Genomic DNA, 113,230 nt, shown 5'->3' on the forward strand with positions numbered 1-113,230 from the left:
TTCAGACTCAGATGCAGTAGGAGTAGATGAGAAGGACCCATACATGTCCCCAAGCAAAATTATCTCAGAGCTTCCGACTTCGTATTTTCCAATTTGATGTAAGTTCTTATTAACCTGCATTTAAAGTGCCTTTCAAATTAGAAAGCATTTGTCAAAATATTTTGTCAAGCTGTTATTCAAGAATTTGATGAGAATCTTACACACACATATCTGGCAGCCAAGCGTGGCAAACTTTAGGTGGTGCAGAGCACAGCATCATTTACTGATTATTCTTTGTTGCCATTATGTTCCAGATTATTCTTTGTTAAAGGAAGAACAATATTTTGTAATGGATTAAATACAAAAGGTTTTCAGCAGCCCATTTTACTGCATCGCTTGGCCACACAATGAGATTTATAAACCATGCTCACTGACTTGTCTGCTTTATGATGAAAAGCTCTTGGAATCGAACAGCATTTCAGTTTATGGAACGTAGCCTAGATGATTCACCGAGCATACTGTAGATCCAAAGACCCAGGAATTAAAGCCTTTGCACTTGCACCACATGGTCATTGTTTCATTTAAAAATCCAATTTATTGGAGTACAGAGACATATCAGCAAATATTGCATTACTCTCCAGCGATACTTATGGACTCCACTGCCTGCACACAAATTGCACTGCCTTTCACTGGATTTCCTTTGAGAATCAGGAATTGATGAATGTATGCCAGTATATCATTGGCACTGTGGAACGTTCTTAATTTAGAGAAGCCTGGTTTATTAAAATATGAGAATGACTGAATGTTTCATCTCTGTTGTTGGCCCTCTATTTTCCAAATCCCAGCTGGTCTGAGGATGAAACCGTTGTTGTAATTTTCCAATATAATGGCAGGTGATTTCTTCCAGAAGAAGGAGAGGGCTCGATGTTTGGATGATTGAAATGATTCCTCATTAGTTGCATAAATCTGTTGTTTTAAACAAGCTAACAGAATTTATCGTGTTAAACAGAGAAATACATTTAAAGTGAAAGAAAATATATTGCTGGTTTGCAGCAGTGTATAGTGGAATTATAGAGTCATAAAATTAAAAAAGGTTTTCTGAACTTGTGATTTAAAGCATCAGTTTTGTTGGTCTGAATTCTCTGAAAAAATTTTTTCATTCGATTCGATTTAACATCAAATTGACAATATAAATTGTGCAGGGAGAGTCAATGAACAATCTGAAGTCTATTCTATGTGTGTGTGTGTGTGTGTGTGTGTGTGTGTGTGTGTGTGTGTGTGTGTGTGTAAATCTGGCTCCTGTACCAAGCCAAGGATGCTCTGACATAGACATGAGTGACACCTGAGCAGAGGACCTAAAAGGACATCAATAATGAGCGGTGTAGGAGTGTGTCTCAGGGGATGATGCAGGTCTGGCTCTGATCCACTCAAGCTAATAAGGCTTTAAAAGCCACAACTGTCCGCACAGCCCACGCCAGACCACCTCCCATCTCCTTTTTCCAAAGAGCTGCCTGATGCCTTGTGACAGGCCTCAACCCAACCACAGGACACCACAGCGGTCAGAACTCATGTTAATAGCAAACAATAGAGCCACAATCTTTAATGAGATAATTAGTGGAACTAGAAGGAATCTGGCACTATAAAAAGTGAGAAATATTTTTTTTATATTTTTTATTTTAAAACTTTCTCATAAAAAAATATATATTTTTTTAAATATGTTTTAATATTGCATTCAGCAAACAACTTATAAATAACTTAAGGGCCACCTTAAATGCATTCCCATTAAAATTTTATTGACACTGTAATATAAGCCACTACATGCCATGAATCACAAATAACCTTGAGCTCTCACTTGCTTTTCATCTCTGTCCTGTCAGTACTGTATACTCTGTACAGTTTCTCTTTCATGCTCACAGAAAGCAATCGTTTGTGACTGGGGCAGCCTCCTCTGTCCCCATATCCAGTCTGGCTATAATTTTGTTGTCATTCGATGTGCGGCGATCCCGTCATTGATGTGACAGAGTGGGCATTAGGTAAAGTCCCTGGGCTGGTGCTCACTTACAGCAGCTTCCTCTTTCTCCTTGTGACAGATATTAGTTTAGACCAGGGTGGCAAATATTTTCCTTTACGACTGGAGTTTGAAACAAAACCACTTGCTTTCATTTCTATATAATTGAATCATTATTGCTTTGATTAGCAGTAAATAAAGCTCCAGTGTGACCTTCTTAACTCAGTGATTTGAGCATATCTTAGTAAAGTGGTTCCTAAAGCCTGCTGGCAATGTGCCACAGGCAGATGTGGAGAGGTTTAGTGGACATGTCTTGTTCTGCAAGGCTGATAAGAAGATCTGACATTTGGCTTGTTCATATAGCAGGTTATTGGCATCTTATGACTGATCAATGCCAACACGATGGCTTCGGGAGGTGAACCAAAAGCAAACACCTCCCTGCCTGAGGTCGCTTACTCAAGCTGTTCACAATAGTGACACATTAGAGGTTCTTTGAATATCACTAGTTCCATTTACTGCTCTAAGTTGGATTCATTGACACTGTAGTTATTAGTTCAGGACCTCATTACAACACAGTAGGTTGTGCCCATTACGAAACCCTCCATACTAAGTACCCTCTTACTTTATAGCACATTTAACTGCATTTGCTTTATTTTGTTCTTATGGAATTGATCAGAATTTTTTTATCTCATGGCTGAAAATAAGAATAGGTTACTAATTATAACGTAGGTCGATATTCAGATTACAAAACATAATTAATATGGATATTGCAAACATGTAATTAAAAAAAGCAAAATGCACCGCTCAAACAAATTAGAGTAATGTGCATGCAGCAGAGGAACACATCACCTGTGTGCGTGGGTCAGTGGCGTGTGTTTATGCCCACCTGAGGATGCAAAAGCTGTGTGTTCTACACAATGACGCCCTGAGGGACACCGCGCTGGCCCTGGCATTGATAATCCCCCTCCAGGCCCTTCCTCTGCGGTTACGGCCACTGGCTGAGCTAATAAGTGCAAAGTACAAGATGGAAGAAGGGAGGGAGGGGTGTCTAATGCACAACAAAAGAAGGGGAGGTGAATAACAGGTCGGAAGAAAAACAACTTCTTTAAGGCAAGACATGCATGCTGGGTGAGTCAACAATAAGGCTTGCAGAGATAAGGCCTAAGACTGGTTAAAGGCTTATTAAAAAGCGGGCAAGGCAGACTGAGAGAGAGAGAGAGAGAGAGAGAGAGAGAGAGAGAACGGGGGTGAAGGGAATAATGAGAAGGAGAAGATAGCCGCTCGTTCAGCTGGTTAGGCGCATGCAGGCAAGCCTGTGCTTGCACGTTCCTTGAGAATAGATTGCTGGACCCAGTTGCCCCTTTCTAATGACCCTTCTTGTTAGCCTCGGAAACGGAAAGCCTGTTCATTAGAAGTGCAGGTCCGCTCACCTCAGCTCGCATCCCCGCGCACACACTCACCCGAGCTGTTTTACACTCATAAACGCACGCGCATTCCGGGTTAAAAATTTGGGTTCTAATCTACTAGGAGCTGTTTTCCTCCAATCCAGCTTCCATCCTGCCTATGGGAAAATAATACCATTATATATTATGTTTCAAACAAGCGAAGATCATTGAAACTTCTTGGCCGCATGAAATGACAATGTTCTGAGATTGAGAGTAAGTAAGCATAAAGGAAATTAAAATTGATGCCGGAAATAAAAAGAGGAGAAATCTGGACACTCAGGACAAAAGCACCAGTCAATTAGAGATAGCTGGGAGAGCGACTATTCTCCTTCAGACGTAAATATACTTAAATGATAAACGTTCTTCATAGTGAATCAAAGAACAGATTCTGTCCATCACCTATAGATACTGTGAGAAATGCTGCTTAAAATGAAATTCTCATTCTTGTGAAAAACATCAGTACTTCTAAGCCAAATAGTTTGTTTTAATTGTTCTCCCTTTTTTATAAGCCATTATAGTCTCTATGTGCATATTATAATGTATATTATATTATTACTATATGCATCACTGCTGTCTGCACGTTTCACAAAAAAAGAGAATTTCATTATATTGCATCATCATCATAATCATTATCGTCATCATCGTCATTATTATTATTATTATTATTATTATTATTATTATTATTATTATCACCATCACCATCACCATCATCATCATTATTATTACTATTATTATTTTTATTATTATTATTATTATTATTATTATTATTATTATTATTATTGTTGTTGTTGTTGTTGTTGTTGTTGTAATAACCGCCTTTTTTTATGAGTGCGTATACAGTCTTGCGTATTGCCCACTCAAATAAATGATTGATATCCTATAGGACTGGGAAAAAGCTATACAGATGCGACATTTTATCCCCTAAATGAAAAATCTTTGATTCACTCGTAAACGATGTGTTTATTTTTTACAAACCCAACGGGTAAATTCAGGGGTGTAGAGCTATTTACACAATAAATGTGTTATAAATCCAGTCGTCATCACTCATCATTTATTTTGCCATGGTGTGCAGTAAAAACTAGATTGGAAATGGTCAGTAAATACTGCGATTTGGCAATGCAAATGGTTATAATTGTTAGCATTAAATTGTATTTGTAATGATTTTGGCGTATCAAACTATTGTCTTTTGCAGTAGCTAAAATTACACCAGTCCCAGTTTTCACAAGTTTCAGTGTACAAACATCACTGGCCACAAGAAGCGAATACACTGTGGCGTGAAGGGCCTCCTTGATTAGCCTAATTAAGTTCTGTCTAATTAAATTACTGTCACGTGTTAACCAATAGCAAAAGTCGATTCATTAACGATGCAGGCGGCACGTATGAAAAGCGAAAGCCCCCTCGATTGCAAAGGTAGTGTCAACTGGCTGATTTGCTTTCTTGCGCAAAGTAGCTCCGACCGCGGGAAGGCGTTTTTTTTCCCTCCTCTCTCTCCCGGGTTAACTTCGCGAGGCGTTAAGCCTGCGGTCTCACGTCGCACGCGTTAATTGCCGCTTGCCGTAGTCGAGAGCTATGCAGCTCGAGCACTGCATCTCGCCAGCTCTCGCGCTCTCCAAGAAATGTTTGAGTGTGGGCAGTGGCTACCCAAACTCCGAGGGTTCTGATCTCGCCTTGCACGGCCATCCTATTACATCTGCTCGTGACAACCTGGAAAGAAGTTCACCCCTGAAAAAAAACTCCGCTGGGATGACGAATCAGTCAGAGGCGGATAATTTTGCCGACTCTAAGGACTCGTCGGGAGACGTGCAGAGAGGCAAACTCTCTCCAGCGCTCGACGGAGTCGCTGACATTCGTCACAACTTCGATGGATCTGCTGGAGAAAGGTATCTCCTGTCACAGTCCAGCCAAACTCAGCCTCTCTCCGCCAGCCCCGCCGCCATGTTCCCTTACCCCAGTCAGCACGGACCAGCGCACCCGGCCTTTTCCATCGGAAGCCCGAGTCGCTACATGGCGCATCATCCTGTCATAACGAACGGAGCTTACAACAGTTTGCTGAGTAACACTTCTCCACAGGGTTATCCGAGCGCAGGCTACCCGTACGCTCAGCAGTACAGCCACGCGTACCAAGGCGCCGCTTTCTACCAGTTTAGCTCGGCACAGGCCGGACTGCTCCCCGGCAAGGCGCAAATCTACCTGTGCAACAGGGCGCTATGGCTCAAGTTTCACCGACATCAGACCGAGATGATTATAACTAAGCAAGGGCGGTATGTATCCGGTGCTTTTTACATTTTTTATTTTCTTTCAAATTAGATTTATTCTTTTTTTTTTCCTTTTTTTTGTTCACTTGGACTTTTAAACAGAAACATGCATATCATAACTCACTATTTATACGTTTTAACAATTTACGATTTATTCAACTTGTCTATTTATATGATCATAAAAACACATTAACTACAGTTACTTCTTAACGCAATCGTTTCCTAATTTTTTTTTATTACGCAAACCAATACACAGTTCTTAAATTTCTTTAACTTGACAAATTTTTCTTAGTTCGTTTTTCATTTTTTTAATTTTAGTTTATTCAGTTCAATTTAAATAATTTTTTTGTAATATTAATGATCAGACTCATATCATTTAATAACCTTTAATAATGTATTATTCCATATAATCGATTATATAACATCATACATGTCTATAATGACAAACGTTTGCAGCATTTAAATAAGCATAACCATGTGTTTCCATTTTAGGCGAATGTTTCCGTTTTTAAGTTTTAACATATCCGGCCTGGACCCGACAGCCCATTACAACATTTTTGTTGATGTGATACTGGCGGATGCGAACCACTGGCGCTTTCAGGGAGGGAAATGGGTTCCTTGCGGCAAAGCGGACACCAATGTGACAGGTGGGCAATAAATACCAATTATTAATACAGTCTTCTTTCTTACTGACATATTTAATAATAATAATAATAATAATAATAATAATAATAATAATAATAATAACCATCATCGTCGTCATTATTATTATTATTATTATTATTATTATTATTATAAGCTTAAATATGTATTATTATTATTATTATTTTTTTTTTACAATTATTTTACTAATATATCTATGTAGGAAACAGAGTGTACATGCACCCAGACTCTCCCAACACAGGCGCGCACTGGATGCGCCAAGAGATTTCCTTTGGAAAACTGAAGTTAACGAACAACAAAGGAGCCTCGAACAACACGGGACAGGTGAGGCAATAAATATAACAAGGATAAAACATTTACTGAAAATGACCGAATGATAATACACAACAAACAACGGACAAGACAATATTTATAACTTTTTACGCGCTTGATCATTGATGACACATTGAGAATGCGGATTATTTTAGTGATTGTCAGTATTCCGTTTATTTTTTATTTTTAATATTTGTATAGTAATGCAACGATCAATATAACTCCGAGCTTTATAGCTATTATGATTCACTACAGTAATATAAAAGGAATGGAGAGGTGCGGTGCGTTACTGAACTGTATTTCGGGTGGTTTTTGCGCAGATGGTGGTGCTTCAGTCTTTGCATAAATACCAGCCGCGGCTGCACGTGGTGCAGGTAAACGAAGACGGAACGGAGGACACGAGCCAACCTGGGCGCGTGCAGACCTTCACCTTCCCCGAAACTCAGTTTATAGCTGTCACGGCCTACCAAAATACTGATGTAAGAATAATTTATAAAAGCACCACTTTACTTACCAGTGATGTCTCATTTATGGTCACATGCACGTGTGTATTAGACAAGAAAAGATAATAAAACTGGTGCATTTTGTTTAGATGTTCATATGAAAATGAGTGGTGATAGAATTAAATGTTTTTAATGATTTTTCACTACACAGATTACACAGCTAAAAATTGACCACAATCCATTTGCAAAAGGATTCCGGGACAATTATGACACGTAAGAATTGTTTTCATTATTATTATAGTATTTTTTTTATTAACCATTGCATTGCATTGAACTACAGTTCTTTTACTTCATCTGTAAAAAGGTATGTTCCTAGAACCAAATACGTTCCTGAAGCTAACTGTAGGCTATTATTTTCCAATCTCGAAGTCATGCACGGGCTAGGAAAATTCATTCTCTAATAATTCACATAACACCAGTGGGATATTTCCATTTCCAAATATATCGCATGTTTTTATTTATTTATATAAAAAAAGAGTTAGAAATACAGAGCAAATTCTTACACATTACACGTTTTATTTTATTGAAGGGAAATACAACAGGTGGCAGATATAAATAAACGAACGTGCTCGTATTAGAAAAAGAAAACATGAATTTTGATAATGCTTCATAAATTCTTATTTTGTATGATTATATATAAAAATCACACACATCTGTCTTTATAATAGTGATTATTGTAGCCTATAACAAGCAAATAAATATTTTTTTTTCCAGATTGAATCCCTGCTGTGTTCACAGCTGAGAATTATATTTATAAACCAAAAATGGTGCATGTTCCATATTTATTGGCCCCTTTACGCACGCCATGTAATGGTCATGCAGGTTGTTTTAAAATGTTTTATCAAGTTCATAACGCGCAAACTATGTTTGACCCTTTTCTATTCCAGCGTCTACACAGGTTGCGACATTGACCGCTTGACGCCGTCCCCGGGTGAGTCTCCGCGCTCTCAGCTCATGCCGAGTGCGCGCTACGCCGCTATGCCCGGCTCTTTCCTGCAGGACCAGTTTGTCAGCTCGTATGCCAAGTCCCGCTTTCACCCTGGCGTCGGTGGCGCTCCTGGCACGGACCGCGGCGTCCCGCTCGGCAACAGCTTGCTTTCGCCGCAGCAAACCGACGAGACCGCGGTGGGCTCCCCGCAGCGCTGGTTCGTCACCCCGGCCAACAACCGACTGGACTTCGCCGCCTCGGCGTACGATGCTGCCGCCGCGGCCGATCTCGCGGGCAACGCGGCCACGCTGCTCTCGTACGCGGCCGCCGGAGTTAAAACTCTCCCACTGCCCGCGGCCGGCTGCTCTAACCGAGCCCTGGGCTACTACAGCGATGCGACGGCGTGGGGAGCGCGCACTCCGCCTCAGTACTGCGGTAAATCCGGTGCTGTGCTTCCCTGTTGGCCTTCCAACTCAGTCCCCGGCCGGACAGCGGCTGCGGGTTACCTGGTCGGGCTGGACGAGGGCGACCCCGCGGCGCCTGAGAGGTCTCCGCTTGGCACAAACGACGACGCCAAACCCAAGGACCTGTCCGAGTCCAGCTGGATAGAGACGCCCTCCTCAATTAAGTCGATCGACTCAAGCGATTCGGGCATTTTCGAGCAAGCCAAGCGGAGGAGGATCTCTCCATCTGCCACGCCGGTTTCAGAAACAGCATCGCCGTTAAAATCCGAAATGCTGACGCCCAGGGAGTGCGAGAAGAACTGCTCCAAGGACATTGGCTACTACAGCTTCTATTCACACAGTTAGACACTGGAACTGGTCGTAAAGCAGAGCACGACTCAAACCGCGACAAGTTGAAAAGAATCCGATTCATATTGATCTATTTATTCATATTTTTATTTTGGCTATTTATTTATCTATCTATTTATTCGTGCATTGATTTGTATATTTAGATCGACTAACCTACGCGGCCTATTGTTCTTTTAAAAACTTACTAACAGGTTTATAATTTTTTTTTTTATCTGTTGATACCACCACTGTAACTAAATAATGTATATACCTGTGTAGACATCCGTAATTTCTCATTACCTGTTGATGTACAGTATGTAAAAGGACAGAACTATTAGACTTTTGGTGCGATGTTTTTAGAGAAAACTGGGGCTGTTTTCATCTCGGAAAGGTTTTAGATTGGAAGAGCATTGGTAAGGCCCAGTCTGTTTTCTCCTACTAATGTACTCTTATGTAGGAGATGACAGTGTGGAACCACTCAGAGTTCCAGACATTCAGTAGTTCAGTGTTGATAGAGACCAAACAGAGTTGTATTGCATTGTATTGCTGTTGTTTGGAAATATATTAGTCTGTAGTTTAATTGTTGCTCTCTTCGTGAGATCATTTTGTACTTTGTTGTAATGCTGTTAGTAGGCCGCTGATTATGAATTCAAATGATTTTATGATGTTTAAGTCCATGGTATAAGGGGAAAGAAACAGTAAATTATTTGTACAGGGCAGGTACCATTTCTTAGAGACGATATTCGTTCACCATTTCCAGACTTGACATTTTCTTTTTCATTTAATTGGCAATTATGATAATTTATTTTCTCAATTCCATAATTCCCGACACGTCAGGCCTGCTGGTGAAAAGCTATTGTCATTGTGCTGTGCTTCTTTGCAATAAATACAAGAGCCTAAAAATTGTTAGTAAAACAGCCTTCAAATGAGACTTCTAATCAAGGTTCAAATGTGGCTAAAAATGTAGGTTATTCCGATATGATATCAGGTTGGGCGCCAGGAGCATGTGTTTTAGAGGAATTCGCGTCCATCTGTCGCTTTTCTAAAGCTATTATACTGCAATGTGTGCAATTACTTTCCCTTTTCCCCGTGTATCTGTGCTACTCTGTCACCAGAACATTCATATACCCCAAAAACAGAAGGAGTAGTGAGTCGTATGGTGTGAAAACCATTTTATTGGGCTTAACATCGATTATCCACGTAGGAAAAAAAACGAATCAATGTCCAACAGGTAGTCTCAAAAACAACAGCAACAAAACAAACCTCTAATTTGAGTTATTACTTTTGGCAACAGATTGACGATATGATGCCCATATGGCACACAGAATAAAGGCATATTGAGGCCGCCAAGTGTCACCTACACATTATTAAGAAATGTCAACAGTATCTCAGTGACAGTTTTAAACAATGTGAGCCAGAAATAAATAAAAATAAAACACTACTATATTCAGTTTAATAGCCCCGCGTTCCATGCTTTATTTATGACCCAGTTTAATTTCAGTTCAAGTTCATATGGTTATTAGGTTGATTGGATAGAAATACACCGTGCATACAATATGCAGTGATATATATATATATATATATATATATATATATATATATATATATATATATATATATATATATATATAATGCTATACATTTTGATAAACATGTACACAATAACAGCAGATCTCACCATTCGTGTCATATGAGTACAAATGCCAAGATATGGAAATAGCGTAGTCTAATAAAATCATTTTTTTTTTGTGGATTTATATGCGTTGCTAATCACTTGTATGTGCTTTGGTTCTTGTTTTGCGATCCTATTAATTGTGTGTGTGTGTGTGTGTGTGTGTGTGTGTGTGTGTGTGTGTGTTCAATGTGGAAACTTTGTTTTGCTGCCATCCGGTGGCTGCGAATTTTCCTTCTCCTTCTTTCCTGCTTTAGTTGCATATCAGTTAAATCACACTGGATCTTTGCTCCAGGTTGATGATAATACCAATAAGGCTGATCAACAATGCGAATAAAGGGGTTTCATTTGAAGCCTGATGGAGTTTATTTTACGGAGGGAATAAGGCTCCCTAAGCAATTATATCTCATTTCCACCAGAGGGCGCAAGCACTTCCATGTTCAAAAGAAGAGGCTCGGGGCTGATAAATTTAACACATTGTAAAGCTGTACTCAACTCAGCTGAATCAATTTTCATTATAAAAAAAAATTGATAATAACAACTGTAGCTGAACTTGGACACTGATTTGAGATTATGTAAGACATTGTCAATATATGCTCATAATGTTGCAGCAGAAAAGTCCTTTTCAATTAGAACATAACATGGACATTCATGTTTAAAGGAAAACTCTATCGTAAAGTACATAACATTTGTACATACTGAAATATTTATGTTTTTAGTGATTCTGTTGGTTTGAATTTGTTGGTTGGTGCTGTATTTTTATTATTATATGTAAGAATCGTAATAATGTCTTACATGGACATCACAAGGAGCTGAGTGCAGTCACTACAGTGTTTAATAGGAGAAAATAAATTATAATGATCAGGTTTCACTGTTACCTCCCATAAATTGTCAATCGTAATGAAAGTATTATTGGTGAATACATAATGCAATGTAACTATATGATACACAGCACAGAAGCAACAACTCAAAAGCTAGAAAACATTCTCAACATGAGCATTTATTTTCTCAACTTTTAGTTCCTTCCTTGTTTATTGATTATCATCAAATCCACAAGCTGATGTGATAATTTGATAAATTAATAAATAGAGACAGAGTTCTTGGTTAAATATGTAGCAATTATCATTCTAATAGGTTATCATAAGATTTCAAGTTATTACTCATATAACTTATGTTAGCTGGCCAGGTTTTTGCTTTAAAAAATTTATTAAAAAATCTTGCATTATCCTACAGTACCAATATCCAATCAGGCATGTAATTGTAAAAATCTTTATGTGCTCTGACAGAGAAAATAAAAGGCATGGAGGCATCCATGTTTTTTCCACATCTCATGTTGAACTTGCAGACGTGGGAAATTACATCAGTACATCTTGCAAAACACCACTGAGAGTACATGAATGCAGCAGAAATTCCACTAGCAACAGCTTCAATGCAAAGTTGAAATTACACGATTGTGGCTGTTGCATGGAATTGTTTTCCATGAAAATGCAAATAGATCAACATGCTGATGAAAACATGAATGTCAACATTGAACATTACATATTTCTAAATAATGTATTCAGGGTGGAGCATTTCTTTTCAACTAACAAGTAAAAATATGTCTAGTAGCATCAAAACCTGAAAAAAACATACTTGCTGTTAACAAAGGTATTTTTAAAGGCTATTTCTCTCACAGTTAACATGTATTTAGAAAATAAATGGTCTAAAAAATAAAGTAGAAAAATGATCCAATAAATAAGTCCTAGAGAGTGAACAGTTTGCTGATTTCATGTTATAGAAAGTCGGCCACATAGTGACAGTTCTATATTGTGACAATTACCCATAGTCAACACACAGCACAGATCAGCTTATGTTTTCACTTAGGGACAAAGACAAAAAAGGTTTCAAATGCTGTTTTCTATGTTAAAGAATTAACTTGTCATTGTTTATGAGTGGTGTGTCACTTGTTACAACTAACCCTGCAGCATAGAAGTTGTATTTAAGCCTAGCTAACACTTACTGTGGCTACAGTTTAACAAAGTGCCACATTGTATGCAAGACAGACAGATAGGAAGACAGACAGAAAAAAAAATCTTGTAACAAAAATATCACTTATGTGCCCTTAAAACACTTTTTGACACATTTCTTGAGAACATAGACGATTCATTCTTAAAACTTGGCTGCAGACCATTGCTCAAAAATGTGGTAATGTGACCACAAGTACATGCTATCTGACCTTGTTCAATATCAAAATGTGTATAGTTGTTACTCATGCTCCCCAAAACAAAACCTATGTAGCAATCTATTTATAAAAATGTTTTTTTTTCCTAAATGATAAACGATGAACTTACATAATAAAATATATTATGATATGAATAACACCCTTCCCGGTCTAAAACTCTGAATTTAATTAATTTCCCAGGCATTCACTGACTCATAAGAACTTGTTACTCAGGTCAAGAATGGCCATTAGGCATTTCAGCTGAGCATAAAATAAAATTCTCTCACTCTTTCTTACGAAACCTTGTGCTAACACTCAACCACCATGGGTCCCTCTAAGCAGCTGACTGAGGAGAAAAAATATCTAATTGATGATGAAAGAGGCTGGCTCCTGCAAAAGGGCAGTGATCCAAAGTATACCTTCCAAATTCTGCATGAACTACTTTAAGAAATCCAAGCTGAAGCTTTGAGAATCGCTTCCTGCCTTCCTGACTTGAACATCAATGAAAATATGGAGGTAGATCTTAAAAATGCTGTGCATGCATGGTGGCTATTTTTTTTTATTATTAAATGAGAAACATTCTGCAAAGAATAGTGATTGGAAACTCCAAATAAAAAATTAATTTTATTGGCTACAAAAGTGTTTGTACAAGCTACAACAAACTGTGATTTCTGCTGAAGGAGTGTTAGTTTGTAATGACAGTAATATTTTATTAGTTCTTTTCAATTGTTTTTGGTTAATTAAATGTAAAGTAACTGTGTATTAACATTTGTATTCCTCTTTTAAATGAAACAAAATATGAGATTCTGTAAGTGGTGCCCAAATATTTGCATAAAACTGTATGGAAATTAGACCTAAGCTTAAATGTACAATTGATGTTAACATCGGTACTGTACAAAAACTCAGCAATAACTTTTAAAATCACCTTCCTAATATTGGTCAGGTCCCCTTGTGCCAACAAACACCACTGACCAATTGAGACATGACCCCTTAAGGTGCACTTTTTGTCATGATAATTAGACCATTACTGAACAAATTCTGCAGTGTGGCTGAGAGCATTTTCCTGCTGAAAAATGCTACTGCTATAAGGGAATATCTTTGCAATAAAGTGGTGTACATTGTCAGTAATAATATTTTGGTAGGTAGTATATGTAGCTGGGAGTGTGCTGCTTACCTGGAGAGAAACTGGCACCAAGATGTGCTATGAGAAGAAGGCAAGCTGGGAAAGGCAGTGTGATGCTCTGGAAACAAGCTTTCCAAGCAGTATATTGTCCAGAGCATCACACTCTACCAGTTGCTCTCCAGGTAAGCAGCACACTCCCAGCTGGTGATGACGCAAATGATTTATCGGATGAGGCCACCTTTTTCCATTGCTCCACGGTCCAGCGCTGAAGCCCACTGTAGGTACTCTTGGTGGTGGACAGAGGTCAGCATCAGCACTCTCACTGGTCTGCAGCTACAAATAGCCCCACATGCATCAAGCTGTAATGCCCTGTGTGTTCTGACTTATTTCTGTCAGAGTCAATATAAACTTTTTCATTAATTTGTGCTACAGTAGCTTTTCTGTGGGATTGGATCAGACAGACTGACCTTTGCTCCCCACAGATATCACTGAGCCTTGGACACACATGATCACATTGTTGGTTCAGCAGCAAAGGTGGGAAGTAACGGAGTACAAATACTTCGTTACTGTACTTAAGTAGATTTTTTTGGTATCAGTACTTTACTCCACTATTTATTTTTACTTTTTACTTTTACTCATTACATTTTTACACAAATATCTGTACTTTTTACTTCTTACATTTTTAAAACCGGCTAGTTACTTTATTTTTAATCCATTGATTTGGTGAAATATATATATTTTTTATTTTCACTGCGCGTCGATTTCAGCCGAACAACCGATTTCCTGTTACTGTGCGTCTTTTTCAATCCGCTGGTGTATCATGTACTGTCTCTCACTCACCACAGATGTAGACTAGTTTACGAAGCTAAGAAACAGCAGGCAGAAGGCAGTAAGAAGTTTGGGGTAATGTGGATGAGACAGAGGGAGTCAGTGATGTAAACATGACTGAGAACAGACACATTCATGATCATCATCATCTTTTCTCTGCTTGTGTTCTATATGCGGATGTTCAGCCTGGACACATTCATTCAGTAACAACATTTTTTATTTGTTTTGTATTAATATATATACAGTACAGACCAAAAGTTTGGACACACCTTCTCATTAAAAGAGTTTTCTTTATTTTCATGACTATGAAAATTGTAGATTCACACTGAAGGCATCAAAACTATGAATTAACACATGTGGAATTATATATGGAATTATATACATAACAAAAAAGTGTGAAACAACTGAAAAATGTCATTCTAGGTTCTTCAAAGTAGCCACCTTTTGCTTTGATTACTGCTTTGCACACTCTTGGCATTCTCTTGATGAGCTTCAAGAGGTAGTCACCTGAAATGGTCTTCCAACAGTCTTGAAGGAGTTCCCCAAGAGATGCTTGGCACTTGTTGGCCCTTTTGCCTTCACTCTGCGGTCCAGCTCACCCCTAAACCATCTCGATTGGGTTCAGGTCCGGTGACTGTGGAGGCCAGGTCATCTGGCGCAGCACCCCATCACTCTCCTTCTTGGTCAAATAGCCCTTGATGCCTTCAGTGTGACTCTACAATTTTCATAGTCATGAAAATAAAGAAAACTCTTTGAATGAGAAGGTGTGTCCAAACTTTTGGTTTGTACTGTATATATATATATATATATATATATATATATATATATATATATATATATATATATATATATATATATATTTGGCTGTCAAAATTAAAATTATTGTAAACGGCACTAAGTTTTATTAACGCGCTATCAATTCAATGCATTTCTGTTTTTACCATTTTTATAAAAAATATAATAATTAATAAATACATTAATAAATATCTAAATATAAAAGAGGGGAGATTAAAACCTTCGGAAAAAAATACATTCATCCACGATGGTTTTTCTTTACCTAGATATAAAATAAACAAATAAACTCTAGATAAAAATATTTTTAATCAGTAAACTTTTGTTTTATTTATGCGCCAAGTCTCAAATCAAACACAAAATCCTCCATGTTTTACACAATTAACCCTCTAGGTGGCGTTTTGTGGGTTTTTCCCTCAATGGCGACACAAACTACTTTTTACTAAAGTACATGTCAGAGCCAAGACTTCTTTACTTTCACTTGAGTAAAAAAGTTTAATCAGTACTTCAACTTTTACCCGAGTATTTTAAAACATGAGTATCTGTACTTCTACTTAAGTAAAGGATGTGTGTACTTTTGCCACCTCTGTTCAGCAGTGTCCTCTCTTGGACAACTCTTTGTAGGTAAAGTAAAAGAGGAAAAGCCGACCTGCCATTTTGGAAATGACCTGTGATAGCCCGGATGGGTATCTATTTAATGTTGCATTCTTATCTTTGACCACTAGGTGCAGCAGTACTTTCCCTCTTTAGAAGTGTGAGCACTTTTTTTTACATTAGCACATCAAGATGAGCAAATCAGTAAGCTTATACATATCTCAAATAAAAATAGTTTTTTAAGCAGGTTATTGAAAAAAGGTAAATAGCATACATTTGGACTTTGAATATAAAGAATAACATTTACTAAATGGCTAATATAAATGCCACCAGATAGACCTATAATAGTCATTACACATCATTAATATGTACACAAAAAAAAAACTGTGGCTCCTGTTGTTCCAAAGAATGTAACTATGTTTGAATTTAATAATGCACCTAATTTTGTGTATTAGAAAGAAAGAGCCGTGTTGACAAAATTAGAAAATAATTAATGTTTCAGATTTACACAGGTATATTAATAAGTAAAAGGAATGACATATCAGCACATGCGCAGATGGAAAGCACATTCAATGCGCATTTTCCAGCTCTCTATTTTGATCGGCGGCATTTTATGGGAATAAGTTCACAGTGCAAAAAGAGAAAACAAGCGAAAATGAAGCCAGATGAAATTAAACTTATTTAAATTATTTGAACTTTATATAAATATCAGTGGTGGGCCGTCGGGGACAGCAAAGTCTTCTCTAATGGCCTAAACACTATCAGAAGCACTGACCTACATTTACAACCTAAATTCTAATATTTGTTTCATGAAATTGTAATGAGTTATTCCCAACAGTCTATTTTCTTCATTTCGTAGTGTTTCTCTTGGCTGCACTGCTTCCAGTACGTGTATGTAGATGTTAGATTTTTTGTCCAATCAGATTTCAGCCTCTATGTGCTGCCATGTCAATCTAAACTGCCCTGGGCCTTCAAAGTCAGTACTGCTGGCCCTTCCATAATAGAGAATATTAATAATAGACTTTTTATACCTACAGAGAAATAGTTGACTTGGTCTTGGACATACTTAAATATCTATTTTCAAGAAAAGCTAGACATTGTAAGGAGAGGTTGGCCAACCCCGAAGCTAGCTAGCGTGTCTCAGCCCGGAAAAGGGTTTGTTCACTACTGAGCTGTGCAAATTATGAGTCTGCATCTCTGGTGAGTAGGTTGTATTTTATTTACATTTCTATGTTTTTTTTTTGTCATGTTATTTGACAAATATTTATTCTGAACTGCTCCAGATGATGTAGGTGCACAGGTGTGATTGTAGTGTAGAGATTTGAAATCTTAACTGGGTTTCTTGCTTTAGTAAAATGGCTTTCACCCTCAATATGTGAAATGCCTCTCTCTCTGTAATGTCACGCGTTGTTATATTGCGTTTTTGTATAGTATTGTTTGATGTTTTCTATAATTGCAACGTGATGGTGGTATTAAGAGGTGAATTAAGTCAGGTAAGTCCTAACTGAAAGCCCAAGTACCAAATGCGTTTTGTGGAACAGATTTTTTTTTAGACTCTTGATTTATGTGTAAACTGATTGTTCTGTGCAAATCAGTTTACACATAAGTTGTACCAAGTTTTAATATAAACATTTAGAACTTAAAAATCATTTTTAAAGTCTTTAAAAATGGTGTTGTACATTCTTATTTAAAGTCAAATGTTAACTTTCAAGCTTTGGAAACCACAAAGAAAACATATAATAAATAAATATAAATAAATAACATGGCATCTAGCTATTTACTGTAAGCTTGTTTGTAGGATATTAAACATATTTTTAGTAAAGTTTTATTTAGGAAATGTTTTATATTATTTTTTATTATTTGGTGAAAATCTGCCTTTAGAGTTCTACATGTGACTGTGCAGAGATTGTGCATTATCGAACACATCTAGGTCAAAGCTTTTAAAACACTTCAGGTTGGTACATGGACACTACTGCTGCAGGCACTTTGCACTTTTAGAACCTGGGCTCCCACTTAGCTAATCACATAGCTGTCAGCAGCCACATCAAAAGCAAAATTCAAGCGGGAGTACCATGATAAATTGTCAATGACATTCCTTCATCAAATGATTTATTTTTTCCATATAAACAACCACTTAAAAAAAAACCAGACGCATGAGTGCTCAATAGAGACATGAACTCTATTGAGCACCTGTGAGGCATCTTCAAGTGGAAGGTGGAGAAGTGCCATGCGTCTAACCTCCAGTAACTCCATGATTTCATTATGGATGAGTGCAAGAGGATCCCAGCAACAACCTGTGCAGCTCTGGTGAATTCCATGCCCAGGAGGATTAAGGCAGTGCGAGATAGTTCAGATTTTTTTATTTATTACATACACATACATACAATGGTGCTCACACAAAATATTAAAACTTTGAACACAGCTTTGACATGTTCACTTGTTTGAAATTTTTGTTGCCAGTTATTTAGACAATAATGGCTGTATGTTGAATTATTTTAGGAGGACAGTAAATCTCTACTGCTACAGTATACACAGTAAACACAGTATACACATATATACAGTATACTGCACATTGAGTACTTTAAGATATATCCAAGTTTCATTTCTATAGTATTGTCCCTTGGGAAGATATACTAAAATGGTTGCTGAAATGTGATGGGGTGCACTTACTTTAGTGAGATACTATCTATCTATCTATCTATCTATCTATCTATCTATCTATCTATCTATCTATCTATCTATCTATCTATCTATCTATCTATCTATCTATAATATATTAAAATGTTAATTACATGATTCATACAGTCATATTTCTTAGCAGCAGACTTGTGTTTTAGCACCTACAATTGAAACAACTCTAACATCAACGATTATTGTGCATCTTTCCCATAGCAGAGATTGGGAAATTCTCCTTCTGATTTAGGACCATTTTGTTTGGTTTTCTTGTAATCATTCCCAGACTTGCCAAACTTGACTTTTGTGAAAACAACACAGTGGGATAATCTTTATAATGTTACTTAAAATTTTTAGATGTACAGTAAAGTTCTTAATAATTTTAACTTGCTAATTTTACATTGTTTAAAATGTCCCCATTGAAAAAAATATGAATGCATCCTGAAAGCTCTTACTGTCTACCTGAATGAAGACCCATCATACTGTTCGAAGGAGTACATGGTAAGTTATTTACATTTTTTAAAAACCTATTGTATGTTTCTCTTCAACCATCTCCTCCTTTTACCCTTGATATGTTGGTTATTGTTTTTTTTATACGTGACATTTTTAGGATGTTGAACATGATGACGCAACCACGATGCGCAACACCACCCTGGGAATCTGTCATTGTACATGAAGGGGCAGATGCTACAGACCCTTATGAAGAGGTTGGCATCATCTTTAAGGGCATTTATGTACTTAAAAACTTAAACAATGTGCCAAATGCATGTTCTGTGATACTTGGTCTAATTTACACATTAAACTTGGCTTACAAACAAGATCTGAGATAGATTTTTAAAGTATTTCAAATGTTAATTATGGAGCTAGACGCAAACAAGCTGTCAAACAAGGTCCAGGTCCTGAAAAATAAACTGTTCTTAGGCAGGACACATGTTTTCTCCATAACATTGCATTGTTTGCTGTAGCAGTACAGTATTTGTTTCAGTACTTTGAATAACCGATGCATCGTTAGCTTTTTTCAGTTTCAAAGAAGCACAGATTACAAAATAACACTTGTATTATTATTTGTATTATTGTATTATTATTTTGTAATCATTTTCATTTAAAGGCAGCATGCTTTTATTTTTATTTGGTTTTTTGTATTAAGTGAAGATAAATTAATTTTTTTTTTTATTAAGGCAATTTTAATATTTGTACACATTATTCTTGTAGGAAAAAAATGTGAATAGATTAATTGAATAAACTAATCAATGAAACTAGATTATTTGTTTTGGCTAAATGATAATATACATTTTAGAATAATTGAACTAATTTAACTTAATATATTCAAACAAAATAAAGAATGTTAAGTTGATTCAACTAATCAATTCCTTTAACATTATGTAATGAACTTAAGTTTGCTGAAATATATATTGTTGCAAAGTAAGTACATGGAAATTGTTGACAAAAACAGTGTACCAGTGGAATTTGGGCTACTGTTGGCCGAAGGAGAAGGAAAGGAGGAAGACGCTACAGAGACGGCAGGGAAAGGAGAAGTGGAGGAGAGTGGAGGTTCGGTTGGTACTTTAAATGTTGGTACTATGACTGGTAAAGGGAGAGAGGTAGCTGATATGATGGAGAGGAGAAAGCTAGGTATCTTATGTGTTTAGGAGACCAAGTGGAAAGGGAGTGAGGCCAGGAACAATTGAGGGTTTAAACTGTTCTATCATGGTGTGGATGGAAAGAGAAATGGTGTAGGGGTGATTCTGAAGGAAGAGTACAGTAAGAGGGTAGTGCAGGTGAAGAGAGTTTCTGATAGAGTGATGAACATGAAGCTGGAAGTTGAAGGGGTGATGATAAATGTCATCAGTGCATATGGTCCACAAGTGGGCTGTGAGATGGAGGAGAAGGAAAAATTCTTGCGTGAGTTAGATGAAGTGATAGATGGTGTACCTAGGAATAAAAGATTGGTGATTGTGGCTTTTTGTGGATTTTGTGTGGACCAAAATACAGGTCATAGTCACACCACTGGTCATAATCAGGTGTCTGCTTCAAACCCTTAGGGTCCTCAGTTCGATCCTGAGTTTGGTTAAGTTCTGCAGCCCTGTCTGCATTCCTCTGGGTTCTCTGGTTTCCTTCCACTGTTAAAAGTCTAGGTGTGTGTGTTTATGCCTTGTGTTCAGCTTTCTTGGGATAGCCAAGATAACAGGGGGTATCTAATTCCTCTGGGATACCCAGTTTCCTTCCACTGTTTAAAACCTTCTTACAGATGTATTGGTTATGCAAAATGCCACTAGGAGTGTGTGTGTGTGTGTGTGTGTGTGTGTGTGTGTGTGTGTGTGTGTGTGTGTGTGTGTGCACACGCACGTTCATGCCCTGTGTTTAGCTTTCATGGGATAGCTAAGATAAAACAAAGGACCATCTTATCCCCCTGTCTGCATGAGGTTGTGTCCTTACAGATGAAATGGTTATGCAAACTGTTACTAGGTGTGTGTGTGTGTGTGTGTGTGTGTGTGTGTGTGCGTGTGTGTGTGTGTGACCCTTGGGTCTTATTTGTGGAGCTAATGCGGCTGTAATTAAGGAATTTAATCTAAGACGGCACTACGAGACAAAACATCCGGATAAGCTGCAAAACCGTAATGCAGAGCAGAAGAGTTAAAGAAAAATCTGACATTTCAGCAGACGTTTTTTTTACCAGAGCAAAATTATAACTTTTGCTGAAATGCACAAATTTTATTAACATTTGCAGTTTTGTTTGCAGCATGCTCATATTTTGAATTTGTATAATTTTGACAGGAGATATTTTTATTGAACGCAAAATATTTTAAGTTATTTAAAGTTTATTTTTTATAAAATGGCATAAGAGCAAAGAAATCTGATTGTTTTGATTTGTTATTTTAACGTTTACTTAGAGGCACGCTTTTTATTACATTTTTCAGGGTTTTTTGTGGCATGTTCATATTTCTAACTTGTATAATTTTGACGGGAGATATTTTTATGGAGAGCAAAATATTTAAAGTTAAAGTTGATTTATTCTGGAGTAATATACCTGTCTGTCTTTATTCATATTTATGTTTAAAAAATATTTAGTTTTAGTGTGTTCAATAAATGTTTATCCTGTTTGGCCCACAACCTAAAGTGTGCTTTGAGTTTTGGCCCCTGTGCAATTGAGTTTGACACCCCTGGTCTATAGGATCTTTACGATGTGAGAATGTAAGGTATACAGGAAATCTTTATCTGGGCTCACACATCTCAGGTTATTTTATCTTCTTACACAATCAGGAACAGTTTTAGGTCAGGTTTTCCAGTGTGTATTTATATACTTGTCTGTTATCTGCAATAAAATGAAGAAGAACATATGCGCCATACTGTGTGCTGTGTGATTCTTCCCTGATCAGAAAAGGCACCACAGGCATCTAACAATAGCCAAGATAAAACGATTACTTAGGAAATTAATGACTAAATGAAGGATCAGAACAAAACATGCAAATGAAATGTTAAATCGCTCGATTTTGAAAGACATTTTGAGGTTTTGTGTAGGGGAACCTTCTGTACTGTCATCTATCAATTAATACAGAGCAACCCTTAAAGGGACATTGTATCCTCTAACGTTTATAGTGAGTATAAATGCGTCACAGGGCACTACACACACACACACACACACACACACACACACACACACACACTGTGAGAGAGAGAGAGAGAGAGAGAGAGGAGGGAGGGGAGTTGCAGGGTGATAATATTAGGGTCGGCCTGACTACTAAACATGTGACTACACTGTGTCGATGCGTACCGCGCCAGTGCCGTTTCACAGAAGCAGGACATCTACAGCAGCACAGCCGACCAGCAGGTAAACTAAGATGGACCTGAAGGACCAGGGCGCTCAAATGGAGCCGCTGCTTCCCACGGTAAGATCCGCTTTCTGTCACACACTCCATAAACACTCATTGCGTACATGTAACGCCCATGCTGTCTGTGCAGACCGGTGCGCATTCGCAGTGTGATGCAAATTCATTTTCCTAAAAAAAAAAAAAAGAAAGGAATCACATTTCTATCAAAGACTATCAGGAGAAATGCGGTCTCTCCATTGCCATAAGCAACATGCGCATTTAACATGCGCATTTACAGTCTGCGTCTGATCCCAGGCTCTCAGCTGAAACGTGACTGCATGCTGCGGCTACATGCACTGCGTCGAAACACTCATCTATGACATGTACCTACGAAATACACGAATACTCAAAAGATTTCCCTCCATAATTAGCCATCAGACAAATCTTCTGTTCTGTTAACTTCTCAATCCTGACTAACCTGTACCCAAAGCAGTAGCACGCATTAACAAGTGCTGAACACTTGAAGATGAAGATGAAGTTGATTTATACCTGTACAGCAGAAGCAGAGGAACTTCACGCAGCAGTGATGCCTCAAGCAAACCCACACTCTTATATCAGACTGTTTATATTTATAGATCACTTATTTATAACTATAAAGGTCTTGTAGATTTAATACATTTCTGCATAAGATGCAAGACATTACTGCAGTGGAAGATCTGAATGTATAAGCATCACTCTGAAGACTAAAATATAGGATATAATAATACACATATACTTTATATATTTACTCCAAGATTCCAATTGCACTATATAGAACAGAAATAGAACCAATCTATACATAACAATAATGAATTTGGGTAATTTGGCATTTATATTGTAAAAACTTATGCTGCAGACTGTTCAGGTTTAGATGTTGTCATTAAATAGCCATAAATCAATCTTTGGTACCTGCTTTTTCCAGGCCAGGCTTGTTGTACCATTTAGCAGTCAACGTTCTGATATGGATGCACCTTTTCCCAGTGCCCAGGGTGATTTGGTGATTCTCAACATCCATCACTGTTGCATGATGCAGTATGTCTCTCTGTGAGCTAACTTGGTCCCTGTGACTTTCTGTATACAAAATACAAACCTTGTATCAAGCATGTTTTTATTACTGTGACATATAATTTTAAGAACACAATGGCATTGTTTGAGTAAGGATGAGAACTGTTTCAATCAGAATAAGGAAGAAAATAGTATACAGTACATTAGTAGACAGTGATAAGATGAAGAACATTAGCATTAAGATGGACCAGTTGTGAGCTGAAAGTCTTGTCAAATAATACCATATCAATTTTCTCCTCGCCCCTCGCTGTTTTTTCTACGTTCCTCCATTTTTAATTCTGCTGCGTCTTCTGTGTTTACCTGTCCAGAGTTAAGTGGGTGGTACGTGAGTAATATTGGTCCGTGGGAAACACAGTGCTCAGTGTGTTGTTAAATAGACTAAAATGATTTGCTTAGATTAATTTTTGTAATCGAATTACTCAAGTTATTAATCTATCGTTATAGCCCTACTCTGAATATTTTGTAGTTTGAGGGAATGTGTCTGGAGCAAAGAGTTTCCATTCCATAGAAGTTTGTCTGCTTCTGAAAGTTTTCAGATGTGGCATTTGAAAGGTGAATAGGTATAAGTTTTCTTTCTTTCTTTCTTTCTTTCTTTCTTTCTTTCTTTCTTTCTTTCTTTCTTTCTTTCTTCTTTCTTTCTTTCTTTCTTTCTTTCTTTCTTTCTTTCTTTCTTTCTTTCTTTCTTTCTTTCTTTCTTTCTTTCTTTCTTTCTTTCTTTCTTTCTTTCTTTCGGCTTTTCCCATTAGGGGTCGCCACAGCAGATCATCCGTATTCGTGATCCGCATATTTTGATTTGGCACATGTTTTTACACGGGATGCCCTTCTTAACGCAACCCTCCCAATTTATCCGGGCTTGGGACCGGCACAAAAAGTGCACTGGCTTGTGCAACCCTAATGGCTGGGTTCCCTGACCCGGAATCGAACCCTGGCTGCAGCGGTGAGAGCGCTGAATCCTAACTACTAGAACACCAGGGAACCCTATTCAGTCGTTCATCTTTAAAATATACTTTATTTTATTCACACTCATGTTGGATCTAGAGCTGATTCTAGGAACACTAAATATAAGATGGAAATACACCCTTGATAGAATGCTAGTCCATTCATTTTCACAGTTTGTCTGCTGGTATGATTTTTGGAGGTGAACCCATTGGAAACCCATATAGACATGTTTAAAACATGCAATATTCCATACAGACCACAACCCAAGCTTATTACTGAACTTAGTACACTGTGATGTTAAAATGCTTTTCACAAAATGTACATTTAGAATTTTAGAGACAATATAAAAAAAACAGCAGACCATTTACCTATTTTCATAGTTCCACAGGAACTATACAGCAAAAAAGATCAGTGGCCACAGGAAACATACTTTATGTTTAATAATATCCTGAACTTTATCCTACTTAATGCAGTAATTAAGTATGTACTGAATAATTCATTGGAGCCTTGAAAGCTTTAGATGGGCACAAATTTAGCTTTTAATGTGCAAATTTACTTACCAAACCATTTTTATAGATATATATAATCCATTCTGCAAGGCTTGAGTCAAGCCTTAGCAGTGTGGTTTGTGGGCGTGAGTCTCTCTGTTAAGCCACAATTCGCTCCCACTCAGTCAACCTGGGTACTGAGTTCTTTCAGGGGTGGATGAAGAATAGCACTTTATGACAACAGAAGATGATTGTATGAATATCATTTTTTGAATGATATTTAAACACAAACCCCCTACAACTAATCACTTCCAAGCAGATTTCCCTTCAATATTCATATCAGCTTTAATGTGACAGTAAAAAGATCTTCTGCTGTACTCGCTGATATGTGGGGTCAGATTGCTCTGATGTGGTGCTTAATGCTGACTTTTCCTTTATTAATCATTATTTGGAATAATAAATTAAACTTTTGTGTAACAAAGTAACATGACATTGTTTTAATAAAAGTTTCTTATTAATGAAGAAGGCATAGAAGAGTAAAATATTTTAACATTTAATATTGTATAATATGAAGTAATAGAATAAAAATTCAAATGTAATTTTAAAATACAGAACACATGCATCACTTTCAGTTGAGATAAATTATTAAAAAGGAACCTGAGAAGTATACAAGTACATGTTTATATTTCCAACCAGCAAAGCCATATTTAGCTCCTATAATTAGTAGGTAAAATGATTGCACAAGTAAATTACTGTTTATGGCATTTGAGTTTGTTTTAGTTATACAGTGGGGGAAATAATTATCTATTACCCCTCACAAAGAAATGAACAGTCTAGAATTTTTATGGTAGGTTTATTTTAACAGAAATAGAAAAAAAAAAAAAAAAAAAAAATATATATATATATATATATATATATATATATATATATATATATATATATTCTTTCTATTTGATCGAGTGAAATAAGTATTTGATCCGCTACCATCCAGCAATTATTCTGACTCCCACACACCCAAATTAGTCCTGTCCCTTTAAAAAAGAACTCCTAATATCAACTCATTATGTGTATAAAAGACACTCGTCAAAGAATCAACCTCTTCCATCAAACCTCTCAACCACCATGGTCAAGACTAAAGAGGCTGGAATGGGCTACAAGACCATCAGCAAGAAGCTTGGTGGGAAAGACCACTGTTGGCACAATAATTTGAAAATGAAAGAAATATAAGATAAGTCAGTTGTTCTCGCTCTGGCGCTCCATGCAAAATCTCACCTAATGGGGTAAGGATGATTCTGAGAAAGGCAAGAGCCCAGAATTACGTGGGAGGAGCTGGTGTATGATCTCAAGGGAGCTGGGACCACAGTCACCAAGAAAACCATTGGTAACACACCAAGGTCACTCTGCTCAAGAATGCACATGAACAGGCTTACCAATGAACACCTGAATGAATTAGAGAAGGCTTGGGAGAATGTGATGTGGTCAGATGTGACCAAAATTGAGCTATTTGGCATCAACCCCAAAAACATCATCCCTACTGTCAAACATGGAACCATTCTGCTTTGGGGCTGTTACTCTGCTAATGGAACAGGATGACTTCACCACATGAATGGGGCCATGCACTGTAGAATCTTGGAAGAGAACCTTCTGGCCTTAGCCAGAACACTGAAGATGGGTCATGCTGATGGTCTTGTAGCCCATTCCAGCCTTGTGCAGGTCTACAATCTTGTCCCTGACATTCTTTGACAGCTCTTTGGTCTTACCCATGGTGGTGGAAAGGTTTGAATGGAAGAGGTTGATTCTGTGACAGGTGTCTTTTATACACATAATGCAATGATATTAGAAGTTCTTTCCTAAAGGGAGAGGACTAATTTGGGTGTGTGCTGGTCAGGATTCTTGCTGGTTGGTAGGGGATTAAATACTTATTTTAAATTAATTTATATATAAAATATAATTTTATTTATTTTTTAATACTCTTTCTCTTTCTGTTAAAAATTAGCCTATCATACAAATTCAAAACTGTTCATTTCTTTGTAAGAGGGTAAATTTACAAAATCAGCAGCAGATTAAATAATTATTTCCCCCACTGTATATCAGCTTGTGCAATATGCTACAGATGTAGTTTGCTAGTTCTGTCTAGTGCACTTGCTAACCATCCAATCAAAGGATGTGAAAACGCTGACATTACTGTGTGCCTGCTAGATGGCTGCAGTATAACTGAAGAGAAATCTGATTGGTTGAAGTAACAGCTTCATTTTCATGTACTTTACACTACAGGTGCCTGTACTCTTGATTCTGATTCTTCATGGCAGATTATTTTGACCCTGGAAACACATGATGGCTGAAATCTGATTGAATCGACCAATAAAAGATTAAGATGTAATTCTGTGATTATAATATTATTTAGGCTAGGACAGAAGGGCTTGCTGGCCATTGGGGACCATTGTACTCTTTAATGGACCAGCATAAGGTGTATTCTTTCAGTGTTCCTGAGATCCACCTGTGACCCTGATCATTATAAAGGTTGTTGATAGCAAATAAATGGAACCTAATTAGTTATAATAATCAAAATATAAGGCACTATACACAAAGTAAACTAACTTTATAATGCTGAGAATTTTAAAATGCCAAACATTTCTCTTCATAACAGTAACAGAAATCAGAAACCCTACGTGTACTGGCAAACATGCTTTTATTTGCAAGTGCAGATAAAATGGTCTAATCAGCAGAGGATGAAATTACAGTGTTTGAAAATATTTTTTTTTGTTTTTGCAGGTAATAACACCTTCCAGAGGAAGAAGTGTGGTGAGTTGACCAGTTTATTTAATATTCCTGATGTTTCCTATTTTTATTAAATGTTTTGCTAGAGCAGTAAAGCACTGAAGGCCTTCTCCAAATACTACTTGGCATGTTAACCTATCTTTATGAAAACTGGTGTAAACAAAAGAACATTTACTGCAAATACTAATTTATGTTCATTTATTCTTTACAAAAAATGGTATACAATCTAGTTCTCAATTTAAAGGTGTTACAAATTCTGCACCAAGACTAACCTTATTCAGTAAAAGAAATGTATGTTGTATGTGTTAAACATTTTCCAATTTTTATCAAAGATCCTGCTTACGAACCGTGTACAAGGAACTATACAAATTAAAATAAACATTTAATTGGTCACATACACATTCATACAGAGTTTGACATATAGTGCAATGCTTTATATATATATATATATATATATATATATATATATATATATATATATATATATATATATATATATATATATATACACAGGGTTATTCAAAAAGAATGAACCGATATCATGACGCATTGCTTCAGTTCTCTTGCATCATCATGGATTGAGTCAGTAAATATTTGAAAGATGAGTTATCTAAGTTTTGAATGGCTGCCACAGGGGCGATGTAGTCGCATCGTTCTTCCGGAAACGTTCAGTTTTTTATTTACCCACGTAATTGTGATTTCTCAGGAAAAAACGTTCTAAATTCTTAAGTTCACGAAAACAAATTCAGTTGTCATGCTGCAGAGTGCTTTTCGAAGGCGTTTTGACATTAATCCGCCGATGGTGGTAGAGACTGTAGCTCGTTCAGGCACCTAACAATGGCGACAAAAGGAAGCGGATGGAATTTTGCGATTTGATGCTGGAGATAATGAAAGACAAAACCTTTATTTCACGTTTATATTTTATTGATGAAACGACTTTTCACTTGAGCGGCACAATCATCCGTCACAATGTGCGTATTTGGGGAACAGAGCACCCACATGAAACAGACCAACTTGGAGGTAAACGTGGAGGGAATTATGGTGTTAAATGCTGAAATATAGTCCACAAACAGCATTTTCACATCATTCCCTTTTCTGCAGTCCAGGTGGCTCATCATTGTGTGGAAAAGATGAGCAATGGATCATACAGGTACTATCGGTACTATAAAAGTACATTAATATAGTAAAATGCAATTGGGTGCAGTAGATGTAAGCTGTCTTGATTCTGTCTGAGCAGAGTCTGGAGTTAATGCCTCCAGCTGTCTGGAGCCACTTCAAACTGAAAAGATGGATGGCGCTGTGGTGCAAATTAAGTTAAGGTACTGAAAGGCACAGATCGGTAGAGCTACTGCATCTTCAAAGAGACTGAGTGAAAATCTCTCTGCTCATCTACAGAGTATGGGAACAGGAGATGAGGAGGGCAATAGAGTGTTTTGTCAACATACTTCCTTGCAAATTGTCATGAAATAAAACATTTTACTGTTTAGAAAGTTTGTTAGCTGGGTCTCACTTTACATAGCTCCACATTTTTTATTGTTTCTATTAGGTAAAGTTGCATTTGTACATCCCCTACTGTCAGGCTGTAGTGGAATTAGGGCCAATGCTATGTTTTACAAATAGCTAGATTCTGATTTTGTCTGATGTTTATAGAGGTGCAAAAAGAGGGAGATGGCAATTAATTTTTAATTCGCTCCTTGAAACATGAAATAGGGAGAATTGTAAAGCTGTTATTGAATTGCCATTCAGAGCTACAAAGTAGCTAATTTTCCAGTTTGCAGAATATATAAGAATATAATTTAGGATGCTAGGCATCCTGTGAAAACATAGTACAACATTAAAAATGCTGCATTTTGCCTTTCCTTTAAAGACCTTAGCTTTTACACATGTTCTCAATCCAGTGTTAATGTGTTCATCTTGATGTTACTGTGCGCTGACCTTTTAGTCAAGCTACTGCTTAGCAAAGGTAATCTGGCTTCAGCATATTCACCTTTATAAGTGTCATGTTATATTTGTAGGTGGCTGGAGGCAATCTATGTAAAGTTGATTAAACCTTCTCAGCATAAAACAAACCAAATAAGCAAAGCAAATCAGAAAATACAACAGCAAAATACAGACACACATCAGCATTAGCTCAAAAACAGAAAACTACAGAAAAATCACATTATTGCTGCTGATTAGCTACAGTCTCCATTGGAAAAACGTCGAGCAGGAGTTTTACAATTTTTGCATTAAAATGTTTTCGCAACTAGATAACAAAGTATTTTTTTCATTTTGATAGTTATTTACCATGCCACATGTGCAGTAAGCAAGTAACATTCTAACAGGGCCTTTCATTTCTGCTAAGAAAAATTTTGTTTATTTTGCCTGTGCAGGCCAACATACATCACAGCTTGAAATATGACTGTAATTGAATTGCACTTTCAATACATCTGCAACTTTGGAAATCTAAATGCTATGAGTTGCAAAAGAATTGCTTAAAATACCCATACTGTATAATCTTGTGCTTTATAACCAACATGCAGAAAAGCCTTGAATGACAGATACTGCATTTACCCTGCAATCTGTGAAGCCTCTCTGTGTCTCTATATGTCTATATCTGTACTTGTTCACCTGACCTGCACACTACAGCTATTCTGAGCTGATAGTACTGATAGCTGTATGGAATGGATTGCACAGAATTCAGATTGCTTTGCTCTATGCCATTATAGAGGACTGTTATATAAACGAGTCTGACAGAAGAGCGACGCAGAAGTTTTGGATGATTCTTGGATTGGTTGCGGGGAGAAACTCCCATAGTGTCCTTGGGAAGGAGGAGAGCAGAACTGAATGTGACAGAATGTAGGTGGTTTCCTGTTTAAAGCCCCTGACTTTATGATGACAAGAAAGTGAGAAACAAGAAGAGAGAGAGAGAGAGAGAGAGAGAGAGAGAGAGAGAGAGAGAGCGAATATGAGCCCTGTAGATTAATATCTTCGATAAGATGGTGTGCCAGACAATGTGAAGCCACTCCAGTTCAGGTGTTGCAGTTAGGTGGGGCACAGACTGTACATCCGCTTACACAACTGTCTGATCTGACTGTCTGTCTGCTTGGCAGTCATGAGTTTGGACCTCTACGGCAAGCTCCGTTCACAGGTATGTTGATACTACTGCACTTAATCCCAGAACTGACTGTGCTTTTTTGTATTTGTCTGGCATTTTACTTTTGCCAACATTGTTCAGTACATAAGGCCGTTTGCTCATGTTGAGAAAGATTTGTTCCTTCAGTTTAGCTCTGTGTGCCATTTAACAGTGCAGTGACCTACAGTAGCCTTGTGTGATATACAGCAGTAGTGTCTTGTTGCAGCCTCTTTGTACTGCATTGCACTGGTCATATGGAGCACTGCACTGAGAGCAGACTGTAATAGCACATGGAGAGGCACTAATACAAAGCTGTTTTCCTGTATGCTTTCATCCAGCAGGCACTATTTAAGAGGCTTTGTCTATGGGTGCATCAAAGCAGTTGTGAAGTCTGGGTTTTAATTCACTTAACCCTCTCCTTACAGAACATTGTTCAATCTTTTAATAGCCCCTAAGGCTTATAACATGATTGTGTAAATGCATAAAGCTTGAACTAAATTGGGTAAATCAATTCAGTTGTCTACATTCTATGAACTGTCAAAGTGACCTATATTCATAAAGTAGACACGGAGTATATTCCCTTAGATAGAGCACTGAAATCAGTGAGCTCAGTAGTTTTGTCTAACGGCAGGGAAGTTGTCTTAGTCTGTAGCGTACTGTGTGTAGGCTTTGGTCTGTATTTTACTGTGGGTGTGTAGTGTACAGTACCAATTTGGTGGTCTCTTTGTAAGTGTTAGTTTGTAAAGCATTGTAAAGTATAAAGTACTGAAAAATACTGAATTGCTGGTAGTTCTAAGTGTGGGTGTTAATTTGAAGAGCACTGTTTTTTGTATGTAGTGAGTTCACAGTATGTATTGGATTGCAATGTACTGTTTTGTTTGTGGTTGTTTATTACGTTTATTTCTTTATAATTCTAATTCTGGTTCATTCTAATTGACACAAATTAGTAACAAGTGTAATTTAATTGTCTGTAGTATGGGTATTGATCTTTTGGGAACTTTTTGTAGTCTTTAGATTGTAGGGAATTGGGTATGGAAGGTCATTCTTATAGAACTGAATATAAGTGTTGGTCTGTAGAATACTGTGTGTAGGTTTTGGTCTCAAAAGAACTGAATTATTTGATTTGACTTTAGAGTATTGAATTTAAATGTTGGAATGTAGTGTAGTTTTGATTTTATTGCATTACTGGATGTAGGGGTTGATATTTAAAGAATTGACTTTAGATGTTTTTTGTTAGAGTACAGAGATTGATTGTTGTACTGACTTTATCAGTACTTAACTTCTGTTGAGGATTGACTATAGCGATTGGTCTGTAGAGTACTGTAGCGTGTATGTGCTGGTCTCTATAGAGTACTGAATTGAAGTACTGGTTGGTCTGTATCATTTTGAGTATAGATGATCATAGTGCTGATCATAGGTTTAGGTTTAATAATTATTGGGTTGATCTAACAAACCAGTGAATATGTGTGTTGGTCTGTAAAGTACTGGACTTATTTAAAAGGCAAAGTACACAGTTGGTTTGTAGATCACTGAGTACTGTTATTAGTCTGTTATAGCTATGAATGAATCTGTATGATTGCGATTTAATTGTCAATTAAATTGAATGTTTAAGGTTTCTATATTGCCAATGAACAACCAGTTTTTTTATTTTATAAAGTACAATGGAGAGCTACAAAACAGCTGTTATGGAGAAAACCACCTCAGGAGTGAAAGTAGTAGTAAGCATACACTAATGACAACAGATGCCATCATGGATACTGAATGATGTTCCAGGATTAACAAAGGAATGCATTCATGGAATTATTTTATATACAAATGCATAATGCAAAATCATTTAAATTATGGGAAGGCCTGTTTCAATTTGATTGACAGGATCTTATTTAAGACCATCACTGTTCTTCTGATCATACATTTCCTCAATAGTTATTTCAGTATAGTGGCTCTGGCAAAGCAAGCACAGAACTATTTATAGGCAGAAATAGTGTCATCGATGTCCTCACCTACAAACAGTTTACACACACACACACACACACACACACACACACACACACACACACACACACACACAAGCACACTGTCTTACTGTCCTTGCGAGGACCTTCCATTGACGATCATTAATGCAGCTGATTAGTGCTGTGATGGATTCTCAAGGTCTGACCACCACCTTATATTTCAATCCTTGTGTTTAAAGTCTTTTTTTAAAGTATGGATATGAAGTTTGGATATTTCTTTATGGTTACTGATGGTTAGGTAGATTATGGTAAGGTAAATATAGCTCTAGTATTAATTAGCTACAGTAATAGGCCAGTGAAACATATGCCCTTATGAACATGGTAAGAAAAACATTGTTATATAGGATGTTTTCTACCTAGCAGTGTTAGAGTGGGCTGAAACTGTGTCACAATTTGCAGTAGCCTCATCCATCACACTTTCACTACAGGATAACACTTATTGCTTTCTCATCCCATGCTCCGTTTAATTTTCTCTCTCTTTCTTTCTCCATTTCACAACACATAACACTTCTCATCAGAACTGATGTTTTTGTGAACTTGCCCGAAATGCGCTCTTATTTGTAATGACAGTGTGTCCTATAGATGTTTAAATACTAGTGTGTATATTTCTATGTCTCTATGTGTGTGCAATGCCATGTGTCTGCAGGAGAGCACTCACTGGCTATAGCTGAAAGGATTACACAGTGGGAAAGTGTGTAGGACATCATTGAAAAAGGACACTTCTCCAACATGTGAGCACAGGGGAGGAGGAATAAAAGGATTAGCTCTCACACAGATTAAATGACATTAAATTTTTTATGGCATGCAAAAGCCATATGGCTGAATGAAAGCCTCTATGTGTGTGCATGTGTGTGTGTGTGTGTGTGTGGGGGTATGTGTGGGATGCATCGAACTGTAGGCCTCTCATCCTTTAAGAAAGTACAGTGCAGTTAATGTAACTACAAACTGTTGTGTCAAAGCCACTTTTATAATTCTAGATAAGATAGATAGATAAGAAAATCTAGAATATAAAAAATGGACATAAATCAGAGAGACATAATACACATACTGTACACACTGAACAAAAAGCTATGCAAAAGAAAGCAATAATGATAAAATGCCTCACATGTGGGTGAGGGGTTGTTCTATCAATAAGCTGAGAAATGTATAGTAAGAAATGTACTCACTGTAAAATGTGGAAACCTGTCAAATTAAAAATCAAGTATGTTTGTTGAAACGCCAGTTACAGATTCTCACTTTACTGTTATAATAACCGTCACACTTTTATAAAAGCTCTCCAGGAAATTATGCATGTGGATGTGTGGATTTGTGCTCATTCAGACACAAGAACATTAGCAAACTCAGGCACTGATGTTGGATGAGCAGTGATCTAGTTTTTTTTTTAATGTTCACTGGGGTTGAGATCAGGGCTTGTGCAGGACACTTGAGTTTTTCCAGTCCAACCGTGACAAATAATGTCTTTATGTGTATTGTTTAGTAGACATGGGTATTGTCAGACTGGAATGGGTTAGGGCACCAAAGTTCCAGTAAAGGGAAATATTAATACTACCCATAAGCCTGGGTGTGATGGTCAGGTTTCTATATACTTTTTCTAATATGCTGTATATAGTGACAGATATACATGTACATTGCGTCTTAGTCAGCACGTATGTGTGTGTGAGTGTGTGTATTTCAGCATTTCCTTACCATATCTCTAATTCACCAGTAGTGTACATACTTTACTATACTATAGTACACATACTATGAACAAGAATGCATTGTGCATTGCACACACTAAGAAAAGACATAGAATGCTCCTCTGGATTTTATTCAGCAGCAAAATAAAGCTTAATTTTAACTTGTCTATATGAATTTCATCTCACAAAGAAGTTAAAGCTTTCTAAACACTTTCTAATAATCACAGGGTGATGGATGCTTTGGAAATCTTTTAAAATTTAGTTGATATGTTTTTCAGCACTTACATTGCGAAAGCTCATTAGTGTAAAATTGTTGGTATTTATTACTTTATTGCCCGACACCCTGAAGTAATACTGTGGCAGGAATTTACTTGGATCAGTTTCAGAAGGCAGTGGAAACACATCTCTCAAGTAAATTAAGGTTATATGTATTTAAATGGGATGGTAACAAGTACAAATTCTTTTTGATAAGAAATATGTATAAAATCATTATTTAAAAGAGAAAACATTGCAGTCAATTAGATGATTCTGATGCAGAAGATCTTACTGTATAAAAATGTGCAGTATTAAACTATTGGACAGGATGAGATGCAGGCTGTGTGAAGGAGGTATGGGTACAGCATGGCAGGATGTGAGTCAGCACCTGTATTGTGTGGTTTGCTGGTGGACACAATGCACGTTGGGATTACTATTTAGGATAATCTTTTACCTACAGAGGTATGTTTTAATAGGCTGCTTTGCCATGTAATTTCTACCTCTGCGCTTTTTTTAAACTCAGCACTATGTGTGTAAATGTGTGTACTTACAGTGTCTCTGAGTTTTAGAGGGCTCCACAGGGGATCAGCCAGGAGGAAAATTATGTTTAAATAGTGCTCATGAGTGCTTGTGAGTGCCAGATTTGCATGAGGCATGATAACGAGGGTTTCTGAGGACAGTGCCAATTTCTAGTAATACTAATATTTGAAACTGGGGTAGATAAATTCCATCTTGTGTCAGTCAGAAAAAGATGGATTGCCCTATTGCTTCTGGTTCCCCTTAATATGTTCTTGTCACGTTATCTTAATTTTTTTTTTCTTGCCACTGTTGCTTCTAGTTTTCTCATTAGGGATCTGAATCTGCATCCAGATTTCTGTAAATCTGGTTTGTTGAAAGCACATTAAAATCAAATCAGCTGTATGATTGACTGAATTGAGGTGGCATTAGTAGATTGTCGCAAATTCTGGCTTCATACACCGAGTGTTTTAGGCTTCTAATTTACCTTAACCTTCAGCAGCGTAAAACAGTATCTAAAAATAAATGGAACATTACATTGAATAGAATTGAGGGGATAAAGGGGTTACGTGGTGTGGCAGAATATAGCTATTAATTATGTAGTGTGGCAGAATATAACTATGAATGTATACCTATTAGGCATATCAGTTTGACATTATAACATTATGTTTGGTGAAGTAAATAACACTGCTTATTTCTTCACCATGGCACCTGTTAGTGGGTGGGTATATTAGACAGCAAGTAAATATTCTGTCCTCAAAGTTGATATGTTAAAAGCAGAAAAAATGGGCAAGCGTAAGCGTATTTGAGCGAGTTTTGATGACGGCCAAATTGTGATGTCCAGACGACTGGGTCAGAGCATTTCCATAACTGCAGCTCTTGTGGGTTTTTCCTGGTCTGCAGTGGTCAATATCTATCAAAAGTGGTCCAAGGAAGTAACAGCAGTGAACCCGCGAAAGGGTCATGGTCGGCCGAGGCTCATTGATGCACATGGGGAGTGAAGGCTGTTCCGTGTGGTCCGATCCAACAGACCAGCTGCTGTAGCTTAAACTGCTGAAGAAGTTCATGCTGTTAATGCTCAATGAGTCACGACTGTTTTAACAGCAAAAATAGGACCAACACAATATTAGGCAAGTGGTCATAATGTTATGAATGATCAGTGGCCATAAAGTTATGTCTGGTCTGTGTATATAATAATTACTATAGACATTGCATCGGTTTCTTTTTTTACAAACTACTAGGGCTGCACGATTAATCGAAAAATGAATCACGATCTCGATTCATACATACATTCGATGTTCTTTTTAAATGACGGCGATTCACGTGTATATATAGTATTGCTGCATTCACGTGTTCACGTATTTACTTACAACAATCTAAGATGCTATATCAGTCAAACTTACTCACACTGTGTAAAACCAAACCCTATTTATTCACCAATCAGACCCGATCGTTTCTCTCCTCCCTCGTCCTTATTTGCGGCGTTCTGCTGTCACTCACGTGACGTGTATCAAAGCGGCAGACCCGAATACATTGGTGGATTTAGAGCGGTAACATAACTTGGTGGATTTAGAGCGGTAACATTGGTTTCATTCAAAAGAGAGGAAAAAATGAGCGCCAGTTCGGAAATTCCTGGTGGCGACGATGCAGCAACATTGGTAACGAAAAAAGGAGCACATTGCACCGTGTGGAATTTTTTCGGGTTTAAACCTGACGATGATGCGCAACGAGTCGTAATCTGTAAGCAGTGCTTTGGCATTGTGGCAGCCCCGCAAGGTAACACCACCAATCTCTACAACCACCTCAGACGTCACCACAAAATACAGTACGAGTTAGCCATGAAAGACAAGGGAGCCACACCAAAAAATACCAGCCGCCAGACCACACAAACTTCAATAACTCAGACATTACACGGTGCATCCCCATACCCCTCAAGTTCCCAGCGGCACAAAGACATAACAAACGCCATCGCTTATCACCTAGCTAAAGACATGGCTCCTATAAACACTGTTGAAAACGAGGGATTTAAGGCAATGATAAAGACTTTAGACAAGCGCTACTGTCTGCCCTCTCGCAACTATTTTTCATCTGTTGCGTTGCCAGGTCTATATACTCAGTGTCGCATGACAGTCGAGAAAGAACTGCAAAATGCAAATTACTACTACTTTTATTATAACTGAAAATCCTGTGTAGCACTGTTTTTACTTGAGTGCAATAAATGTTTTGGTTGAAAACATGAGAATCGTGTGAGAGAATCGTGATCTCAATTCCCATGGAGAAAAATTTTGACACATTTTAGCAAGAATCGTGCAGCCCTACAAACTACCATCAATTATCACTCATTCTGCCACTCATCATTTGTTTCTTTTGATACCAAAATCTTATTATAATCAACTATAACTGCATTAAATAAAATAAGATTTAGATTTTATTAAAATGAGTATGAGTAAGCATTTAACTTGTTCCTGACTTTTGTTCTGTATCTGGCATTGCTAATAAATGGAAGTGAGATGGCATGTGCAAGCTGAATAGTCATGCAAGAGTATAGTAAAATACATTGATTCGCATTGAAAATCACACTTACTGTATATATATTCAGAGTATACAGCAGGTTCACTAGTCGGCGCTATCTCAGGTTTTGTGTCTTGTCTTGTGTTGTCTGTCTGCACTGTCTGTCTGTACTGTTTTTCATCTGCACTGTTGGCACTAGGTTGCACTCGATGCACTTTATGTAGCTTGTTGTTGTTTAGTGTAGCACCAGGGTTCCGGAGGAACGTTGTCTTGTTTTTACTGTGTACTGTGTACCACTGTGTATAGTAGAAATGACAATAAAAGCCTCTTGACTAGACTTGACTTGACTATGGACTTTTTTTTTTTTTTTTTACATATTAGAGATACTAAAAATGATTAACAAATAAATCTGTATACAGACTGATTTAATTAAATCTATATAACTCTATACATGCCAACCATCATTTTAGCTGTGCTGCTTATATTGTTCTTAAACGTTCTTACAAAACAGGAAATGAGCAGCTGACTAAAATTCTATGGATACTGGCCTCTGATGGTTGTCCTGGGCTGTTGTAACATTGCAAACCATGTATTGTACTGTCTGGGCTACTGCTTAGGCTTGATGTAAACTGCAAAATAAGTAAAATAATTCAAGGATAGCAGACTTCCTGGTTACATGCGCTTAAAGAGACTGACCACATGAGTAGCCATGGAAACTGTCTTCGGATATTAGAGGGAGTCTTCATTAGAGAGAGCATCCAAAGCCTACTAACAGGGAATGCAAAAGGTCAGAGGGTATTAGAATGTGTATTCTTTTGCAGTAAGTAAACAGAAAGAGAGAGTGCAGAAATGACCATTATTAGGGTTCTTTTGTTGCTTGCATGCAAGTTACATATTGTTTTGCAGGTTAAGTAATTATGCAAATTTAAGTTATAGCATTTTGAAAATGAATATATAACCATAGCACTGCAAGTAGAGTAACCATTGGCATTGTACCTGGTGAAAATAAGCCTTTTTAATTGTGGAGTTATATCTGCTAAATGTGGGAGGGCATTTACTACTGTTTAATTAGCACTACTTACAGATGGCAGATGTTCCCAGTATGACTGCAGTCTATATATATATATATATATATATATATATATATATATATATATATATATATATATATATATATATATGATATATCCAGCCATGACTTTATTAATAGGTAAGGTGACTACATCCTAATATTTCACAATCAATAATATACTATCAAGACTGCAAACCATACGCCATATATACAGCACATAAATGCTTGTCATGGGAATTATTTCAATCTGTTAAAATGATTATGTGTAGATTGCCAGTAAAATACAATTATGAATGGTAGTGACCTGGTCATAGGGTCTATTAAATACTTATTTTATAACGAACAGCTGTAATTATGGTAACATTATGTTTCTACATGTTTTTTGATGCTAGTGGTCATTTTGTTCTGAATGGTTACTCCAACAGAAATAATGTATTACTCGATTCATGGCGGAAGATTTGATTGTAATGTTTCAGTGTTTTCAATTGCTTTTTATTTATGCCAGAAAATAAGAGATTCTTATTTTTCCCTAGTGAGCCATAATTTTATATTATTATTTTTAATAAGAGTCATGTTTGTCCTATATAAAATGCTACATATTACTCACACATTGACATATACTGGTCAGGCATAGAATTGTGATATTATAACATTATGGCTGGTGAAGTGAATAACTGATTATCTCTTTATCACGGCATCTGTTAGTGGGTGGGATCTATTAGGCAGCAAGTGAACATTTTGCCCTCAAAGTCGATGTGTTAAAATGAGAAAAAATGGGCAAGCATAAGGATTTGAGTGAGTTTGACAGCTCTTATGGGATGTTACCGGTGTGCAGTGCTATCAAAAAAGTCAGTAGCTATCAAAAGTGGTCTAAGAAAGGAACAGTGGTGAACCGGCAACAGGGTCGTTGTCGGCTGAGGCTCATTGATGCACATGGGGAGTGAAGGCGTGTGGTCTGATCCAACAGATGAGTTCCTGTAGCTCAAATTGCTGAAAAGTTTACGCTGTTAATGCTTGAAGGGCCACGACTGTTTTTTTTTTTCAGCAAAAATGGACGAACACAATATTAGGCAGGTGGACATAATGTTATGCCTGATCAATGAATAGTGTCCAGCAGAAGCTTTGTTTGGGAATGTGTGTGTGTTGTTATGAAACAAGTATGAGCTAAGCAGCACATTGCTTGTGTGAATTTCAAAGTTGGATGAGTGCCATGGGACTGGCAGAGGGAGAAAGAGCAAAGAGAGCAGCATGTACCCGAGGATCTGTTACACCCTGACAGTGAGGATCACGGCTGACTGTACTATATTTCTCTCTTTCTCTGTCTCTGTCTCTGTCTCTCTCTCTCTCTCTCTCTCTCTCTCTCTCTCTCTCTCTCTCTCTTTATCTCTCTCTCTCTCTCTCTCTCTCTCTCTCTCTCTCTCTCTCTCTCTCTATCTCTTCTCTCTCTCACTCTGTTCACTTTGTTTTTTCTAGAGAGGTGATGAGGAGGCAGTGGTGGACAGAGGAGGCACTCGTTCAATGCTGAAGGCCAATTTAGAACAAGAGGATCTGGAAGGTAATAACGGTGAAAGTGAAATCTTCATGCACTATGTGGGCAATCCACATGAGAACACTTGCAGACTCACACATTCACACATACATCAGTGCAGAGATGTGAAGGTAAGTGAGAGAATGAGAGAGGGAGAACATGTGTGGGTGGAACGCAAGATCATGCCGTTCCAGTTCAGGCTGACAGCGCACATATATACTTGTGTCTGAGGTGTGTGTGTGTGTGTGTGTGTGTGTGTGTGTGTGTGTGTGTGTGTGTGTGTGCGTGCGTGCAAGTGTTACTCATGAAACATGTATAGACGGGGAGATAATGTGGATGGTACCATGGGGTTAAGAGCAATTCTCTTGAAAAGGAAAAACACAGAAGACGGCAGTAATTTTGACGTCAGCAGAGGAGCTATTTCTGTATCTTGTTCTGTCTCTCTGTGAGACAAAAGCCACACTAATGCTTTTATTTGCACATTTATTATATAAAACATATAATATAATTATAGTATCTCATTTTTGGTTTGGGGAACCACCTTAGCCACCTACATGTATCTGAAATAATGATGTGTTTCTATTTTTGTTACTTTCTGTTTTAAAAGCAGTTGCAGGTTGTATTTGTATACACACAGACATTTTTCCTTTTTAATAATACTTTACTACTAATACTTTAATAAACTATTTGTTACTGTAAAAACTGCCTCATAGATGGGATATTTAATGACAGTATGCTTCAGTATTGTAGCTGCTAGTTGTGCCATGACTAGTCTATCTCTTGCTCTCAATCTCTCTCTCTCACACACACACACACACACACACACACACACACACACACACACACACACACACACACACACACACACACACACACATTGTCTAGTACTGAAGATAGTTCTGAATGTCTTCTGGAATACTGCAAAAAGGAATTCAAAGTGTTCTCTGTGTGCATTTGTAATAGAGTAAACTGAACATTATTTTCTTGGGCACTCAGAAAACTTTACAGATACCCAGCTTCCACTACATTTGGTCATGCTTTATTGTTAAAAAATAAAAGATTTTAATACAACTGTAAGAGTAGCTAGTAAAAGTCATCATTATATGTGCTTTTAAACAGCTATAATTCTTTTTGTACAATTTATTGGATTTATCCAGAGGTGGCAAAAGTACACACAAGTACCTTTTTACACTACAACTACCTTTACTCAAGTAGAAGTAAAGATACTCATGTTTTAAAAGACTGGTAAAAGTTGAAGTATTGACTATACTTTTTTACTAAAGCTAAAGTAAAGAAGTTTGAGTAGCCATTAAAAAGTAGCCATTACTACTACCTGTTTTAGTGTCACATTGGTAACTGGACTTGTTTTATTAGTATTAGGACTGACAATCGATCAAAGTATTTAATCGGGATAAATTGCATGATTGTTATGAGTTAACTTGCGATTTATCACAACTTTTGAATCTGTTCTAAATGTACCTTAAATTAATACTTTTCACATTTTTAGTATATTTTAGACAAATATTAAAACCATATGCAAATGTATGTTTATTGTGAATGAGCGGGAGGGCAGTGGAGTGATGCGGTTGCAGGGAAAAGAGGTCATAAAGGTGGATGAGTTGAAAGTATCTGGCATCAACTGTGCAAAGTAATGGAGAGTGTGTTAGAGAATTGAAGAAAAGAGTGCAGGCAGGGTGGAGTGGGTGGAGAAGAGTGACAGGAGTGATTTGTGATAGAAGGGTATCTGCAAGAGTGAAAGGGAAAGTTTATAGGACTGTGGTGAGACCTGCGATGTTGTATGGTTTAGAGACTGGCAGTGGTGGAGCTGGAGGTAGCAGAGCTGAAGATGCTGAGATTTTCATTTGGGAGTGATGACGAAAGACAGGATTAAAAACAAGTTTATTAGAGAGACAGCACATGTAGGACGTTTTGGAGGCAAGGTGAGAGAGGCCCAATTGAGATGGTTTGGACATGTGCAGAGAAGAGACGAGTGAGGGAAGACATGCAGGTAGTTGAAAGAAGCAAATGTAGAGGACAGGGTATGGAGATGGATGATCCGCTGTGACGACCCCTAATGGAAGCAGCCAAAAGAAGAAGAAGATGCAAATGAATGTTAATTATTAGTGAAACCATACTCAACATAAAGCATGAAGACAAAATTTTCTTGTTAATGTTTTAAAGTAATTATGTTGTTTTAAATTACGGAAATCAAACAGAACCATTGCTATGTTTCCACACGGATGGTTAATGAGGTGATACTGAACCTCTTCTAATTTTCATACGGGTTACATAATCAAAGAATATTTGTTCAAGCTTTCTATTTATGTATTTATTATGTCTGTGAGGCAAGTATTTACTGAGTTTCAGGTTGTTTTATTTATGTGTCTGTGAAGAGAGATGACAGAGAAAGAGATAGCAGAGAGCGCCCCCTGTCTGTTTTCTTTATTTTACAAAAGCACAGCATTTTGTTTTTATTATGCATGTATACAAATGAAATAAAACCCTTTACAGATTCAAATAATGTATTGCTCTTATCAGTACAATCACAAAAGTCAGAATAATTTAAGTTCATTTCGGCATTATAAGGAAAAAATGCGTTTTTTGTCAAACCCAAAGGGGTTCATTGTGTGCATAATAGCAGATTTTTACTGCTTGATTTGAGTAAAACATTTGTTCACTGAATACATTTTTTTTTTTTTTTATTGGAATTTATTAAATTTTTTATATCTGAGTAAAGAAAGAACGTCGTGAATAAACGGGTGTCAAGCTAAAGGTTTTAATTCCGCCTCTTTTAAATGTATTTATTTATTTATACTTTTCATAAAAATGGCCAAACAGAAATGTGCACTGCATTAACAAAATAATACATTTGTTAATAAAATATGTGCATTTAAAATGAATTTGCATTGACGCGTTCATTTTGATATCCTAAATAATATATTATTACAAAATGAATTTTAAATTTTGTTACCTAATGAATATATCCAGGCTGAACATCCACCATATAGAACACAAGCAAAGAAAAGATGATGATGATCAGGTGATCAGGAATGTCTCTGTTTTCAGTCATGTTTACTTCACTGAATCCCTCTGTCTCATCCCTGATAGCCATACTGCACTACTTGTTGCCTTCTGTCTTGCTTATTGTGAGCTTCATAAACTAACCTACATCTGTGGTGTGTGAGAGCCAGGAAATTATACACCAGTGGTAGATTTAAAAAGCTGCGCAATGACAGGAAATAGGTTGATGGGCTAAAAACGGCGCAATGAGAAATTTCTTTTTGACATTTCACCAAATAAATTATAACTAAAGTAACAAGCCTGTTTTGGAAATGTAATAAATAGAAAGTACAGATATTTGTGTAAAAAAAATTAATGAGTGAAAGTAAAAAGTTGTCCGAAAAATAAATAGTGAAGTAAAGTACCGATACATGAAAAATCTGTAGTACTGTATTTTAATACAGTAACTAAATATTTGTACTTCGTTACTTCTTACCTCTGGATTTATCACAGATCATCACACACATTTGCAATTTCCAGATTGCCTAATGAAATAGCATCCTGTGTACAAAGCCATATGAACACTCATAAATAAAAAAAAACCCCACAACACTAAAATGTATTAGCAATGTACATTCAAGTATCTCTTAACTTTTATGATTTTTATGTAAAAAGTACATGTTGTTACATTTTAAACAAAGCAGAAGTCAAAACACAGACACAATAAAAGCAAGGCACAGAGCAATATTCAAAAACACACATATATAACTGTACTCTTGTGTTTGATTTTGCCAAGAGTTCTGATGGTGTTGCTAATTGTACTGCAATAATCATTTTGCACTAGGAAGTGGAAGTTTATGTGGAAACAAGTAGAATGATACCCACAGTGAAACAGCGCAGGTGCTTAAAGGTAATATAGGCACTCTAGGAAAGCCCTCGACCAAGCAAATTAGTAGATTGTACTGTTGCATGAACAACAATAGTCCTATGATATATTGGCATTCTAAGCAGTTAATTTATTGTAAAAGCTGTTATGCTGGCATAATTTTAACTACCGTTTATTATTAATATTCTTCATCTTAGTAAACAGGTGAAGTTTAAGTGCTCAGTGGTGCAGGTATAGATCAGGCTTAGTGTTTCTGTCTCACTTTATAGTGTTAGATATTTATAACGCTGCACTGACTGTTAAAGCCTTCCCACTCAATGCTGTCCTTCTGAGTGAAAGTAAAATAACAGGTTTGGTTACCATTCTCTCACACTCATTGGCTATGTTTTGCGTTTGTGGGTGTGTTACCATTTGAGCTGTTGGAATACAGTTAATTATTTGTATACACAGAACACATGTAGACTGCTGGTGAAAAGAACATTCGTTTAGAACATTCTATTTGTTAGCATTTTTTTTTAATTTAAGCTGTTCAAGTCAAGTGAACAACCTGAAATGATATAAATATAAGTGGTACACTGATAGAAAAACGTTTAGGTAACCAAAAACCAAAAGATTTATCAGAATTATACAAAAGGCCGGTGAAGATCTAATGGCTTAACAACGTACAGCTGCTTTGCTGGAATAAAAGTAAATTAAGCCTTGAAATTCTCACAGGTGTCCCAACAGGTGATTACACCTTACAAACCCCTTATGCTATATAAAAGCAATGTTGGAACAGACCATGTTTTAAACAATATTTGGACATGATTGTACTGCAGGAGTAGTATATTGTTTTCATAATGTCTAGCAAAAGTGTATGTCTTTCCATTAGAGATAGTGCAAAGAATGCCTGTGTCACAGAGTACAGTTTCCTACACTATTAAAAAGCATCTTGAAACTGAAGGAAACCCTGACAGGAAGTAGTCTGGGAGACCTGACCTGAGTCAGCAGAGTCAGCAGGTTCCATGATAGGCAGCTCAGAGGACAACAATCTTCAACCACAGTTTAACACTGGTCGAAGTAAGCAAGTATCAGTTTGAACTGTGAAGAGAAGACTGCAAGCTGCAGGTTTGACACAATGAACGAAAACTACTACTTCAGCATTTTGCATCACCATGCAATACCTTCTGGTATGTGCCTAGTTGGTCAGGGGTTTATCATACAGCAAGATAATGACCAAAACATATCTCCAGGCAGTGTTAGAGTTACCTTCTCCAGACTTTAACCTGGAGCTGTTTTGGGATGCACTGGATAGAAGGGTAAAGGCAAAGCAAACTAGAAGTTCCATACATTTGGGGACTTCTGTAACAGTGCTGTGGAGGATTTACCAAACATTAGTGGATTTCACTGTTGAAAGAATGCCAGGAGTGTTTCCAAAAAGTTTACTACTTTAACGAGTCAGACTAAATGATTCTCTGATTTCTCATGATTCCTATGTTCTATTGTTTATTTGTTGATTTCATTTGAGAATACTTTGAGACATTACACTGCTTAAGTTTCAATAAAAAATGGAAACATGGGGTGCTTTAAAACTTTTGACCAGTAGTGTAAATACAGGACAGAAATAAGTGTGGGTGAGCCTGTATTTATTTATCTGTGTGTGTGTGTGTGTGTGTGTGTGTGTGTGTGTGTGTGTGTGTGTGTGTGTGTGTAGTGTGGCAAATCTTCAAATTAAATGTTAAATATGACCCTAAGGCCTAAGTAAATTCAAATTCTACCCAAAGTGACTATATCTTTTTTTAATGGGATTTACAGGAAGTCAAAACTGTGTCTATGCACCATTAGTGAACTTGAGATTTCATCATCAATTATAAACCAGATTGAAGGATTTAATTCAATTCAATTCAATTCATTTTTATTTGTATAGCGCTTTTAACAATGAACATTGTCTCAAAGCAGCTTTACACAGATAATGTGGTGATTAAAAGTAAATATGTTCTTTGTAAGTAAGTTTGTCCCTGATGAGCAACTAAGGCATGCTATACTGTATATTATTTTCCTAAATTGAAAACTCTATTTTCTATGCTCCTATTCTATGCTTTTATGCTATTTTGTAATTATATTAAATTGTGTGGATGACTTAGGATGACTAGGATATTACACAGAGATGTAACATTATACATATAGTAAAACCTTCTGTAGGAAATGTAATTTAAAATGTGTCTATATCTATCTATATAATTCATTTTTTTTTTTTTACAAAAAAAACAAAAACTTTTAATCAGGATGGTTTTTTTAACTGTTGGTTTATGGGATCACTTCAGTGTTTATGTTTACACCCAGGCCATAGAACATTGTATATCGGGGTACATGTGCCTCTGGGACGCCGAAGCCACAGACGCCACCGCCATCATGGTCACAGACACCGGAAGAGGAGCAGGGAGAGAGACTCAGGAGTGTGTGATGGGCGAGAATCACCTTCATATGGTAATTTTTCCATCTCATGAATTTGTTTACTAAGCTTCCTTTCTGACATGCCATCTCTAAATGACATCAAAATACTAAGCTGCTTTCTCACTGTGCTCAATGTTTATGAGTCAATCCTCTTTTTCTGTGGGGATTTAAGTAGAATGGCAATTGAAGTGTGTGAATGGCAGAGAAGTAATAATGTTTGCAAATGGTACAAAAAAAGATGTACAATGTACAAAGGCTCTGTAAGCTCAGTACTGGCTTATTTTTAATGCATTAGGAATTTAATTGCACTGAGAAATTGTGCTTATGCAACTTGCCCAGTTATTATGCAGGTTTCAAGATGTGCTGTATATGAGGTGATAGACAATCACAGTTTTGAAGGGTTGTTTGGGGAAGGGTTAAAAATGGTACTAGCATACCTTACAGTTAAATTTTTCCCATGCATTTTTCCCAAGTCCCATGCAGGTTTAGTGAACAGAAAAGTTGTATTAGCCATTGTCCAGGACCGTTATTTCATTTTGGATTTATTTTATATTTAATTTTGCTCTTCTTATAATTTGTACTTTAATTCAACAGTGTATGATTAGTCTATTTACTTAACCATTTATTAAAAGCAGTTTTGAAATTCTTGGTTTCATTAAAATTAAGGACAACCCATTTGTTGGAATCAAAATATGACTGTAGCCTTGTTTTCATTTGTTCCAACAAAAAGAGTAAAGGATTAACCCTGCCAGGGTGTTTTTAACATAGCAAGGCTTATGCTGGTGTCCGTTTAAATCACATTCTGTGTTGCAGACACACCCTCTCAGAGGGTTCAGTTTCTGCTGGGAACTGAAGATGATGATGAAGAGCACATTCCACATGACCTCTTTACTGAGCTGGATGAAATCTGTCTGCGTGATGGAGAGGATGCTGAGTGGAGGGAGACGGCTAGGTAACCCATTTTGCGATGAATAAATTTAAGTGCCGTTTGTGAGAATTTTCTTGTGGACACTAAGTATAAAAATTGCAGAGGTACTTACTTATTGAAGCATGTAAAATTTAAAGAAAGTGAAAATACTGGCTGCTGAAGATGAATGCAAGAGAAAAGAAAGAGAAAAAAGCTCAAGCAATCAATCAGAACAATTCTAATAAATAAAATGCTATGCAGGCAGACAACTGCCAACCTTTATTAAACATATAATAATAAAGTGTAGGTAAATAGTTCCGGAGACTTTTTATTCCAAGATTCAACTGACTTCTGCAGTTCTCCAGCTGTGATCCGTGGAGATTTTTTTGGCCACATGAACGTACCTCTTGAGACAGCATAAACACATGTTCTCTTCTAGGTTGATTCATAACATTTCAAGTATAGGCATTAAGCAGAAGCCCTTGTCCAGAGCGACTTACAAAAGTGCTTTGTGTCTCTATAAATGAATAAATCTACACTGGTACGTTAGATTACAAACTTAAGATAACTTAAGATTTTTTTTAAGGACAAAGCAAATCTGGAAAACTCCTAGTTGAAGTGTTTCAGGAAGAGGTAGGTCTTCATCCGTCGCTTGAAGATAGCCAGGAACTTGGCTGTAAGTTCATTCCACCAGCTCAGTGCCAGAACAGAGAGGAGCCACAGTAGAAAGAGAAACATTTAGACCAGAACACAATCATTTCCCTGCTGAAATTCACTCCACATCAGGTTGTTTTTACTTCCTGTAATAATCCTGCAGGATTCTATTCTATACTGTATCATTTGTAGTATGTCTATGTACATATAGATATACTACACATATATACACACACACACACACACACACAAACACACAAACACACACACACACACACACACACACACACACACACACACACACACACACACACATGATGATACTGTATATATAAACACATACATACATACATACATACATACATATATACATACAATGTAATTATCAAAAAAGATGGGACACTGTAAAATGTCAATAAAAACAGAATGCAATTATTTGCTAATCTCATGGATCCATACTCTATTATAGTTGGGACAAAATCTTGAAAAAGTAAGTGTTATTAAAGTTGAACAATTGGAAAAAATAATGCAACTAAATAGGGAAATTGACAATAATTGTCAGTAATTGTGTATAAATGGTATATCTTAGAGAGGCAGAGTCTCTTAAAAGTAAAGATGGGCAGAGCTTCACCAATCTGTGAAAGACAAATTGTGGAACAATTCAGAAAAGATTTTCTCAACATAAAAATCTGATTCAACAGAATCTGGAGGAAACTCTGTGCAAAAAGGACATGAATATTGGATGTTCCTGTAATTTTCAGGCCCTCAGATGGCACTGCATCTAAAACAGTTATGATTCTGTAATGGAAATCATTGTCTGTGAACACAGTTTGCCATGTCATCCACAAATACAGGTTAAATCTCTATCATGTAAAGAAGAAGCATGCATGAACATGATTCAGAAATGCCGCCATCTTCTCTGGGCCAAAGCTCATTTAAAATGTACTGAGGCAAAGTTAAAAAATGTACTGTGGTCAAACTAATCAAAATTTTTATTCTTATTGGAAACCATGGACACCACATCCTATGGACTAAAAAGGAGAGGGAACGTCTGGCTTGTTTTCAGCACTCAAGTTGCATCTCTGATGGTATGGGAGTGCATAAGTACCTGTGGATTGGGGAGCTTGCACATTTGGAAAGGCTCCATTAATGCTGAATGGTATATGAAATGAAAAATATAACCAAGGACACCCAAATAAACTGTTGAGCAGCTAGAATCCTGTATCAGACACAAATGGGACAACATCCCTCTTTCAAACCTTCTGCAACTGGTCTCCTCAGTTCCCAGATGTATATGGACAAAAGACAAGATGCTACACAGTGGTAAAGAGGGTTCTGTCCCAATACTTTTGAGATCTGTTGCAGCCATCAATTGCGAAATGACCCTTTTTTTTTTACTTACATGATATATATTTTCAGTTTAAACATTTGATCTTTTTTTTTTTGTGAATAGAGTATGGATCTCTCTATGTTTTTTTTGGAATCAGGGTTGTATGATAATTTTTTTGCATATATAATTATTTATACCTTTTAGAGAGTTTCTGTTTTATACTGCATAATTCTATTTACTTATCCATATATATCTATATCTATCTATCTATCTATCTATCTATCTATCTATCTATCTATCTATCTATCTATCTATCTATCTATCTATCTATCTATCTATCTATCTTGCTCTATATCTAACTAAAAGTCAAGCTCACATAAGCTTAAATAAATGAGCAATATTTTGAAAGTATGTGCGGTATGAAAGAATGAAAGAGACATGCTAAATTAAGACTGGAGCTGCCTGATTATGGCATAGCTGACAGATGTTAATGGATGTAAATGCCAGTACTGATAGCATAACACACACTTTAATGATATTTCTTTTTCTTTAAAAAATGCAAATAAATGTTAAATAATTTACAATGGAAGCAGCATCAGAAAGGTGTATTAAGAGTCTTTCTAAACATGTAGTAACTTCTTTTCTACATATGGTCATGTATTAGAATTACTACTTGTTGCAGCTGGGCTCATGACTGAGAGGTCAAACAGGTCACTCTCTCTCTTTTTCTCTCTCTCTCTCTCTCTCTCTCTGTTTGTAGGTGGTTGAAGTTTGAGGAGGATGTTGAGGATGGAGGAGAGAGGTGGAGTAAGCCCTATGTAGCCACACTCTCTCTGCACAGCTTATTCGAGTTACGCAGTTGCATCATTAATGGCACGGTGCTGCTTGACATGAGAGCCAACTCCTTAGAGGACATTGCAGGTGTGTGTGTGTGTATATATATATATATATATATACATATATATATATATATACATATATATATATATATGTATATATATATATATATATATATATATATATATATATATATATATATATATACAGTTGAAAACAGATATTTACATACACTTCAGAAAAAAAACACAAAAACTTTTATTTCTTTACTGTCATACATTAAATCAGAGTAAACTTTTTAAATCAATACATTTTAATAATATATAAATATTGCATTTGTTAAATATCTGAATCGAGCGAGGGACAATTTTTATGTATTTCTATTATCACTTTCATCAAAGTCAGAAGTATACATACACTTCCTTAGTATTTGGCGGAATTGCCCTGAAACTGTTTCACTTGGGCCAAACGTTTAGGGTATCCTTCCACAAGCTTTCTACAATAGTTTTCTGGAATTTTGGCCCACTCCTCTTGACAGAACTGGTGTAACTGGGTCAGTTTTGTAGGCCTTCTTGCTCGCACTCGCCTTTTCAGTGCCGCCCACAAATTTTCTATGGGATTGAGATCAGGGCTTTGTGATAGCCACTCCAATACCTTGACTTTGTTGTCCTTAAACCACTTTGTAACTAATTTGGAGGTATGCTTGGGGTCATTGTATATTTGGAAAACCCATTTGCACCCAAGCTTTAACTTCCTGGCTGATGTCTTCAGATGTTGCTTTAATATATCCACATAATTTTATATTCTCATGATGCCATCTATTTTGTAAAGTGCACCAGTCCCTTCTGCAGCAAAGCAGCCCCACAACATTATACTACCACCCCCATACTTGACAGTTGGGATGGTGTTCTGAGGCTTCAAAGCTTCGCCCTTTTTCCTCCAAATATACTGTTTATCATTATGGCCGAACAGTTCAGTTTTTGTTTCGTCAGACCACAGGACATGTCTCCAGAAGTTAAGATTATTTCCCTCATGTGCAGTTGCAAACTGTAGTCTGGCTTTTTTGTGGTGGTTTTGAAGTAATAGCTTTCTCTTCCTAGAGTAACCTTTCAGCTCATGGCGGTACAGTATTCGTTTTACTGTGGATAATGACACTGTCTTACCAGTTTCAGCCAGCATCTTCACAAGATCTTTTGCTGTTGTCCTGGGGTTGATTTGCACATTTCGCAACAAAAAACGTTCCTCTCTGGGACTCAGAATCCGTCTCCTTCCTGAGCGGTATGATGGTTGTACATTCCCATGTTTTTTATACTTGCGTATTATTGTCTGAACGGATGAACGTGGGACCTTCAGGCATCTGGAAATTGCACCTATGGATGAGCCATACTTGTGGAGGTCAAAAATTCTTTTTCTGATGTCTTGGTGGATTTATCTTGATTTTCCCATGATGTCAAAGAAAGAGGCTCTGTGTTTGAGGTGTGCCTTTATATGCATCCACAGGTGTGCCACCAATTAACTCAAATAAATTCAACTAACCTATCAGAGGCTTCTTAAGGAAAGAATGGAATCATCTGGAGTTTTTTTTTTTGTTTAAAGGCACGATAAACTTAGTGTATGTATACTTCTGACTTTGATGAAAGTGATAATAAAAATACATAAAAATTCTCTCTCGCTCGATTCTGACATTTAACAAATGCAAAAATATGCTAATATTTATGAATTTAAAACAGATGTGATTTAATGTATGACAGTAAAGAAATAAATGTTTTTGTGTTTTTTTCTGAAGTATATGTAAATATCTGGTTTCAACTGTATATATATATATATATATATATATATATATATATATATATATATATATATATATATATATATATATATGAATTTGTGTAGTTCTTGAAATCGAATCACTTTCACTTTTAAAATAATATGTTCTGTTCCAGGTTTAGTAAATGAAAAGAGAGCCTGGTTATGCTTCAAAACACATTTATATAATACACATGTAATACATTAATAAATCTCCTTGGTGTGTTTTTTGCACATACGCTGACATAATTCTACAATAAAATACTGTCAATTTAATAATGCTGACCTGAGTGTCAATTTTCAGTGTCAAAGATATGTCTGGATACCGTCTGGAAAATATTTATTGTTTACATCTTTTTCAAGTTTGTTGGTAACTTGGCATCTCCAATTCTATTGTTCTTTATGTATATGTGAACAAAAATGGTAGCGGAGCTCGAAAAAATGTTCTGCTGTCACCCGACTATAGCATGAGTCTACCTTGATTAATAGTAGGCTTAGAAAGATAAAGAGTCTTATCCTAAAAATAATCTAGCACAGGTTAGTAATTTAAATAGCTCATTACTTCAGTATGAAGACAAGGACATATAGTTTGTCAAATATTAGTCTGCCCATTTGTGTTTCTTATATAGATTTTTGTCATTCCGATGTCCATAGGGACAATTTTAAAATACACCAGCTATATATAATAGATATAGAAGATTTCTTTTACAGATTATGTAAAATGAACGCATTAGATAAAAAGTCTTAGTCCATAAGAATGTGTTGTAAGGTACAATTTTAATCTTCTTTTAGACTTGGTGTTGGATCAACAGGAATCCTTGGGGGAGCTTGGAGAGGAGGTGAGAAAGAAAATCCGAGAAGCCCTGCTCAAGCAGCACCACCATCAAAACCAAAAGAAGCTGGCCAACCGTATTCCAATTGTACGGTCTTTTGCGGACATCGGCAAAAAACAGTCTGAATCTAACTCTATGGACAAGAACGGTATGCTCTACTTAAGGAGGAGTTCTTCTATGTACTGAATTCATATTGTTTTCATACCATATAGTTTGGTGGATCAATATTTTTAATTAATGATTATTTTTTTTTGACCACAGTTTAAATTGTAAAGCGGATGAGAAAAAACATACCTGCGGAAAAAGTGATTCAGCAAGTGGACAATGAGGGAAACATTTCCACGTTAGAAATCACGGGTGTAATCTGTCCAACAGAAAGACGCGACATCATCCAACTGCTGACTTCACAACCAGGAAGCTATAAAAGCATGTGCCGTGGAGACGGCGCTAACTTCGAAAGTGAAGGAAGTGCTGCAGGGATGCAGGGAGTGTGGCCTGGAGACGTCTTGCTCCCTCAAGGAACATACGTAACCTAGAGAAATTTCCGCCAGACTGACCAAACCCTGTCTAGTGTGGATGGGCACAGCTAGGTCGAAGGACAGAGGGGCCGTGAGTTGCACTAAGTTCAAGGCTGTAGGACCTGACGAAGGTCAGCGTTGCAAATGTCTTGGAGAGATTCTCCAGACGACAAGGCCTTTGAGGCCGCCACACTCCGGGTGGAGTGAGCTCTGACCCCGAAAGGTGCGGGGAGACCAGGGGGCTCATAAAAGGAGTGGATAGCACAACCCTTTGTATACAGACTGAAGCAGACAAACAGCTGGTCCAACTTCTCCACAAGGCAGTTTTGTGGACATATTTGTACAGTGCTCGCACCAGGCACCTGGTTAAGCTTCTCCTGGTCGGGGGCCTGACGGACTTCATTTTAGCAAACTCTCTCCAGAACTTCTGGGAGCAGTGCTACAGGGGGAAAAGCATACAGGTGGAGATTCGGCCACGCCTGTACCATGGCGTCTTGCCAAATAGGGACTGGGTGAGTAAGGGATTGCCAGAGGGGACAGTGCGACTTTTCTTGAGTTCTTCCAAGTGGAGCCTCTATTCCCTGGGACTCGGCCCTTGCCTCAAAAGGGCTTCTGCTTCTTGATTCAACCGCCCTGGGATGTATAGTGCCGATGTGTTGTCCATATGGGCCAGCACATGATGGTCCCTTAGGTCTGAGAGGAAATGCTTCAATGCCAGAAGCACGTCCAGCATCTCCAGGCAGTTGATGTGCCACGAATGATGGGGCTCTTTCCATAGACCCATGAGGGAGGTGTCTGTTGTTAACGTTACATGACAACAAGGAGCCCCCAACACAGGGCCCTGTAACAGGAACCCTGGATCTCTCCACATGTCTAAGGCCTGTAAGGATCGCCACGTGACCTTGATTGTGTGGAGTGGGTTGCCCTTTCCGGAAAAGCCTCTGTCTGTGAGCCACCACTGTAGGGGTTGCTGATTTGGGACATGACCTGTTTCAGGGTGAGCATTTAGAACCTTAGTCTCATTAGAAAGTGGTTTAGCTGACGCAGATCTTAAATAGGGCGCAGCCTCCCCCATCCTTCTTGGAAACTATGAAGTACCGGCTGTGGTACCTGTACTCTCTGTCAAAACGGATGGACCATGTTGGCCTGCTTCCTCGAGAGAGTCTCTACTTCTTGTTCCATAACCAGAGCCTGCTCAGGCCCCACCCAGAGTGGGACACACCCTGTTGAACTAGGGCAGACGAGACCCAGACTGAATCGTAAAGCCTCTCTTTACAGTGAGCAGGGCCCACTGAGACACAACCGGCAGGTGTTTCCAGGCTGCTAGATTGTTTCTTAAGGGAATCACACCTGAGACTGACCTCTGGTGTGTCTAGTGCTGGGGTTATGCTGCGGCGCAGCTTTAGGGGCTTTCTGAAAGGCGGTGAGCCCTCTATCCACAAAATTCTTGGGCGGAGGCTTAGGGGGTACTCGCTAGATATTGCTGTGCCCTGAAGCACTACCTGTGGCAGGGTTAACAAGCCGATCCCCTTAGGGTGCCGAGGAGGGGCAGGCACCATGTACTGAGGTGCACGTAGCCTCACCCCAACGGAGACCCCAAAAACTCCTGACTTGTCAGGATCTTTTGGCCGAAACCCTCTTATTAAAGATGACGGTCTTCAGATGGGTGAGTTCCTTGGGCCTCAGCCTGGAGCATCACCCAGGGTCCCTTGACAGGGTGAGCCAGAGGTGTCTCTCTGTGGAGACCAGGGTGGACATAGACCGTACCAGTCTCTTTTGTGGCATCACAGCTTTCGGACCCTGTGACTGCCCGTAGGCACTTTCTCATCTAGCTCTTGCAGCAGGTCAGCCTGATAAGCCTTTAACCTGGCCATGGTGTGCAGGCAGCTGATGGCTTGATCCGCTGCTGTCTAAACTTTGTCCACCAGAGCCGAGGTAGTCCTCAGAGGCTTGGTGGGCAGGACCGGGAAAAGACAACCAGCCAGCGTCTCTTCAAGCCGAGGCATCATTCCAAAACCACATTTCTTCAGCCCTACTACATTAGCGTAGAGAGAAATGTTGGGGCTAAAGAGGTGGGGAGAATAACGGTTATTCCATGACCTGGTCACTTCAGTGTGCAGGTCTGGGAAAAAGGCAGACCCCGGCATTGAGGTAGTGACGTATATTGCAGGAAATATTCGTCCAGCTTGCTCAGGGGACGTAATTTCTGCTCATCAGCTGGCTAAGTGATATCCAGCTTGGCAACAGCACGAGTCACTACCACCAGCAGCTCCTTGAAGAGGACTTTGAAGTGTCCTCCACGGGATCACTAAGGTCCATCCCCTCCCCCTACTTGGAGGAAAAGAGGTGGAGCGCAGTGCTTTTCTTACAAGGGAAAAAAACTGGATCTGCATTTGTGACCCCCATGGCCTCAGTCGCTGCTTTGCCTTAGAGAAAGCAGGGCCAGAACTGTGAGGAGCGGGAGCGAAGCATGGACATACGGTCGCAATGCCGAGAGCTGAACGAGCATGCTCAGCTCCCAGACAAGCCACACATAGGCTGTGTGTATTCCCCCTTGTGATAAAGTGGGGGCAAGGAGGAAAGACTGAAAAAAGATGCCTTTATAACTTCTCTTTCTTCCATTTTTTTTTTATTTATTACCGGATACCAATACTCGGCAAAACAGACACACACAGAGCGCATCCTGAACAAACAGAAGCTAGCACCGTCTCCACGGCACGTGCTTTTATAGCTTCCTGGTTGTGATGTCACCCCTCGCGTCTCTTTCCGTTTGGACAGATCACACCCCTGATTCAGAGCGTGGAAACTTATTAAAAAACTTACCAAAAAGTCAGCTGCATTATCTTTGATTTATGTGCATATGTGACTGATTACAAAAGCTTGTTTTCTTTTTTTTTCATTTTGTAGTAAGGGTTAAACTTAGTCAAAACCTTTTTTTTTATTTTGGGAGGGTTGTCTTAAGCTCCCTCTTTCAAGTATTACCATTAATGCCATTTATTGGGATGAAATATGTTAAAACAGAGGCCAGGAATTATGATAGTACTTAAGCAATAATATTGTTTGTGTTTGCTGCTATTCCTCTCTGTTTAGTATTCTTAGTTCTCCATTCAGTGTCCCTTCCTCCACTTTTCTCTTAATACGTGTCTGTGTGTTTGTATGTATGTGTGTGTTTGTGTGTGTGTGTATGACAGGTGGCTCATCTTTCTGTTCAGCGCTTAAGTCTTCTCTTTGGGGTTCATTTAACTCTGATGGGAGGTACAGGCAGGTGTCTTCCTGCTGGCCTCAATGCTTCACTTCCAGTGTCTCCATCTCGTCTCCACTCCCCAAATCGTCCAACTTCACCTCCACCGACCAAGCCCACACACACATCTCACTACAATCCTCACAACAGGCACACATTGACCTGGACCCAGGCAACTTAAACCTTAGACTTTCTTTTCTAGCGCTTCCTAAAACAAAACTAGAAAATGTGGTTATTTTTAATTAGCAGCTAAATATATGCTGGCATTTTAGATGGAAGCATATATGTTTGTCATGCTGTTGGAAGGAGAAAACAAGCAAAAGGAAGGTAAATGTGGCAGTAAATGTAAAGCCTGTTGGCTGTAAATTGCATAGGCTTTTTGGAAATTAAAACACTGTATGAATTTTGATCAGGCTTCAAGAAGAACGGACCAACTCCTTTTCTGAACAGAAAGCATCTAATGTGGTTCGAAGGCCTCACTTGGCTTTATCAAGAAAATCAGCCTCATTTTGAAGAAAAACGACAACAAGATGATTTAACAGACCATTCTATTCTGATGTTATTGATGCTATTCTGCTTTCTATGAATTGACAGAATAGAGTTAACAGTAAGACAAAACATGCATCATTTCTTTATTAATAAAGACATAAAATTGATTTTATTAACTCTTTTATTTAATGTTGATCAAAACAGAACTATTTGCAATCAAATCATATAAATATCAACCAAGAATAATTCACTAGTGAAGTAAAATCATAGTTTTATTCTTTATTGCTGCTTGGAGCATTGTTTACCACATTTAGATTTATTGCATTAATTTTCTAAAAGTTCTTATTAAGAACTATTATTCTTATTATTGCTTCTAATGTTTTTTTTTTTTTTATTTCTATTATTTAATTAATTTTTTGTTAGCACAATTAGAGAAAAGAAGTGTAATACATTTTAATTATGTTTTGATTAGATCTTCTTGACATTACCTCCATCTGTTATTTTGATTTCATATTTAATTGTGAACCTTTTATATAATCTTTCTATAAGTTTTGATTAACATAACAACACCTACTCTTTTAAAAAAAAAAAAACCAGAATGCAAATTTGCAATATTCCGTGCTAGACTGGTAGCAGAGGGAAAAAAACTATCCACAAATCATGCATTACTCTTTTGCCACCTTTTAAAGGCTTGTGTTTAGGAAGTTGCTAGCTTTCCCCAAAAAAGCAAAGCCATGAAGAGCACCAAACCTCTTCAGCTGATCAGTTTTTTTTTTATTTGCCCTGTTTTTGACTGTGAAATCATTGTAAACATTAGTAAGCTAATTTATGTATAATGTTCTAGCAAAAAGTCACACAGAACAACATCCCTGAACCCTGGGAGCATGACTAATATAAAAGAAATCTACTCATGCAGTGCAGGACACAGTTATTCTCACTACACTTTAATGAGTTTGGTGCTACTTTATGAATAGCAGATAGTAGCTGTAGTTGCTTTCAGGCTACAATGCTAAAGCTGTGATTCAGAAAGGAATAAGAGATATTTGTCTCATTATTTCTGCTGCAGTTACTGTGCATCAACTAAATGTTCATTTCTTTCTTTCTGCTCACACTGTGGTTTATTCAATATTTCTATTTAAATGAGGTGGTGCCTGTAAAAAAATGAAACAATGTACTCCATAATGTCATTCTGACTGTCATCTTCATACATTACTATTCATTATCTCCTTCTATATGTATTCAAATCAGCAAATCCTGCTAATGCTTAATACACCTCAGCAAAGCATCAGTACATGGCATATCTATTCTCTGTCTCTCTCTTTCTTTCTTTGGACAGATGCATATTTATGCATTACTATAATTCTTGACTGTAATGCTGAGATGCTGGGAGGTTCTCTGCTCTGGCTGATCAGCCCTGGCAAAGTACTGATCAATTGCTTCAGCTGTTGATATTTTGAATGTGGAAAAGCAAGGCCTGTGTGTGACCAGTGCTATCTGTGATTGTGTGCACAGGCCAGATGATCCTTCCTCAGACCCAGCCTAGTGCACATGACCTCAAGCCAGAGATCACAAGAGATTGCAGTAGTGTGGATTTTAGTAAGGTAAGAGTAGGATTTTGGGGCACCATGGCACTTAATGTCCCAGCTTCATAAACCAAACTTTTTCAAAGGTTACACTGATCATGTCACAGCTAACTGCCTCATTTTATATAATAATACACTTTGCACTCCCTTGGAATTATAATAATTGTATTTATTTTTATTAAATTATTATAATTCCAAGTAATAGATTTTTTATTTTTGAAAGGGGTAATTTTACATTAAGAAAATATGCTTGTTTTACTACTTATTAAAACATTTTAATTATATTTTTATTTAATTATATTAATTATATATTAGTTGTGCTTATGTTGTGACCATGCTGTTCCTGTAGATAGACCTGCACTTTATGAAGAAGATTCCTGCTGGAGCTGAGGCATCTAATATCCTAGTAGGGGAGCTGGAGTTCTTGGAGAAACCTGTAGTGGCCTTTGTACGTCTCTCACCTGCAGTCCTTCTCAATGGCCTGGCAGAAGTTCCTATAACCACCAGGTGATTGATATACTCAAACTCTAATATTTAAACTGTAGGACACTGATCACTAACTGCAAATTAGCTGTAATTTACATAACTCTAACGCTCCCTTCTAGGTAAACATTTTAAATACCTTGCTTTGTTTCTCTTGAAGTTAGTGCAAAGCCATTGTAATTGTGGTTGAGTTACCATTGCTAAAAAAAAAAAAAGGCTAGTTGTCTTAATTGATATTTGTGTGTTTAATGTTATCTGTTTAACACAGGAGTACATTTGCCATGTAAAGAATACTAAGTTGGGCTTATTTATTTATTTATTTGTTTATTTTTTATTTAGTCTTATTACACTTTAGCTCTGTCAGGCAAATTTGGAGTTTCTTTCCAGATGTTGAGAAAATAAAGTGAGACCTGCACCAGATGCTTGTTTCAAGGGTGCCAACAATGTGGGAGCTGTTTAAAAATGACACTACTGAAATGTGATTAAAACAAGTCCTTCATCTGTGTTCCTTGTTTGTCACATTAGGCATCAAAGAATTTGCATAGATATGTGATGTGGATTTTTTTCCCTCATTTCGAAAATGGTTGTTAATAGTTCTTGACAGAATTACAAAAGTTGTGATTCTATATATTACAGCAAGAAGGGTACTTAAAAGGGTGAGGTATCATTACTTAATTTGTGTAGAAAATTCAACAGACATGAGATGAAAGTTATTATAGCTATAATGACAATGCAAGACAGTCAAGGTTTGGAATTCTTTTGGAATGTTACAAAGGAAGGCGTAGAAACATTCGGGGTGTTTGTTGCTGCAACTGACCACATGGTTTATTAAATTGTATGATTAATTATAAATTATTTTCATTTTAATCAAATTTTAGTGTGTTTGTTTTTCATGTACATCTTTTTACTGAAAGCTAAATTGAACATGAGATTATATGGATTCATTGTGAGACTTCAAACCAAAGCTAGAAACTCTATGAATGAAAGGAATCGTGTTAATATTTTGCATTACATCATTTATGCAACTGCTTGTATAATTTATTTTTGCAGGTTCCTTTTCATTCTTCTCGGGCCGCTGGGTAAAGGGCCACAGTACCATGAGATCGGCAGGTCCATCGCAACTCTGATGACTGATGAGGTGTGAAAACTGCTCATTTAAAAAACATAAATAACTTGATTCAGAATGGAAAAGAAATTTTTTTTTTTTTAACAAAACACTTATTTGTTTTTCACACATCACACATGAAATCTGTAAGTGCGTTTTGGCTCGACGGTCCCATTTCACAAATGCGTTAGAAGCATTTTAGGAGCAATGCATCAGTTGTGACAGAATATATTTTTTCTAAGACTGGAGAGAATTGAGGGAGTCTGAGGCCTTTCACACTTCTGCTGATTCTCTCACTCCTTCCTCAAGGCGCTGAGGCACATTTCTGAATGCACATAATGACATGCAAACGCTTGCTCATTAGCTAGAATTTCACTTTTTAGTCTAGCAGCCAGTTACCCTGTTGCTATGGCAACATTGTAATCATGTTACAGTAAAAAGAAATGCTAATATGTACCCTTTTTGATTTGAGTTGTACTAGCTGTTTTCTTTTTTTTCTCTTTTTGCTACTGTTGAGAGTTATGTAAATGTGTAAATAGCGACAGTTTTGATTTCTTTATGGGAAGTGCTTGTAACTGAACGAAGCACTGTGGCGTCTTAGGTGTTCCATGATGTTGCATACAAAGCTAAGGACCGCAATGATCTTGTGGCTGGAATCGATGAGTTTCTTGATCAAGTAACAGTTCTACCCCCTGGTGAATGGGACCCATCTATCAGAATTGAACCACCAAAAAACGTCCCTTCTCAGGTAAATATGTGAGGTTACATATATAATTAAGTTTATCTTAGTTTGATTTTAATAGATTGTATAAGTATGGATGGGAAATTATCCTCTGATGAAATATTTCCTGATGGGGCCTCATTCAAGATGACTCCACCCCTATCTGTAGGGAACAATGTAAGGTGAATTGAAGTAGGTCTGGATGATTGAGATTGCCCAAAACAATATTTTTTCTCTTTAAGTTGCCAGTCATCTGCAAATAATTATAGTTGCTATTTGATATGAACATAGGGGTACATGTTTTCTGTCACTATGGCATAATTAGCATTGTCCTTTTTTATTAGGTACTCTGCTGGACACAAAAATATTCTGATCCAGAATAGATGGCGCTGACATGAGTGCTCTTTCTGTATATGTGTGTGTGTGTGTGTGTGTGTGTGTGTGTGTGTGTGTGTGTGTGTGATAAACAGGAGAAGAGAAAAATCCCTGCTGTCCCTAATGGAGAGCTGGCAGAGACTGAAGAACATGGGGGGCATGGAGGCCCTGAGCTACATCACACCGGGAGGTGGGTATGGACAGTGTGTATGTGTGTGTGTGTGTGCGTGTACTTATGTTCATAAGTCAGTGTGTGAGTAAGCCAAAGTATGTGTGTGTTAAGCTAGTGACTGTGCATTTGAGTGAGGTTGGGAAGGTCAAAGCATACGTAAGAGAGAAATGAAGACCTTAAACATCGTAGCCTATGGGCTGTTTACTGTATATAAACAAATGCCATGGCACTGAAATCAATTTTCACAACTTTGAAATGAAATGGACGGATGCCACAGCTGACATTTGGTCACAGAGACTCCCCCCATGAGTGACAGTTTTCACAACTCGCCTCAACTTTCTCTCTTCTCATCACAACAGCCCCCTTCTGTTCTCAATTCGCTCTCTTTTTTCCGATTCTCTTGCAACAATCGCATGCTAAATGAAACCTCATTAAGAATAGCTTTAACTTGACCAAATACAGAAGAGCAAGCCACGTGCGAACTCTTTATATGGCTTAAAATTATGACTGAAAATTATTATTTGATATTTTCATGCTAATAAAAAATTCTCAAATCACTTCAGATGGTAAACTGGGTAGCCTGTATATTCATGAAGAAACCATTTACTTATAGTCATCATTGTCAGGATGATGTATAATTAAATTTGCACTGTAAATCTATGTATTTTCATTTAAAGGTTTTATAATTTATATTGACTTTTGCTTAAATGATAAAGACTCTCAATGTCCTGTGAACTCTAGGCTGTTTGGTGGGCTTTTTCTGGATATAAAGCGCAAAGCACCACATTACCTATCGGACTACACTGATGCCATCAGCCTGCAATGTGTGGCTTCTTTCCTCTTCCTGTACTGTGCTTGCATGTCTCCTGTCATCACCTTCGGAGGATTGCTGGGGGAGGCCACTGAGGGACGCATTGTAAGAAAGCACATGACTAATAATGATTTCAAAACTAAATATTTATATGACTGGACGTTTATTTAGACTCCATTAGACACCAGAGTTCCCCAGAATGTCTAAAACTATGATATTAAAATCTTAACAATGCTTCACATATGTTAAATGCATTCACTAGTCTATATAAAACCCTTCAGAACTATGGTTTAAATATTTTAATTTCATTCAGTCAAGCACATACACTCATTATACTAAGGCATGCATCATATTAAGTCATCCAGGTATACAAATAATTTTATTTATTAATTTCAAATTTTATGTGTGTGTTTAGAGTGCTATCGAATCTCTGTTTGGTGCATCGATGACTGGGATTGCGTACTCCCTGTTTGCAGGCCAGCCTCTCACTATCCTTGGCAGCACTGGTCCTGTGTTGGTTTTTGAGAAGATATTATATAAATTTTGCAAGTAAGGCTGCATTCATTATTCATAGAATTAAACATAGCTTACAGAAATGTCATTTTTCTTTAAATTTACATACTGTAAATGTGTATGCCATTGCTTGAGATTTGTGTATGCCAATATCTAATGTAAATAAAGTGCCTTTGGAGTCATCTATTATTATAAAGGAGCTACCTGACTGTTGCCTCCAGTGCTAGAAAAACAGTTTGAATGGCTATTAGAATGTACACAGGTTAGAATCAGAGGTAGAAAATATATTACTGAATAACAGAACAGAACAAAATTGTTTTTGAGAGCAAAACCTTAAATGTCAACTTATAATTCTTACTTACCTTATACCTTATTCTCTTGCTTTATTTCAGAGAGTATGGGTTGTCCTATCTGTCTCTGAGGACATGCATTGGCCTTTGGACCGCTTTCCTCTGTCTGCTGCTGGTGGCTACTGATGCCAGCTCACTTGTTTGTTACATCACTCGTTTTACAGAAGAAGCGTTTGCTTCTCTCATTTGCATCATTTTTATCTATGAGGCTCTGGAGAAGCTGATCCATCTTGGCGAGACTCACCCTTTTAACATGAACAACAACCTGGAAAAACTCACCACCTATTCGTGAGGGCACACACACTTAAAAACACACTTATACACTAACACACACAAACACATTTCTATATGTATTGCTCTCTTTCTCTCTCTCTCTCTCTCTCTCTCTCTCTCTCTCTCTCTCTCTCTCTCTCTCTCTCTCTCTCTATATATATATATATATATATATATATATATATATATATATATATATATATATATATATATAAATAAATGAAAATAAATATAAATCATGTTATTTTCTGCAGTTGTGCCTGTATAGAGCCTGTGAATCCCAACAATGCCACCCTGAATTATTGGGAGCAGAACAACATCACAGCATCAGAGATCTACTGGGAAGCTCTGGAAGTGCAGGTGAATATAAGCAGGTTAAACCTAGACCTGTTATTTTATTATACTCATCACCTTCATTTACTCAAAACCTTTAACGATTGACTGTCTTTAAAACTTAAAAAAAACCTATAAAAGACCTTTAGGGATTTTTGTGTGATGTGCCATTTCATTTATTATAATTTTTTTTTAAATAACTGAATAAGTGTCAAAGTCAGGAAATTCAGTCAGTTATTCAGATATTCAATGGGGTCTAAAATATGCAAGTCCAATAGTAATACTACTTCTGTATGGTATTTGTTTTTTTTGTAAATTCCATTACAAATCATATTTTAAGCAACAAAAGTAGAAAGTAGAATATTGGAAATCATGAATTTCTTAGTTTCTTAGTATGTGGTTTTTACATTAATGACAAAGTGCATTTGAACTCTCACAGACTCAACACATTTATGGAAAATCTGATGACACATAATTCTATAAAAGGATCATTTGGATCACATGATCCTTTCACTTTTTATATGAAGGAGTTAACGTTGTCAAAATCACTAATTTACTAACATTTAAATATAATATAAAAATGTGTCTTTATTCTTTCAAAATAAGACTTTCTCTTAATTTTTAGTTTTTAATTTAAAAAATCTTGAACCACACTGTACATAAAAAACACAATCACAAAAATCTCTTGTGTAAATGACACTTTCTGTCAGATGCAAACAGAGATTAAGGACATGTGGCATGGATTATATCGGATTAGCCATGCCGCACAACTAAAAGCAAAACGTTTACCTCTGCTTTAGACTGGACGAAGGGATTATCAAAGACAACAAAATACTATGCTACATCTATGTTGTGTACGATAGAGATAGAAATAATGCGAAACAGGGAGAGAGAGAGAGAGAGAGAGAGAGAGAGAGTTCATCAAAGCAGATTTAAGTGCTTTATAAGCCTATATGCACAAATGTTTATCTTAATAATAATAATACACATTAGTAAAAATTATTTGTATATTACTGTTCTTCTGAGAAATCAATAGTTTTATTTTTGCCCTTTAAATCTATTACCAACCAAGTCTTTATTTGGAATGAGTTAATGAAATGCCTTGAAATTGCTACGATTGATTTGCACAAATTATGAAATGCCCTGTTAGGTTTACTAAATCAAGTTAATGTAAAATATACTGGATTCATATTAACTTTGAAAGTTAAGTAATATATAACAATGTGATAACTAATAACTATTACAACATCTTAAAAGTGAATTTCAGAGGCATTAGGTTGTATCTATTATTTATTTTATAGATTTTTTTAATAGATATCCTTTATGTTATATTGCACAGGACTGCATAGAGAAGAAGGGGATGTTTGTGGGCTCAGCCTGTGGGCCTCATGGTCCCTACAGCCCTGATGTACTCTTCTGGTCTGTTGTGCTCTTTTTCTCCACTGTGGCCATGTCTGCTTTCCTTAAAGAGTTCAAGACCACTCGATACTTTCCTACCAAGGTACTTCACTAACCACACATTCTTAGTGTGGCCAGGTTTTGTGTGTGTGTGTGTGTGTGTGTGTGTGTGTGTGTGTGTGTTGCTCAGTTTTGTTATTACAGCTTGTAAATTCTCTATTTGAAGAAGAAACAGTTACGTGCATACTTTATAATGATAAGAAGAATTGCCTAGCATATTGCATGGTTGTGTTGATTTTAGCTAGCACTTAATTACAGCCTCTCAGGGTTAGTGGTTATATTCTACATCCCTGTACCATGTGTACACACCTTCGCCATACTAAGAATTACTTCTATAAATATTTACATTGTAAATGGAATTCACCATTTTAATAAAGTGAGTGAATTTGTGTGTGTGTGTGTGTGTGTGTGTGTGTGTGTGTGTGCGCGTGCGTGCGTGTGTATGTGTGTGTGTGTGTGTGGAAAATTAAAAGATATGAGTGGTGACAGAGGCTGTACTATGAAAGTTTTTTGTGCATTGGTTCCCTCTAGTGGAATATTAGGAAAATGACAGCGACTCCAAAAAAAAATTAGATTTTGTCAATTAATACTTAAAATAATCAACAAAGAAACTCTCCAGAGCCTGAGAGAATTTCCAGTGTCTTATTTTATTTAGTATTTTTAAATGTCTGAAGTAATTATTATTTTTTGTATTAGTAATCTGCTAAAAAACTGTTATTTTATATTATTATAAGTATAATAAGTATAATAAGCAAATAAAAGAATATATATATATATATATATATATATATATATATATATATATATATATATATATATATATATATATATCTTTATTTGTAAAAAAAAAAAAAAGAAAAAGGAAATATATATAAAGTAAATATGTTATTTATTTATGTTTGCTTTAGGTCAGATCAATCATCAGTGATTTTGCTGTGTTCATTACTATTCTGACAATGGTTCTGATCGACTACGCTATAGGTGTCCCCTCCCCCAAACTGCAGGTCCCCAACAATTTTAAGGTAAGACTCTCCTAAAAATGACATCTCAACATGTTTTTCTAAATCCAGTAATATAGAAATGCATCTTGCATAAAGTGGTTGTAATGACAGTGACTATGTTGTGACCCAATTTAGCCAACAAGAGATGATCGAGGTTGGTTTATTAACCCATTGGGGCCGAACCCCTGGTGGACTTGCATCATATCAGTGATCCCTGCCCTTCTTTGTACCATCCTAATTTTCATGGACCAGCAGATCACTGCAGTCATCATTAACAGAAAGGAACACAAACTTAAGGTACTGATGGCAAGAGTATATTCTCTTGATTATTACAGCATTGCATCCATGTGTACCTTAAATGCAAAGAATAACTTTGAGCACATTTTGAACTAGCGAATTATTGGTTTCTAGTCAGTAGCATTACCAACTGAGCAGTTTAATCCCATATGGCTTTTGGAATATCGATACCGTCGCCAGAAAACCTTGTGAGTCCATTTTTAACAGTTTTGATTTTGTTTTACTTAAACTGAAAACTGTCACTCCGCTCTGTTCCCTATGGGCATGCTACAGATCTGGGAGTTAGAAATCATCTCTGTGCACCTTGGAGTTCTGTGATGATTTATCCAAAATGCTGTTTTTGGATTTTGTGATGTTTCTTGGGTTTTTTTCACAGCAGCAATGAAATCAGAATAAAAAGTTAATAGGTTTTAAAAAATGTATAGGTAAATATATTCTAGTTCACTACGATCAACTAAGATTTATAGCCTGGTGATCCCAGAAAGCTGAAATATGGGTTAATAGCATGGGATGGAGTTTGAATACAAAAGTAAATGAATAATGGTGATAATAATAACAACACTACAATATACAATACCTGAAAAAAATGTGGACATACAGTATGCTCATAGAAAGGTTTCTATTTATTTTTGAATTATTCTAAAATAATAATGAACCTATACATACAGGGCATCTGGAACGTATTTACAGCACTTCACTTTTTCCACGTTTTGTTATTTTACAGTCTTATTCCAAAATAGATTATTTTCTTCAAAATTCTACAAATAATACCCCATAATGACAACGTGAAGGAAGTTTGCATGAAATCTTTACAAATGTATAAAAAAAAAAAGGAAAAATAAAAAAAAAACGCATGTACATAAGTATTCACAGCTTTTGCTATGACAAAATTGAGCTCAGGTGTGCATCATGTCAGAGCACAAAAAAGCCATGAAATCCAAGGAATTATCTGTAGACCTAGGAGACAGGATTGTATCGTGGCACAGATCTGGGGAAGAGGAGAATTGAAGTTCCAAATAAGCACAGTGGTCTTTGTCATCTGTAAATGGAAGACATTTGGAACCACCAGGACTTTTCGTGGGGCGGGCCGCCCGGCCAAACTTAACGATCGGAAGAGAAGGGCCTTAGTCAGGGAGGTGAACAAGAACCCAATGGTCACTCTGTAAAAGCTCCAGCGTTTCTTTGTGGAGAGAGGACAACCTTTCAGAACAAACATCTTTACAGCAATACTCACCTGGCCAATACCATTGATACAGTGAAGCATGGTGGTGGCAGAATCATGCTGTAGGGATGTCTTTCAGTTGCAGGAACTGGGAGACTAGCAATGTAGAGAGACATCAATGAAGAAAACCTGCTTCAGAGCACTCTGGACCTTAGACAGGGGCGACGGTTCGTCTACCAACAGGACAACTACCCTAAGCACACAGCTAAGATAACAGAGGAGTGGCTACAGGACGACTCTGTGAATGTCCTTGAGTGGCTCAGCCAGAGCCCAGATTGAACCCGATCAAACATCTCTGGAGAGATCTGAAAATGTCTGTGCACCAACGCTCCTCATCCAAACTGATGTAGCTTGAGAGGTTCTGCAAACACGAATGGGAGAAACTGCCCAAAAAAGGTGTGCCATCTTGTAGCATCATACTCACAAAGACTTGAGGCTGTAATTGGTGCCAAAGGAGCTTCAACAAAGTATTGAGCAAAGGCTGGGAATACTTATGTACAATAAATTTGCAAAGATTTTAAACACACTTATTTCATGTTGTCATTATAGGCTATTCTTTGTAGAATGTTTATGAACATTATGAATTTAATCAATTTTGGAATAAGACTGTAGCATAACAAAATGTGGAAAAAGTGAAGAGCTGTGAATACTTTCCAGATGCACTGTATAAATAAACATATATGGAGTTACACAGTCAATAAAACTGTGAAACAAGTTAATTAAACTAATATTAACATTATTATTATTATTATTATTATTATTATTATTATTAATATTATTTTAATGTGTATATCCTTTTATTACTTTTATAAGTACTACCAATAATAGTAGTAGTTGTTGTTGTTTGTTTTCTCTGGTTGCTCTGATTGGTAATTTTGTGTTGGCTACAGAAAAGCTGTGGGTACCACCTGGATCTGTTCGTAGTGGGTGTGATGCTGGGTGTGTGCTCACTGATGGGGCTGCCCTGGTTTGTGGCAGCTACAGTGCTTTCAATCTCACATGTTAACAGCCTGAAGCTGGAGTCTGAGAGCTCAGCCCCGGGAGAACAGCCTAAGTTTCTTGGCATCAGAGAACAACGGTTTACTGGTCTTATGATTTTCCTCCTGATGGGATGCTCTGTCTTTATGACCTCCATTCTCAAGGTCAGCTTCTGCACTGATCATTCAGTTTAATGCTATAACTTTGGTAATGCATGCAAAGGATGTGTAATGAGCATTTCTATAAAAAAACACTTAAAAAGCTTGTGAGAGTTCTAATATATAAATCTGAATCTAACGTATGTCCAGAATAATATTTAATGTTTAATAATGCTCACGGCTCAAATGTGGGATATACCAAATATGTTTATATATTTCTTAAATTATTGCAACAGTTAGAAAAAAACACATGGCCACCAGCTTCTTAAAAAAAGGTGTTGACTAATTGTGCCAGAAAAAGATTTTCACTTTCCCACACCTTCCACCAAGCAAGTAAAATCTTTTTAACCTCATCACTGCCTTTGATATATGAAAAAATGGCAGCAAGGTTGAAGTTCTTTTAGAATTATTAATATAGTGAGAATTTCACTATTTCAGCATTAGAGCAGCAATTTGCTTATTTAACATTTGTTTTTTCAGTTTATTCCAATGCCTGTTTTGTATGGAGTGTTTCTCTACATGGGAGCATCATCACTGAGAGGAATACAGGTAACAAGCAAATACAAACAAAAGCATTTAAATGCACTTCAACCTTTAATATGATGTCTTTATCAGTCTATACTCAAGACAAATTAAATAATAATAATAATGATAATCCTAATATTTTTTACATGTTGCTTTAATAAGTTTTTTGACAGGCTGAAGCTGTTTGGAATGCCAACTAAGCACCAGCCTGACTTCATCTACCTGAGGCACGTTCCTCTGAGGAAGGTTCACCTGTTTACCATCATCCAGCTCAGCTGCTTGGTGCTTCTCTGGGTTATTAAAACATCCCGTGCCGCCATCGTCTTTCCTATGATGGTACCATTTTTTTTTTAAATGAGGAGACAGAAAATTGATTTTTAGAGTATGTATAGAGAAAAAAACAGACACAGTAGAATGTGGAGGTGCAGTAAAGTGTAAAGATTGTTAATACAAGACCAGACTTAAAGTGGCAGTTCAGTGTAAACAATGTAACCAGTGTAACATCAGGAAAAAGGAAAGGCATTACGGCTCAATAAGCTAATCATATGCCTGGCTCATAGCAATGTAGCAGAACAGTGTACTGTCCCAATACACTGATGAGTGAATTGCACTATATATACTGTAATTAAGATTTTCCTTCCAATATGTGATTACTTATTATATCTATATATGTATTTGCAATAGAAACACATTTCTTAACATGAAAAATGTTACAGCTTTGAGCAAGCCTTTTTGTGTAGTAGCAAGTTTTTGCTCTAGATATTTATAGACATTTGGTGCAGCAGGTACCAGCTCTAAGGATTTATAAGATTTTTTGCCAGCAGCAAGTTCTAGCTATGATGCCTATGTGTGTGTGTGTGTGTGTGTGTGTGTGTGTGTGTGTGTGTGTGTGTATTGGTTGTGCTGTTGGCAGGTTCTTGCTCTGGTATTTATCCGGAAGCTACTGGATTTTTTTTTTACTAAAAGAGAGTTGAGCTGGCTGGATGACCTCATGCCAGAAAGTAAGAAAAAGAAAATGGAGGATGCAAAAAAAGAGGTGAGCTTGTGTTGCAGAAACACTGCAAATTCATTTGATGTCAGTATAAGATTGGCTATGTATCTTACACAGTTACTGTGTGAAGTGGTTTTAGCGTTCTGCATTAGATCAGGAAAATGAAGGATGGGGGATCAAAAGGTGGATGAAGTTCTTGCTGGCATTACTGCAGAAAAAAGTGTCTCTCACATGCTTTTTCTCTTTCTCTCTTTTTCTCTCTATCTCTCTATTTGATTCTGCCAGGAGGAGCAAAGTATTTTGGCAGAAGAAGAGGGAGTAGTACAAGTGCCGTTGGAAGGACATTACAAGTGTGTGCCAATTCCACTGACGAATCGTTCAAAAATAGCTGCAGTCCATAGCATAATATTTTTCTACTACAGACATCAGATTTTGGCGCTGTTTGTGAAATGACTGATTTAGATTTTTTTTTTAGGGATGATCCATCGTCTGTGAACATTACAGATGAGATGTCTAAAGCCTCATTTGGAAACACTTGGAATGCTGTCAGCTCTGAAGGCTCAAAAAAGTGAACCAACCACAAAAGGTTTAAATTATTATTATTATTATTAGATAATTCTATGTAAAGTACATTTAAGCCCTGCAGATATTTTCATATTATGGCTTTCAATTGTGGCTTTCAGTGCCACCAGTTTGTAATTGTACATTACACATACAGTTTGAGAAAATTGCCACACTTTTTTATTCTTGTTATTCTTCATATCTGAAATTTATCTCAGTTGTGCCAGACCTCTTATTTAAAAAAAAAATAAAATCTGGGCAAGGAATATCAAAGAAAACTGTGATCCTCTCAAAAAAGTATTGATTGAATGTTTGCAATGTAAATATATTTCAGCATCATCCTAAACTTAAGCTGTTTTTCTTACTCTCCTAGATGATGAGCACTTAAGGTAAGTTGACCTCACACTATGACCTGATATTTTCTGCTCTTTTTTAGTTTATTATATCCTTCATAATAAGAACTTGTTTGTAAAGAACTTGACCTTCCTTTTAGTATTCTGTGAACAGCATTTACATCAAATTAGAACTTTTTTTACTTAATTATTAATTATTGAAAATCTTTTTATCAAATTATTCTAGTTCGACCTATTGCTGGAAAAAAAAAGAAAGGACATCTTGAATAAATCTGTTGCGTTTTAATTTTGCCTCTTTTCTATTTATTTATTGATATTTTTTATTATAAATTGTTAAACAGATATGCACGATAGCCCTACTATACAGTGTGTATGTATATATATATATATATATAATGTGTGAGACCTGCAATGTTGTATGGTTTAGAGACAGTGGCATTGACTAAAAGACAGGAGGTGGAGCTGGAGGTAGCAGAGTTAAGATGTAAAGATGTTGAGGTTTTCATTAGGAGTGACGATGATGGACAGGATTAGAAATGAGTTTATTAGAGGGACAGCGCATGTAGGATGTTTTGGAGACAAGGAGAGGGAGGTGCGATTGAGATGGTTTGGACATGTGCAGAGGAGAGTTTATCAGTAGAAGAATGCTGAGGATGGAGCCACCAGGAAGGAGGAAAAGAGGAAGGCCAAGGAGGAGGTTTATGGATGTGGTGAAGGGAAGACATGCAGGTAGTTGGTGTGAAAGAGGCAGATGTAGAGGACAGGGTGGTATGGAGACGGATGATCCACTGTGGCGACCCCTAATGGGAGAAGCCGAAAGAAGAAGAAGAAGAATATATATCTTCTTCTTCTTCTTCTTCTTCTTCTTCTTCTTTCGGCTTCTCCCATTAGGGGTCGCCACAGCGGATCATCCGTCTCCATATACCACCCTATGGTACAGGGCTTTCAGTTCGGTACATATGAGCAGTGTTGGGCAACGTTACTTTTAAAAGTAATGCATTACCATATTGAGTTACTCCCCAAAAAAGTAACTAATTACGTTACTTAGTTACTTTTTATGAAAAGTAACGCGTTATATTACTTTTGCGTTACTTGTATCTCTTTCACGCCTTACAGGTGTAACAGGTGTAATATAGATAATTGCCATTAAGAAATAAGTTATATTAGGGCAAAAGACATGTCTTAAACATTTAAAATGCTTAATAACTTCTTAGAGAACAATAAGATGATCGACTAAATTTTTAACATACCTTTCGCTGTCATCTCGTAAAACGTGCAATTCCGTAAATATGACCTCGTCCTCGTCAACATCATTCTCTGCTTCATCATCAGCTTGAAACATTCTGAACGCTTTTACAAAGTTCACGCTATTATCAGTGACCGTGGCAGTTTATCTTCCCACAAAGAGCAAATGAGCTGTGAATTTGCTCTCTGTCTCCGCTGTGATGGCATCGTACATGTGTCTCCCACGGAAAACTTTTATTCTGAGCAGTCCATAGAGCTGCAGTGGTGGAAAGTCGGCAAATGTTTTCTATATTTCAGTCTCCATTTCCATATATGCAACATTGCATAATGTTCATTTTCATTTTTGTTTAGTCTCTGCCTCGCACTTCGGAGCTAAAGAGTCAATAGCGCTAGCCTTAGCCTATAATGCTAGTGCTATGGAGTCAAGATTCAACATTTTTATTTGTCACAAATCTTATGTTCAGTTTTAAGAATTTCTCTTAAAAGGAGAAAATCCTGACAATTCCACATATCAAGGGAGTGAATGAATGAAGGATGGAAGGAATGAAGTCATTTGTTAAAGTATTCTGAAATAAGTAGAACAGTTAAGTAGATCATATTTTAAATATTCAAATGTAAAACACACAGACACATACACACACTTACATACACATCTGTATTACCCGAATGGAGCGTATTTTCTTTAATCTACCGTAATTTCCGGACTATTAAACCCACCCAAATATAAGCTGCACCCACTGAATTTGACAAAGATTTTGAACATAAATAAGCCGCACCTGTCTATAAGTCTACATTGAAACTAATGAACTTTACACAGGCTTTACGAAAGACAGTGTCTGTTACACGACTTGTATCTAAACAGTAGCCTACCAGGAAAGTCATTGTTCACTGTCTTCCTCCTTCCTTTCACAACAATTTCCCTCGAGAGTTAGAGTTTTGGCATCGTCGTGCGTTTAAAAATCACCATCGGTGAAGCTTTTCTCCTGATGCCCTGCAGCTCAGAACACAGGTGAAGTGTGTTTTTTTCATGCCCGGTTGTTTTCAGCGTGACGAATGATTCGCATTTCCTGTTGACAGTCCGAGTGAGCGGCAGGTCAAACGTCAGAGGAACCTCATCCATATTTATGATGTGGTGCGGCCCGATTTGATATAAAGAATTTCATTGGATCACCTGAACCCGTTCGGCAATTTCATTGGTCCAATGTTATGGGGCTCAGTTTTTTTGGCATGAAGCATGTAAAACCGGGAAAGACCCAGGAAAAATCCATAAATTAGCCGCTTCATTGTTTAAGCCGCTGAAGTCCGGAAAATATGGTATTTAATTTATGCCAATTTAATTGATTACTCTATTTAGTCAATATATTGAAAAAAATGATATTGCATTAATTTTATTTATTCTATTTTTATTTTTTTATAAAGTATTATTTTATATATTATTTCAAATGTTGATGATCACAAATATTAATAATAATAAACAGGATTAATAAAAAAAAAATACAAACAATTTATATTAAAAAATATATCAACTTTTACAAAATTAGTTAAACCGACAAACAAATATATAAATTAATAAAAGGTCAAGTCATGGATTTACAAAACAAATTCCACCAAATCTTTCATCAAACAAGTGTGTGTCAAGACCAGGACCAGTAAATTACTATTTAAAGTATTTTTAGTAGTTATTGGTTATAATGTTGTTCAAAGTTAGCAGCTGGTGGGACTTTACAGGACAAGTGTATTTCTCACTGAATTTTTGAATTCTTAATTAATTTATTTTGGTTATTAAGTTCTATTTCATTTCAATAACATTAAAATAGTTGTGATCATAGCTGGTTAATAACAACATCCAGCAAGAGCAATAAGATCGGTTACAATAGCAAATCTACTTATCTAATGTTCTTGTGTTCTTTATGTTTATATGTACTCCAACCAGGCACTTGTCTATGTAAACAGGTATTTTTAGAGAGTGTTTTAAAAGAGAACTTGCTTTGTCATCTTTGAATCTCTCGCCACTAGGAAGTCCCATGCTGCCATTATCAAATGCTAAACCTTTGCATCTCCACAACAAGTCTTTTATGTCCAATCTCATTATACTGTTATTACAGGATTAAGCACCAATTTGCTACCAGAACTAAACCAATAAAAATTGTACTCTGGACACAGTTGGTGTTTGCTCTGTTAGGTGATAATTTAACTGGGTGAATCAAATAATTTTTTCCTGACAGTTTACACACGGCCTGCAGCAGCAGTGAAGGGCAAGGACATGAAAAAAGAGAGCTTCAACATAAAGACAAGCCTCTGACCTGCATCTCTGTCACTGTGTTCTCTCACAAAATGTGCCATGTTCCTGCTCCTATATGTCTTTGTTCATTTTTCTTTAGTGTTTTTAATAGATTTTTGTCAATACTGTACGCATGTTTGGAAATGGTCAGTCTCTTTATTTATATGTCCGTTCTCTGTTTACTTAAATAAAACAATACCAGCGGGTGAAGGTGAGGAATAATGACTCATATAATAATAATGAATCAGCGTGTTTTGGAGATCATAGAAACTATTCTAAAGTCTATTTTTTATTTTAAATGGATTTATATGTATTTTCTATGTTTTGTATTTGTAAATGTTACAGTCTCCTCCATGTTATCCAACATATAACTAAACTAAACTAGAAGCCGTAACAAATATTAAAAAGACAGATAGATGTAACCCATGAACATCCATGTTATGATATACATGATGCATTGTTTATCATTTTCATCATCATAGTTAATATTAATGCTGGATGTATTGGATTGTCATTATTTTGAGGTAGAATAAAGGACAAACTATAGTGCTTATTTTATTTTATTATAAAAGTTTTACCTCAGAATAGAGGCTTAGAATATTACAGTGCAATTAAAAAACTAATTTATCATTTAAATTGTGTATTTGTTATATTTTCAGATGTTAATAATGTATACTGAGGTGTGTATCTGATTTATGTTGATCCATCTAGAGAATGATTTTGTAGCTTGTGTGTTGATTTTGTCAATATGCCAAAGTCCAAATAGATTTTCCTGATATCTCAGTAATTGCACATTTCTGATCAAACAATACCACATGGCAGTTTCTCATTACCATTATTTTACATACAGGAACATTTTCTTTACAGTAAGCTTTATCTCTGTGTTGTGAAAAGCAGATCTGTTTTAAAAATGACAGAAATTAGCTTTAAATATTTTGAAGGGCATTTCGCTACAGGTCATATTCTTCAGCTAGAGGTGTTTCTGAAAGACTCTATCGCGGCCATAATATAAATTGGGTATAAATGCAGTATTAATCTGGAATGGCAAAATAAAAGGTTTGTAGGTGTAGATTTACTTAGTAAATACTTTTTCATCTGTACATTCTTGCACTTTTAGGATTTAGCATTTTTTCTCAGTAGAATCATCCAAACTATAGTCTTTTAGTACGTTGATGTGCTTTAATTTATTTTAATTTTTGCTTTGATGTTAGTGGTCATTAAATAAGCAGTTACACCAAGCATTTTTCCCAATTTACCAACATTAACCATTTGTTGCATATTTTTCCCTCAAATGTTTCATTAATTTATTGAAATTTGTTTGTTTTAATCTGGTAAAATAATATAATAGCATTTTAAAATCTATCTTAGATGTTATTATTTATGTTATTAATGTATAACTAATAAATAAAAATGTATAATCTCTGAAGCTTGCTATGTATCTGTCATATTACTATAACCAGATGTAGCATGAATTTCCATGAATGAATCTCTCTCTCTCTCTCTCTCTCTCTCTCTCTCTCTCTCTCTGTCTCTCTCTATCCCTCTCCCTCTCCCTCTCTCTCTTATATTCTATATAAATATAGAAGTTTTGAATAAGATTAAGATCAGTTTTCTTTTCAGGCCACTGAATTTGTACCAATACATGTCTTTATATACTATGATTTGTGCATAGGTAAATTGTCATACTGTATTAGATTTGCAGTTCCTTAGTAACAGTTGTAGGAAATTGTAACGCTACAGCATAGACAATTTCAGACAATTGTGTAGTTCCAACTGTGTGGCAGCAGTTTGAAGAAGAACCATATTTGGTTGTGAAGGTCAGGTGTCCAAATATTTTTGCCCGTAGTATAAGGAAATTAAAAATTTTGATTCAATTTTTGTTAACCTTTATGGTGTTTCCATTGTATGGGAACCACGATTAATTTAATAAAACATCTGTATGTTATTCAACTATTAGAAATATAAAAGGCCAATGCACCACCACCACCTCTGCATTTTAGTCTAAAAATTTAATTATATGAAATAATCACAAACTGTCACGTGTTAGTGTACATCTTATTTTTTTGAATTATTTGTGTGGAATAATGCCAATTTTCTTATTTGTCATATACTTACTATGTTTGAAAGGATTTCCTTTGCTTAGCATGCATGATAATATTTTCTAAGGAGATTTGGAAATAACATAAAGCACAAAAAAAGACAAGTGAGTAGGCAGTCTTGTTTTCCCCTTTTTTTCTCAGCAGATGGTGTGAAGTGTCAGCTGACAGCTCAGAGAGAGGCTCAGTCCCTTAGGCCCCTCACTTTCTGGCTCCCTCACTCTCTACTCTTTATCTCTCACTGAGTGACATCTCCTTGCTATGCTAACATACTTCTGTCATAGTGTCATGCTAGACATAGCGTAATGAACCATTTAAACATCATGTCCACAGGGTGGACAACTATTAGTCCTATTTATTCTTATAAATCTTGCTGTCAGTATTGTTATGGGTGATTGACTACTGCCAGAATAAATGTGTTGATTTGAAAAAATGCACTGCATGATAATTACTAATGTAAAATCAGTATTTTTTGCCCACTTTTGGCTGAATAACTAACCTTTCTTAAAAGCATGTAAATTGAATTTACAGGAATACATGTCCCCAAGAATGTATAATGTGCTCTTGCAACTCATGCAACTTTTAAATTGTTACTTAAAGAATTGAATGTGCAAGTCTTTTCCTAAAACTAATCTGTTAACATATTTTAGAAGTTATATAAAATGCAATAGTGACTTCCATTGTTCATCTATGGAAGAAAAAGTAACAGAATTACCAGAGCCCATCCAGAGGATTGATAAAATGTGCCACAGTATACAAATAGTTCCCAAATCTACCATTCTCAAAACATGCCAAGCATAGACAGGAATTATATCACAGTGCTTAAGTTCAGCAGAGATTTATTTCAAACACATTTTGTTTTAGGCAATGACACCACAGTTCCATATAAAATATGGTAGGTGGAATAAGATGGTTCAACCGAGTGTCGCCGAGTGTCTCTTTCCAGTGTAAATGGTATGAACTGCTTATCTCATGCTGTAGGGAGCTTCTCTACTCTCGTCTTCCTCTCCCCATTTTCAGCCAGGACACAAACTCCTTGGCTGCCTGGTCCTGCATGTATGAACTCACATCGCTGGTATATGTGCCGTCTGCATGCCGTCTTGTGTGGGACCTAATAAAATAACAGTAGCATTACGAAGGTAAATGTGTAACGACAAAAAAAAGCTACCCATTAATTATGAGGATGTAGCAAAATGCTATCAAATTTAACTAAGATCTGAACTTAGAAATGTATAGAAAACAACTAACATGTAGACAGTGAGAGTAAAAAAAAAAAAAAGGTTTAACCTAGTTCTCATTATTACATTTTAATGTCAGCCATTTCAAATCAATGTTTAACAGAGGTATGTTGGGAAATTGTGTTTGAGGGAAATAATTCAATACATACCCACTTCTCTTTGAGTTCATCAGCCATTGTATGAAATCCTGAGCTCTTCTGGTCTCCAGATATTTGCTGTAATCGTTTGAGAATGTTCCTTCTGAGTGCCTCTTCATGGTAGTTGGATTATTGAATAGCGTATCTTCTAACATTACACTGAAAAGATAGTAATATTAACAAACTTTCCCCCAAAAAAGGCAGGGCAAGAAACAAAAAAATCTTCCAAATGATCCAAATATATAATATGCACCTAAAAAAACACCTCTATTCCATTCTCTCTACAACAAAATCTTAGACTTACCTAGAGTTTTCCTCTGTGTCTTCAGTGGGATTTTGCCAACTGCTTTGCACAATGATAAGCAGTAGAAGTCCTGCCAAATACTGGATGCTCTTCATTCTGCTCTCTGGAAATTACTAATCACATTGAGTACATTATAAGATTAGATGCTAATCATATTAATTAAAGTATCAAACATGATTAGATTGATGCAACAGGTTTTAATCAAAAGTTTAAATTCTTTGAAAGCTCTACTTACTTGTAGATCAACTGCAAAAGGAAAAAACAGAATGATGACAGAGAGGATGTTGGTGTTCGCTGGTGTCTTATCAGGCTTCCAGGAGTGTTTACTTGTTCCTGCCCAGCACGGTGTGTCTTATATAGAGAAGCCCATCCATCGACAGGTAGCTCTGGTAACACACACACACACACACACACACACACACACACACACACACACACACACACTTGCATCTACCTGTTACTCTCAATCCATTAGTCAAGTCTCCATTTCAATGCACTGGACATATTGTTTGTTACAAACGAGGTGCAGCAATGTTCATGCAAGCTCAAAACTGTCACTAGTGAGCAGAGATCAAACATAATGCCATCCTGACAAATACAGTGATTCATTTCAGTTTCCAGGAAATTGAGTAGTTTCCACTGAACTAAGTGATGCCAACTGACTGGAAGAACTGAAGCATCGTCTTTTGGTTTTACGCTTTGTAAATATTGGACACTGATTGTCTCTTTGAGCCATTTTATAGGTCAAGCATTAAGCCATAGTTAATCTTTGGCATAGCTATTTATCTGTCCTAAAAATACATAAAAAATATATTTAGCATTACTGTATATATATATATATATATATATATATATATATATATATATATATATATATATATATATATATATATATATATATATATATATATATATCCATATCCATGTGTATCCATATCCATATCCATGTGTATCCATATCCATGTGTATCCATATCCATGTGTATCCACATAAATGTGTGTGTTTGTGTGTGTGTGTGTGTGTGTGTGTGTGTGTGTGTGTGTATTTCAAATATTCTGTATTCTATTTAGACTCAGGGAAACACAAAAAAACAATTACCAGAGCTATGCCATCATGCTGCTCTGTTTCTCTAATGATGTTTAATATAATTGAAGTTCTAATAAAGAATATATATTCATTAATATGGATAATATTCAAAACAAGTGTCAAGCATCAACCTACCTATAGAACTATAAATACATGTTTATACACATCCATGTTCTGTTTGATTATCAACAGAACTTTCTTCAGGACTTTCATTGTCCAATCTTTGTGTTTTTTTCTTTTTTCCTACTTTGTTGCACATAAACAATAATAACTGAAAGTTAACTATATTTGTCCTAAAAAAAAATAAAAGTGGAAGTTTCCAACTTTTGGGGCACAAGTCATCAAGGGCTTATTGTTCAGTTAAATTGGTCATTATTATAGACCCTGATACCTGATGAAATTGTTCTCTGCTTTGTGAAAGACATAAGAATTAATGATACTATGAATATTGCTGTGGCTTGATTTAAATGTAAAAGTGATAAGCTGTACTATGCTTTTAATGTAAATAAAACTTTATTTAGGCTTCTCCCATTAGGGGTCATCACAGCGGATCATCAGCATGTTTGATTTGGCACGTTTTTACACTGGATGCCCTTCCTAATGTAACACTCCCTATTTATCCGGGCTTGGGACCGGCACTAAGAGTGGCTAGGGTTGGTTCCCTGACCGGGGACCGAACCCGGGCCACAGTGGTGAGAGCGCCGCATCCTAACCACTAGACCACCAGGAACCCCATGCTATCAATGAAAATACTGTACCTTAAAATATAATAACTGTGTATTTATATATATATATATATATATATATATATATATATATATATATATATATATATATATATATATATATATATATATAAATAAAAATATTAGATATTCTCAAATATTCCATCCAAGCCTTATTTGATAAATGTAAGCTACATGAACAGTTGAGTTACTCAAATAATGCTTCTTTATTAATGTGTGAGCAGTAAAGCACAAGAGAATGAACTCTAAAGCAGAAGGGCCATGATAGACGACCAACTGAGGTTCCTCATCTGTCAACCAAGAACAGAAGGCTACAGTTTTCTTTAAAGCTGGAAAGTTGAAGACTGAGAAAACTGTGCCTGATCTTAGTCCAATCTTCACCTGTCCACACAGACATTGTTTTTGTATTATTTATTTGAATATTTGCAGTCAAACACTAAGTTACACTTTGCTTTCCAATAGCACATCTTTTTTCCATTGAAAATCATGCTGAAGGCTTCAGGATACACATGAATTCAGTGCAAGTAATCCTTCAAAAAGAATAGGCATAACAATCAGTGTCACATTTACTGTAGACCCATAATATTTTATACAAATTATAAAAAAGACATGCAAAAAGTAAACACGTCATATTTTGTTTGATCAACAAAGCATAAAGCGTAGCAATAAAAACGAGAAGAGTAAAAGAAAGATTCAGTATATAAAACTGAAATAAAACAATAATCAAAGTATCAGTTTGTTAACATTTCAACATCATTTATATACAGATTTGTTGTACAGTTTTTGTTTCAATACAGATTTCTGGCAGTACAGGCAATTATTTATTTCTTTTTAGAAAAGCACTTCTGAAGAAAGTGATTAAGGTGTGTGTAAAGGTGGTAGCGGGCCTTGCCAGACAGACTGTGGTCTTTGTCTGTGTACCACTGTAAAGATAAATGGAAAAATATAGTTAGGTCTACATAAACACGTACTCCCAGATTCAAATATCTTTAATATTTAAAAAAATAAATAAAATTATTGGTCATATGCCCATATTATACTCACCATTGCATCAAAGTCTACTTGCTGTTCCACCAGGGCTTTGGAAATCTGAGCAGCTTGCTGGAAATGGACATTATCTAGAAAAAATATATAAAATACAAAAAGACTATGTTTTGAGAAAATCATTAAATGTTTGATGCTAAACAGTGACACAGCAATCAGGAGATTAGTTTAGCAACTGTAGCAAACACTGATGCTTTACTCTGAACTTGGAAATTTGAAACAAAAAGAAAGTAATACCATCTGCAGTGCCATGCACCAGCAAGTACTCCACCGATTTAAAATTCTTTGCTCTGCCAGTTACTGTGGAATTCTGCAAAGGTACAACAAAACAAAATAAATGTAAAAAGTATATTACTCTTGTTAGTGTCTGTATAAATCTTGTGCAGAGGTGATATTTTGCAATACTAACTATATGAGTAATGTGATCTCTTACATTGTAGCTGTCTAAGTTCTCTTCGGGGCGATGCATGTACCTCTCAGTGTAGACAGCATCTAAAAAACAACATCAGCTAAACCTGACAACATGTTCAGTAGCTGCTCATATAATCATAATAACCACTGTGCTACAGTGATCCTTTTAGAATCAAAAGACATACCATAATATTCCCACTTGGAAACAGGAGCTACAGCAATTCCACATTTGATCAGGCCGCTCCCTGAGCCAAGAGCCATTGAGGTCACGTAGCCTCCATATGACTAGAATACAAAACAAAAACAATTTACTTTGAAAAAAAAAGTTACTAAAAGATGTATATAGTTGATGGCATTTTGCCAAAATAACAATAAAAAAGAAAACCCAAACTTGTGCTTGTCTAGCATTTCACACAGAACTAATAGTTAGGTTTAGATTTTCTATGGGAAGACTGGCTAACCACATTATCTTCCTATATTATTAATTATAAAAAGTATGTATTTGACAAAGTTTAGTTAAGCAAGAAAAGCAATTCAGTCATTGCTACAGTTTCACTGATAACATGTGCATAAATAAAAACATAAATGTTTATTACACTTACCCATCCCCACATTCCTATTCGGTCTTTGTCTATGAAACCCATATCAATGAATTTCCTACAAAGAAAAAAAGCATTTTTTTCCAGCTCTGCTCCATAAACAGGTTACAAAAGGTACAAATAAACATAAAAAAGGACTGTCAAAATTAACAGTCCTATTTAGCATATTTATGTAATTTTAAACTCTATTTACGCTTCACTCACACAAACTAATCTTTTTAATTTCCATAAATCTGTCATATCCATCTTTTCCCCTCTTATGAAATATCCTAGATGTATGTGTTATGTCATATGCAGCTGTTTCACCACCTGCTGTATCCTGCTCCTCTATAGACATAGACAGGTTTAGCTTTAAACGTGTACACATTGTTCCTCTTAAGCTCACCTCACAGCCGAGATCTGATCTTCCACTTCATATGTGCCCAGCCGCTCGTAGATGGCGTGCATTATTTCATCGCCTTGGTAACCGCTTCCTCTTCCATCAAAGCTAGCAATAACGGCTTTCTCTGTACTGCAGAGGTACGTGGCCCACTCCAGCCTGAATTTATAGTCAACATATTGACTCCCTGGACCAGCATACCTTAAATACACAACATTTTAACCATCAGTCCAAAATTTTACAAAGAATCCTCATTGCACTTTGAACATGTTTAATATTTCAATTCATAATGTGTCATCACATTCATTTTTCCTACTTGTTTCATGACTGATTCTGATTAAATTAGACATCAGAATTTAAATTAGCCATTTTATTTTCTTAGGGCAAATCAGGGCAAAATTTAAAGTCATTCATTTAGCATAAAGCAGCGTTGACGAAAGCCCGTGACTCCTTTGACACATCACAGCTAGCACATTTATTCACACAGTCACAGCACCTGTTCCTGAACTGCAAACATTGACATGGAAAAATAGACTTTAGCTGATACTATTGTTGACCTATAGCAGGAGAACAAAACATCGGGGAGACAAATATGACTGCAAGACTTACACTTGAATGAAGAGAGGGTATTTTTTAGTGGCATCAAAATCAGAAGGGAACATCATCTGGTACCAAAAATCTGTTCAAAATAATTAGTTTTTTAAATTCACATAGTAAATTTTTATTTCATTAAAATATTGCCCATAATATACTGTACTGTCTCTGTGAATAAAATGGTATTCTTACCAAACCCTGCTATATTTAATGTGGCACGTTTTATTGTTGGCATTTGAAGCTCTGTCTGCAAAATTTGTTCCAGTTTTTTGTTATCTTCAAGCACCTGGATTTCTAGAAGGATCCAGAAGCATCACAATGACTGTTATTGTCTACTCAAAATTACATTTGATTTACACTATACTCTCAAAATGTACAGTATGTAAAACAAAACATTATGACTTCAAATGTCTTTGCAAAACATTATGACTGTCTTTTAAAAACAATTTCATACAGAAAGTTAAGTCTGTTCTTTTCCTTAATAATATGACAAGCTGCATTTATTTATATATTTTTATAGTTTTATTTTAACTTAAAGAGAGAGACAAGCTGTTGTGTGAATGTTTATATCTGCTACAATGTAAGTAATGTGTTTCTCAAGCCTTCCAGACTATAAAAATTCACATCTGTTAGAATAAAATAAAAATGCATAGTTTAATAACAACAAAACAACACATTCCAGTGCAGTTATACAACAGCATTCCTCATTGTGTCTTTCTCCTTATTAAGTAAAAACCTAACCTTTGCGAGGTCCTCGATTGTCCATGATTGTAAACATGGGCAGTCCCGGGCCTAGAAAGAAGGAAGAAAAAAGATTTTGTGAATGACCTGCAGTTTATTGATTATGTGGTTGGATATTTGCACAACACATTATTCTGTATTTATCAGAGTTTGTTTAATACAGCAGCAGGTGCAAGAGAGCAGAACCCACCATAGCAGTCCATGCGAAAGTAAGAGGCGTTTTGGCTGAAATACCCTGAATTGAACTGACACCTGTCTTCATAGAGTAAGCAGGTGAGGCATTCAGGGGCAGAGTGAATGTGACTAGTACTGAAGGATATCCTGATGTCACACAAAAAAACAGGCATATGTCAATGCAAAAAAGTGCCCTTGGCAATAACTGCACATTATTTTTACAATGGGTAAAGAACTGAATAACAAAACCAATTCCAAAATAATATAACACCTGTTATTTTTACAGTGGTATGTAGCAGCAAGTATTTACTCACTTATAAAGGTTTCGCTGGCCTGGTCTTCCCATATGCTCATTACTAACATAGTAGCTATGATGAAAATATTAAATTAAAAAAACAGAATATAAATTTAAATCACTGATAGACTTATTCCCATATCAAACAATCAAAACATAATTATATTTTTATAGCACTCACATGGCATCCTTCGTTAATTTTGATATATAGATTACTTCCCATTTGCCTGAGGTTACTGCTACTGCTTTGCCCTATAGAAGAAAAAAAACATACAAATATTGCCATGGTGAATTTTATTAGTTGCTCTCTATAACTTTCTTCTGCCCCACGCTTTACACTCGCATGCAGAGGTCTCAGAAAACCTTGTCCCAGTTCCTAATTGGACACAGTGTTACATAATGCTCTGCAAGATAACACTCATTAACGAGGATGTAAATTTACAACTTCAATTTATACCATATGGTTAGGGCTTATTCTCCTTATGCTTCAAAATAAATCTGTGTATTTCTTGGTACTGAAAGTAACTTATTTAACAAGATTACTTACTCTCTTGACCAGGTATAATAATGCCATATTTACCAATTAAAGGTGTCTGTAATTGAGTTTTACAGAGCTCATCTATTAAATGTGAAGGTTTTAGCTACTTGATATTTCCATATGTAACTACATTTGTTTACTTTATACTGTAAATACCAGAGGGTTTATATTAATATTGGAATTAATAAAGAGTGAATTATAATGACATCTGAAAACTTACATCCTTCACATAGTGGAGATGTTTGTAGCCGTTTACATCACTCATCACCTTGTAAAAACTGCTGTTGTCTGCAGCAAAGTAAGGATGTAAAGGATTGTACTGAGAAACAAAGAAAGAAACTGTTAAGTACATTGCCATTGACTGCTTAAAAATTCTTATTTAAAAATAGAATTAACTCACCCGACCAACCCAGCCAGTTTTGCTCTTCTGCTCAAATTTCTGTAGGAACACACAGTTTTCAAAATACATGCATTTTACTGTACAGTGGTACATTATCTCAAGCGATTAAAATCCTTGCTTACTATAAGTTATTATTTTAAAACATATTTTGTAACAGCTATAAATTATTCTGTACAACTAATAGGAAACTGATTTTTGAGTGAAAAGGTTTGGATTTGGCACATCCTAATTTCATGGGGCTCAGCTTTATTTCCACTGCCAAAACCAGTGTTTTATCATTTAAAATATAGTGGAAAATTCTATTGTGTTTCATTTTGAATATTAGTTTTGGAACTTTAATTTTCATTTAACCTTCACCTATACATTTATATATTCTGAATAAAGTATGTGCTGCAAAAAAAAAGCAGTGGTTTGTATGCATCTGGCAGTGGTGGGCGGTCAGGGCCAGCAAAGCCTTCTCTGCTGGCCAAAACACTATCAGAAGCACTGACCTACTTTTACAACCTAAATTCTAATATTTGTTCCATGAATTGTATTAATTTATTCCCAACAGTTTTTTCTTTCATTTCGTAGTGTTTCTCTTGGCTGCACCACTTCCAGTATGTGTATGTTAGATTTATTTTTTTGTCCAATCAGATTTCAATGTCAATCTAATCTGCCCAGGGCCTTCAGAGTCAGTACTGCTGGCCCTTTTACCTTAGTCTCTATTAGAAATTAGTCTGTTTCTTTAACCAGATTTCAAATTCGCCTCACGGGGCCAGCTAGCCACCCCAGAATAGTGTCAGCATTTTTCCATCTTCTGATTGGTTGGTCAGAGCAAAACTGTTACAGCCAAGTTCAACTGGCAAAACACATCTGTAGCGATCTGCACACATGAATACATCCGAATTAGACTTTTTTTTTATTTTTTTTTATGCCTACTGAGGAAGAGAAATTGATTTGGTCTTGGACATACTTAAAGATCCATTTTCAAGAAAAGCTAAACATCATGAGAAGAGGTCAGCCAACCCCGAAGCTAGCTAGCTTGTCTTAGCCCGGGAAACGGTTTGTTTATCACTTCCAGACCCGTGTCTATGAGCCGTACCACTTACAGCCAGTGTTGCAAATTATATACGAGTATGCATCTCTGGTCAGTGGGTTGTATTTTATTTTAAATTTTATGTTTGTCATGCCATTAGACAAATATTGATTCCAAACTGCTCCAGATGATGTAGGTGGCACAGTTGCGGTTGTAGTGTAGAGGTTTGGAGCTTGCTTCAGTAAAATGGTATTCACCCTCCATATGCCTGCCTGCCTGCCTGCCTGCCTCCTCTCTCTCTCTCTCTCTCTCTCTCTCTCTCTCTCTCTCTCTCTCTCTCTCTCTGTGTAATGCGTAATACCACGCATTGTTATATTGAGTATTGATGGTTTCTATAATTGCGACGTGATAGTGGTGGTGTTAAGAGGTGGATTAAGTCAGGTAAGTCCACACTGAGGGCCCATATACCAAATAAACGGCCCGCCCCTGGTATCTGGTAAACCAAAGCTATGATGTATTCTTACTGTTCTTTTAACTTTACTGATTACTTAACCATTTTGACTTTCAAGCCAGTGGAAATGTGTGTGATTCTGCCAATATTGTACTGTATTACTAAAGTCAGGTCTCTTTAGCAACTCTTTCTCTGTGGATAGAGCCTTATAGGAGATACAACAGACCGTATTTTCATTCCAGTTGGTCCCATCATAGTCATATATCTGAAGGAGAACGTGGTCTTGCCTGCGTGTTAGCCACTGCACTGCAATCCGCATATCAGTTACCCATGTTACTGAACTCAGGTAGTGATCACTGATGGAAAAGTAAAACACACACAAGAACATGCATACAAACAGCACATGAAATTTTACATGAAAAAACGTCTCACTCATGGGACAATATGAAATGGTTATTGGTCTATCTGCAGTTAATATTTGAGAACAGAATAAGAAAAAAAAAAATTGCCGTACCCTGCCCTTAGGGATTTGGGCACCACTATCTCTGAACGAACAGAAGGATTTGACACATCAATTACAAACAGTTTTGCTTTAGGAATATTGGAGCCAGCCTACAAAACAAACAGATACAATTACATGTGGATCACAAAATAAGTAAAGCAGAAAAAACATTCCATACATACATAGTCATACCTTGGGGTAGGGAACAACCATGGTGATGGGATACTGCCCATTTCCATACAAAGAGTATTCAATGGCGTGCACATCTGTGTCATTTATCTGCACATAGGCCAGGTACTTTGCACTAGGAGACCACCACATTCCTTCATTTGACACAAATACCTCCTCTGGAGAGCATAAACAAAGAGCACTACAAAGTCCATTCTTGCAACACTTCAAGATATCATTATGTGAATTATGTGAAAAAAAAAAATCATCATAATGCTAAACATAAGCTTGCTAAAATATGACTGGATTTAAATGAATAAATAAATGAATAAAATACAAAAGAAACAGATGGATGGAGATATGTTCACTATATGCACAAAGTATTGGGACACCTGACTTTTCCACCAATATGTGATTCTTCCCCAAAATGTTACCACAGAATTTGGAGGCACACAATTCTATAGGGCATCTGTGGGTGTGGTAGCATAATATTTCTCCTATACTGAACTAGGACACCCAAACCTGTTCTAGCATGACAACATCCCTGATATGGTTTACATGGGTTAGAGTGAAAGATCTTCAGTAGGCTGCTATAGAGCTCTGACCCAACACCTTTTGGATGATTTGGAACACTGACTGCAGGCCAGGTCTCCTCACCCTACATCAGTACCTGATTTAACTAAAGACCTTGTAGTTGAATGAGCACAAATCTCATTCAGTGATTAGACAAATGAATGGATGGATAGATGGTCAGATATAGAGATTAATGGGTGGACAGGTGTAAACGTGGATGATTGGATAGATTGATGGATAAGGAGGTACATGTTAACAAAGATTAGCTGATAAACAGTTAGATGAAGAAATACATGTAAGCACAGATAGGTAGATTGATGCTGAAATGCATATATTCTTGAATGGAAGCTGACCTTCATAAGACCAGTCTGGTATTCCATTAAGAATCTGATTAAATTTTCCATCATTAGTGACTTGTATGGGCTCAGCAGTAGCATTTGGCTTGATGTAAATATCATAGTTCCACACATAGGCCTATAAAAAAAGATAATGGATTAGGAACAGCAATGCTAACATACCATCAAATGTTTAAAAACATTATGCACTGCCTGAGCAGTGGAATATGAATGTAGAAGTTGTGGTTTTGTCTCACTATCATGTTTCCCACAGGTGCCCATAGTAATAGCTGGGTGACTTCAGGGATGTAAGTAGGTGTGATAAAAGCCCTGTAAATGACAGATTTACAACAAATGTAGCATATCTATAATATTTCGAGTGTATAAATGTATAATGAACAGTTATCTGCTTCAGTAAAATCAAAAAGCATTAATTAAACCTAAATACATTTTACTAAACAAAACCAAAGAGGATTGTGCTTACTTAGTCTCCATATCATATAAAGAATATGAGGCTGTGAAAGAATGTCTCCATTGCTGTCAAAACAATGTAATTTTAGCATGAAAAACTTTACTGGATGCACCAACAATATGCAACATTTGTAGTACATTTTCAGTACCTTTGAAAAATTGCTTTCCAAACACACATATTTCCTGTCAGCAGACACAATGTAATCTGTTGCATCCACCTGAGCCTATTAAAAAAAAAAATAAATCAAACATTATTAACCCCCTCCTAGCAATTGATACATTCTGTGAAATAAAAATCTAATATGTATCATGGAGAGGCATCTTACAAATGTTGAGTTGCTTAAATATAAAGAGCTGGCCATGGTCTCTACATTATGCAGATACACATTACCATCTTTGGTTTTGTGGAGATATTCAGTGTCTGTCAGGAAGCAACAAAGTTATTGTTATAAATTCATCTGAGACAACAATGTCAAAATTTGCTTTAATCCATAATTCAAACAATTCCTTCAGTATAGCCTTATACAAATATTATAAATAAATAAATATAAAACAACAATGATGTGATTGTACATTACACACCTAAGATACTTTGTGAATTATTATGATTATTATTATTATTTAAAACGTGTTATGTTGCATAAAATTATTGCAACTGATTTTGCATCTTTTTGATAAGACACTGCATCCTAGGCATCAGGTATAACTGTGTGGTAAGACAAATGAAAGTAAACATACCAATTATTCACTTCAGTATCTTACCTGAAAACCACCGTAAACTATAGGTTTGATACCTAATAGTATCATTATAAAAGTCATCGAATGAGAAAGTCCTTTTTGGGCCCGTATTGTTCCCTGAAGCAGGAAAACAATAAATATCCTTAAAAACAAGGAACAGGTAAACATGCAAATATACCACACGGTGGCGCCACTTTGAAAGAGAACTGGATGGCTTTGAAGTAACTCAAGCACATATTACTCTAGTTAAAAATAAAATCTGTATTAATTGAATTTAAATTATACACATAGTACAATAAAAAAAAAGCCTGAAATGTACATTTACTAATACATGAAAATGTTTAATATTAGGTATAATTATAATAACAATAAAATCAACAACGCATTTAGAGGTAAGATTAATGGTATTTAGAGTAAAATGAATGTAGAGAATGAAACAATTATCAGGATTATTTGTACAATATTGTGCCAATTTTATGCACACTCTAGTAATTTTTGAAAGAAAAATACAAAACAAAAACAACAACAACAACACATGAACACAGTAGGGCCCAGTAAGTGGGGTGAAAATGTAATTTATTAATACCTTGGTCTAAAAAAGGTCTTTCATATTTTATATATATATATATATATATATATATATATATATATATATATATATATATATATATATATATATATATATATATATATATATATGCGCGTGTGTGTGTGTTCTAAACAAAATGTTTCTCTTCTTCGTCAATAAAAGCCCATTACTGATGTATGTATATACAATAAAATATGTATACAGTTAAATCTATAATACTGTCATTGATCATGTTTGGTACTGAATAATCAGAATTAGAGGAACTCCTACACTGTATACTTACAAGATTAAATTTGTACATACTGTAAATAATACTGAATAGTGAACACTTACATTTTCAGAACACAGATGTAAATCTAATTCAGGTGGTTACAATGTAAGAGGGGAACTTATCATACTGTCCTGCTGAGCTGAACTGACTCAACAATGCAAGAACTGATTCAACAATGTATGTGTGAATGCAACAGAAAGTGATTTATGAATATTGTAAGAGATATGCATTTTTAAGAGTGGCTGTAACATTGTTAAAAAGTTGCCTTAAACCCTGTAAGAGCCGGTTAAACAATGTGAAACTGAGAAATTCATGTATTCTAGCCAGGAGCAAGTCAGAACTTAAACCCGCACTAACACTACTCACTGTTTACATAGATGGCCGTTGGCACCGCCACCAGCATGACGACGACAAGCGCGCCGACCAAACCCACGCACACCTTATTGCAGCCCTGGAGATACACAATTAAGATATACACCGCAGTTAAACTTTCAATAGACAGCCATGTAAAAAAGGAATTAAAGAGGCAGTGGGAAAGTGTAGTTGGACTCTTAGTTGAACTAAATGTAGGTCCTGAACTCACCATGGTAGCGCTTGAAGGTTCAAGTTCTCAGGTCCTGCGGCGTCCCGAGTACGCTGACGTGGAGCACTTTTGTCCGCAGTTTAGGTTAGACCATTAACATGGCGCGGTCACGCACACACACTCACTTCAGTCACTTCTTCAAACACTTTTTTACCCCCTTGCGTTACAGCGTTTCTTTTCCGAGTTTAAAAATAAAAGCGTACTTCCTCTGATGAATCACTGAACTTATGGGATGCAGCAGTTAAAAATTCCCGCTCCCATCACCGCACAGACGCCACCTCAGCGCGGAGTGAGCATGCACAGCAACTTTCCAGGGGAGCAGAGCCGCTTCACAGTCTTCACTCAGCACAAGTTTCTTGAAGCCTTCACAGGCATTAGAGCTGAAGCAGCACTACAGCAGCACACAACTCAGTCACTGAGGGGGACAAAAAAACTGCAAGTTCATTAACAGCTGGAGTTAATTGGACCAAATTAAGCTTCGCCTTAACACACTAGTGTCTGTCTATTACTTACAATGACACAGTGAGACTACCACTGTTACAGTCATTAGCACCAGTATGTAATTCTGTACCACTGTATACACACACACACACACACCCTTGACAAGAAAAAGCTCGAGGGATCAAGAGCTCAACATGAGGTTTGCTTTAGTGATATCTCAGGTTTTTTTGGGGTTAAAGCAAGGGTTCTCAAGCTATTTACAATGAGGTCCCATATATGTGTGAAAAAGAAACACACCATACACTCAATCATGATTGATTTAGCAATTGAACAAAAATTTTGGAACATAACTGTTCAGTATTTCTGGCTAATGATTTTCCATACACTTTTATTATTGGCTACCTCGATTGCAAAAAGTTAGGATGATGTGTAAAATGTAAGCAAACACGAAATGCAATTATTTGCAAATCTCATGAACCAATATTTTATTCACAACAGAACACAAAAACGTATCAAATACCTAAATGTAGAATTGTAAAAAACGAAATGTAAAATTTTTAGGAAAATAAGGTCATTTTTATGGCCACAACGTTTAAATAAAAATTGAAAGGGGGGTCCTCAACACAAAACTGGATAAAGTAAGTGTTACTAAGAAGAAACAGATGGAGGAACATTTTTTAAGTAATTATGTTAATTGACAACAGGCCAGCAAAATGATTGGGTATAAAAAAGCGTATCTTAGAAAGGCTGAGTCTCTGAGATGAGAAGAGGTTTACCAATCTGCAAAGAAATGTGCTACAAATTGTGAAACAACTGCAAAATAATATTTCTTAACATTATATTGTGAAAACTTTGAATTTCAACAGTACAGAATATCTTCAGAAGAGATGTGAGTGAAGTACAAATGTGAAAATCAGTAGTGGACACTATTGGGGATCTTCAGCCCCTCAGGTTTCACTTCTGTTTAAAAAAAAAAAAGACATGATTCTATAATGGAAATCACTACATTCGCTCGAGAAACCCTTAGAAATCATTGACTATGAACAGAGTCTGCCTTGCCATCAACAAATGCATGTTATGATATTATGATAAGGCAAAGAAGCCTTATGTGAACATGATTCAGAAATGCTGCAGTCTTTTCTGAGTCAAAGCTCATATAAAATGCTCTGAGGCAAAATGGGAAAATGTTCCAATAAATGAACTGTCTTCAATGAATTGAAAATTTAAATTCTGTATTCCTGCTTTGTGCCCAGTGTTCAAGTGATAGAATTTAGATTCACCACCATCTTAATCAGGGTTTAAAGTGATCACTGAAGATAAAGATTTTATGCCTGTAAACACTTTTATTTAACAACAGAGAAGTACAAACAATGAACATCTCATTTCGTCTAGCAAGAAGCTTCTTGTATTTGGTTTTGTAATTGTTTTTTTCACCCAGTTTTATTAGTAAGGTCCTCTATTGTGGGGGTATTTTCTGAAAGAATAAAGGGCTACAATGCTGGATGCTTTAAATAGTACAATTTACATGCAGGGTATAGAAAAGGTTCTTAAAAACTGGTAGTGCACATACATTTCTGGTCACCAAGGGACTTATTTTTATTTTATGTGCATTTCTAATTACATTTCTGAGCCAGCACAGGAGGGAAATGTCTGCCCACTGTCCAGCTGTCAATGTAAGTCCTACTTGATGGCAGCAGTGATCTGACAGGAGCTCTCTGGTGAGGCTTGTGCACAGGGAAACTGCTTTCTCCTGGGGGTGCTTGAACAGGTGTAGTGGTGTGTGAGTGTGCTGCTGTGTTTGACAATTTCCCATGGGGATGTCACACTCAGGGAACTTTATGGCAGTCAATAATTTTTGATCCAAGCTTCATCATTATGGATTGCTCATGCAATAAATTAAACCCAGGTGACACTTTAGACATTTATTTGTTTAGCGGAAATGAACTGTTTCCATTTCGGAAGAAGAATTTGGAAGTGATTTTTATTCAAATGTACGACAGTATATCCTATATCCTTAATTAATAGCTTCAACTGCTATAGGCATAAATAAAGCATCCCTTACACAGTGATCAAATAAAAACTATTTTAGAGAGTAATTAATTCACTTATGCATCAAAAGGAAAAGACTCCACAGGATTAAAAACCTGGAAGTGAAGTTTTTAAGAATTTTCATGAAATTACACAATTCATATGAAATAAATATTGTATTAAAATTCTTCCCAATATAATCATACTTCAGTTCTAATATAATACTCTTACAGAAACACTAAAATAAAGTAACACCAACAACCTAAATAATATAAACATTTGTGGCTAAGTAATTGGCAAATGCAACGATCACCGGAAACGCACAAGAATTTAGACACATATGAATGTATAATGTTGGGAGTCTGTGACTGTTGAGCTGCTTATAATGTGAGAACATTCATGAATGTTATTAGTTAATAACTGAAAAATGTAACTAAAATAGAATGAAACACTCAGAATCTTTACACTTCCTTATCTCCAGTTAGGCAATTGTACATTAGGCAAAAAATTACTAAAAGCCAGATGTGTAGGATTGTTGAGTTTGATTTTTATTCTAAATAGTTATTAAGAAATTATCATGCAGAATTATACAGGGAAAAAAAGACAGTTGTTACAGTCCACATGCCAGTGCAAATTATTCTATGGTGTGCTGTTTTTCATTGTGTAAACACAGCAATAACAATATACCTTTATATTTTCAAGTTTCAACTTAACACATCAATTTTTCCATGGCATTATAAACAGTACAGTGTGTTCACAGCTATTTGTAACTAAGTAAACTGAGATGAGTACTGTTTTTTTATTATTTTTTTAAACACTGATTTAGTCCAGCTCCGTTTCGTCATCTGATTGTTGCATAAAAACATGGTTAGAGTAGTCAAATGCAGTGAATCTGATAGCTAACTCATTCCACTTGCTGAACACCTTTTTCTTTGAGTTGTATGTAACCACAAAGTTTTTGATGTGGAGGCATGGAAATTCTATGCCTTTATAAAGCATCATAGAACCCCAACGCTGCAAACAAACAAAAAAGAAAAAGCTTGGGTTAGTCAAATTCAACTCTTAAACACTCTCACTGAATAATACATGATGATTAGGATAAGATTGAACTTTAACCTGGCATTTGGCTAGCATACACAAAGATGCACAAGTACGAGGAAATTCCGAAAAACACAAGCACATATTGTTAGAATGCTGGTTAAAACCCGTGCCGACTAAAGACACGTCAGAGCAAATATCCTTTTATCTTAAAACACAAAAAGTATTAAATTTGCACATAATGCAAAACAGATACCTCTCCACAGTTTTTACATGCTATAACTCCATTTGCCTCATAGTCCAATAGTCTCTCCTGCAAGGTAGTGTTCTCTCTGACTGTAAACAGCTTTCTAGAATCAGAAACAATATCAATGCCCTCATGATACTGATCACAATTATCAACTTAATCGTTGATATTCTTATCATAAATGTCTTTCGTTGATGTAAACACAATCACTATCCCAACTATAATAACTATTGCAACTGCACTTACACCGTGGCTAATGTATAGACGTACCTGAATGCTTCAGTCACATTTACATGGTGCATCCTTTCAATGATCTCAATGTCTTCTCCAGAGCACACAGGTACACCACAGCTCCTGCAGGTTAGCTTCACTTTGCTGGGGTCCTCTTTCATCATGCCCTTCTTATTCATCTTCTTAATCTTCACACGTTCCTCAATGATTGTCTGCAGCTGGTTCTCTTTTATCTAAACACATTGGCCACACATCAACCACCAATTTTCATTCATGCCATTTACTGGTCCTTGAGCTGGACATCCTATTAACTGCACTAGTAATGTTTGAAAAATAGAAAAAGATGCATTCATGCGTGACACTTACTTTCTTTTCATATTCTTCAAGGCTCAGACTGCACACCTTGGTGATAGCTTTGCTCATCATTTTCTCCCTGTATTCATTCACACTTTCCCTTTCTGCTACACCCGATCCTGCCACCTCCACCACAGTGTAACTGCTGTCCTCTGCTCTTCCTCTGCCTCGAGCCTACAGGACAAAACACAGCCAGATTGCTTCTTTATGTTACATCCAGTCCATTGAGTTCATATGAGCACTTTGTTTTAGAGTAATAGTCCGAATAAATAATTTTTTTTATTGGGTGATATTTGCATCACAGTAGCAAGTAAAGTTATTTTAAAAATAAAGGAAAAACTTAATCAAAATGTTTATTTTAGCTTTAGTGTAGCTCATACTGATTACAAACTAAGTTGATTAGGATTATGTTCATTTCACTATGGCATGTAGCTATCCAACATTTGGGTAAAAGCCTGACATTCACTGTTTATGTGTTAAACAGTGTTAGGCTGCCTGACCATTTTTACCCCCACATATGTGGTTCCTGGCTCCTTCTCCATAATGAGCAGGATAAGAAACTAAATAAAAACACATCTTCCATGTTGATTTAGTGTAAGGTATTCATCAGATGTTTTTTTCCCCAGACAGCCACGTATATGGCAGTCAAATAAAGTACATTTATGATTTTTTATGTTTTTATTAGGAATACAATTAGAAAGAAAGAAAACGCCGGGGAAGCAAAATTTACCTGAATCATAGCGATTTCATTGGTCACCAAGCAGTATCGGAAGACAAAATTACACTGCTTAATATCAAGACCCTCCTCTGCCACAGTGGTGGCTATCAGCAGATTGATCACTCCTTCACGAAACTTGTTCAGCACATCTCTTTGCTCTGCCTGCCATTACATACACATTCACACACGCACAATTATTATTGGAACAATTTTATTTATGCATACCAAAATAATTGTAATTACCGTAGCTATTTATAAGTTCTTAATTTCGGTGGTTTGGCAAGCAGTACATTATATGTAGCAATTTTATTTGAACTCTAATTTATGTAATTTTACTTTTCTAAGACTTTCTGGCAAAAGAAACTCACTGCCGTCATTGGTTTCACCAGACTCTGATCCCCACCACCAATCAGGTGGCTTGCTCTGACGCCAACATCCTCAAACTTCGAGTTCTCCTGAATCCACTGGCTGAGAGCAATGGCACTGAGGCGAGTCTTGGTGAAGATAATGCCTCTGGCTTCAGATCTGGTGGTGTACTCCTCCAAGATGAGCATCCTCAGTTGTGCCAGAGTGTTATTCTCATACTGTGGGTTTTTCATCAACTCCTGAAGACGTTCTTTTTTAGCTGTTGAATATTATAAATTAAAAGATTTCAGAGAAAGAGGGAACGGAGATTTTTAATCCTGAAGCGAATTAGTAACACATGCTACATTAAAATTTTTACTAAACTATTTTTGAGACATAAGAAAATGAGTGCTGGAAACAATAAAACATATCTGGATTTATGAATCTGCACATCATGCATTGAAATGAGGGTGTTGCTGTAATACCATTAAATAAGTTAAAAAGAAATCGCTCAGTTTCAGTTATCTGAATGTCGTCATCGTCAGGCGAACATTTCTTCTTGATTTCTTCATTGTAGTATTTGTCAAGAAAGCTGTATGCATCACACATGCGTATGGTGTTACTCTGGTAGAGAGCCTCATTGTACTGACGCAGATGCTCTGCACAAACCCGCACTTTCCGGTTGTCTTCTTTAGCAGCTGACAACATAAAAACAACAGTTATTTAGCAATCACAACTACTCTGAAAACCATTGTGAACAATATCTGTGTATACATTGCTATTTTGGGATCTAACTATTTGTTAAATGTTGTCTTAAATGTACAGACCCTTCTGATCTTCAGATATTTGGAGTATGAGAGGTGGTATCCACAATGCTAAGACAGATATCTGCAGCCTGGGTTATAATTCGTGTAGGCATGCAAAAGTTCTGCCTCTACAAGAACGTTTCACCAATGGCAAGTCAACACACAGTTAAATGTAGTTTTCTTTGGCAGAGCAAGAGAACCACTAATTCTTACCATGTTGCACAGAATTCAACAACTAGGTCACAGACCTACTCATGGCCCCAAGAATGCCAGCAAGACCATTATTTTCCATAACTGCTTACACTGGTGATTGTAACACCCAGGCAGCTTCCTCCCTGAGCAGATTTGTTGTTCTGAATGAATAAAGAGATGTGCGTTCAGCTCTTTTGGATAAATCGCAAACCAGGGACTGTGATCCAGCTGTCCAGGAAACACAGCTAAAATCTAGAAATCTTATGATGTGTACCTTATGAGCTGTATCGTATGCACTGGTTGATTTCAGGGATTACTAGACAGTAGCAATTCCCCATTTGCTCTGAACCATAACATTGTGGATGATAGCTTTCTGGTGGCTCATAAAGTTGTGGCCTGTCTGAAAAGGATGAGGTAATTTTATTGACCAGGATTACCTACAAACTTGGTGTGGGATTTTCCCCTTGCACTTTGAGTTTGATACAAAACCAAAAACTCAACCACATTTAACTTCCACAATGTTATGTTTTGAGTGAGTTAGTATTTGTCATATTTTTGGCACATTTGTGAAATTGCATTTTACCGGCACTTTAGTTGAAGATTAAGTATATCAAAAAAGTTTATTTTCTTTTACATGTCTAGTACAAGTTAATTATGCACCATCTGATCAAGGACCTGAGCTAACAAAGAAAAAGTCCTGTTTTGATTTAGTTTTTTAGGTCTATAAGAGCTTTAGGAGCTAAAGTATTTGCAAGCTGAAAAACTAAAATGGGTGTGAGTACAATGGGAAATTAACTTTAGGTAAAGAGAACATTGATTTAGTGCCCAAAATGATCCCAGTGGACAAAGTATTTAATTCTGTACAGAATTGGCCTTAAAACTTTTTATAACCTCATTTTCCACGAGCACATGCATAAATTCTGTGGTTCTTTTTGGGTAAAGTAGAAAGGTTAGTGCAAATGAAGTTTAATAACATCTGTAAAAAAGAAATGGAATGTGTACTTTTCTATAGTTACAAATTAGTATATATAGGATTTTTTATATATCTTTTCTATGAGACATGCCTGAAAAATTATCATTAAACAAAAAAGAATTACAACATAAAAATATATTTGAGGAACTTCGCACAATAGGTAATAGTTTTAAAGGGATTTAAGATACATTCGAGTCTTTCATGTAGGCATTGCCAGAGAGTGGATTTTAGGAGATTGAGAGTATCATCCTGAAGCCTACAATGAGAAATCAGATGGTCTTTTGGACCTTAAAGCATGTGGCGAGTTTCAGCAAAGTGTGTACAAAGTATAGGTGCCACAGCTCTTTCAGTGATGATTTAGCCATTGGTAATTAATAAGGAAACCACAAAGATACTGCTTTTTCTGTTTCTTTCTTACCATTCTGTTCTTTTTGTACCACCCACTGCTCATAATTCTGTGTGCCTGGTTGACACAGTGGGTTTAGTTGGGCATGTGTGTGAATCTCGTTCATTACTCCTTTTATCACATCTCCAAAGGGATCCTTGAAATTGACAGGAAGAACAAGACAGAAATTGTAAAAAAAATAAAAAATAAAGATGGTTATTATAAAGAGCAGAGTCACTTTTTTTTTTTTTTTTACAGAAGTTTGCATACCACTGGGATCTGGGTGGAAAAAAAAGTTAAATATACTTTTAGAATTCTATGTTTATTTCATGTATGAAAAAAGAATGGGATTAAAGTTAGTAGCAGTTATCTTTATTAGCAAGCTCAACTGTTTTCCCAATTAAGGTGCCTACTAAATTAAACATTCATGCCTATTTTTTTATGTTTATGCCATCAGCACTTAAGAGTACTCAAGAAAAGAAAAAAAAAGAAAAATTAAGAAATGTTCCTTTAAGCAGAATTCAGCATTTATATAAACACCAAGACATTTTTAGGATTATTTTACTATTATTACCTTAAAACAAACTGTATCTTTTGACCAATACTTTTATGTAATAATGATGGAACAAGTAAGATTATACAAACACTTGCACTAATCTGTATAATGCAGCACTTTGAGAGCATGTCTATGTATGTAATGAGATTTGAATGTAATTTGTACCTCCTTTCTTTCCTTAACGCTCGCAATACGTTTGTATGGACCCTTAGGCTCTTCTCCGAGAGTCGTGGTCTTTATTGTGTAGGCGTCCAAGTTAGCACATATCTGCAAGACATAATTGTAATGACTACTACAGTTCATTTTGAAGAATTGCAGCTGCTAAAATAACTTATACAGTCATGGCCTTCATAATTTGAGCCAATAATTACCCCCTTACATATATTTCTCCTGGTCTTAAGGAGAAAGCAACCTGTGCACAGAGAGTGCATCATTCCTTTAGTAAGGAATGAAGCACATGAGATACTATTAGGTATTAGGAAGAGCTTGGTACAAAAGATAAGGTGGTAAAAGTTATTTAGAATGAAGTTACGGAAGGTGGCTAAACAGGTGAATCACCGAAATTTAAATCAAGATTTTCTTTTACATCTGCAAGTACATTCAGTATGTATATAGTAAGTATGTGTTAAATTTGCATTTACTCTGAGAATATGCTCCTCGGCTGACTGCTGAGTCCTGGCTCCTCCAACTCCGGGTGAAGCAGTGAGGCCGAGGATTTGTGGCAGCGGCACCGGATCTTTCTGTTCCTTTCGAAGCGCAGCATTCCTGTGCTTCTGTTTCAGGTAACGTATCATGATGTGGTTATACGCCTCGCCCTTTTTTGTGTGGTGGCACTCATCGATTACTATCAAAGTGAATTCTGCCAAAAGAAGCCAGTAAAACCGGGGTCAGATTTGATTCAGATCATACTGAGGAATCTATTCATCACTGACCCTCTGCACAATAATAATAGTTCCCCCTCCTTTGTGATACTACATTTCACCAAGCCTCTGGGAGAAACACCAAAGTGTGTTTGTTGTGACAGACAGAACAGTTTAACAAAAATGTATTTAACAAATTTAAGTGTAAAGGTGTTATGTTAAGGGTTTCTGCAGTTTTCACCAAGTCAAATGTAAGACTTTTTAAGACCATTAAGAAATTTAACACCTACTGTATATCGGGACATTTTAAAACACACACACACACACACACACACACACACACACACACACACACACACACACACACACACACACACACACACACACACACACACATTGTTAGCAACTTGCATTAACCAAGACCTAAATTATAATTTTTAAGTCAAGTATTGCTAAACTTGTACTTTTCCATAGCTGAAAAATTAGATTTTACATCTGTGGTATAACCCAAGTGATCATTTCAATGATCTTTAGAGGTAGCGTTATATGGACCTCGGAAAATTTAGACCTGTTTAAAATTATTTAAGGCCTAAAACAGCAGAATGTAAGAATTTTAGAGGCACAGAATTTGGATTTTTAAATATTTTTAACCCTGTACAGATAAATTAAACTTTTGTAGTGGAACAATGAACCTGAATAGCAACAAAAAAAAAAAAAAACTGTGGATTTGATCAATGAGACGATTCACTTTCTGATGACTAGAACAGGCATGTGGCCAAAAGACCAATAAAAATAAAAGAACAGGAAAAGGAGAAATATCCCTAACACCAATAAACACCATATGTCACAGGGTGCATGCACTGCCAGAAAAGCATTAGAATTGGCAGCAAAGACAGGATGTTAAAAACAAAACAAAAAATGAAATTATGTCAAATGAAACATCAGGTGGACAGCAGATTGAGCTTTCTCCAATTTTAGTCAAACAGTGAAACTGTATAAATGGAATCTTTATCTTTTCAGAAATATAAAACCTGCAGTGAATAAAAGCCATGGTAGAGAAGGTGTAACCTACGTGATAACTTGATCCCATCCTCGTCACCCTGTTTGGCTTTGGCTAAAGAGTTTCCTAAGATTTGTGCAGTGCAGATGATGATGTCATTCTTCTCAACGACTTGTGGGAAGGAGATTTTGAGCTGTGAATCTCCGCTCACTCTCTCGACATTGTACTCGTGCTTCAGAAACTTCCCAAACTCTGCTTTGTAGTGCTGCTCCACCAAAGGAACCTACACAAACAAGTAAAAATGGCTGAAAAATCACCTCACAAAAAAAACCCTAATTTTAAATTAACATACATTACATTTCAGTAAGAGACTGTTTTTACTTTAAAGAACACATGCACTGTGGCAAAGACTGTCATAGTATAATGACCATGAATATTACATTAGCGTATACAGTGCATCCGGAAAGTATTCACAGCACTTAACTTTTTCCACATTTTATGTTACAGCTTTATTCCAAAATCTATTAAATTCAATATTTTTCTAAAAATTCTACAAACAAAAGCCCATGGCAACATCATGAAAAAAGTGACAACATCATGAAACACTGACAACATCATGAAAGAAGTGTGTTTGAAATCTTTGTAAATGTATATAAAAAAAAACAAACAAAAAAAACATTGTGTACAAACATGTACACAAGCTTTTGTTCAATACATTGTTGAAGCACCTTTGGCAACAATTACAGCCTTAAATCTTTATGAGTATGATGCTACAAGCTTGGCACACCTATTTTTGTGCAGTTTCTCCCATTCTTCTTTGCAGAACCTTTTAAGCTCAATCAGGTTTTATGGAAAGTGTTGGCGAACAGCCATTTTTAGATCTCTTCAGAGATGTTCAATCTCAATTCTGGGCACTGGCTGGGCCACTCAAGGACATTCACACAGTTGTCCTGTAGCCATTGTTATCTTGGCTGTGTAATTTTGGCTAAGGGTTATTGTCCTGTTTAAAGATGAACAGTTGCCCCAGTTTGAGGTCCTGAGCGCTCCCAGGCAGGTTTTCATCAAGGATGTCACTGTACATTACTGCATTCATCTTTCCCTCAATCCTGACTAGTCTCCCAGTACCTGCTGCTAAAAAACATCCACTCAGGGCGTTGCTGCCACCACCATGCTTCACTGTAGGGAGGGTATTGGCCAGGTGATAAGCAGCGCCTGGACATGATGCTTGGCATTCAGGCCAAAGAGTTCAATCTTTGTTTTTCATGGTCTGAGAGTCTTTCAGGTGCCTTTTACTGAGGAGTGGCTTTCGTCTGGCAACTGTACCATTCAGGCCTGATTGGTGGAGTCCTGCAGGGATGGTTGTTCTTCTGGAAGGTTCTCCTATCTCCAAAGAGAAATGCTGGAGCTCTTTCAGGCACTCTAGATCGTACCGTGGAGGAAACATGTCACCAACAAATTCTTACCCAGCGAATGTAGAGTAGCCATTTGATAGGATTAAACATATTGGTCTGCAAATGTTCCTGCAATGTAAAGCTTTGTAATTAATACATATAATATTTTCCATGATTTTCTCTATTTGCCAGAGATCTGTTTGTCACCACACAACAAATAGAATGTGGCACTCAACAATTTTGTGTCTCAAAAAGCATTATAGGCCCAGGTTTAAATGCTTCTAAAAAGAGACATTCTGTTTCCAGGAAAGCATTAATAGCCTGGACATGAGATAAAGAGCTGTCAAGTTTGTTGTTTAAAGAATGAAAGCTGGGAGGAGGTTTTGCAGGAGTACTAATAAAAATAAGATTTATAATGCTTATACTGGAAGTCCTACATGTTTGAGTACATTGAGCATGAGACCGCTATTATTCAGAGAATATTAACAAATTGAAAGTGGTACATTCCTGACATGTTTAAGCTGTAAAAGTTTGAGAAAATACTTGTGGCCAATGTTGAAATCTGAATCACTGGTCAAATCTTTTACTGCTTTCATTGTCTTGATCTTTAATTTTATAACTCTTGATTTTTATTACTATGATCATTAGGAGGTCAATTTTTGCTAACAATAATACATGGTTTACTTATAGACATAATCAATTTAGATTAAGATTTTGGTAAATCTTATATAACTTCACACAGCTGCCAAAAACTGGAGTGAGATACAGTAAAAAAAAAAAAAAAATACTACTTTGGAGCTACGTGCATGTTCTTCCAAAACACTCACTGCAGTTCAATTAAATCACATGGACATGATTAAAAACAAATTTCACAGAGTTTATGGTCTGTAGACATTTTTATGGTCTGTGTGAGGAGATTAAACAACGTCAAATTATTTCAGTCATATCCCCAAGTTTTGTGCTATAGAGAGGCAGGCTTGCACATTTTATTTACATTTGTATTCCTACCATGCAGTACCTTGTTAACCAGAACAACAACTTTTGCTGGCTGTCCCTTTGACTTTCTGCTCTCCAGATGCTTTTTAGTGATGTACACGGCAACTCGGGTTTTACCACTTCCTGTTGGGAGACAGATGATGATGTTCTTTCCCTCCAGAGCTGGCTGAGCGACTTCAGACTGATAATCCCGCAGCACAATATCTTTCTCGCTCACTAAGAAATAGAAAGAAAGACACGTTTTTAGCAAAACAATATGGTTAAAAAATACTAAATAAAACAAGAGGATGAGGCTAGGCTGTAGGTCCCAGAATGAATTGATGCTTCAATCCTCCATCCATCTGTATGGAAAAATGACTGTTTAGACTAGTCAGGAGGGTTTGCTGTTTTAGTATGTCATGTTTGTCTTAGCTGTTACACTTAAAATAACATTGCTGCATACTGGGTGACCTTTTGTGTTTTTTTATCAAGGCAGACTAAGAGGGGATTTAGCTGCATCTCCACTCCTGCTACAACACCCACCATCAGAGTAGGACGAAGAAGCAAGAAGCAAATAATAGCCTTGAAGTGCTCCATCTGGTTAAATATCAAGCCTATTTTGCCTAGAGCTGTTTAAGGAGGAAATATCATATTGCTATATCCTGTAACATTGCACGAGGAAGATGTATATTAACGGTATATTCATTGCACAAGACACTTTTCTCCTTATTTTAGTGTTCCTCCATCCAAATGTATGTATACAATAAGAAAACTGACAACACTGACAAACTATAGAATATCTGAGAAAACTGACAAGTGCAACACTATACAATAAAAAGTAGTGGTAATTCCCATAAACCAAGTTATATCAGAGCCCTTTAAAGTCAGTCTGGGTCAACTATGTGCAACTGTGCCATTTAACCACAATGCTGGCAAAGACTGGATCAGATATGAGGCCCAACCAGTGCAGCAGGTTTTTGAACTTTATGTTCGTGTGTGTGACTGTAACTGAAAATGTGGATGGTGTGCCAGTTGGGAAACTCTAGGAAAAAGTATCTTGTGCCACTGCTTACTGAAACCTCTCAGGCATATTCTGGGCTGCAGACAGACTCTTTTAACACTTTGTGAACACTATCAGTAACTTATTTTATTCATTTACTTATGTTGATGAGCAAAATAACATTTAGGCAAATGAATCAGACTGAATAATAAAAGGCAATGTAGCATGTGTTTTTTATTTGAGAAAACACTGATAGCCTGGACATGGGATAAAGAGCTATCGTGTCTTGGTTGAAGAATGCAATCTGGTTAGAGGTTTTGAATTTTAATCATTGGTCAAAACTTTAACTGATTTCATTGTCCTGATCTTTAATTTTCTACCACTTTTATAATTTTATACCATTTTTATTACTCTGAACGATCAGGACCTGAGGTCAGTTTTTGATAACAGTAATGCATGTTTTCCTATCAGATGTGTAGATTTATGTGAATCTGAAATAACCCTAAGCAGCTCCCTTGAAAGTGACACAGACTTGAGTTCTGATCTTTCTGGAGTGTGTTACACAAAAATAATAATAATAAAAATACTTTGGAGAAAGAAAAAAAAACCCATTCACTGCAGTCATATTAAATCACATGAATGTTATTAGAGAAAAATGTCAAACTAAATTTAGTGGACATATTTGCTTATGGGTTCATGACTCCTGTTCACGAGTGTTCATTTCCATCACTTCTCTGTTAGCCAGCAGACTTCCTGTTGCTGGGATTCCCCAGAAAAACTGCAGCAAATATTATTAAAGACATCACTTGCAAGCTTTTGAAAAACTACACCAGCCATTTGAGACAATGTAAGGCTTACATCTGGTCTATCTCACAGACTGGGCAGATAGCAGGAAATCATATTGGTTACAGGACAAAATGTTTTGGTGTGAGGTAGACAGGCATTTAGATTTGGATTTGTCCCAGCTGCTGAAAAAAAAAAGCCTCCACTAAAGGGTTAATTGTAGCAATAAAAAAATGTGAGCTTATGCAATATCTTCATTGTAATATATTTTGCAATAACTATAACAACACTAAGAGAAATTCGAGACAACTCCATCTGAACACAGTGGACTTTCCTTGTGATTGGAATACAATTTAGAAGTGGTGGCATCTGCTGGAGAAATGTGGCCAGACCAGGACCAACAGTGACACATCCAGCCTGAGATTCATGTTTTTTATTGAATGTTTGTCCTTTTCTACTAAATTGTGTAAACACAGTGTTTTGTGATTTTGTCTACAAAAACAAGTCAATAACTTCTCATTCATTTTAAAACATTTAAAAACTAACAAGCATTTGTATTGAATTCCTTTCATTCATGCATGACATAGTCAAAAGACTGATAGTACACAAGAGACCAAAGGGGAAGCTGAGACGGCAGCCTCCACAGTTATTGCTTGCAGCAGGAGGCGCATGTGTTTGTAATTAAGACTGCTCTTCCCAAGTCTGTTGCACAAGTTCATAAATTGCTTTCAGTAATGTATTAGTACCATGCAAACATTTTCTTCATACTTTAAAGATTTGTTTAGTCTTGATCAGTGTATTACTCTCAGCATATCCTTGCTTGCCATGTCTGTGTCTAAAGTTGCAGTCTAAAACTCACCCGATACTCATCGCAGCCACGTCATTTTACCGAAGACTCCTATACATGCTCATAGTCACCTGATTACTAATGACATCCTTCTAAAAATCACACTACTCTTCAAATAACCCAGACTGGCAAACCACCTTGTAATGTATTGCTCCAGCACTGTCTCTGTGATGAATCCATGTTGTGTTTATCTGTCTGTCTATATTAGCATTTTGCTCATAGCTTGCTTCCCATTTTTCGCATCAGTCTTATCTAGTTTATGACTGTTTGCCTATCACTTGACAATTCACATTTCTGCACACTGGCTTTCCCTTTAGAATGTCTGCTATAATGATTTTTAATAAAAACCAGTGAACCACTGTTTTCTGTTGGCCTGCTTGATGACACTACTGGAAAGAATGCAAAAAAACCCATGTGAGTTTGAAGGCCCAAACTCGTTTATAAGTGTACATTCTCACTGAGTAGCAAAATTTAGCTGGAAAAGTAAACTTTCCTTATGCCAATCTCTTTCAAGGAAAAATATTTTTTCCTGAATGATTTTATGGGGAAAAAAAAAAAAAAAAAAATATATATATATATATATATATATATATATATATATATATATATATATATATATTCATTAATGCTGTTTGACTACATGCTCATAATAACACCAAATTAGCCCTTGCTTAATTTCTGCCAAAAGAGACGAGTGCAGCAGTAACTTTAGTTCTCAGGTCTATTCAACTCTCTCACCTCCTTATCCATAAACTTCAATTATAACATTGCATTTAATGCTCTGATCTGAGATGAGTTAATGCGTAACTCAGTGCAACAGCATCAAATAGCTGGACCTTTGAATCCAGTGTTTTCACACCTGACCCTAAATGTTGCTGGAAAATGTGAGTAGCAATAGCTCTTGATAATTTGTTTTAAACCAAAAACTAGTTTTTTTTTTCGCAAAAAAACAAAAAACAAAAATAAAGTTGACCATTATATTTTACAGCCCTTACATATAATTACTGTAACACCTCTAGCAGAACAAAATACAACTGCTAACTGTTTCTAAGGACAATAACAATACCATTTAACCCAAAAATGATCACCAGAATAGCTTAAATAGATCCCAAATATCCCAAATAAGAGATTACCAGCATATCTGCCATTACAGATCCCTGGTCTTTTTCTTTCTATTCTATTTTCATTTAAATTTTTACAGTAGGGATTCCTAGAGTCATGGAGCTACATGAAAGCATATTTCTCTTTCCACAGTTAATAAAATAGGAAGATGCCGGAAAGAATGTAATAAATACAAGACTAGCAGCAACTACAGAATTAAACTATTCTTTTTCACTGAACTCCTTCTGTCTGTGAAAGAGGCCCAACGCCCATATTTTGGAACATACGTCTGCTTTTTTGCCTGCTGACTAAACCTTAATCACTTAAAGATGTGTATTGGTGCAGAGACACAGAACAGATAGCTCATGTTATGAAACTTTGAGGATAAAAAAATTACTCATATCCCTAGTGGAAAATGATTTCTAACAAATACTCAGATTAAAGTGGTGTCACAGACCTAGTGTGTAGCTTTGAGTGAGGTCTTGTTTGGATTATTAAATGTACTCCTTATTGTTAAAGTACACTTTAATACACTTTGGCACAATAAAAAATTACATTACAGAAAAACAGTTGGATCAGTGTGGGCACAGTGACTAGTCTTTGGCTACGTAGCTTCATAAGCAACAAGCTGTGCTGCACTGGGAGTAGTACTGTATTTTGACCCAAAAAAGCTGAAGCTCTATTCCACATAACTTATTTGAGCACCACCTGAATTACTTCATATTATTAAAACCATATGTTACTCTAGTTTGCGTTGAATCACAAGTACGAAGTTATAAATTCTGTTCCCTGTAGAAATTCTGTAGGGAGTTTTACTGGCTTGCATTATTGTGAAATGACTCAATGCAATACCTGATTCATCTGAACTCTCTGGTGTTTGCTCTCTTGTTGTTTCCTGATCACTGCCTTCATACAGGTCCAAATCTGTGAAAGAATAAAACGTTGTTAAGCATGGATCTTATATCCAGGGACATTATTTGAATCCTTGTGGGTCATAATTTTTGTTTACTTTACATTATATTTCTAAATGATTTACAATGTTTAGTACATCCTATAAGTTTAGAATTTTTTGCTCTAAATCTGTTTATACTGTACCTACAGTGTGGTGTTGGGCTAAACATAAGAGATTTAAATGAAATTTTGGAATGCTTAAAAAAAAAAATTGCTTCAAATATATTGCATTAAACTTATAAAATTATAATTTATTTAATTCTGTCTGCCAATAATTTTATGACAAGTGTGTTTAAGTGTGTCTAGTAATATGAGTTATGAACACTATTACAATGCATTATACAAACAATTCATAATGCATTATTTAAATAATTCTTGAGTGTAATGAATAAAAATTTATATTACTTCTTACTGCATGGCTATCAATAAACAGCGTGCAATTGATGCTATAGTTTTAATGTCAAAAATGTTTTCTTTGCCTTGAAATGTATAATATATTTTATATGCTGTATTTTTAGATAATTATACAATCGATTCTTAGTGAAATAGCAATGCAATGAATATGTGTAAGGTTGGACAACCTGTGCTTCCAATGCTAAGCTCAGCAAAGGAGTCCATAGTGGAATTGAAGCCACTGCTGTTCATACTGCTGTCAAGAGCTGCAGCCTCAAGGCATGAAGTGGATGAGAGAGAAACCTGAGAGGGGCCAGAGGCCAAAGTGGGAGGGGGAGAGGCACTTCTGGTAGAAAAGTTATCTGGAATTGCTTCGCTAATCTTCTCAGTCTTTGCAGCCAATTCACTTTCATCTGACTGTAGCTTGTCAACATCAGCTGTTGATTCTGTAACATTCAGTCAATAATATGAATAATATTACATTTAATTATAATATATAATTCATAATGCTGTTGTTAATGCTGAAATTTGTTTGACCTACCAAACAAATTTAGCTGTATCACTACAATGACAATAAAGTATCTAAGACTAAAATAAATAAATAAATAAAAATAATAATTATTATTATAATTAAACATCTACGTGATGCATGTGTCAAGCAGTGGTCATTATATTATTTGGTTGCTCCATGTTAATATTTTCATTGTTCATTTCATTTAGAGTTCATTCATACCATTGGATTCATTAGGATCTCCCCGCAATTCCTGCACCAGTCTGGTGTGTTCAGTCTTCTCTAAAGCATCCAAGAACTGAGAGAACCAGCCAAACTCATTCTTTGGGAGCAGAGACAACAGCTTACGGGCCCCAGCCATGGACCCATTAATGTGTGTCTCTGCTAAAATCTAGCAAGTGGTATAGAGTATAGTTTGTGTGTGTGTGTGTGTGTGTGTGTGTGTGTGTGTGTGTGTGTGTGTGTGTTTGTGTGTGTGTGTAGGTGTGTGTGTGTGTGTGTGTGAGAGAGAGAGAGAGAGAGAGAGAGAGAAGGGATATAAATAACCTATACAATCTGTCTATTTCTAAAATATAAAAATCATTAAAAAAAAATCTAACATTAAATGTCTTATGTGAGTCTCTTTCGCCCTCTGTTGGAATAAAACTATATTACAACGAGTCCCTGGCTAATAAATGGCAAAATTAGTTTACTTCCTTCCGTTTTACAAAATTATTATAAAAAAAACCAACTCATGTTTCTTGGTAATAACTTTTGACATATTGCATTTACTGCATACTTTTTTTGTTAACAGCCAAAGATTCCATTTGAATCAGCCACTAATACTGTATATAAAACAATATATCAATTTTTTTCTTTAAATCATTTGCATATTTGTAAATAAATTAAAGCAAAAAATATATAAATTTCAAATAAATGTGGCCTGATGTGTGAATGTTGATCGATTGAATAAAAGAGTTAACTCAAGACTTAGTGTGTGTTTGACAGTGTTTTGAGTGTAAAACATTTACACATATTTCCTGCTGATACCAGTGAATGCAGTGATTATATATTGTATGCAATATACAAGTAGCCACGTCCCCTGACTGCATGAAAACCAAATACAGCTAGATCCTGATTTTTGTTGTACTAATGTACAATGTATTATAGTTTGGAAATCTTAATATACACTAATGTGACGTCTTGAAACGATTCACGATATTCCTCCTCCAGTACTTACAATCTGGCGGTCCTCAGCGGTGATAATATTCCTCTCGTAACATCCGTGACACACATCACAGGTCTTCATGTTGATTAGACTGAGCTTTAGCAGGTCTATGAGCCGGACACAGGTGTCATTCTCAGCCTCTAAGGATGGACTCGGGGGACTGTTTCCCATATAGTTGGCTGCTTGTTTACACCCGACCGTTTCAAGTGCAGTTAAGAGTTCCCTAAACCAGCCTTCTGGATACACTTTACTTATAATTTCCTGGAGCAGAAGATTAGCGGCCTGGATTTCGCCTTCATTTTTTAGTTTGGCTTTTATCAAATCCTTTTGCTCATTGTTAAAGAAGTGCAGCACATCCAGAACAGGTTCGACCCGAATCAGCTGTTTCAGTCGGTTTCTGAAACAGTCGATGGTTTTCTTCGCCTGACTGTCGTCCATCGTGCAGAATAAAGCTGCGAGATCTGAAGATCAGACCTGTATCTGGAAAGTGCCAGAAGGTGGAATGCACAGCTAATAAACACGGATTATCGTGAAATGTGCCTCCTGCTTTCGGTTTCGTTTCTCCCTCCTGCTCGTTTTCTGTTCTAAACAGAACGCTGTCACTACATTCGTTTTCGGGTTACGGAGTGTTTGCGCAACTCCAAAATTTCCTCAGCAACACTCATCATGTCAACCAACCTGTTTTGACCCTATTAGTTTTTGTTTTATAGTAAACACCGTATTAAACAACGATCATTAATTCTAAACAAGAAAAACAAATTCTATCTTATTTTGCTTCCGGCTTCTTCCATTAGGGGTCGCCAAAGCGGATCATCCAGTTCAAAATAAATTTTATACTGTGACCAGTAGATGGAAACATAGTCCAGTTAAAATACCCTGTACTGATTCCTTTTCAGTCAGGTACAAAATCAGAGAGAGAGAGAAAGAGAGAGAGAGAGAGAGAGAGATTGTTTAATTGATTAATTGATTGATCAGTTTATTGAGGGGAAGTATTAGCTCCATGGTTAAGGCTATGGGTTGGAAGGTCAGGGGTTCAAGCCCCAATATCGCCAAGCTGCCCCTCTTGGGCGTTGGAATGTGTGAAGAAAAGATTTCACTCCTCTGTCATGAACATTTGACAAGCTAAAAGGCCAGCTTTGACAGAATCATTCAGACAGTTTGCTAGATAATACTGGCTGGATCAACCCTGAATCTTAAAAAACATGATATTTTTTTGTAGAAAAAAGAAACACACAACTGATATTTAGCATTCTCTTTTATTTGGTGTATTAATTTATACAATTTTTTTTAAAAGTAATCTCCTAAAGCAAGTATGCTATATACACAATATATTTTTATGTCTAATAATTCATCAAATAACTTACACATTCAAATCATCTGTATTGTGTTGCAGTGTATAAAATATATGGAGGCAAACTTTAAAAATGCATAAAAAAACAATAAAATAAAACAACATGAAACACACTCAGGTAAAAAGTGACTGTCTTTTACAAGTTTGAAGAATATGTGCAAAAGTTTGCAATTTTTTTTAAATATGAAATCATTTTCTGTCAGCTTGTTCACACTTATTATCAATAGGCTACATTTCAGGTTTAATGATGTGTGTGTGTTTTACATGAAATGAGTGGGCGTGACAGAAACCTTGCACACTCTTATTCTGTGGGTATTTAGTAAAGATATGTTTTCAAACAGCACTTGATCCAGCAAGTAACATCAAACGATATTTTAATGCTTGTGTTGGATGTGTGGTATGTTATGAAATAAATCATAAACACGACCCATACCTGGTTTCTTTTTACACCCGGGATATGTATATTAAAAAAATCTTTTCACTGCTGAGGTTCCCAACACTTTACTTTTTTTTTGGGGGTTCTTTCTAATAACTGAAAGTGTTTACTTGGATATAAGTGGATATTATCAATGTTTGTAAATAAAATTAATTTTAATTTTAGTTAGGCTACATTTAGTAATATGTACTGTGAAACATGCTCTAGTGCCATTAAACTAGGTTTTTGTTAAGAATCATCAAAAGTTGTTTTAAAGCATACCAATTCATTACAAATGAATTAAATAAATATATAAATACATAACTTTAAATGCTTATTGCTGCATTAATTTGCAATG

General features: G+C 36.4%; 5 protein-coding genes across 8 annotated transcripts; 2 read left to right on the plus strand and 3 right to left on the minus strand.

The window, feature by feature from the left end:
• The first annotated feature begins 4,495 nt into the window (after positions 1–4,495).
• On the plus strand, positions 4,496–10,340 carry tbr1b (T-box brain transcription factor 1b). The gene is made up of 6 exons (XM_046841287.1): positions 4,496–5,693; positions 6,180–6,334; positions 6,553–6,674; positions 6,983–7,141; positions 7,317–7,378; positions 8,053–10,340. Exons 1-6 carry the CDS (start codon positions 5,002–5,004, stop codon positions 8,900–8,902), a joined length of 2,040 nt encoding a protein of 679 aa, XP_046697243.1. The 5' UTR covers positions 4,496–5,001; the 3' UTR covers positions 8,903–10,340.
• Positions 10,341–22,454: 12,114 nt separating this feature from the next.
• Positions 22,455–75,502, plus strand: slc4a10b (solute carrier family 4 member 10b). Of its 3 annotated transcripts, XM_046841252.1 has the most exons (28): positions 22,455–22,653; positions 27,879–27,908; positions 40,515–40,596; positions 46,778–46,921; positions 47,702–47,840; positions 50,540–50,700; positions 53,215–53,403; positions 56,965–57,186; positions 59,016–59,104; positions 59,436–59,593; positions 60,620–60,707; positions 61,276–61,422; positions 61,866–61,960; positions 62,684–62,858; positions 63,169–63,302; positions 63,659–63,904; positions 64,144–64,249; positions 65,562–65,723; positions 66,589–66,702; positions 66,817–66,978; positions 69,091–69,342; positions 69,817–69,885; positions 70,024–70,197; positions 70,775–70,897; positions 71,138–71,202; positions 71,328–71,438; positions 71,787–71,802; positions 75,237–75,502. In XM_046841252.1, exons 1-26 carry the CDS (start codon positions 22,606–22,608, stop codon positions 71,422–71,424), a joined length of 3,471 nt encoding a protein of 1,156 aa, XP_046697208.1. In that variant the 5' UTR covers positions 22,455–22,605; the 3' UTR covers positions 71,425–71,438; positions 71,787–71,802; positions 75,237–75,502. The 3 variants fall into 3 exon arrangements, with proteins under 3 accessions (XP_046697208.1, XP_046697229.1, XP_046697219.1); XM_046841273.1 differs by lacking the exon at positions 56,965–57,186 and having other exon boundaries at positions 22,457–22,653; XM_046841263.1 differs by lacking the exons at positions 22,455–22,653; positions 27,879–27,908 and adding an exon at positions 30,858–31,014.
• Positions 75,503–78,213: 2,711 nt separating this feature from the next.
• On the minus strand, positions 78,214–79,391 carry gcgb (glucagon b). Of its 2 annotated transcripts, none has more exons than XM_046845531.1 (4): positions 79,303–79,391; positions 79,068–79,180; positions 78,776–78,922; positions 78,214–78,499 (listed from the first exon to the last, which is right to left on the minus strand). In XM_046845531.1, the coding sequence occupies exons 2-4, from the start codon at positions 79,160–79,162 to the stop codon at positions 78,379–78,381; spliced, it is 363 nt and encodes a 120-aa protein (XP_046701487.1). In that variant the 5' UTR covers positions 79,163–79,180; positions 79,303–79,391; the 3' UTR covers positions 78,214–78,378. The 2 variants fall into 2 exon arrangements, with proteins under 2 accessions (XP_046701487.1, XP_046701489.1); XM_046845533.1 differs by having other exon boundaries at positions 79,068–79,170; positions 79,303–79,384.
• A 1,904-nt stretch (positions 79,392–81,295) lies between these two features.
• Positions 81,296–92,297, minus strand: LOC124383340 (fibroblast activation protein, alpha). Its single transcript, XM_046845895.1, has 26 exons — positions 91,774–92,297; positions 91,557–91,641; positions 90,355–90,447; positions 89,919–90,013; positions 89,742–89,816; positions 89,606–89,658; positions 89,379–89,451; positions 89,140–89,260; positions 88,238–88,392; positions 88,058–88,155; positions 87,770–87,899; positions 86,075–86,113; positions 85,895–85,993; positions 85,318–85,388; positions 85,156–85,209; positions 84,858–84,988; positions 84,668–84,718; positions 84,119–84,220; positions 83,942–84,011; positions 83,339–83,533; positions 82,957–83,011; positions 82,540–82,639; positions 82,377–82,435; positions 82,181–82,253; positions 81,944–82,017; positions 81,296–81,822 (listed from the first exon to the last, which is right to left on the minus strand). The coding sequence occupies exons 1-26, from the start codon at positions 91,774–91,776 to the stop codon at positions 81,721–81,723; spliced, it is 2,256 nt and encodes a 751-aa protein (XP_046701851.1). The 5' UTR covers positions 91,777–92,297; the 3' UTR covers positions 81,296–81,720.
• A 2,472-nt stretch (positions 92,298–94,769) lies between these two features.
• ifih1 (interferon induced with helicase C domain 1) lies at positions 94,770–111,855 on the minus strand. Its single transcript, XM_046845466.1, has 16 exons — positions 111,119–111,855; positions 110,122–110,290; positions 109,577–109,834; positions 108,897–108,968; positions 104,357–104,550; positions 102,020–102,230; positions 100,729–100,946; positions 100,253–100,354; positions 99,565–99,688; positions 97,661–97,873; positions 97,199–97,455; positions 96,843–96,992; positions 96,125–96,286; positions 95,798–95,991; positions 95,537–95,630; positions 94,770–95,256 (listed from the first exon to the last, which is right to left on the minus strand). The coding sequence occupies exons 1-16, from the start codon at positions 111,542–111,544 to the stop codon at positions 95,065–95,067; spliced, it is 3,036 nt and encodes a 1,011-aa protein (XP_046701422.1). The 5' UTR covers positions 111,545–111,855; the 3' UTR covers positions 94,770–95,064.
• Between the last annotated feature and the right edge of the window lie 1,375 nt (positions 111,856–113,230).

Source organism: Silurus meridionalis, chromosome 3 (genome assembly GCF_014805685.1).
Source record: "Silurus meridionalis isolate SWU-2019-XX chromosome 3, ASM1480568v1, whole genome shotgun sequence".
Classification (NCBI taxonomy): domain Eukaryota; kingdom Metazoa; phylum Chordata; class Actinopteri; order Siluriformes; family Siluridae; genus Silurus; species Silurus meridionalis.

Coding starts and splice junctions, on each gene's coding strand:
- tbr1b (XM_046841287.1), top strand. CDS start 5,002: ATGCAGCTCGAGCACTGCATCTCGCCAGCTCTCGCGCTCTCCAAGAAA. Junction 6,335..6,552: donor AGCGGACACCAATGTGACAG/GTGGGCAATAAA, acceptor ATATCTATGTAG/GAAACAGAGTGTACATGCAC. Junction 6,675..6,982: donor CCTCGAACAACACGGGACAG/GTGAGGCAATAA, acceptor GTTTTTGCGCAG/ATGGTGGTGCTTCAGTCTTT.
- slc4a10b (XM_046841252.1), top strand. CDS start 22,606: ATGGACCTGAAGGACCAGGGCGCTCAAATGGAGCCGCTGCTTCCCACG. Junction 61,961..62,683: donor GAGCTACATCACACCGGGAG/GTGGGTATGGAC, acceptor TGTGAACTCTAG/GCTGTTTGGTGGGCTTTTTC. Junction 66,703..66,816: donor AGGTCCCCAACAATTTTAAG/GTAAGACTCTCC, acceptor GACCCAATTTAG/CCAACAAGAGATGATCGAGG.
- gcgb (XM_046845531.1), bottom strand. CDS start 79,162: ATGAAGAGCATCCAGTATTTGGCAGGACTTCTACTGCTTATCATTGTG. Junction 78,923..79,067: donor GACACAGAGGAAAACTCTAG/GTAAGTCTAAGA, acceptor CTATCTTTTCAG/TGTAATGTTAGAAGATACGC. Junction 78,500..78,775: donor ATGAACTCAAAGAGAAGTGG/GTATGTATTGAA, acceptor TTATTTTATTAG/GTCCCACACAAGACGGCATG.
- LOC124383340 (XM_046845895.1), bottom strand. Junction 85,210..85,317: donor AAATTAACGAAGGATGCCAT/GTGAGTGCTATA, acceptor TTTTCATCATAG/CTACTATGTTAGTAATGAGC. Junction 84,012..84,118: donor ATTAAATATAGCAGGGTTTG/GTAAGAATACCA, acceptor TATTTTGAACAG/ATTTTTGGTACCAGATGATG.
- ifih1 (XM_046845466.1), bottom strand. CDS start 111,544: ATGGACGACAGTCAGGCGAAGAAAACCATCGACTGTTTCAGAAACCGA. Junction 104,551..108,896: donor AGAGAGTTCAGATGAATCAG/GTATTGCATTGA, acceptor TCTATTTCTTAG/TGAGCGAGAAAGATATTGTG. Junction 97,456..97,660: donor TCTTTTTAACTTATTTAATG/GTATTACAGCAA, acceptor AATATTCAACAG/CTAAAAAAGAACGTCTTCAG.